Source organism: Ictidomys tridecemlineatus, chromosome 8 (assembly GCF_052094955.1).
Source record: "Ictidomys tridecemlineatus isolate mIctTri1 chromosome 8, mIctTri1.hap1, whole genome shotgun sequence".
Lineage (NCBI taxonomy): Eukaryota > Metazoa > Chordata > Mammalia > Rodentia > Sciuridae > Ictidomys > Ictidomys tridecemlineatus.
The window spans coordinates 93,048,762-93,192,940 of record NC_135484.1 but is presented as its reverse complement, the minus strand read 5'-3'; the positions used below and the strand labels follow the sequence as shown (position 1 = coordinate 93,192,940).

The window sequence follows — 144,179 nt, the reverse complement described above, 5'->3', positions numbered from 1 at the left end:
AATTCTCTATCTACCTGAGGAAAGTACAGAAAGAACAAAGCCTGAATAAGCTACAGAGTAAGTAATCCACTTCAGGCTAAATATGAGTCACAAGGGCAAGAACAGAAGGATAATTTCATGGAGAAAATAAGACATTCTTCTCACCTGTAAATGCAGGCCTCAGTGAGGTCTGGACACCAGGCAGCTTTGCAGGATCAAACAAGTGCTCTTGGATCCAGACACACACGTGTGAGTCTCAGCTCCAACACTTCATTTCTTAGGTTCCTCATACACAATGGCATAGTACCAACCCCGTGGGGTTATTTGGAGGATTAAATGATTTAATAATATATAGGCACCTAAAACATTAGTCTGGACTGAGTAAACATTTCACAACATTATTACAAAAAAACGAATTCTAAAATAACTGCCACAGACATATTCAAGAAAATGTTTGCAAGCAGACATTAGGGTGTGTAAATGATCCTGTGTTCCCAGTTATGAGTGTTGATGCCTTTTGCCTTCTTCATTCCCCGCTGGCACAAATACCAATAGAACTTACCAAATTCTGGGCAACTGTTTATACTTCAACATCTATTTTATGTTATTTGGAGGGTTATTAGCATAATTTTACTGATTAACCCAGCCTTAGTGTATCTACCAAGAACTCTTAGGTAAAATACAGCCTCAAATACCAAACAAACCCATCCTGGTGCAAATTTTCTTGTTCTCCTCCCAGGCTGAACGATTGATTGTTAAAAGCAGAATCTGGCTGAATGGATGATTGTTAAAAACAGCATCTGACAGTGCTGGATGTAAGCCCTAGTCTGCCACTTAAGTCCTGTGTGATCCTCATGTTACTTAAGCTCTCTTCTGTATGATGCTGACAATGATCCAATCTCAAACCAAAGTAAAACAAAACTGTGGTGGGAAAACTGTCATCATGTTTACAGTTTCCTTGGCCACAGTCACCTCTAATTATCATCCTTCATTGTCCCAGCTCCTTGAAGAATCTGCCATTATCTATCAATCAAAGAGATATGAGTTTAAACTATCTGTAAATATTTGGGAATTAAATACTAACACTGGAAAGGCAAAGTTCAAGAATTATCAAACCATTCTTTCAACTTCATTTCTCCAAATACTTTCTTGCATTAAATCCACATTTTGTTTTTATAAACATACATTAATTGTACCTATTAATGAGGTATATGTGATATTTCTTTTGTGTGTGGGGGGGTGATATTTCTGTTCACACAAATAACACACACTGAGGGTCAAAGGAGGGTTCTTAACATTTCCCTCTCCTTAACATATCATTATGGTTAGGCTTTGAGCTCCTACCTTCCAGATCTTAATAGGGCTGAATAGGCTATTGTAAATTCTAGTCATCTCACTATTTTTAACTCACTCATCAACTACTCTTTCTTGTTGAAACCGGTTCCATTTAAACAAGGTGGAAATGGGAGACTCTTCACTCCAACCAGAGAGAAGTTCAAAGTCACATTCCTTTCCTGCAGGGTGACAGTGTAGCAGAGAAGGAAATCTCAAAAGGGTAAAACTTTCATAATGAGTTATGAGTATTGGGAAGAATGTGGCTTTTTTGTATGCAAGAAGGTTATTAGGTGCCCTTCCAGTGCAATATTGGGGTTATCTGAATCTATAAGGATTTCTGTATTTCACTCTCTTTTACCAGAATATTCTACAGCCCTAGAGAGATGGAAGTACCTATTGTAAAGTGATGGTGATGCAGATCTTCCATGCCAAAGTAATGTGAATGCTCCAGATTATGACACTGCAGGTGAATTTGTTCATTAGATACATAAATCTCCATAAGTCTCATTCTCATTTCAGGTGGTTGCAACATGTTACTGGTTCACTTCTTTATCAATGGGTAATATAAAATGTTTTCTATGCATTTTATTTTATATTTATATGAAAAACACTAACTTCTCGTTTTGAAAATTATCTTTTAGTTCCAAGTACAAAATTAATACAGATAATTAAAAGATGAAATTTTCTGCAGTGAGAGGTCAAGAAAGACTTCACAGAACAATTTAACTAAGAATGTTAAAGAAAATGTTAATAAATTTCCCAGCAGACAAGAAAAAGGGAATTATAGATAGGGGGATAGCAGGCATGAAGACTAATAAATGAAATGCTATATATTCTTTCAACACTAAGGAGTGAGAGGGTAGTCAAACCACCATTTACAATGTCAGAAACTTTGAGTAGAAGACAAATAATTGAAAGAAGAATAATTCAAGAGATGAAGCTAAAAAAATGGCAAGAGTATAGGGACAACACAAAAGAAGGAAATTGTTGTGGTTTGGATGGGTAGTGTCTCCTCAGAAAGTTCACATATGAGACAAGGCAGAAGTGTTCAGGGGTGAAATTGTTGGATTGTGAAAGTTGTAATCTAATCTGTGGATTAATCCACTGATGTGGGTTAATTGGTTGGTAAATGGACAGGTAAGGTGTAGAGAGAGGCCTCTCTTTAGAGAGGCCACTGGGAGACATAGCTTTGGGGTTTATATTTTGTCCCTGAAGAGCAGGAACTATTTCTCTACTGGTTGCCGTGTCCTAAGCTGCTTTTTTTCCCACCATGCCCCTCTGCCATGATGTTTGGCCTCACCTCAGGCCCAGAGCAATGGTGCCAGCCATTTATGAACTGAGACCTCTGAAACTGTGAGCCAAAATAAACTTTTCCTCCTCTATGTTGTCCTTGTCAGGTCTTTTGGTCACAGCAACATAATTGCTAACCAAAACAGGCAACAAATGTATAAAAGAAGGCTAGAAAATAGCTTTTTGAAAGAGTTATATTTGTGATGAACTCTGAAAAAATGAATGGAAATTATCTATGATAAGAAGGAATGAGGGGGAATGATGGGGAAGGAATGATGGGGACTTGAAGCAGAAGAGAAAATGTATGTAGGAGCATGAAACTCTTTCTGGCTAACAAAGTATTTTTCCATTAGTAGGTTGCAAATGCTAGTCCTTGGTAAGATTTTCAACGAGGAGAAAAAAGTTAAAAATAAATACTGTAGTCCTAAATTTATGCCCTAGACATGGACTATGTATAATCTGTTGCCTCAAAGTACAAGTTCCTAGGAAGCAGACATCACACACATAAAACAAATAATTTACTTTCTTGTCTTCTAAGTCAAAATGCAGTCAATTTAGTGTCTACCTCAGCATCATCACTAAATCCCCCTTTTCCTTCTATTCACTTCCCCTTTTCTCTCCCTCCATCATCAAATCCCCCATGATATTCTTGACCTTGTCTTCCTCTCTTCTCCTAATTTTCCAGTTCCTTGCTGAAGGCATGAAAGTAAATTCCTGGCACATGCTGCTGAAGAGGAACAATCATTTCCCTTGCCAATATCAATTGTCTCTTATATGATAGTTCAACAAAATGTTATGTTAATAGAAGGAAAAATGGAGATGAAAAGAAATTCCTTCCACTTCACTCTTTAAAATTCCCCCCATGCAACTATATTTATTGAATCTTAAATCCATTATTTATTTATTCTATGTATTTATTCTGAATTCATTGTGTATGGGGGTGTGTGAAAATGTTCTTTCTTTTATGCAACGTTGGTATCATTACTAGTAAAATATTTTAATGTCATTTACCAGAAAATTAAATGTTACCAATTCCAAGTCAATTTTTCCATATTTCATTGGTGCATTATTACTGTACATAATGGTACAATTCATTTCTATATATTTGTATATGCAAATGATATATCAATATAATTTGGCTGATATCATTCCCCAGTATTTCCAGTTTCCTCCTGTTCTCCCTCCCTTTGGTCTCCTTCCTCTATTAATTTCCTCTTTGTATTTATAAAATACCACTTTATGTTCATGAGATACCAACACTATGTTTCCCCCTTTTTCCTCTCTAGCTTTCACATAGGAGGGAAAAAATAGACCTTAACCTTGAGTTTGGCTTATTTTAACATAATGTTCTCAAATATTCATTTTTTTAAACTTCAGAGAAATCTATATATAAGATAATGTTCAGGAGATCAATTTGTCATAATCCTTCAGTGCCCAAACTGTGGTCCAAACTATTAGACTTTTGGAATAAGTCTGAAAGGAAAAATTTCACTTTCTTAAAGAAGAAGAAAAAGAAAAAGAAGAAGAGGAGAAGGAGGAGGAGGAGGAGAAGGAGGAGGAGGAGGAGAAGGAGGGGGAGGAGGAGGAGGAGGAGGAAGCAGCTTTCAAAACCTAGGCCACATGTTTTATGAGAGCAAAAGCATTATGCTCACTCTTCATAGTTGAAATACTGTATATTTGTAATGCCTCAGAGCCATACTCAAGCAATTTGGAATGACAAAAATAGGAGGAAACAATATATTTAAATGAAAAAATAAAGATAAACCAGGAAATCATGAATTCTATAATAATTGAAAAGAATATTTCAAATATACATATGCTGACATGTTGAAATCACAAATTTGTCTTAAATATTTGAAATATAAGCTTGATAAACATATAAACTTTTTTATATTAAGCATAGAAAGTGGTCAAAAGGAAAAGAACTGTTATTGTCCCAAGCTCTACCAGTCCAGGACATCTAAGAGAAGTCCATCATAAACAATAATAATTCAATGAGTAAATTAAATGATGTTTTTGTTTTAACTGAAATGTGGCTAATTCCTTATTGTTCCACAATGATATTTTTAAAACTTTGTTTGGCAATTAAATTTCACTGTACATACTAATACAAGATAACATATTATGTGGAGTACTTTTTAGAAGATACTTTTAAGTGGACAAAATGCAGAATAGCCTATGTTAACTTTTGTTTAAGAAAAATAAAGTATATTTTTAAAACACATAAATGAGTCTGTCGTTAACAAAATAAAACATCAGTGGATAAATACAAAGGTTGACTCATAGTGGGATTGGGAGGGAGAGCATAGGAGGAATAGATGAATTCTAGATAGGGAAGAGGAATGGGAGGGGAAGGGAGAGGGCAGGGGATTAGCAAGGATGGTGAAATGTGATGGACGTCATTATAAGAAATACATGTATGAAGACATAAATTGGGTGTCAACATACTTTATATACAGAGATACAAAAATTGTGGTATATATGTGTATTAAGAATTGTAATGCAAAAAAAAGAATAGCATTAGGTAAGGGAAGTGAAAGGAGGGAAAGGCAGGGGATGTGGGGAACAGAAAGATAGTAGAATGAAACAGACATAATTACTTTATGTATGTATGTGACTATATGACCAATGTGATTCTACAATATGTATACTCAGAAAAATGAGAAATTATATGTATAATATATCAAAGTATATAAATGCATTCTACTGTCATGTATAACTAATTAAAACAAATAAAAATAAATAAAAACAATTTTAAAAAATAAATCTTTCCTCCTCTAAAATAAATAAATAAATAAAAAGACTATGATATTTGTTACCCACAAAAAGTAGGTGAGAAAGAGCAAGAAGGATGTAGTTGAGATTGTCAGCCTTTTTCAAATACCTTCTTTATATGATTTAGAAACATGTAATCTTCTACATGTGAAAAAAATCAATGAGGATGAGAAATAAATTAATAAATAAACCCAAGTATATTTCAAATGAATAACACAACTTCAGGGAAGAGCAGGGAAGGGGAGCTCTAAGACAAACATATTAGGAAAGGGAGAACAAGGTATTTTACAACACTATCTTTCCATAGGTTACCTATTAGTTGCAAAGGAAAACAATAATAACTACACAGTGGAGAAATCATACAACACCTTGACCACATGATCAAAATGAACATCACAAATGAGGAGCTGATGGAACTACTATAGTTTAGGACATGTTGCCCTAGAAGGAATACAACCTCATTTTTTGCAATATTTTCACAGGGAATGCATAACAGTCTGTTATGAATAAACATCAGTCAAACCCAAATTGTGAAATAATCTATTTTGAAATGTGAAGTGGGATTAAACTGACCATATTTTGTTTTGTGCATGTATGAATACATAACAACAAATTCTACTAATATGCAAAATTATAATGCACCAATAAAATTTTTAAAAAATGTAAAGTGGGGTTGAGAGAAGTATATTTTTTGAAAATGTCAACATTGTAGAAGTCAAAGAAAGGCTGAGAAAGTTTTTTTTTTTTTTTAAGGACCTTGGAGGCATGGCAAATTCAATATCAGATCTAAGTCTAAATCTTGGGCAGAAAAGTGATATCAATGACAGTGTTGGGTCAACTGACAAAATTGAAATATAATGATAGGTTAAGAAAGCATAACATGTGTTAATGTTAAATTTGTTGAAAGTGATAACTATAATTTTGTGATGGAAGAGAACATTCTTATTCTGAGGAGAGAAAGCTTTCGTATTTTGGAGAAAAAGGCCATGATGTCCAGAAATGGTTTTGAAATAATCAAGATGAAAATTAAATATATGTATATTTCTATATTTACACAGGAACATACACACACTGAGAGATGGCCCACTACAAGTATTCCCTTTCACTAAAATAGTTGTAATCCTTGCCACTGCTGACGGACCTGCTAGCGCTGGAGACCAGATCAGGCCTCAGCATACAGGGTGTTCAAGTAGGCCACTCGATGGCAGGCTGAAGTCAGAGATGAATGAGTAGGGAAGACTATTGAGACTATTGGAAACCTTCTGATCTCAACTTCCCTAAAATAAAGGGTAGGAGAGTTTCTGAGACCTGGAGTGAACTAGTGGAAAAGCACTGGAGGATGTTAGGGAAAAGGTTGACCCCTGATAGTATTGAGCCCTGGGAGTCATTCCTGAGTTTGCAAGTGTTTTTCTCTTTGATTAGGTCATCTGCATTTGCTAATTGGTGCCCACTGAAGTGGCACTGGGAGTCAGGGGCTTTGTCATTCCTGATGATTGCATTTCAAAAGGATGGCTTCCAGGTCCAGAAGAAAGACATTCCTGGGTTGTAAAATTGATAAGAAGCTTTTTAAAAGATTTACACATCCGGGAGGCAGAGAAAGCAATCACAATTGCCAATTTTCTAAAGTAAATGCTTTAAGAGAAGGGAGGTGGGGAGTGAGGCAGACTCCTGCCTAAAGTTTATGCTCTGAACTCCCAGCAGGAGGCAGTATTTTGACTTTCATGGAATCAGAGAATATTGAGTCTCTTGGCATGGTAAACTGCTCAAAATTGCCTGAGTCCATCAGCCACAAGAAGGTAAAATAGATCAGTGGAAGGGCTGTGAAAAGCTCAGCATTCAATTGGGTCTGGTGCCCTGTGGAGCTGGGCACCCTGGTTGGCATCCTCTGGGATGTGCCTAACCCATGGCTAATATACAAGGCTGTGGTCTCAAATTCTAGTATGCATCTGTCCATGAGTCAAGGGTGGAAGAAGTAGGTTAGTTCTTCTCACCATAATGCCTTCATACACATTTGCAAAATTTGTGTTTTTCAACACCCAGACCTTAGGCTTTGTCAAATTAGAGGATTTGATTCTCTGCAGGGTTAGGAGAAGAAAGGGAAGGTTGGGAGGCAGAGGTATTATTTATAGGAAGAGGGAAAAACTCCTATCAGAGTACCTTGAAAGATTCCCACTTAAAGCGGGGTAGGGGGGAGGCGGACTGCCTCAAGCAGAGAAAGGGGTTCCTCTGTTAGCAGAGGCAATTAGCTCTGATTACCCCAAGATGCTGAGTGGCTACAAAACAATAGGGGCAGAGAGGAGGATGTTTCAAAGAGCATGGATTCACAGGATTGTTCCTTGGGCACTCATGCAGAGAAATAATGATGATTAGACAATCGCAATCACTACCCAAGGAGGCCAAGGCTAGGGAAACCCAGAACTCTCAGGAATAAGAGCCAGGTAAATGAAGGCCTTGATTGCCAGAGTACCTCCTTGTCACATTAAGTCAGGCCAAAAATGAAGGAAATGAGACTTGGAAACAGAGGCAGGAGACAATGAATATCAGTTACACCCTTGGGACCAGGTGCAGCAGATTTCATGTTAGGTCCTTACAGAGGTTGCAGCTGGCTGGCATCTTGGAAGGTATTCAAGTAATGGACTTAATAGAAGGCAGGATAGTTAGGAAAGAAGCAAGAATGGGTTGTACTGGACAGCTCTCATGGTGTCACTTCAAATCCCCTGGCTCCATGTTTCACTCCAGCGATCCCTACATCTCCACACTGGCTTCAAAAGGTTTTTTGCAGATACAACTCCTCAGCACCTGCCTTTTGCCCTCTATCCTGCAGTTTCTTTTACTCACACTAACTCAGGGAGCAGGAGAGTTTATGCCTGTGAGGCCACCCTTAACGGATAAACGTGGGATCTGATGTTTAAATGCTTTCCTTGTTCTTCCTTCACAACCTGGAAGGACACTTTTGGGACATATTTCACAAGGCCGCTCAAAAGGCCAACTCTATTAAAGTATCCTTGTGTTACCTGTTTCTATTTCCTGCTTTACTTCCTAATTATATTGTTCCTCCTTTTTTATCCCCTCCTGGGGCAGGGGTTCACTTCCCAAATAAGCACTCACTCTGTGTACCTTTGTCTATGACTTTACCAAGTCCTCAGTAACCTAGTCCTGCTTAAGCTCTATGCACTTCATTTTTGTCATATCTATGAACAGGATATTACAAAGAGTTCTTGAGTATTAGCAGAGAACATATGTAGAACATCTAGTACAAGATGTGGCCGAAGCAGACCCTCAATGCATGGCAATCATTATTATCATTATTATTTCTGTCTCATTTCTGCCACAAATGCCTTCAAATTGCCTTTTCTCTGAATCATTTAGAGTGTATAGAGTACTAGAAAGTCAGAAACAAAATGATCATTAGATGTTTCTGCCCTGGATCATTTTGACATGACACAAAGTAGTACAAATAGTGCAAACACATGTGTGGCAGACGGACGTCCTTCCAACCAGTCCTACTTAATTTTTACAATGGTTTGAGGAAAGATGTGTATCAGTAAGGGTGTTAACAATTGAAGTGGAAAGAAACGGGCAGAATCCACAGTCATATGAAGAAATCTGCCTTTGATATATTGGACCCTCAACTCCTCTTTAACAGGACAGAAAGAAGGAAAAACCATGAAATGGCTACCTGATAGGGGTGAGTGAATTCAACTCATGTAAGTTTAAGAAGAAGAATTGGTAAGTGAATTTAGGATGGAAAGATCAGAAAAAGTTAATATTAGATAGAAATTATTTTTGTGAAATGAGAAAATGGCCCAGGAAGTCTAAGAGCCAAGCCAAGATTGGAGACCAGAAATATATGATACTAAAATGTGGGTGGTCAATGCTGACATTAAGAAACTGAAGATGAAGGCAGAATTAGGGGGATGTGACAAAATGGGTCTGGATAAATCCCTGGGTGAGAGAATGCTGAAAATCAGTAAAGGTTACAAATAGGTCCACTCTTTAAGAACTTGAGGTTTGAATTTATACTTTAATCCAAACTTCTTAAGTCTAAGAAAATGACATCAGTGTGCTTCAAGGAACACTCCCCATAACACTGTCAAATGTGTGTAATTGTTAATATGGATTTAGATGGTATTTTTCCACAGTGTTGTTAGTGCATATTTTTGAGGGCAGTGTGATTTGTGCAGCTTCTCACCAGAAGTTAGAAATAGAGGTCCTCACACACCAGGAAATGCCTGCAGGCCTGAAGACTGCAGCCTTCAAACTGGAGAGAAAACTTGGAAAAACAGTTGTATTGAGATTTGGACACCAAAAAAACAAGACTGACGATATCCTACTAAAGGTGTTAATTGAGGCTGAATCTGAAAAATTTAGAAATTCTAGGGTTTTTATTGCTGTTTCCTAGTGTAGTTTAATTATCTTTCTAACAAGTGAAAAATGAGGCCATACCATTATATCTGGGATGATATTATCTTGAAATGAATAAGTGGACTTTACCAGCATAAACCATTTTAGGAGCAAGATTTTAGGTTAAGAAAGGAGACTTGATTTATGTTTTCATCTAAGATGACATGGGAAGGACTGGATTTATCCTCCTTTCTTAAACAATTGGAAAAAAAACCTATGAAACAATAGTTCTCAAAACAATGGACATCAGGCAAAAAAAGAACACCTAAGACAAGGGAAAACTATATGACCCTATGAATCCCCCAAATTATTGCCTAGAGAGAGTTTCTAAGTTGCAGAACAGATACAGGAGGTAGGGTGGAGACCCCTTGCCTCACCACTGAGAATAGAGAGGAAGCACAGGTTGAGGCTGAGGTTGAGGCAGTTGGTCTCTGCAAGGGAGAGTACTAGAGAAGAAAGTGCTGCACAGAAAGTGTTCCAAAGATGTAAGAGGGCCCTTCTCAAGTCTTCAGCTGAGAACTGCTCAGAATATGCATGTGATGAAAGAACCCATGGTCACACTGAAAACGTAGAGAGGACAATACCCAGAACTTCTTAAGGGCACACGATAGTCCCACCTCCTAAGGAGCAGAGTGGGGAGCTTCATGAATCATGGTATAGTGAATAGAATATGCTATAGAATTTTGTCTCTGTGTTGGAGAAGCATTAGCTATACAGGGTTGTAAACCCACATAACAAGATTAAAAGAACTCCAAAAAGTCAAACTCTTTCCAAGTGTCTTAAATGTAAATAAGAACAAATCTCAAGAATATTTTCAGAAATACAAAAATACCCAGTAACCAGAATCATAAACATCACAATTCCAGGCATCCCATAAATATTACCAGGATATAAACTGCAAAATGCAACCCCAAATGAAGAAAAAAAAAACTCAATTGAAACTGATCCAGAAGTAATGTAAGATGATAGAAATAGTAAGCAACAACATCGAAAGAGTTTTTTTAATGGTATTTCATATGTTCAAGTAGCTAGAAGAAAGAATGAGCATATGAAGATATAAAATATGCAAGTTGAATTTCTAAATATAAAAACTGTCAAGTCTAATATGAAAAATATACTGACAGGATGAAGAGCAGATTAGACATAACCAAAAAGAGAGAGAATCAATGAACTTGAAGATATAGCAATAGAAACTATACAAATTGAAGTGAAACACAGAAAAAAGACTGAAATAAATGAACATAATATCAGTAAACTGTGCAGCAATTTCAAGTGACTTAATATACATGTAATTGGAGTCACCAAAGGAAGTGGGGGAGAGAAAATATCTGAAGAAATAATTGTTTGATTATTTTTAAATTTAGAATAGTTCTATGGATCCAAGAATTTCACTGAGTCTTAAGGACAAGAAACATGAATAAGAGCACTCCAAAGTACATAATAATAAAATTGCTTAACACTGGTGAAAAATAGAATTTCTTACACAGCCAGAGAGAAAAAAAAAACACTATATAGAAAGACCACAGATAAGCAGACTTATCATAGAAAACCTTGGAAGCTAAACTATAGTAGAACAAGATCTCTAACATAATGAAAGAAAAATATCTGCAAACCTATAAATGTATACACAGTAAAAAATATATCCTTGAAAAACAAAGGTGAATTAAAGATTTGGGGGAATACACAAAAGCAAGAGGAATCCATCACTAACAAGAGGACATTTACTTAACTAATTTTCAGAGATATTTTAAAGCTACAGTAGTCAAGTCAATTTAGTATAAATGTAGATCTATAACAATGGTACACAATAGAGAATCCAGAAATATATGGTCAATTCATTTCAACTGTATGTAAAGGAATTCAGTGGAATAATACCACATGGGTAGGTGGCTCATCTTTGCAAGAACTTGAAGATAAATATGTAGCGTATACCTATTATTTTGGTGTACTTCCTCTCATTGTTCTTAAATAAGAACAATAAAAGTCTTACTAAAAAGTTTTAAGTTTGACCTTGCTGTTCTCTGATAAATCACTAGAAAAGTCCTATCTAGCATTTGAGCCTAATTTTCCATGGGTAGAGTAAGAGGCCCTCTCCCACATGTGTGTCAACTGTGAGCTCCAGCAGAGGACATCTGTGCCCAAAGGAGTAACAATTTCTCAAGAAGTAACAGTGGCACAGGTAGCACCCTCTTAGGACAACAGGGAAGCAAATATGACGGATTATAAAACAATTTCAAGGATAGAAGTGAGAAAGCCTTCTAGGACAGTGGTAGAAAAATATATGATGGGATATAATGACAGTGAAATGATTTTTCTTTTTCTTTTTTTTTTTTTTAACCATCAGGCTGGTAGAAACTTTGCCATAACAATGAAGTGTATAAAAAGAAAGATAACATTGTTTTGCAGTCACAGCATGGAAAGCAAAGAAGAATGAATTAGCAACAGGAGTAATGCCAACCAGGTGCTCAGTTCCTCAATGAATATGGTTATGTTGGAGTTCAAAATATGACAGTGATGATTCACAGTGAAACACACAGATGGCATGAGACTTGCAGGGGCCAGCAAAATCTCCTTCCATATTTTCACTAAGGCCAAGTGGCAACAGATAAATAAGCTGAATGTTTCCAAAATGAAACAAGGGGAATGAGTAACTTATATTCAAAGAAGCCACAAAGAATTAGTCTCTTCAAGAAAATTCCACTTCCCGGTTAAAGCAAACATGTGAGAACTGAATGGGTACATGTCTGTAGTGGGACTGGAACCATGAAGAGCATATTTATGTTATTATTTATTTTTTAATGATTGTAAATTGATTACTGGTCCAGACATAGTAGGAATTGTTAAAAGAGAAAACAGAAGTAACATGATGGTCGGTGCTAGCAAACATACCAATATTGTGAGTACAAAAGAGACACAGGAATCAAAGAAAGTAATGGAGTCTACATTTTGCATGATGTCTGAGAAAAATAGAGAGGAGTGGTGAAATTAACTATTTTGTGACTCCCTGAAGGTACTGGCTATGGTAGCTGGTATTGCCAGAGACCTAAAATCATGGGACAGAAATTATTAGCTCTCCACCAAAACCTGTTCTCTTCTTCTTCCATAGTTATAGGGTCATACACATGCATTTTGTAAATCCCTCTTGCATTTGACCAGGTGACTTAAATTTTGCCCAGTGGAATGTGAACAGAAATCATGGGTGTGCCATATGGGCCAGGACTTTTAGGAGAGGAGTGCTTCCTCCACACTTTCTTCTTTCTTCCAGCTTGTTCCCTTCACCAATCGAACTGGACAAAAATGTTATCCACCATGCGGCCAGTGCAATGGTTTCATTAATGAGGTTCTTGGCATAAAAGTTAGTTAGAAGAGATCGAAATAAAACACACAGACTCAGTTACCTTATTTCTATTGCTAGGTCCGAGATGGCTCCCCTCTCTGGTTCCCTCCTCTAGCTGCCCAGCTTTTTATTGGGGAACAAGAGATTCAGGGGAGAATTCCATCCAATGAAGGTTGAGGGGGGACTGCACTCCAAGGTCAGGGTCAGTGATTGGGCCCCCCCGGGTCAGTGGTCAGGCACATCCCCACACGGATGGGCTCTCTCATCAGGAAAGGGCCGGGAAAGTTCCGACACAGCCAGAGCGCCTCAGGACCTTAACGGGAGTCACCCAATCACGTGTTAGAATGGCTTTCCACAATGTTACGTTCTAAAATTGGATATGTTCAAAAATGACATGTTCTAAAATCTTCAAGATGAAAAGAGCTTGGATCTCTGCATGATTACATAGAGGAGAGTCACCTTACTTAATTGAACACTTAATGCAAACTGTTGCATGAGCAAGAAATTAACTGATAATGTAAATTAATACATTTAATGTATTTACTACAACACCTTGTGACAATGAATGGTGCTCAAAGAATACTGTTAAGGTCTTATGAACTTGAATAGATTTTTTTCTTCAAACCCTAAGGAGTGAATATCAATGACCTCTAAAGATACTTTCTTGCCTGAGCCAACAGTTTTCTGAAATATTTTGAGAGCTCAGTCTGACTGAACCAGAAGCAGCTTCTGTTAACTTGAAGAAACCACCTCCCAAAAAAATCTTTCAGGAGTTGACAATAAGAAAATAATTTACTTCAACAGTTTTTCACCTTTTGTTCTGCAGCAAAAGATTTAGTTATTTTCTCCCTGTGAGGTAGGAATATGAGAAAATATCTTTCCCATCCTTAATCTGGTAATGTTTTTGTTGGTAAGGAATAAAATGTTCATTTTTAAATAGCAGATAAGACCCTGGAGAACTAATATGAATTCACTTATTTATTCAGCAATAACTCTATGTGCTGAGCACTGTACTACATACAAACAGAACACAGATTTCAGCATGGATGAGGGCACATGAACAGATAATTGTAGTACAGTCTGAAAAGAACTCAGATGGAAAGAACAGAAGCTGAAGGAGCACATAGTCGGGGCACCTCACCTGGATCTGAAGATTCCAAAAGAACTTCTTGGAGGAAGTTTCATTCAAGCTGAGAACAGAAAGACAAGTAGCAATGAGCGGCTTGAAGTCAAGGGAGGAAAAGAATGTTCCAAGAAAAGGGAAGAAGTGCCAAGACTTGAAAGCATAAAAAATGAGAAAAATCACTGAATCCTAAAAATGATCAGAAAGGATGTCAGGTATTTATTTTAACAAGTGATATATGGAAACATTTTTTGCTGGGAAAATTATATTGAAGCTGTTTTCCTTACTTGAATCTTTTTCTTTAAGTAGACACACCATATCACTATTAATAAGGAAGAAATGTTATAAAAAATGAAATCCAAACCCCATATTAAATGGATGCATGAAGAAATAAGAGGGGATGTAATGTAAATAGCTTGGAGGGGAGAGAGGCAGAATCAAGTGGGATTTATGACAGATTTGATTTCATCTTGGAGATTCTGTTTGAAGAATTTTTCTTCTATTGTGCTGTGTATGCCTCTAAGAGCTTCCAAGGAATGAGAGTGATGACTCTGAGATAATCTCAAATTCACAGTGCATGGTTCTTGCAAAAGCCAATAGGAAACTAGCAATTTACCTGAGGATGATGGGTGTTGGGGCAGACCCAAAATGGCTATATTTAGGCTCCCTTGAGGGAGATTTGGGCAAGCTATGAATCCGGTATGTTATGGTTAGTGTGTAGTCAAGGTCATAAACACTGATTCAGCATATGTACTCAAAGTCATAAACATTTGCTTGTAACCACGTGCCCACTGATGTAATCTGTTGGCAATGTGCCTTCTTTGTCTGGCCTGCAAATAAAAAAGGCCTATGGATAGGATACAGGGAGCCAAATGGAACTGACTGGGGACTAAATGGAACAGGCTCAGGGCTGAAACTGAAGCTGAAAGCTGGAGGTTGCTGTCACCTCTGAATAAAGCTTGTCTAACTTCCTAACCGCATCTTGCATCTTCTTCCACCTGATGAGTCCCAAACCTTGCTTTCTGGGTCTGAGCTCCCTGCCTGACAGTGAGGCTCTTGAAGAGTCCACTTCACAACACATATTTATATTCAGTTTAAATTCTCTGGCTATATGATCCTTTAAAACTGCATACATCACCATCCCTACAGGGTTGACAGAAGTAGCAAGTAAAGACATCTAGTTATAATGCATTTCAGATAAACAGTAAATAATGTGAATAACTTTTAGTATAATTTTGTCTTCAATATCTGGAAGTTCCACCCACTAGGTTTGAGAAATGTCTTGGCAGTGAGTCTGGAAAGTTTCCATAAATTAAGATTTTTGCCCAATGCTTGATATGTCATGCTTATACTACATTTCATGGTTGTCATGGAAAACGCATTCCTTGTTCCTATATGTTATAGAAATGTCCCAGACAGAGGCAGCTGGGGCTTGGTTCATAAGTTCCAGCTTGTGAGTCTGCAACCTGTACACTCAGAATAATGAGAAATTATACCCCATTTGATTCAAATGTATGATATGTCAAGATCATTGTACTGTCATGTGTAACTAATTAAAACAAAAAATAATAATAATAAAGCCTTATCAAGAGGGAAAGACTGGGCATTCTGATTCACATTTAATTCCTCAGGAGAAAGGAGAGGCACGAAGCTACCTAAAGATGGCTTGCTATGCAAAACTCTCTCTTCATCTTTTGTGGTTTCTTACATGGAAGTCAGTGTGCTAAAGTAATGCTCACAGGACTGTATGTGAGAGGGGGGTGTTTGCTCTTCCTTTCAGGAGCAAAGCACTGGAACATTTCAACTTGCAGCAAAAACAATGTGAATAATAGTAGAGGTTGTACTGCTTTTACTGTGGGCATGGCCTTACTCTAGAATTAAACACCCATATTAAGTTACTAGGTCTTTACAATCCACAAATGGGAAACCAGATGAGGAAACTAATCACAGAGGGCAAACAAGGACCCAATTCACACACTCTTAGTGGCAGGACCAGGTTGAGGACCTAGACCATTTGGCTCCTGTGCCTGTGTTAATTGCACCAGGCCACCTCTGAACCCAAAAGTTCATTTTGGAAGTTGCTCAAATGGACAGAAACTTGTGGAGCTGGAGGAGCCACTTTTGCAGTAGGGGTGGGGACTTGGAAGTATTTAGGACATTCCTATAATATTTCAGTGATGACAAAATACCAGGATTACTTTCCCAATCACAAAAGCAGGAAATCCTAAACATTTGTCATATTACAGGTTACATTTGGTACTTTACATACATTATGCATTTAATTCTCATGATCTATCATAATCACATATCTCTCTTTTAAACGTGAAATTAAGTATTAGAAAAGTTTAAATGAATCATCACGTACTAAGTAAAAACTAGCAATAGAAATCTTAGACTCAATTTGGGACCCACTGCCTCTGGAAAATTGTTCTACAAATATGTCATAATTGCATTTACTTGTAGTTTTCTTTTAGAACATTTTGTTGCTTAAAAGAGCTATAGATTTTTGAGATTTTACATTCAGTTACTGTACATATTGTGAATCCCTATTTTTGGACATTTGACCCCCAAAATTGAAGAGTCATTTCCTTCTCTAATTAAAGGAGGTGTGCAGTTTGAAAATGAGACTATTTTCTCTGTGATATATTATTGTAGTCATGCCTGACACTTTATTGACTTTGCGTAAAGTAGCTTAATTTAATGAGATGAGTACAATTTAAAAGTAACATACATAGATTACCCTTGGTTATTTACATTGCAGTGCACTATGTAACACATAGATTTTCCTAAGTTTTGTTTAAAAAATTTTAAAAAAACTGAATTCTGGTTATCACAAGCATATGCATGTATATATACACATATATAAAATTATATATATAGAACCTGACTGCTCACTCTGCTTAATACTATAAATGTATTCTTAAGAAATCCCAACTCAATAAAAGTCCTCCTATCTAATAATTCTTATAATTTAAAGCTGAGCCAAATGTGAAGGGAAGAAGTTGGAGACTAGGAATGTCAGACTTGCAGAACAAAATTATTTTTTCTACAAGAATTGAACAATATTAGGGAAATTTTTTTAATAAAATGAACACATCTTAAAATCTCCTCACAATATAGACAAAAATAAAATAAAATAAAATAAATGTATGTCAATCTCCCTTCTCTCCTTCCCTTGTTCTTCCCTTTTCCAGCTATTACTCTGTCAAGTATCTGGTGTGTATTCTTCTAAATATTTTTCCAGGCATCTATATACATGGGCACATTTATCTGATGATCTAACAATGCCATCCCTCAGTATTTATTCAAGAGAAATTAGAATGTGTGGGTACAAATACTTAACCACAAATATTTATAGCTATTTTAAAAGTAATAGTCAAAAAAATTTGAAATAACCTAAATCTCCATTAGAAGTTGTTAGATTAAAAATTGTAGAGTATTTATACTCTGAAATACATCTCAGCAATAACAAGGAATGAATTGCTGATATACATGACAGTCTATTGAATCTCAAAACAATTACTTGAGCAAAAGAAAACAAAACAAAAAATAGCTACAATATGATCCCATTTATATAAAACTCTAGAAAGTGCAAGCTAATCTAGAGTGTCAGAAGGTAGCAATGCTTGCCTGGAAAAAGGTAAGACATGCCATACAATGTGCATAGGGAGTTGATGTGTATGTATTTTTATATTTTCAAGTAAACAAAATGATTTTATTTATTATTTTGGTCAGACAAGTAAATACAGGCAGCAAAATCAATGAGGCATTTAAAATGAAACAAAGTTTCTTTTTGTTGTCCTTGTATTCAAAGCAGAATGAAGGTTCTACCATGACTTCTGGCATATAAGTTCCTAATTTCTTTTAGTTCCCAAACTTTTTGTCATTTATCTATTTAACAACCAAAGCACAACACTTGGACTGATAAGGTTGAGCCTTGGACTCTGGTGCAGCAGAGATCACGGTGGCTTATGGACAGCTTTTACCATCTGGGTAGAATTTTAACAGAACCTTCATGAAGAAATAGGATTTGGTTAAGATTTGGACATCAGAAAAATCATATGGTTAGGTTAACTATTATTTCCTTTCTGAATTAAAAGTCAAATTGCCTTCAAGGTGAGGAAGGAATGGTTTTTTTTGTTTGTTTGTTTTTTGATTTTTCACAAATTAGTAGCTAAACTGGTACTGTACAATTCTGGTTCTAACCCATTTTTCCAGCCCAATTTTTAATGATCTAAAAAAAAAAAAAAAAAAAAAAACCTACTCTCCAGCTAGATGCATTGATTTCTACAAATGTCTCACACTTGTTTTAGAAAAAGATTTGAAAATCCTAACATAATTTAAATCACAGCTCAATATTAAAGGGCTCTCATCTGCATTAAACTATGCATAGTTTAAAACAATTAAAAAATGAGAAATTGGGCTGGGCATGTGGCTCAAGCGGTAGTGTGCACGCATGGCATGCACAGGGCGCTGGGTTCAGTCCTCAGCCCCACACATAAAAATAAAATAAAGATGTTGTGTCCACCAAAAACTAAAAAAAAAAAAAAAAAATTATTCTCTCTCTCTCAAAAAAAATGAGAAATTTTGCAGTTGACATTTCAGAAGGAGAATAATAGGTTAGTTTGACAGAAATACAAAAATATAGATGAGAAATGAGAAGGACAGGGCCCTCTGATACCCCAATGTAATCCAATTGATTACATGACAACATCTGGCCAGTCTCACTTGTTACAGTGTTTAGTTAATAAGAGCATTCCATCTTTATTCTATATAACATAAACATTATATTGTAGTATATGATATTATTTGATCACTATTATTTCTTCTCTTGCCAATTTACTTCTCAGGCCCTAAGGTTAGGGACTTATCAAGAGACAGACTTGCCCATTAAGATGTGAGTGAAAAATTTAAAAAAAGATGTGAGTGGAGGGAATATATCTGTCACATCTGGGTAGAAGCTGCAAATACAACTTCATCATTTGGCTTGGTTATCTTGATTCTCTGCCCTCTGACAAGAAAAAGAACTGTCTCTGATAGAAAGTGCTCCTTCCATCTGGATCCCAGAATGAAAATATTTTGGAGCATAGCCAAACCTGAACTATACAGCTATAACTTAATCCAGCTCAGTGAAACCCATAGTTAACCTAAGCCCTCATGTTATGTGAACAAACCATGAGGTATTGGCTTTGTGTTATTGCAGTTGAAACTGACAGTTAAATTTATATTTTGTATTATTTTTGCATTATTTTTTATGGGAAAAAACTGAGAATGGCTAGATGTTGCTAAAACATAAAAACAAAATAGATGTTTTTACATTTTTTATAGTGAAAAATATTCGAGAGGCATTTGTTCTCATTTAACATTAAAATGATCAATTGAAATTTTTAATTTCTCTTCATTTATTTTATATCATATGCTCATAATTTCTAACAGTCACTGTCTATATATATATAATACATATATATGTATATATATACACTTTTTAAAACTAGATTGTGATATGTATATATATATATACACACACACACACACAACACACAGTTTTTCAAACTAGATTGTGATATATATATATATAGATAGATAGATAGATAGATAGATAGATAGATATAGATATAGATATAGATATATTACAATGTTCTTTCTGTTAGTATGCCTCATGTCTGCCCTTTGAGGAACACACTATGCCTTTCTTGCAAAGCTACTTGCTAGACAAACATCCTTGAAAGGAGAGTGTGGGGGAAAAAAAGTGTGGTTACTGCGTCTGATGCTACAAAATATGCTTTGGATATTTTTAAGTAGCAAATATAAGAAATATATATATATGAAATTTTATATAATCTAGTTTGGAAAACTGTGATTTGCTATATTAATGTGTGGAGTTCTAAATGTGAGCAATTTTTCTTTATCTATAAATGTCTGATCCATAATCTACAAAATTAGTATTTTGTTCTTTTGGTTCATTTTTCCAAAAATATTAATTTAGCTATCCTTATTAAGTCTGACCTGTTGCTTAGCTAAGAAAATTTAAGTGGCAATAAGTCCCAAAACTGTGGAACACAGATTTTATTAACAAATTCTTTACAAATGCAATCAAATGGATCTCAAAATACTCATTAATTTTTAAAGACCCAACTATTGAACAATAGTCCTTTAATATTTTTCTACAGTACTAATATTAATTGACATATCACATTGTATAGAAAGTGCATATTATGTGCTTTCACCACAAAAATTACAATGTGACATAATGAGTATGTTAATTAGCCAGTTTTCTACAATGTATGTATACTTCAAAATATTGCATTGTACACAATATAAAACAAGGTATTACCTTCATTATTTTAAGAAGACATTTATACTATCATAAGATTAAAGATACAAATATGCTTTGGATATTTTTTAAGTATATGTAGCAAATATAAGAAAATAATATTGACTTCTTAATATACTTTATCAACTGTTATTTAAAATTAAATATTATCCTTTGTTTGCTGTAGTTTCCTGGATGCCATATTAAAGATAAAGGACTTCATACTCACAGCCCACCAAGGTTTGGGAGCCCTCAAATACTTAGCATCTGCTTCCCTTGCCCTCAAGTACCATATGTAAATAGGCCCACTGGTGTTTGCACACATCATGTTTTGCAATATAGAGGAACTCTGAGATACTCTAGATGTTTTACAATGTTAGTATGCCTCATGCCTGGCCTTTGAAGAACATATCGTGACTTTCTTGCAAAGCTATTTGCTAGACAAACATCCTTGAAAGGAGAGTGTGGCAAAAACAAGTGTGGTTACTGCCTCTGATGCTAAATGTGCAGAATTATTATGAAGACCCTTTTCTATTTCATGGGATAATTTGAGGAGGATTGGTACTAGTTCTGCTTTGAGGGTCTGGTAGAACTCAACCGAGAATCCATCTAGTCCTGGGCTATTCTTTGTTGGGAGGATTTTGATGGCTGATTCAATTTTATTATTTGATATTGATCTGCTTAAGTTTTCTATATTCTCATGTTCAACTGGGTAGGTCAGCTGTCTCTAGGAATCTGTCGATATCTTCAAGGTTTTCTAGTTTATTGGAGTATGAATTTTCAAAATAGTTTGATAATCCTCTCAATTTCAGTAGAGTCTGTGGTTATATTTCCTTTTTCATCTCTATTTTTTTTTTAATACAAGTCTTCTCTCTCTTTTGGTTACTTTGGCTAAGGGTTTATCAATCTTGTTTGTCCTTTCAAAGAACCAACTCTTTGTATTGTTATCTTTTGTATTGTGTTTTATTCTCAATTCCATTGCTGTTGGCTCTGACTTTAATTATTTCCTGTCTTCTACTGATTTGGGGTGTAAGTTTGTTCTTTTTCTAGGCCTTAAGATATAACATTAGATTATTTATTTGTTATCTTTCTATTTTTTAAATATATGAACTCAGTGCTATAAACTTTCCTTTTAGAACTGCCTACATACTGTCCCAGAGATTTTTATATGTTGTACCATTATTCTCATTTATTTCTAGGAATGTTTTTTTGTTTCTCCCTAATTTCTTCTGCTATTCATTCATCATTTGAAATGTATTACTTAATTTCCAGATGTTAGAGTGGTGTCTGTTTTTTATCTTGTCATTGATTTCTAATTTCATTTCATTATGATTGATAGCTTATGAAAGGAATTATCTCTATTTTTTATACTTGCTAAGATTTGCTTTGTGACCTAAAAATATAATCTATTTTAGAAAATGTTTCATGCCTGCTGAGAAAAAAAGTGAATACAGTCATTGATGAATGACATTCTCTAGATGTCTGTTAGGACCATTTGAATAATACTATTTTTTAGCTCTGAAGAATCTTAGTTTATGTCGGGATGATTTATCTAATGGTGATCAAGGTGTGTTAAAGTCATTCAATATTATTGTATTTTCTATTTGATTATTAATATTGAGGTTTTGCTTTATATGTATACATGCACCAAATTTAGGGTATTTACTAATATTATCTCTCCAAACATTCTCAAGTAAATCTAAATAGACTCAAATTAATATGAAGTATCACTGAAAAAACATAATTCAAAATCAATTTTTTTTAAAGTATTAGAGTATCTGTTAACTTGGAAGAACTTTTGAAGATGATAAATTTTTTTTTCTAAGTCACAGCAGAAAGAGTGATGGACTAAACTCCATAAAATTTTAGTATCAGTTGATGTTCATATGTGTACAAAGACAAATAAGAGATTGGGAAAATATTTGCAATGAATACGATAATAAATGATTAATACCTTTGTTATATACAGAGATCTATTTTTAAAAGTCTCCCTATACTTAATAATGACCAGAGATGTCACAAAAGAAATTCAAATTAACTATTAAAATAATTAATTTTCAATAATAATCAAAGAAAGCAATATTGTTAATCAACAATGAGAGGCCATTGCTTGCCTATCAAATTAACAAGTGCTTTTAAATGACTTCATGAAATAAGAATATTCAGACCCTGCTGATGAAAGGTTCAAATGTTATAAATTTTCTAAATATCATAAGCTTTGTGTATAACTTTTTAAAAATATATATAGCCCATGATTCACTATTTCCTTCTTCTGGAATCCATTTCATAGAAGTTACCAACTGTACAAATGATTTTCCATTTTTAAGGAAGTCATTATAGCATTATTTCTAAGGGTGGAAAACGGGAATCAATCAAAATTTCTAAACTAGAAAAAGAGCTGAACAAATTCTGTTAAATCTATTAGGAAGAATGGATACACATTATTTGTAATTGCCCAAAATTTTTGAGTCTTTATCAAAATTAAAGTATTTTTTCAGAAATCTCAAGAAAAAATGAAAAATTCTAGTATGGGGACTTTAAAGAATACAAATCAAAGTTTTGTGCATTCATTTTTATTTAGGTACATAAGAGAAAAATACATCTCACATAAACAAAAAATCTAAAATAAATTATTCTTATTCTTTGTCTTCTAAATCTGTTTATTAAAAATATGAAAACATTTTTTAATACTGAAAAGTTCAATGCTTTCATGAATTAATGGTATAAATAATTAAAATTGTGAATGCTCATGCAAGCTCTACTTCATAAAACATTTGTTAAGAAAATTGTTGGTTAAAAATTGTGTATAGTAAGATTGATTTTATTCACCAATTTAGTGATAATTAACATGACCACACTTCTTTAGTTACATTAACCTAACCAGTATCAAAAAACTTTCAGTATTAAAAATAAGAATATATCTAAAAGTTTTCCTCCTTGTAAAAATAATAAAATGTGATTTCGAATTAGTAAAACAATTCAGAATTTCACTTTTAGGATAAAACCAAATACTTTTGAGTTCTTAATGGCACACCAGAAGTTCCATGATGTAATAACTGAAAGACATAGAATTAAAAAATACGAAGTGTAGCAGCAGATGTTTTGAAAAACATAACTGAAATAATATCAAAAAGGAACACCAAACATTGTTATCAATAATTTTTAGTATGACCTCATGTTAAAGGAAATGCTTCTTTCCTAGTACATATCTATGATCTTGATTATAAAGAAAAGAAATTTATTTCTCACAGTTCTGGAGACGGGAAAGTCCAGTACCAGGGTGCTGACAGATGTGACATCTGTGAAGCCTTGCTTTCTACTTCCAGCATGGCACCATGTTGCCGTGTCCTCTGGAGGGGGTGAACACTGTGTCTTTACACAGTAAAAGGACAGATGGAGCAGAAGGCGCTCTAAAGTCTTTTTTATGAAGTTATTAATCCCAAATGTGAGTGGAGAGCCCTTGTGACTTAATTATGTCCCCCAAGGCCAACTCTTAATATCACCACAATGGGGATTAAGTTCCAATATGAATTTGGAGGACAGGGGCACAAACATTCAAATTATATCCATCTTTTCAGAATGTTCTACAATAAACAAAATATTATTACTGGGAAATTCTAAAAATTCAAAATGTACCAGCTTCAAATTTTCTATTCTATGCAAAGTATGTTAATAAAGAATCACAGATTGAGAATTGAGAACCACTCTCCACTCCCCACCCCTGCTCAATTTCCTTTCCTGAAAGATTTTATGATGTCTAAATTTTTTCCATTGTTGTTTCTTTGAAATATATAAATACCTATCCAAACATATAATATCTTTAGTTTTATTTAATCAATTAAACTGAGTCATGATAACACACTAGTAATCTCTCTGACATTTTATTGCAATGAGTAGAATGTAGAGCAGAAGATTCAAATGAAGGAGACAGCCCTAGTGCTGAAAGACCCCCAACGATGTGATGATGGACATCAACAGTGAGTATTGCTTCTTCCCAATTTTAACTACAACCATCTCTGACATGCCACTCAATCATATTAAACTCCAGGATAATGAAATAAATGGTTTAGTTGCTATGCCTGCAATCATCTATTCAAAAAGATCTTATAAAAAATTCTCTAGGTCTACATCTATATTAATTACATTAAAAAGCCAAATCATATTTCTTATTCTTTATTTTTATATGATTTATTATACTAACTAAATGCATACTAGTTATCAGCTTCTTCAAATGTAGATTTGTTTAATTATATATAGGCATTATTTTTTTCCTCTTGTGGATGTAACAAATCATCACAAATTTGGTGGCTTAAAACAACAGAACTTATTATCTTATGTGTCTGGAGATTAGAAGCCAAATTAAGGTCAAAGTGTCCTAAGATTCCAATAAGGTTTTTCCTGAGGCTCTTGGGAAGAATCTGTTCCTTGCCTCTTACAGCTCATGGCCACATCACTACAGCCTCTGCCCCTGTCACAAGGTGATCTTGTCTAAATTTGACCTCTTGTCTTCCTCCTGAAGCACCCTAATAATTACATCTACTCAGATCATACAGGTTTGTCTCCTCATCTCAATATCCTTAATTTAATCACACCTGAAAAATCCTTTTTGTTATTTAAGATTAACTGGTTAAAGCATGGGCATCCTTGGGGACCATGAGTATAAATACAACAGTGAAGTATAAGTATTAACAAATCACTTGATCGTATTTTATTTATTAAAAACTGATTATAGCCAGGCACAGTGACACATGCCTATAATTCCAGCAGCTTGGGAGACTGAGGCAAGAGAATCACAAGTTCAAAGCCCCAGCCTCAGCAATTTAGTGAGTCCCTAAGCAACTTAGCAAAACCCAGACTCCAAATAAAATATAAAAGGGCTGGGGATGTGGCTCAGTGGTTGAGCACTCCTAGGTTCAATCTCCATACAAATAATAATAATAATAACAACAACAACAACTGTGGATATATAAACAAGATTATAACTTTATAACTGTACTGGCTATTAAGTAAAATCTCATATTCCTTTTCACTAGGTCATTAATCATCAATAATTTTAAATGGCATAAAATTATCATTTGGAAAGATATCCAAACCTTTCTTTAATGAGTTTTTTTCCAAATGTGTAAGGGAGTTTTTTCCTTTAATTTTTTTAATTGACACATAAAGATTGTACATATTAATGGTTTACCTTTGTGTGTGGGTTTTGTTCCATGTGTGGTTTTGATGTGCATTTACATTGTATGATTTTAATCAGGTTAGGCATATCTTTCTCCTCAAGTTTTTATCATTCTTTTGCAATGAAAACTGAAAATCTCATCTTCTAGCTTTTTGAAATGTGTAGTCCATTACTGTGGTCTGTAGTCATCCTACTGTTCAGTGAGCGTCAGAGCTCCTTGCTCCTATGGAATTGTTACTTAGCACGCATGGCTTTCTTCAGACTTTTTCCTTCTGAGTTTTTAAAAGACAATTTGAAGACTAAATATCTATGGGTTTCGGTAATTTATTCAGTGAAGGATGTCATTTAATTAAATTGTAACTATTATAGTTGTTGTAACTCTGCCTTCAGGACCCTTTAAAAATAAGAAAAGAATCAAATTGTTTCTTCTGATTAGAAGTAAGGGAATTGCTGGAAGGGAGTGGAAAGTAAGAGAGAAGAAAATAAAGAACTCTGCAAAATTTCTAATGTGCATCTGATTTTTGTCCCTCCTGTTAGTGTCAAGCAGCCTGGGTAACAGAGAAGCCTGGATTAGTAGTTTAAGCTAAAGAAAAAGTAGTATGCATACACCCACACTTTACAATAACCAGAAAACCCAGTGAAATTCAGGCACTGCAGAATGAACATCTCCTTCCATCACTTCTAACAGACATAGGTCAGAAAAAAGTGAGAACATGTGGTATTTGTCTCTCTGTGCCTGACTTATTTCACTTAACATAGCTTCTTCCAATTCTATCCAAGTTGTTGCAAATGACAGAATTTTACTTTTATTATTAGTATTCCATTTTGTATGTGTACTACATGTGCTTTATCCATGCATTAGTTCATGGAAGTTAGGTTGTTACCATTTTTTGCTATTGTAAATAGTGCTGCATTGAACTTGAGAGTGCAAATGTCTTTTCAACAGGCTGGTTTCATTTCCTTTGGATGTATATCCAGGAGTGGTACTGCTAGATCATATGGTACTTCTATTTCTAGTTTTTTGAGGAACTTCCATACTGTTTTCCATAATTGCTATACTAATTTACATTCCCACCAGCAGTGTGTTGAAGTTTCTCTTTCTCTGCATCCTCTTGCTATTTCATCTAAAAATATTTTACAGCCTGTAATTAGGATATAGTTAGTCAGAAATGCTTCCATTACCCTTATTATATTTATTTTAATTGTTTTGTAGGGTTTGTATAGGGCAGGTTCTCATCTTTCCATGATCTAGGTACTGTGAACATGAGGGAAATAAATAATAACTTATGCCAAAGACTTTAGGACAAAATCTGAGACATTCTCCAAAGCATCTGGAACTTGCACTAGAAACTTTTTAGCAGGTGCATGTATATTAAGATATGACATTAAAAAATAAACACATCAGATGAAATACCTGAAGAGAAATAGCAACAGCTTTTTCGAACTGTATTCCACACCAGTACTATTAATAACAAACCCTGTCAACACAAGGATTTAGATTTTCTGCTTTTGAAAAAGGAATGAACTAATAAGTCTTTTAGAGTACATGGTAACATTGACATGATATTGTCCATATTAGATATGAGAAAATGTTTACAGCTTTCAGTTGGGTTGAGAACTCAAGATCTTGGTTGAGTTTTTGCTGGCCACAAAATCTCCTATTGTGCAAACAAGATCACTTCAAAGGATATTATATATATTTAATTATATATGTATATTCAATTATATATATACGATTTTACATATATATGTATATATATATTTAATTTAGGATCTGAGTTGGTGGAATAAGATGTAGGGTAAAGAAGAAAACATTACAGCTGAATTTTGAAGGTCCACAGATCTAGAAAGTTAGAGATATGGATAAAAAAATGAAAGTTCAGGTGAAAGGAATACCAAGAGAAGAGGGGCAATGGTGAGAAATACCAAGTGAAAATGGAAATCACAGGGAGTTAGTTTGTTGGGTTATGGCGTATTGAAGGGCAGAGCAGATTGAAAACTGGGGAATGTTGTTCTATAGGCAGCAGTGAGCCACAATTCTTTTTGTACAAATGCTAACAGTATCTGATCTATACTTCAGAAAGATTCATCTGTGGGTAGACAGAATTAATATCTATGTTATTAATGAAATAATAAACACCAAGAAAAATACTGTGCATATGAGATGTCACCACACAAACATGAAACTCATAGATGCTTAATTTGGTATCCAAGATCTAAAGCAAAAAGCCTTCTACAGAGCTTGGACAGAGGTTACCAAGTTACCTCCCCTATGAAGGATGACCAGATATATGCAGCCCTGGGAGACCCCTACTGGCAACTAGGCCCTTAGATTATTCCTTATTCTACCTAAAACAATGTATGGAGAACTCACCCAATGAAAAGACCTGATTCTTCCAGCCTGGAAGAATCTGTCATTTCACTAATTATAGGAGTCCAATTTGCAGAAACTATTCTTTTTGCATGAACAATAGAAGGCATATTAAACTCTCACCTAACAGCTGCTGTTCAGATATTGAGAAGAATGCCTGGCACCCAGTATACCCTAACATGTCATTGCTCTCGCCCAGTCTCTTAAAAATAGCAGAGAGTCATGAGAAAATGAATCACTGATCTAAACTAAATTTTCTAAAAGTTCCAATTAAATACAAACTACTTTCAATAAGCTCCTCCCCATCAAGATTATGATGTTATACATTGTAAATTCCCTTCATTATAGAGGTCTACTTGAAACCTTATTTCCTTTTCTATCTTGGAAACCAATTAATTTCTAGCATTCATTTTGTAGCACTGATTGATACTTGAAGTTGGAAACTCTCACACCGTAACCTCCAGCTCATACATGAATTTGACCTCTTCTGTCTTTCTCCCACTAACCATACTCACCTAGAGAACAGATGGCGATGTGTTTCATATGTTTCACATCCCTATTACCAAAGAGGCACTTTGGTCTTTCTCTGCTAATTGTTCTTATTGTGCTTTTCAATGTCTATTGGTAGTTATCAATGGTGCTTTAAAAATTGGTCACTAATTGTATATTGCTTATAAAGGGAAAATGTTTTATGAGTCACTTGCAGATCTTGAGAGTATTCTATGGTGGGAGTTATACTAACAAAGCTAGAAATTCTAACTTCCTTGTCCTTTCACTCTAAACTAGACCACAAGGATAGCAGATTAGATGATTTTTCTATCAGCAGACCAAGTGCTGTTTTAATTCTTTTTGCCATTTATAATCATAGGCTTTACAAATGAAGTAAAAGGAATACAGCCAGATTGCTGTTCATATGGACTATTCAGAAGCCTGAATATATTAAAATTGATGTATTGTGTTAAGTAGACATGTTATTTAATAAATTTCTGAGTCAAGTTTTACTTATTATGTTTCCCTATAATTTGAGAAACTTACAGGGGTTTGGAAAAGAGAAAGGAAAATGCAACATAATGAAGCCAAAATCGATCATTGGGGCTATTTTTGCATATCTAAAATGGAGAAATAATAATTCTGTGGATGATGATTATATTACTGGTGATAATTGCAAAGCTTTTTGGATGATTAGCTAGAAGATACTAATGATTTCTAAAATAAATATTTCAAAATAAAATTTCATTTTTGAGACCATCTACATTTTAAAAGCAATATAATGAGACTAAAATAAAAAACAACCTTGAAATTTTTGTTTTTCTTAATAGATCACAATTAAGCTTTATGATTGTTCCAGGCTTGATATGCTTCTGTTTAATTATCCTTCTCTCCTTGTCATCTGCTCCACATGTATTACCACTAAGAAAAAAAATTTATATGTACAGTATAAAAATAATGGCAGCCTCTTACTCAATGCCTTCTACATGAAGACTACACAAGGCACCCTACACGTGTCATTTCATAATAACCTTACAAAGCTGTTGCTCTTGGACCCATTTCATCTTAACTAAAAACAAGTTTGTTGAGGTTGCATGATGGTAAGTGGAAACTCCAGGATGCAAATCCAGCTCCAATGGGATTATTAGATTAATTTCTATATATGTAAAAAGAGATTTATTACTAAATAGTATTAAATTAACACAACCTGTTTCTCATCTTTTCCTACATCTCCTAGTCTTTCTCCCCTTGGGAAAGTGTTTTCCAGCATAACTTCTACTTCTACTTCTCTACACTCTTCTTTCCCCCCTCATTAGCTATGAATAGTACTGTCAGCTGAAGTTCCTGTGGAGCTCTATGGACATTAGCCAGCAGAATTTAACTTAGTAATTATCAGAGCAGTCCTGTTTCTCAATAACTGGCTACGTAACAGATCACTGAAAAGTTATTTTACTAATTGCATGCTTTGGGGAGCCCACCCTCAAGTAATTCTGTTTAGTGAAGCCAAAAAGAGGCCTAAGATTCTGTCTCTGACAGAATTCTCATTTGCAGCAAGTTTGGAAACCACAGGCTAAACCAAAAGCAGACTTAAGAGTCAATATTTCCTAAGGCCAAGATTAGGAATGACTCAGCTGCACACTGGAATCACCTTTTGAGATATTTTAAATTCTGATACTCAAAGACTTTTCCAGATTAATCACATCCAGATGTCTGTGGATGGGACCTGAGATTCAGCATTTTTTAAAGCTCCCCAGGTAACTACAAGGTAGAATCAAGTAGAGACCCACTACATTAAGGAGTGGAAATACTCAATCTGGCTTTGTTGTTTTGCTTATTTGCTGGTTCACTCTTTATTTTCCCTTGATCCACTCTTGGGAGTCAGTTGTCACCCTGAATGTGATGACATATTTATATAGTCTATAGCTCAAATGTTGCTACAGCAGTAATCAGAGAACTGGGTCTTCTGTCTCTGAGTGGCCTGTCTTCCACTGAACCAAAATATTCAAGTGTCCAAAATTGAAATGTGTAAGAAAAATATTTTTTATTTCATTCATTTATCTAACAGATTTTAAGCTGATTATAAACACTTTCAGTCATTCAAAGAAATGTAGATAATTTCCTATTTCTAATTTTCTTACATACATCCACACACAAACTCAGAGATATACATGCACAGAGAGTTGTGTAGTCTTCCTTAAGCCGGGTGCCATGGCGCATACCTGTAATCTCAGGCAATTTGAGAAGCTGAAGAGGGAGGATCACCACTTCAGAGCCAACCCCCAAAACTTGGAAAGGCCCTAAGCAAGACCCTGTCTCAAAATAAAAAAATAAAAAGGGGGCTGGGGATATAGCTCAGTTGGTAGAGTGCTTGCCTTGCATACATAAGATAAACAAATAAATAAAAATAAAAGGGGCTAGGGATGTGGCTCATTGGTAAAGGGTCCCTGGGTTCAATCCCCAGTACCAAAAAAAAAAAAAAAGTGTTTAAAATTTTATCTTCTTATGCATTTTAGGACTGTGATGAAAAGAAGGCAGGATTGTTAGGAGCTCTAGACTCCAAATAACTTTTCCCATTTAGTCTATGTGAGATTAGACATACAGTAAATAAAATTAAAATCTCAAATATGATTAAAAGTCCCACAGTGTTTTTACTGCGTTTTCTTCTTTCCTGATTCCCAAAAGGCAGTAGAGGGTAAAAGCTTTAGGTTGAGTTGGGGGATAACTCAGACTCCTGAGGGAAGACATGAAACCACCACTGACGGTGACAGTGACCTTACAGGGTCAGGCAACCAAATCTGATGAGGTGACAAAGAAATGAAGGACTATGAGCCATCGTAATCCTGCTGGTGTTTTGTGTAACAGTTTTGAATATACTTTTTACCTAAAATGGACCCCTCACTTCTGGTTCCCCCACTTAATGTATCTGAATCTGGTTCAAGGTGCTGTAAAATCACCTCAAGAGTTGAGAGTCTTTCCTCGGTTTCTGTCATAAGAACATAAAACAGGACAGCAAAAGTGTGACTGGTGATTGGGAAATAGAGAAAAATTGAAAATTATCTCCAGTTTATGTCTAAGTCAATTTAAATCAGGGGATGGGGCCCAAACTCAACCAGGACAAGCTCACAGTTTTATGATCCAATTCAAAATGAGTTTTAAAACAAATTTAGAACCTAAGAGGCAATTTAATTCAAAATTCCTCTAGGCAGAAAACCAATGGGACTTTAAAACACAGAAAAATGCAAATAAAAGGGCAGATTCAAGGGTAAAAAATATTTTACAAGTTCCAGTGACAGGACAAAAATTCTATTTAAATATAGGAGACTAAGAAACTGACATTGTACAGCATTTTTAAAAAGAAGTACTAAATTGAGAATTAGCAGATCCTTAGAGAGATTTGGCTCTGCCAATAACTAACAGCCCCGAGCAAGTCAGAGAAAAGTTTCTGGGCCTATGCTTTTTCATCCTTAAAAGAAAGGTAAGGAATAATTCGCATCTTTTACATCACCCAAATATTTGGTCCTGTGTCTACTCAGAAAACACATTTTGAATGGTCTGAAAGTCCTAAGCATTTGATTATCTTATAGGCTAAACTGCTTTAAAATCAAATTTGATACTTATAATTCCTGCTCCCTTTAATAGACTAAAACCCAACCTGAATTCACCCTATTTAAACAGAAATTTAATAGTGCTCTGCTGAAAAGCAGGAAGTATCCAGACTTGGGAAAATGTTTTAAGATTTAAAAAATATTTCAAAATTGTTTCTCCTTAATGCCATATGTCTCCCCAAAGTCTTTTCATTAAAAAGGACCATGGAACCAAATAACTATCCCTGGAAAGAAGGAATTTTACTCATTGATGAATGGCTTCCTTGGAAGTTTAATGAGCATTTCATTCCTCTTGCAACTTCCTCATTCTCTCTGAATCCCTTTTCCCACCTTCATTTTGCCTCCCATCAACAGAAAGTCTTCTCTTAACCCTCAGTTTCTTCCTAAGTCTGTAGCTCATGAAATTGTTTTTTTCCACTCCTGTAAGCGTGGCCTCTTTCCTCTAATTGACTCCCCTATTTAATATCATAGAGGCTACGACTTTGCTCTACTAATGAGAAACTCATTAGCTATCTTGAGGCTTATCAGAAATTGTGTGCTTATGACTTATCGTCTAATGTTACAATAACTATCCAGTTTTCAAATGAATAAAGACTCCTGATTTACCGTGCAACTCATAGAAGCTGAAAGGTGAATCCTACTGCGAGTCTCCATTGATTTAGAATAAAGCGCTGAGAAGCTTACCATGTAATTCTATTGTAAAATACTATTGATTTACTCTATGATATATAGAAGCTCATGGTGTAACTTTATTGTGAGTCTCTTAATCACCGTACAATAGCATGAAACTAACTGAGTCACTTTATGGTGAAACTTTCTGATTTAATATGGATCCCAGAGGATTTTGTTGTCTTTCTCTATGGTAACAAAACTTTGAATTTTACTAATCTCATGTATAACTAATTAAAACAAATTTTTAAAAAAATTTAAAGTATTAATCCACTTTGAATTTTACTTAGAAGCCCTTCTGTAACCTGAGCTGTGGCGTTAACTAAACATGGACAGTAGTGAGCACCACTGTTTCTACATGGAAGTCATGAAAAAGGAACCTCAGTAGGGCATCTTCCAGGTTCAGATGTGTGCTATAAATCTTGTTTTTGCAAAAAAAATGACATATTTCATCCTTATCAAAAATAATTAGTGCCAAAGTATACAGTATAAATATGCCAAATCTGAAAGGGGAAATACCAGTGTGTTTTAGAAATAAATGAAGATTGAGTGTAGATTTGATTAGCCCATATTTTATTTTCTATTTTAAAAGTCTATCATTATTCAAACTATAAAAACTACATAGTACAAAATAAAGTAAATTATTATTCTTGGGATGATTTTTTTTTTTTTTTTTTTTGCTTTTGGGAAAATAGTACACTATCTTTGGTAGGATTTTCAAATTTCAAAATTACATTAAAAATCTGTAACTTATATAAGTTGTATAAGAAGAAGCTATAACTTACCTGTTTCTTGGCATAAATATCATATTAATTTATAATTTTTTTCTAAATTTAATCATAGATATTCTGTAGGAAAGAATTTTTGTTTAAAAGGTTATCATAAATCTGTTACTCTTAGAATAAGCTTGCTTTCCTTGAAATCTAATAAAATGAGCTCTTTTCAGAAAAAAACCTCAGTGTCAAACATCATTTTTTGTATATGTTAGGTTTTTGTCCTTTGTATAAATTATTCAGATTTGTCTTTCTTTTAACCCTGCATATTTCTCTTATATCTTATTACAAAAAAATGTATTTAGTAGTAATAAAATGAGTGAATAGACCTGCATATCAGTATTTTCTATTGTTCAAGATATTTGTCGTGATACAGTGTGTTAGCAAGATTCCTTTCAACTTTACAGGCAGATGAAAGTCCTGGGATTCCTGGGATTCCTCCAGAAAGTTCCATTTGTGAATGCTGACATCTTTTTACATGTGTACAGAATATAACTGTGAACAATGATATTTACGGACTGCTTGAATCAGATACACCATTATATTTTCTGTCAGTCAAAGATTAAAAGCCTTTGAAATCTATTGCAAATAGTAAATTTTTAAAAATCACATTCACTCAAAAAGTCTTCCTTATCCTGTTTAGAGCAATGAAAAATACTGAGAATGTGAAGGAGGAAAACAAACCTAAAAACCAGAAGACATAGAGATAGAATGGCTACACCTAGACCCACTTTTGTTTCTCTATGTACTTCCCACCATAACTGTCCCTAAGAAATTATTATTTTCAGTTGTAATTCCCAACTGGGAAGGTCTCTAACTGTATAGACAAAAGTAAAGAGAAATTCATGTTGTCTCCATTGTCACAGATATTAATAATTCTTTAGTTCACCCATACATATTGAATGTATGCTTAATGAAAGCCGGGTACTATTTTAGTGGCTTTTCATGCATTTGATAATTTAATCCTCATATTAGTAAGTTTTCTGACTTTTGACTGAGAGAGAAGCTAAGCACAGACATTCTTAAAAACCTTCTCAAGGACTCAGTGAGTTGTAGAAGTAGAACATCAACTGAGGCCATCAAATTCCAGAGACTGTTCTATCTGACCCTACAACTAGTCATCTTCAATAGGCATAATAACCAAGTGCTTCTGCAAACTGTAGCCCTGGATTCAATCACAGCATCACAAAAACAAACAAAAACAAAATAAATTGTACTTTTTGTTTTTATGAGGAAGGTTACATCTATTATGGAAATACACTTTTGCCTGTCTCTCATTTGTGTGTGTGTGTGTGTGTGTGTGTGTGTGTGTGTGTGTGTGTGTGAGAGAGAGAGAGAGAGAGAGAGAGAGAGAGAGAGAGAGAGAGAGTATCTAAAATTAATAATGTATTTCAGAATCCTTTACAGGAATGTGGACAAAGGCAATGTGTAAATTATGTTTTCCTGTTATGAGTACATATTCAGACATGGCTGTTTCTGTCTTATGAAAAAAACTGAGCTTATTATTAAAGAGAAGCAAGAGGCATTGCCTAACTCTACCCAGTACCAAACAAAAATCACAGAAGCTCTTGATCATGCAAGAATTTTCCCTCCTGGGACAATCAGACAGTGCAATAAGGGTAAATGTACTGCTAACATTCTGTTCTTAACAATAACCCAAGCCAAATAAGGTGGAAGGCATTCAATCAGAGACCATTTTTTATAGTCTCTCCCCTTCCTAAAAGGAGTAAGTGATGAAGTGAAGTGAGATCATTCACATGTCAAGAAGCTTTTAACTGTCTTCGCTGCAAACTTGATTAATAGTCATCACAGTACACCTAATAGCGCTGCAGATAACATACTTTTTTGAGGCACGTAAAAGCCTTCCTTGGGTATTAAGAAGATATCCCAGGTGTGAGAACAGCTGTTTGGCTTCTGTTGCAGTTTAGAATAACAAACGTTAGCCCCCAGGGGCACAAGAAAGGAGAAGCATGGAAGTCACATCTTGAAAGCAGCAGAAGCCTTTGAGATTTTTTTTCCCCCTTAGATTCCAGGCTTATGAAAATCTCTGTGAACCACTGGATGGGTCTTGATCTTGCAGGACAGTGCTTCTCAAACTTAAGCATGCAGAGAAAATGCCTGGAGCACTAGTGGAATTGCACATTTCTGGGCCTGAGGATTTGCATTTCTACAAATCTCAAAGCTCAAGTGATGCTTCAGTTGCTGCAGGACTTCTCTCTGAGCCACTTTGAACAGGGATGATCTAGGGCATTCTTGCCAACACTGATTCCTGACACTACCTCACTTTCTCACTATTTTCTCTCACACCAACAAGACAAAGAAAGAAGAGCTCTGGTAAACATGAAAAGTGCAGTAGCAATGATTAACTCCTGATCAAAATGAAACAAGACCATGAGGTCACCGAACAACAGAAAGCATCCCAGACTGAATACCTGTGTATCCCTGAATGGAGGGTCCATTTTATCCCACCATTTCCATAGATCCCAATGATAATAGGTGAACTTACCAATTAAATCTTTGTTGTCTCATACTATTAAGAGAAGCAAAGAGGAGTTGAAGGAGAGTACACAAGGCATCCAAATCAAATGCTCATGCTTTCTGCAGATTTCAGTCAAGAAATTTCTTTAATCTCCACTTGACTTTATTTAGGCTTCTGTTATTCCAACTCACAGCAAAGTTTTCAGTCAAAGTTTTAATCGAATGATTAAATTATACACTCCTTTAGTGTCACATTTTTAAAGGAATGTCCAAAAGAATTAACACATTTGTGAAGCTTCTTAGCAACATGATCTAACTTTATGTGTAGTTTTCTTAAATTAAAAAAAAAAAAAAGAGCCAGGCATTGTGGTGCCTGTAATCTCAGTGGCTTAGAAGGCTGAGGCAGGAGGATCACAAGTTTAAAGCCACCCTTAGCAATTTAGTGAGGTCCTAAGCAATTTAGCAAGACCCTGTCTCAAAATAAAAACATAAAAAGGGCTGAGGATGTGGCTCAATGATTAAACACTCTGGGTTCAATCCCTGGCATGAAAGAAAGAAAGAAAGAAAGAAAGAAAGAAAGAAAGAAAGAAAGAAAGAAAGAAAGAAAGAAAGAAAGAAAGAAAGAAAGAAAGGAAGAAAAGAAAGAAAAGAATTATTTTAACAAATTTGCTGCTGTGAATAAGGAAGCCACCCTCATTTAATAGATGGGTAAATTGTGGCTCCAAAAAAAAAAAAATAGGTTATTTGTTCAAGATCACACGCCAAGAGCATACAGAGATAGCAGGCCTGCTGTGAGCCTTAATGTGTGGGGGGAAGGCAAGCCATAGCTAAAGCTGCCAGTGGGCCACTGAGGCCCTTCCCTGGATAGAGGATATGGCAGAGACTGAGAGGCTTTATGGTGCCAGAAAGAGCCAAAGTGGCACTGGTTCACAGGAGGAGGGATCTAAGGGAGGCCCTGATTATATGACGAGAATAGACCGCATGTCCCACCAGCTCTCCTAGGCTGAAACCATTGATAGCTGCAGATGATCTATGACCAGGCATGAGAAGGAATTTCTCCTAAAGGGAAATCAGTGAAAATTCAAAAAAAAATAGTAGAGGACCAGCAGTAGAGTTTTAGTTCAAAATGCTAAGGAAGAGATTATGAGTTGGACAACTGGATGAGTTGAGATCAAGGTGCCTCTAGAACATTCAAGTGTAAGTGCATTTTGAGACACTGATTCAGCAGTCATGTGCATGTAGATAAAAATTTAAGGTGTGGGACTTACCACTGGTGCCCACTGGTTTTTCTTAACATTCCACAAGAATTCCCTCTACCCGGCCCATCCTTATTTTAATGGCGACCAAGTTTGTACAATGTGACTCCTCCCTTCCAGGTGACAGTTAACTGCATAAGGAATAACAAAGCCATCCAAATTGAAGGAAGGAATTTGGAGTTAAGACTAAGAGTATCTCAGTTCAGATAGATTTCTTGTTGAACATAAAGGATGCACATTTGGGCTGCTGTTTCATTTTCCACCATGCCAAGAAATAAAGCAAGCCAGTCTACAGCAAGGAAGAGAGCATGATACTAGCATAAACAGAAACACAGAGATAAGAACGAGGAGGAACTATGTTTTGTATTACTTCCAGTTCTTCAGTCCCTAGTCAGAGCCATTCCTAAAACCTGTATCTAAGGTGCCAGGGTCCAGAAAACATCCTTTTATCTCTACCAAAAAAAAAGAAAGAAAGAAAGAAAGACTCCTTCTGTTTAATCAAGTTCATTTTGAGTTCTATTACTTCTAACCCAGAGTCTTAAAAAATGAACCATAGTATTCACAATGTATATGATGGTATGAGGACACATTTTAGAACAGGAGGATCAAGCATGGAAGGATCCTGAAAAATGGTCAACAATAAATTCCAGGCAGAAAAGCGTTCACAGGAGATTGTAAGCAATCTGAGAAAGAAGAAAACCTAGAGCCTACAGCATCTTCATTTCAAGAGAAAACCATTCCTACAAAGAGGCAGAAGTGAATGGTGTCAAATCCTGCCTGTCGACTGGTCGCGAAACATAAAGAATGAGACATGGCCCCTGGATTTAACAGGAGGCCGTTTCCTGTTAACCTTGGTGAGAGCAATTGGAGTGTATTAGTGGAGGAAGAAACTAGAATGTTTAAGGCAGAGGTGAGAAGCTGTGAGGAGTAAATAGTAAGAAGTCTGATGAGGATACATAACACAACAATGAATCTGATTTTTAAAAGGAGAGAAGTGAGAAAGGCACATGAGATTAATATTTTTTTCTCTTGGTATGTGTGTGTGTGTGTGTGTGTGTGTGTGTGTGTGTGTTATGTATCTGTGTCTGTGTGTGCTACACACATTAGATATGTCATCATGTTTAACTTCTGATGGAAAAGAAACATACTAGAGATACAGTAGAAAAGAGGTACCTGAAGAGGCCACAGGGCTGAGCTCTTGAGAGTACTGAGGACTCCTCTTGCATTGCAAGCGGAAGAAAAGAAGAAAAGCGATGAAGCTGAAGTAAGATGCTCTTTCGCTGACGGAGAATTAAGGAAGCAGGACTGCCTGACACAGCGCTGTTAGTGTTAGCTTTCTTTTCTTCTTCTTAGCCACACTTTTTTTTTTCCTTTTCCAAGTCCTAGAGGCATGGGATCTGATGACTCCCATCATCTGGGGGGAATGTAGTTAGAGCTGAAGAACTCTGTGGTTCCGCCAAGGCCTTGGTATTATTTGATCATGTCACCTCCCTCTATGCTGTTTTGTTCTTCTCCTCAACACACAGACTCTGTGTTACATTCGCAAACACTTACAAATATGAGTTGGAAGCTCATCATGGGAGGCAAGCATGTTGTCTAGTTTTGCATCCATTTACCTCCTCAATAATGTACACAAGAATGGCTCCTAAAAATAATTATTTAATAACTAGAATAGAAATGCTACTTGTTATCTAACTGAAAAGCAATTCAGTACCGATAGTTCTTTTTCATTTCAGACATTGTCATAATTTCTATCGACATTTTATAAAAAGTGGGTTGATGTATGTTTTTGGTGATCAGAGGAAGAACCTAGCACTTCATATAATTTGTTCAACTTGGAAATGTTTCAGAGGTTTGTTTTAATAATCTGATTCACTTAAATGACCTACAAACAAGTAGCATAATATATATTCTTCCAGCATTCTTTTCACAGGTTAAAATTTAAAATTAACCACTTTATATTTAAACAACCATTTTGGTAGGGTAAAATTTAAAAAGAGCTTTTTTAGATTTCTTCAGACCTGTTTATTCCAAATCCAATGTAAAGCCATCCAGAATTTAGGAACCCTGGATTCATTTCAGGCAGCACATAAAGCAGATGATGTTTCCACAGTTTCACATTCCTAATGTCTCCTGAACACACCCTTCAATGTCAGTCATATTATATCTTTCTTATGGTCTGTCTCCTCTCCTCTCTGATATTAAGCCTGTATTTAATATCTGTTAACCTAAATATACTCACATACAAGTCATATGATTGGAAATGTCTGTATGATGTTAGTCTCCCTAATACATCTTCTCAATTTTCATTCATTTATGATCTGGTTATTTTCATGTTTAATAGTAGACTTTGTGATGAACATTGAGCCACCATGTGATAACTGTTCAATGGTGCACTGCTGCCCTCTAGCTTACAATTCAAAGGTTCTCTAAAGTCTGAAAATTTATTCAGAAAATCTTTTGTACATGCATGATAAATTGATGGCCATTACTTTTATGTAAATCTTAAGTTAGCAGTGCTATGAAAATTATATTTATAGAGTTATTAATTTCTTCCCTTTCTATGTGGAATTAATATGGTCAGCTGAACAATATAAATTTAGAAAAAAAAATCCTGTTTCAGCTCTTCTCATGTTACCTGTAATTATAGGTTTACATGACTTTTCCTAATAAGGATATGAGTTCCAAGAATAAAGGTCACAGGTCTTACTTATGTTTGCATTTATAATTCTTATTCTTTGCAGGTGTTCCAGAATTCAGAAAAATGTCAGTCAATGCATATGGTATGAGCATAATTCAGTGCTATGCTTCTACAATATAATACACACACACATTCATATACCTGGACACAGTGAGAGATAGAGATGAATACTCGTGACAATCAATGATTTATGGTTTTTATTGACCCTCAAATTTCTGCTTTTAAATGAACTTCTTTAAATTTTCTGCTTCTAGAAACCCTTGACGAAACACAATTTGTTAAGCTTGATGAGAATCATAGAAAACAGAAAAGAGGAAAATAAAGGGAATCAGGGGGGACAGAGAGGGGTGGGCGGGCAGGGAAATGGAAGGTAATGGGGAAGGAAATTGACCAAATTATGTTATGCACATGTATAAACATGGCACAATGAACCTCTCTCTTATTTATTATGATAATGTACCAATAACATTTATCAAATCAAGACGGAAAAAAAGCAGAAGACAGGGTAGAATAGTATAATTTTAATTATGTAGAACCTTTCAACAATTTTCTTATGCTTATGGAATTCCTCCCCCTTTGGACTCTTGTCCCAAAAGTAGAAATTAGAGCCTCACCTCTCCAGTTTCTCTTACACCCAGGTGTAAAGCCTCTGCTAATTAGATGCAGTCATTAAACCATGTGGGCTCCACTCTGGTCAATAACACTCCAAGGTCACAGTATTGGCCTCCTGGGAAGGTGTGTTGGGACTGTCCTAGTAGTGCTGTTGTCCATCAGCAATGGCTGAAGATCTCTCAGGAGAAGTCAAGCATAGTTTTAAAAACTGAATTTCTAGCCTTACCAGTTTCTGTGAAATATGTATTTTTAATAAATTTCTTTCTGCTTAAAGTAGCTAAAATTTGCAAAAGCTAACTGAAAAATACTACATAAAAGGATGTGCAAAGAAAAAGAACTCTTTCAAAAGGAGAAGGGAGAAAGGCAAAGAATGCCCCTAATCAAATTACTAGGAACAATTTAATGCTTATATTAGGTTTAGATTAAACAAAGGTTTATTAAGCTCCTTGAATATAGCATACATCTTGTGAGGAGAGCTTTCTCATTTATTGCATTATTTGATGTTCTCTATAATTTTCTGAGAAAGCTATGTGTGTTTTATTAAAAGAGATTTAAGACTCGGAGAAGCAAAGTGTTGAAAGAATTGGAATCAAACACAGATTGACACTCTTTCAGTACGGTCTCTGTGCTGTTCAAAATGCCATCACTACAGAGCCCCAGCAGTCTATTACATACTTAAAATCATGATCCGTCCACCCTGATTTCTGAGGTTTTCTTTTTTTCCATTTTTTTTTTACTTCACTAAAGTGGATTCTTTGTAATATATTCATATAGGCACTTAAAATCATGATGAGTCCATCCTGATTTCTCAGATTTTCTTTTTTTCCATTTTTTTTTTTACTTCACTAAAGTGGGATTCTTTGTAATATATTCATATAGGCACACAGTATAATTTGGTCAATTTCCTTCCCCAATACTTTCCATTTCCCTCCATCCTTTCCCATCCCCTGTTGCCCTGCCTTTACCCTCTTTCTGTTTTCCATGATCCTGACCAAACTTATCAAATTGTGTTTCCTCAAGAGTTTGTAGAAACAGAGAACCTTTAGGATCAATAAAAACTACAAACCATTGTCATGCTGTGTTTATCTCTGTCTCTCAGTATCTCTGGTATATGAATGTATGTGTGTGTGTGTATGTGTGTGTGTGTGTGTGTGTGTTATACTCTAGAAGCACAGCACTGAATTATGCTTACACTATTTGCATTGATTGATTGGTTTTTCCCGATTTCTAAAACACCTGCAAAAAATGAGAGGTATCAACACAAATATAAGTAAGACTTGTGACCTTTATTCTTGGAACTCACATCCTTATGAGGAAATGTCATGTAAACTTGTAATTATAGGTAATAAGAGAAGAGCACTAACAGAAAGTTATTATACACATAGGTAAAATCTGGAGATAAAAGTTCTAATACCTATAATAGGAAACCCAAGATTAAAGGTATTGTCCAATAATACCTATATCATAAACATTTTGGTAAATCAGCTTTGTTAACAGCTGAATGGAGATATGTCAATAGACTGCTCTGTGTTGCTGATAAGTGCAGGCTTTACCACATGGTTTTGATTTTTATTCATATTAAAGTTTTTTAGATCTCTCATTGCCTTCAAAATCATCATTCAGCTTTTATTGTTATTCAAACACTATAAAATGAAATTTTATATTATAAAATGTCCTTGAAAACAGCAACTTCTTACTATGATACTAATGTTTTAGTTTCTAGTCTTAAAACATTATCGTTTTTAATTTACATTTCTTATGTATACTCATTTAATAAACAACTTTAAATTCAGTAATCACATTTTCCCCTAAGCTTTGATTAGAACAATTATGGTAAATGAAAATAAGAAAGTAATTTCTGTAAAGAGATTCGAAAAGCATCCTTTTCAAGCCATAAAGCAGCGTTCCAAATAGTTTGTTCAGTATTAGGCCTACAAAAATATACATTGTGTTCTGTGTAAGAAACACAGATCTAAAACTTTTTCTTGTCTGCTTATTGTTTTTGTTTTGGTCTCCCCTAGGATTGTAGCCAAGGATTAGCATACAAAAGGTGCTAAATAAATGCTATTGAATGAATGTTCCTTAGACCTCAATGACAGGCAGCTTGTGAACAGATAAGAGAAATAGAAAACCAGTTAACTGAACTTTTACGTCTACCTAACCCACTTTTTCTTTGACCCTAACCTCTCTTATGCCAATCCTTACTTTTGGCTTGCTTTAGAGAACAAGAACATACATCAACACACACCTACCTGAAATCAATGAAGACAGCCACACCCACTTTTGCTATAAACTGATTTGTAATATATAACTGAACATTTTCTACTCACTACCAAACACTCAATAGAGATGTAGTATTCCCAATTATGTGATTTCTTTACACTGACATCCTGAGTAATTGTGTTTTCAGAGTTATACTAATAATGTATAAGGAAAGGGAAATAAAGGCTACAAATTCTGTAATTAACAGAGTTTTTTATAGCATCTTTTATTCATGGAGGCAAAAACAAGCCAAAGCACTAGACAGGTTTCTTGAAGGCCTATAAACTATGAAGCAGTCTAGATAGCTCTATTATGGTGAGAGATAATAAAATATTTTTGCACGAGTGGATCCCTCTGATTAACTCAAATTCTCCTCTCCAGGAGTAGAAAAATTGTAGAAACAATCTTTCATGGTTCTTATATCTTTATTCTTTCATCTCCAAATCCCTCAAATATGCTATGCATACACATGTACGCACTCATTCACACAAGCAAGAAAAAGGCATTTACTTTCAAGGAACAAAAAACCAACAATTAAAAAGATAAATAAATCAATAAATCCACAATTCTAATCAAAAGAAGAAGAGGAAGAGAAAGAAGGAGGAGGAGGAGGAGAAGAATAAGATAAAGAAGAAGAAAGGAAGAAGAAGGAAGAAAGAAGAAGGGAAAAGAAGAAGAGGAAGAAGGGAGAAGAAACAAAAGAGGAAGAGGAAGAAAAAGAAGAAGAGGAGGAGGAGAAGGAGGAAGGAGAAAGGGAAGGGAAAGGGGAAGGTAAGGAGGAGGAATCACTGCATCTTAAAGGAGATAGAAGTTTGTTCCTCGTTCAGGTAAAAATCAGGTAAGTCAAACTCAGCTCCAGCAAGCAGTGCTTCCACCTCATTACTCCACTTTCTGGAGGGACTCACTCAGTCACGCCATCTGCAGGCAAATCAACGAAAAAGGTAAAGACAAAGAAGGAAAGGCAAGGTGCACCACATCTGTCCTTCAAGGACATTTCCTGGAGCTTCCAAACAACACTTCCACCTACATCTCTGGCTTAAACCTGATAATATGACCACATTCAGCCTCAATAAAAGCTCAAAAATATCATTTTATTTTCATAATGTCTTCCCAACTGACATACTGAAGTTTTATTGAGAACAGAAGGAAAATGAAAATTGACTGACAACGAGGAAGCTGCCATGAGGTACCTCCTTAAACCTCCCAAGAAGAATTGTGTGCAATTTCATGCTCAGAGATTTCAGGACTGATGCCTTTTCTTCTGCACACGACCTACATTACCTTTCTCACTACTTCATCCATCCATGAACTTTATTCTTGTATTTCCAAATATTCTTGTGCCTCAAAGGAAAAGAGAGGTGAGCAATTAGTGAAGGACAGACCCAACTTTCACTATTTAAGCTACTAAGAATTTTAATAGGAGGAACTGAGCCAAATTCTAGTGCTCTGCTTGTGTGTTTCCCATCTAAATTGAGACCACAGTCAGCTTTAATTGAACATAAAAATCTCCTGTTTAATCCAAAGCAGTGAAGAGTGTTTTCATTTGGTAGTAAATAAATTTTGGACTTTTTCCCAAAAGATGCTAAACTTTAGTGATAGTTGCAAAACCATCACACTCAAACAAAGGCCTGGAACATTTAATATTCTCTGGAGAAATATCAGTCACTATGGAAAACAGAATTGGTAATTTAAATATAAACTTAAGCTGCAAACATAGCCCTGTTTAGCTAGGCAGTTGTTCTCATACTCCATAGAGCACAAGAAGTTTCAGAGAATTATAGAGTTTCCAAAAATGAAGCAGGGCTAGAGATGTGGCTCAGCAGCTAAGCATGTCCAGCATGTATGAGGCCCTGGGTTCAATCTGAGCACTAAAGAAAAAAAAAAGAAGAAGAAACAAAGCAGGCAGATCATAAACACACACACACACACACACGATCTTTTATGGATTGGGCTTCTTTATGAGACATTATTTAAAGAAAGGCTTTGGTCATTTTTAAAATCTGATCTCATGATTCCCAGCCCTAATTCTATTTCTTCTGGATTTGATTCCTGGGATTATCATAACCTTAAGATCTCTAAACCTTTCAAGACCTAGTGGATCAAGTTGAAAAGAAAAGAGACATGTAAAAACTTCTCCTGACTTGTCATCATGACATATTTTGCCATATTTATTTAATGTATTTAGAAAACATAATCATGCTTGCAACTATATCCTTAATATGTCTTGATTAGTAAGATTATATTAACATATTTTTCTCCCTGGCAGGCACAACCCAAGTGTAGGATTGAAATTATTCCCTTATTTTTTTTGTCATTTAAATTGTTTCCTATTGTTTACGTCTTTTTTTTTTCAACGTGTAAATGTATTTATTGTCCCCAAACTGAATATGCCTTTTTAGGTCAGCATAACACAGAGGAAATGATGACTAACTGACAAGAGCTGGTTCAATTTGCATCTTGGAGTTTCACTGCAACTTTATTGCTTCTGTTATCAGAATCCTCTCAGCAGTATCATCTATCAAATATTCCATGGGGACAAAAAAGAGTGAATGCATTTGTAGTCTTGTTAATTACAAAAGCTCAATCTTTTCTTCTAGATAGATCAACTACTTAAGTCATGATATCATCTCTAAAGCTCAATAGTTCTATTCTAAATAAAATACTCTAAGAATTTATTTCTCTCAGCATCTGTTTCTTCATTTTCCAACTCATATTTCTTCATGGCAACAAAATAGCGAATAAAAGTTTCCCCTAGAGCTTCTCTCAGACATTGATCTTCCTCCAGTGCCACAAGGGCATCTTCCAGTTTCAAAGGGATCTCTGAAGGTTTTAACTGAGAAAGGTCTGTGCCCTCATCTGGACCAACCAAAGCGCCATCACTGTTCTGCAGTCCATCCAAGCCTGCAGCTATCGTCGCAGCCAGCACCAGGTAAGGGTTTGCTGTTGCTGAGCCTAGTTTATTTTCTATCCGGGTGCCTTTCTCACCATGGCACTTGATATTAAAGGCACAGCTGTTATCGTTGTAGCCCCATGTCACAGGCACACTCTCCTTCAGGTCTTTACTCTCCTTGGAATAACGCTTTCGGCAGCTAACAGCAGGCGCCATCAGGCAGCTGAGAGCAGCAGAATGCTTCAGAAGACCTGCCAACCATTTTTTCCCAGTGACCGTGAGCTGTTCAGTTCCAGAATTGTTGCAGAACATGTTTTTCTTCCCATCCATGTCCCAGACACTATGAGACAAGATTCCCGAATTGCAGAATCCAGTCTCAATGAAAAAGCTGGCGATGTAATTATACTTCCTTGCCACTTCTTTGACACCTGTTCTGAGGGTAAATGCATTATCAGCTGAACTAATGCCAAATTCTGGCAGAAAACAGATTTCCATGTGACCAGGTCTAGTAGAAGAGGAAAAGCTCTCAACATTGGCCCCAGTATGGTATAAGCCATCCACGAGTTCCTGCATGAAGGGCTGGTCATGATTATTTAGAAATGTTGAAGCAGGGAAAGATATGGTCTTTGAATTGATAACTTCGGGCACACCAAAAATGCAAAAATCATAGATGAAGGCAGAGAGCAGGGAAAAACCAGAGTCCTGCAGCTGCTGCAGCTGCCTCTTTGCGATATACCTTGGAGAGGTCAGCAAAGGTTCCCCAGTCACAGTGAAGGTGTCACATATCACTCGCGCAGTTCTTTCTGCCCATGGCAAAACTCGAAAGGTTGATAACTCCGGCATCAGGACTATGTCACTATTAAAACAGGTGGCTCTTATGTGATTCACTTCATTGTCCTTCAGATTCGGCATCAATTCAAGATAACCTCGGGGCATGAAAACACCATGGGTCACTTTTTCCTAAAAAAGGAAGAGGATAAATTAACTCGGTTTTGAAACTTGAACACAAACAAAAAGTCTGAGAAAGAGCTATGCTAATGATAAATATACACATATATTTACCATATTTATATATAGTATACACACACATATGTTTAACATCTGCTTACACTAACTCAGTATCATCAGATATATTTTAAATATTTCAGAATACATCCCCCAAAGGCACTTTTATAAGTAATTCTTAATATTTTAAGACTTGAAGGTTTTATATGCTTGCTCATGGATGGGAAAAAAGTGGTTATAAATGCTATAAACATTTATAAATAAATGGTGTTATGATAAAAAAAATCGCTTTATAGGAAAAGACAAAGATAAAAGCCTATGGAAATATTTTAAATTATCATAATCAAAAGTACTCTGTAAAGAACTTTTTATTTTATAGTATAGTTGCTAAAACCTCAGAAAAGGCTTTATTTTAATTTATTTATTCTATATATTAATTTTTATATAATTTAATTTAGATAAAATTTAATATAATTATACAATATATAATATATTATAATTTAATTTATATATAATTAATTAATGTTTTAATTGGATATACTTAGGGTATACAGTGTGATAACTCCACATATGTGTAAATGTGTCCTAATAAAACTAGGGTAATTAATGTTTCTATCTCCTTAGCATTACTTTATGTTTGGAGCCTTCAAGCATGTCTCTTCTAATTATTCACAAAACATAAAAGGTTATTATGAACTATAATCACCTTACTATGCTGTACAACTATAGAACTTTTGATTCCTGTCTGTTTTGTTATCCATTATCCAACCTCTATCCGTACTCCCTCCACTTTTCCCAGTCTGTAGTAAACATTATTCTAGAGAGTGCAGATATAGAACAACATTTTTTCAGTATCCACATATAGAGAGAACATGTGGTATCTGTCTTTTTTGTTTGTTTGTTTGACTTACTTCACTTAATATAATGTCCTCCAGTTCCATCCATTTTGCAGCAAATGACAGGATAGAATTCATTTTATGGCTGAATAGTACTCCATTGGTATCTATATTACTTTTATTTATACATTCATCAATTTTGTGGAATCTAGGTTAATTCCATATCTTAGCTATTATGAATTATGCAACAATAAATAGGTCAACCACATAATCCAGCTATCTTACTTCAGCATATATATCCAAAGAAAATATTCTCACATCGAAGAGATACCTGCATTGCCATGTTTATTGCTTATTCTATTATAATCCCCTGAGTTAACTATTCTCAAAATTCTACAGTAAAGATCCTCAACCTTTGTCATAGAACTGAACACAGTCAGACCTACAGCACACAGGACAGTTGTCTAATATAGAGGAGCCAAGTCATCTGACAGTTTCACTCTTCTCTTTATTCATTTTTACAACCCACTTAAGAATTAACTACCTCACTGTCTCAGAGAATCCCAGAAACCCTATCAGTTACTATGAACCTATATCTCCAAAGTTATAGTTGCCAAAATGTTGTAGCCTTCTAATCAGTATAAATTGGGTGTCAGCAGATCTGGCCTCTGGCCATAGCTTTTTTATTAATTACTGATATGAAACTAGGTAACTTAGTGGACTATGTGCTTCAGCTTCCCTGTCTATAAAACATAAGTGTTCAACTGGATGATTGCTAAGGCACTTCTAGCCATATATCTCTGAGATTCAGTGGTTTTCACCATTTAACTTTTGCTCTGTGCCAGTCAACATGGAAGTGATGAGGTTATAAAGTTGAACAGACATACAAAACAATTTCTGGAAATTGTGTAGAAATTCCAACAATTCTTCATGTGCTGACAATTACATCAAGGGGTAGAGAATAGTTCCTGGCTATAAAATATGATTTTCATGAAGTAATGAGCATCACGAGGTTATTAAAACATGCTAATATTCTGCAAGGGAGACCATTTCCTTATGTTATTCCCAAATCTCAAAAAGCATGGCTACCAAGGAGGGCTGGTGCTAGCAGCGGTAATCTACTGGTCCACTTTTATCCCAGTACCAAGCACATGGCAAATTCTCCAAAAAATATGGCACCATTTTATCCTAGGTTCCCCTTTTGGCCTTTTAAAAACTATTTAACAGTGTTTTTTTTTTTCTTTATTCTTAAGAGATGATTTGTTTTTCTAAAAAAAAAATCAATATTTTTATTTAATAAAAAAGTACTGAGTTCAAATGAAGAATAAAAGGATATTTTAAAGCTGAGCTAGAGGCAGTAGGTGCATGGGGAAAAAAGAACTGAGCTGGAAGTGCAGACTCACATACTGTGACCCTGAGCCACTGCCTCCTTCATCCTCCACTGTCTCTGCACATACTTTCAAATGCCAACTGACTTGGCTGATCCAAATGTGCTTTTACCAGCAATGAAGTTGAGTGAACTAACATCTTTGGTGCCTATTTAACTTTGCAAATTACTCAAGAACATATACACATTAATATTGTGTGCACATGCGCACACCCCCGCCCACACACACACATATGCACACAAACATTATGGAATCTTCGAACGCTCCCATATGGACTCCTCAATTTAAATTTGCACTGCAAGAAATAATGTTATTTCCCTGCTTGTCTACTTTTTAGTTTGAACATCTTATATTAGTTCTGTGTATCTAAAATGAGGGATAATGAATTTTATTCATGAAACTTCTAAGACTTGTTGCAATTTAAATTTGTGTTTGTACTCACTTCACTGTGAACAGTGGAGAAAAGTTGATTACCACTTCATTCCAACAGTCCTTCACAAACATGTGGAACAGTAAAAAGTCACATATTCTTCAGGCTATTTAATCTGTATTTTTCTGAACACTCTTCTAGCTCTCTCATTTTTTTATTCTTTTTTGAATATGCTGAATTTAAATTCTTTCCCATCTTTTCTGGGAAATATGTAAATACACATGAATGTATCTTATTCATGATAATAAATTATCTTAAGTTTTGTTTAGAGATATAAAAAAGATTTTTTATAAAGCATGGGGACAACTTCACAGTTCAATATAGATCACTCTGAACTCAAAAAAAAAATTCTTGTAGAATAATTCAAAACCCTGTGGCAATCAAAATTTGGACCACAATGAAGGTCACCCATTGAAATAAACCAAGAATTAGTTCTAGGGCAGTATGTTCTATTTTGATTAGATCAAAGATAAAACCACCATAATTTTAATTAAAAAAAAAAAACAAAGATAGTATGACCTGGTTGTAAGGTTAAAATGTGCTTATGCTTGTAAAACAGTTATTCCAGTACCAAGCACATGGCAAATTCTCCAAAAAATATAGACACCATTTTATCCTCGGTTCCCCTTTTGGCCTTTTAAAAACTATTTAACAGTTTTGGGTTTTTTCCTTCATTCTTACGAGATGATTTGTTTTTCTCAAAAAAAAAATCAATATTTTTATTTAATAAAAAAAATACTGAGCTCAAATGAAGAATAAAAGGACATTTTAAAGCTGAGCTGGAGGCAGTAGATGCAGTGGGGAAAAAAAATGAGCTGGAAGTGCAGACTCACATACTAACATTCTCACTCTTTTGCTGCCTGTCTGCCTAATTTTTAGAAAGATTTTCTTAACTTTTCTGGGCCTCATTTTCTTCGTCTATAAATAAAAAAAAATGGATTATATTATCTTTCTACACTTTCCTAGTCTAATAATTTTCAAATTGATATTTTTTGTCCACAAATAGGAAAGATGTTTTAAAATTACTTTTCTAAAGGGCTAAATTATTTTTTACTAAGCCCTGAGCAGACTCAAATTATTGACACCACACTTGATCTAATCAGTTTCCCATGCATAATTGTGTGGCAAATATTGTTTAGATCAGCTTGCATAAATGAATCTGTTTCTAATGTCTATTCCTTAATAAATTTTCCAAAACAAATTATTTATCTTAAATTACAAATATTCATGATATAAATATTCATTATGATTTATATCTTTGAAAGTTCCAAAATGAATGTCAGATGTTTTCTAAAAAATGTGTGTATACTCTGATTGTTAAGTGAGAATAAAATAATAAAAACTAGATAATGAAATAAGAAAGTGAATTATTAGGAAATGAAGAATAAATCTATTAATTGAGAAGCTGTATTATGAGTTATACAAAAATTCCCATGACAAACAGATTTTTTCCTAGCTGAACTCCATTAAAAAAGTGACTGTGATATGTGGACATAGAACAAAAAATTGGAAATATTTTCCATAGTAGTTTGAAAAACAAGAGGTCAATTTATTTTTATGTCCAGCACATCAGTCTTCAGCAAATGTAAGCAGCACGTTGAGTTATATTGTGTAAATGTGTTCCATTGAAAAACTGAAGTAATATTCTAAATATGTAGCTTGCCACTAATGGAATAAATTATTAGAATTTGACCCCCCCAAAAAAAGCTGAATAGCAAACAGTTTTATACTGAGGTCTGGCAAGTGGCTGAAGTGCCAGTTTCAGTCTCTTATTGATTGAAAGAGATTCATATGCATCATCTTCTGGACCTGCCTATGGCAAATTTCACATTTTGTTATCAAAATTAACTAGCAGGTGTCCTTAACTGAATAAAAAAGAAAAAATATTTGCAGTCAAATAAGTACAAAGAATTTCTTGAGAAACAAATGTTTTGTTTGTTTGTTTGCAATATATGGATAGAACACAGGGGTTCTCTACCACTCAGTTACCTCCCCAACCCTTTTTATTTTTTGAGACAGGGTCTTGCTAACTTGCTGAAGCTGGCTTCAAACTTGTAATCCTCCTGCCTCAGCCTTCATAGTTGGTGGTATTGTAGGCTTGCTCTGATGGGTTCTTAAGAAACAACTTTGAGCCTGTTGAAATCTTTCAAACTGGATTTTTAAGATATACCAATTTTCTTAACATAAGCAAAATATGAAAAATCATAATTTAATATTAAAATAATAAAAATATGACATACTTAAAATACTTAAACTTGGAGGATACTTAACTCTATACTTTCTTAAATACTATTGAATGATACCGCTTCCTAAGAAACATAATGAAATATTACAACAAATCAATCATTAAAATAGACATATGAGCTAGGCACAGTAGCACCTCTCTGTGATCAGCAACAGGAAGATAGTAAATTTGAAGCCTGTCTGAACATCTTAGTTAGACTCTGTCTCAAAAAAAAAAATTAAATGGCTGAGAATGTGGCTCAGCAGTAGAGTACCCCTGGGATCACTCCCCAGTACAGAAAAAAAACAATTTTTTAAAAAAAATCTAGGGATGAAGTTCAGTGTGAAAGCATCCCTGGGTTCAATCCCCAGAACAGAAAAATAAATAAACCAACAAGCATATGGTATAAACTAACCATTAAAAAAACTTAGAAAGTTTCAAAATATATCCCCAAATGCAATGTTTCTTGATATCACTATTTTCAAGAACTTAATATACATTAAGTCATCCAATAACAATGGGGTATTTTCTTATCAGAGTTAGAGCTAAAAGGGATATTCTTTTTATCTAGCAAATTCTTTCTATTTAATCATTTTTCCCTTTCATATTTGCTCTTGGGTCTTCTGTTGCAATTTTCTCATGTCAAATAAAATATAATCTTTATAATTGCAGTAAGGAGAGAAAAGATAATTCTGTGGAGGGAAATTATTCCAGGCAGAAGGACTAAAATTACCAGTCTTAATTAGTTTTGTGCTTCTATTGGATAAAAGGAATTGTTGTTCGAAAGCTGAGAGTATATGTTCAGCTCCTTGGGGGACAATAACGTGTTTGGATAGAGACAAGGAAAAGCAAAATAAATTATTGGTTTTCAGCTTGAATTGCTGTGTGGGTTACAAGAAAATAAGGACAAGTAATAAGGACCATTTGCTTGTTAATGGTCATGAAATTACATTCAATCCTAATTTTGTGTAAAACTCACTTGGAAAAAGTGTGCAGGGATACTCTTAGATCTGGACACACCATGCAGATCTGTTGCTTCAAATCTCACAAACTGGAGGTGATTTTTGGCCATCTCTTGTTTAATGTGTTTGATTCTAGAAGAAAGCTGAGGTGTAGTCAAAATTTGAGTGTTGTCCCTGTTGCGATCTGTAAAAATAAAGAAGGCTCTAAGTCATTCCATCATGATAAACTGAGAAGCTAACTAGAGACAAGAGAACAAGGAACTAGTCATTATGAGGGTTAGCAAAATGTAACCATCATGTGAGTCCTGTCTTAACCTTTCTTACCCTGCCTTTTGCCATGCTCCCAAGAATCTTGGGTCTAAATAGCATTTTAAAAATGATTTACCAGTTAGGACTAGGTTAAGTGAACATAAAGTCTGCATAAGGATATAGCATTATCATATGTAGGTACTTACTGAAAATTTCTTTGCTTATGGAAATTAGAACATATTTGCATAACTGGATAGTATTGGCACCATAAAAGTCTGTATATCATTGAACAATGTGGGGTCTTCCAGAGTTACCTGATATTACCTAAATTAAAAGTTCCTGTATGATCTAAGATAAAATTATTGTTTGTTTAAATTTATTTCCTGTGGCTTTGTTTATTTGGTCAGTTTTTTGTTTTGTCTGTATTGGTTTTTTTCACCTGAATCCATATCTCTGTCAAATCTAAAATTTGTTTAAATAAGCAACAAAAGCTTTTTAAGAATGAGAGTATAGATGAAAAATCTAAATTGCATACTTAGTTTTAAAATTAAAAACATAATAAAATATTCTTTTCAAAGCTATTAAGATAGTCTGCAAATTCTAAAACTTCAGAGCTACAGAAGGCTGGAGATAAATCCTCTAACCTGACCAATTCATCATCTTGAGTCCCAGAGGGGCACAATGAGATCCCCAAGTCACATTTTCAGTTCATTGCCAAGATGAAAACTAGAATCTGGGCTTCTTGACTCCTCACGGGGGGCTCATTACCACAAAATGAATGAATATGTCTACAGCACATAATACACATTATAAATGTTAGTTACTGGCAGAACTTGTGGGAGGCATCACAGAGTATATTGGTTCAGCCCATCTGCCTCTTTTCAAATCCTGCCTTTGCTTGGCAACTTTCTTATCCTCTCTGTGCCTCTGCTTTCTCATAGATAAAATATTACCTACTTCATAAGCTTGTTATGAGGATTAAACAAGTTACTTAACAGTTACTGGCAGACCGTAAGCACCATGTAAGTGCTACTTAAACGCATAAAGTGAGCACAATTACTCCAACCCTAGTAAATGACACTGTGATCATGCCTGCATTTGAACACCCATCAATCTGTCACATGGCTGACATTGAACAGCAATAATTTTACAGTGATACCTGAGTATCCTTTTCAAGATATAATTAGGCTTTAAAAATAAGCATAAAATTGACAGTTTAAAAACAGATTAAGTAGATTTTAAATACATGAAGCATGAGGAAAACAAATTACTGGTTCCACCTATGCAAATATATCAGAGATAATGTCCTGTCACTGATATGTTTGGCTACTCTGAGACTCCTGAGGCTTTATAACTACCTTCCATTTAACACAAACAATTAAGTTGTAGCAATTACAATGTTTCATGCTAAATTAACAATTGCTGTGTTCCCAGCTTATTCTGAAATTTTGGGTGAATAGCCCAACTTGAATAATGCTTCTTAAATAAAATTTATAAGCATTTTTAGAATGCAGAAATTTCCAAATGCTCAGTGTTCTAAACATAATAAACAATTATATATAAGCTATAAAGAAGGCATCTTTAAAGGAAAAAGGTAATTTTACAGGTTCTCCAGTAATAGGATGATAGGTAATCTTTTTTTTTTTTGATAGGTAATCTTATTAGTTATTTGCCTTACCTATATCTTCTAAATTTTCTCCAACAACTAAGAATATTTTAAAATAAGAAAAATATTCAGCCACTAAGATGAATTTTTTTTAAATCACCACATAGTTTTCATACTGGATTTCATACCGGATATGTATATCTAGGAAGCATCCAGAAAAAGTCCTACCCTCATAAAATGTTAAATTACCTAACATTGGCAACAGTAGGCAATAAACATGCCAGCACGTGTAAGTGAGAAGATTTTGTAATCTGAAAGAGCTAAAAAAAAAAATCAACTGAGTTATTAATTCTGTGAGCCTTGATCAAAATGTAGACAGCAACTTCCAATTCACTTTAATGCTCCAAGTTGCCCTCAGGCTGGTCAGTGAGTATATGTATTAGTTTGCTAGAGCTGTGCAGCAAATATTTCTGATCATATGATGGAAGTTTGATTTTTCATAATTCTGGAGGGTAGAAGTTGAAGATCAAAGTTATCAGTGGAGCTATATCTTCTGAGGCCTTTCTCTTCGGCTTATGGATGATCATCATCTTCCAATATCTTCACATGACATTCCCTCTGTGCAAGTCTGTTTCCTTTTCTCCACTTATGAAGACACCAGCCAATACTGGAATAGAGCCCATCTGACTTACTTCCTTTAACCTTAGTTACCTATTTAAAGACACTGTCTCCAGATTCTGTCACATTCTTAGGTACTGAGGAACAGCTTTAACACAAGAATTTTTGAGAGACACAATTCAGCTGATGGTAGTATTTTATCCCTTTCCATTTTCTTCAGAGAACTCACTGCCTCCTACCATCAGTCATTCCTCCTTTGCCCATGAGCCCCATGAGAGCAGGGGCCCAATTTTACTTGCTGGTGCATCCTCAATACCTGCAGCAGTGCTGGTATATGGTAGGCACTCAATGACCACTCCTCTAACAAGTAAGTAGTTGGATGAGTGAATGAATGAATGAATGTATAGTTGATTTGACCTTGTCAAATTAATAAGTAAAAGTTGTATCACATGCCCATCAATAGATGAGTGGATTAAGAAAATGTGGTTTAATTACAGAATGAGTTTTACTCAACCATAGAGAATGAAATTATGGAATTTGCTGGCAAAGGAATAGAAATGGAGAACATCATGCAAAGTGAAATAAGCCAGACTCAGAAAGTTAAGGGACAAATGTTTTCTGTGCAAGCTAGAGTATAATAAGGGAAAGCAGGAGGAGAGGATCAGGTGTCATAAGATTTAGAAATCATCACCAACGTAGAAAAAGGAGATTGTGAGGGAGGGAGGAGAGATGAGAAATGTGGAATAAATTCAACAAAATCACATTATGTGCATATACAAATATACCACAAGGAATTTCATCTTTATGAATAAGTAGAAAGAACCAATCAAAAATAAATAAATGAGCAAAAGAAAGAGTAGAGAAAAGAAGATAGGGGCAGGGAGAAGTAGTGGGGAAAGTGGGGGAATAGGGACTGAAATTAAATTTCACACATGTATGATTTTGTCAAAACAAACCCAATTATTATGTATAACTATAATGCTCTAGTAAAAATTGTTTAAAATTTTAAAAAATTGACATCACATATTTTAGTATGTATCTTTAGTACTAAATTTTTCATTTACCAATTCAACTCTTTCACCGAATATGAAAGCCCTATCCAATCTAATTTCATTTTCAAGGCATCAACTAATCTTGCTGCATCATTGTCTGAATTTCTTTTCTTCAAATAAATCATACTTGTTACTTACAATTAAGTGTTTTGGTCAGCCTTTCCCAGCTGCACATGATGAATAGCAGGCAGATAATTGCCAGTTCAGGGGCTCATTTGTTTTTCTTACAGTGTGATTCCTGGGAGGTGCTCTCCTATCCTATCCCCTCAGAGGACTAATAAATTAAATCAATGTGTTTTTGTACAGGAAGTTTTACTGCTGTGAATGTTTAGGGAAAAAAATAAGAAATTAAAAAAAAATCCCACAAAACTCTAGAAGGCACTGGAGAAATGTTGTCTGTGTTCAGTGACAATGAAGTCGTATTTCAGTTACAGAGAACAAGCTGTGGTCACTTATAAAAGGCAGATTGAGTAGGCAGTTGGGCTTTCAGAAATACCAATTCAAAAAAGGGTAAAAGTGCATTTGAGAACACACTCTGTAATCCATTCAGCTTATTGAACGCCTGGGATGCCACAGTCCTTTCCAAGGGCCCATCATCCTTTACACACATTGCTACAGGAAGACCACTCTGTTACTTCAAAGGTGACCCCACCCTCTGGCCACATCACTTCAGCTTAGACAGTGTCAGAAAGTCCAGTTGGCATTATGACCAGGCCCAAACCATGAAAAATAAAATGAGAGGAACAAGGGCTTATCTTTGAAAAAGTACACAAGTTTTGGAAAAACCCAAATTAGTTATCACAAAGAAGAATATACCTCATCAAAATTTCTTATACTCATGTTGGGGCTTGGTATTTATACTCATTTTCAAATGGTATATTAGTAGTTTGTTTGGGAATTGTAAACTGGTATTTAGAAACTGTAGAGAACTTAATTCAGCCTGGACCAAAGCAGGAGCTTCCAAATTAATTGAGTAAATAATATACCCATCCCCTATTTGTGGTCGATGGAGCAAAGAGAGATGACGGCACAAATTTTTCCCCACACTTTTTAGTTACAACTAATATATGGTAAATCCCAACACTCTTTTGTAACTGAAACTAGAATATATAAAACAAAAATCACACACTGCATATGGAGGAGTCAATACAGCCAGCAGATGTTTTTTGATTAATCTTCCAGGTGTTTAGAAACCTTTTTGAATTAGTTAACAACAGCTGATTATTTGAAATATTCATGTAAAAATTTTTCTTGTAAGATTTTTGAAACTGAATCTGGTAACTTGCTACATATTTCTTCATAGTAGTAATTGGCTGGAGTTCTGAGGTAGCCTGGTTGAGGTATGCATCTGCTAGCTCATAAGGTAGCAAACATTTTCTGTAAAGGATCACATAGTAAATATTTGCAACTTTGTAGGCCACATGGTATCTTTTACAGCTACTTGACTCTGCCATTTTGCATGAGAGCAACCATACACCTACACAAATGTGTGTGTGTGTGTGTGTGTTGCTTTTTTAAACAAAAACTGATCAACCAGTTCAATTTGGCCCTTGGGCCACAGTTATTTTGAACTCTGCTGTAATTTCTCATGACCAGGTCCACTCATTTGCCTACATCAGCCCATCCCTCTCATTTTTATTACCTCTGTGGTACCTGTGGACATTTGTATTGACAGCTCCTGATATTTAGAGGCTGTCAGTGCTCATGTCCTTCACATCATGGTGAAAGCACAGAGAATATCAGAGATGAGAGGTCATATGGTAAGCCAAACACCTGCTCAAGATTTTACCATGTCCTAATCCCTGGAATCTATAAATGGCATGGCAAAAGAGATATTTTGGGTAAAATTGGAGTTATAGACCTTAAAATTAGGAGTTTATCTTACATTATCCAGGTGAGCCCTTAAAAGCAGAGAACTTTCTCCAGCTGGAAGCAGAACAAAAGAGAAAAAGAGGAATTCAAAGAGACTCCTAATATGAGAAGCATTTGGGCAGTGTTGTCTTTCTGATGCAGAACAAAGGAAGGGTTTTTAGAGTAAAGTGCCACCTCCAATTGACAGCTGACAAGGAAACAGGAATCTCAGTCCTACAACAAGAAGGAACTGAATTCTCCCTACATATTTGAATGAACTTGGAAGTATGTTATTTCCAAGTCTTTAGATGACAATAGCTTGATTTCAGTCTCACAAAATCTAAAGGAAAGAAACCAACTAAATCAACCTAGACTTCTTTATTTTGTGTTTTTTATAATGCTAACTTTGTGATCATTTATTATGGTAGCCATAGAAGACTAATACATGTGGAGTCTGTTAGTGTTCATTTCCCACTCTCCAGTTCCTGGTCAGGCACTGTATATAGGAAAGAATGTAATCTTTCCAAAGAAGAGGTTTGCCCTTGATCCCAAGTGATCATTTCTAAGCCCTTGGAATGATCTATCTGAAAAGAACATCTGTGCACCTAGGAGCTCTGGGCAATGCCAGAAAGTCTAACAATGTCATTTATGGAGGAGATTTGAATTACACAGTATCAGCTCGACCCACAAAAGGACTGGAGACTGAGCCCAGTTACATGACCAGTTAATCATTGACTCCAAATAAAGATCCTGGATACCAAATTCAACTGAGTTTCCCAAGTTGGCAAAAATTCTACTGCATTTATCCATTGGGAGAGGACAAGTGTACACTCTGTGCTTAGTACTTTCCTGACTTTGTCCCATGGCTGATTTTAATCTGCATCCTTTTGTTTTAGTAAACTGTGACCTTAGTATGATGGCTTCTCCAAGTCCTACCAAGTTTTCAAAACTAAGCTTAGCCTTGTGGAACTCCAAAACTTGTAATTGGTTTCAGAAGTGAGAGTAACAGCATAGCCACTATTCCTGTCACTTCACAACCCACTATATTTCCACTTTTCCAAACCCTGATTGTTCAAGTCTTTCTTTAGATGCCTTCACAGAATAAATACCTCTTTTTAACTAGTTTCTACCACTTGTATCCAATACACTGATGTACCAAAATAGCTGTTTATCAGTATCTCAGAAACCTAAAAATAACAGAATTTCATTTTTAGAAAAGACTTGAAGGATTTTTCAGTTATAAGCCCTACAATTTCCAGATAAGGAACAAACAGGCTTAAGAAAACTGCAAATTACTATACAAGTGATAGAGGTACAAATTTTCTTGTGTTGTGATTCTAAGGCTAGCATCCCTCAACTAACAGCATATTACCTCCAATTCAAATACAAACCTAGAATTAGTAGTTAGAACCATACGCTCATTTGTTCCAGAATCTTTATCGGTAAATCCTTACCAGAGTTTGAGTTAGATTCACCACCAGGAGCACTGGAAGACATCTTGAAGGGTGACTGTTTTATCATTGTTGTTTGATCCTGAGAGTCCTTGTCATTGTGGGACAGATGAGACTCAGCATAGCCAAGTCTCACAACTGGTTTGTTCGAAACCCCCATTTTGTGGCATGTCATTTGGTTTCTGATCCTCTCTGTAGTAACAAGGGAAAACATTAAACATGTCACCATTGTTCCAATTGTCTTTTGATACAATGTGAAGAGGGGATAGAGGGTATGCCTCAGTGGTACAGCAGTTACGTATATGCATAAGACCCTGGGTTTGATCCCCAGCACCACAAAGAAAGAAAAGAAAAAAGAAAAAAAAAAAAATATATATATATATATATCCTTAAAAACATAGTGTATTCCTAGACAGTGACCAAAGGAAAGAACATGAGTAGTCCCCTCTAGTTGCAGGCCTTATGGAAGTGTGTGATATGTAGAGAATTTTAAAGCAATACTAAAATCTTCAAAACATCTGGCTGCATTTTACTACTACCATGTGCAGGCAATTTCTTGTGCACCTGCCTTGGAACACCACTGTTCCTTGTTTGTTGTCCAAATTAACTCTTCGTTTCAACACTGTTTCAGATCTATTGGAATCTAGTTAGAATTCCAACATGTGGTATGAAAACTTGTTCTACATCTTTCTTGTGGTCTCTCAAATCTTCAGTAAAGTTCTTTACATTTGCTTTTGGTGCAGAAAGGTATGACTCTTCCTACTTTGTTTTGTTCTTCTGTTTCTTTCTCTTTTATCCCACTACAATCATCCTAGTTCTAACCCTCTTTAAATTGTGACTATTTTGATTCTTTTTTATAAATTTACATTGTAAGCTTATATCTGCCATCTTTTATGTGACTTACGTAGCAATAAATTTCACTTTATTGTTTGTTTACTTTTCCCAAAGGGGAAAAAAAAGGAAATGTTTTATGAAAAAGAACACCAAATAGAGATTATCATGGACCACAGCATCCTTGACAGTTCATAGTAGTTAGATACCATTGGAACTGGCTGCATTCGTTTCTCCCACTTCCATTGAACAGAGATGTGATTTGGTGGCTTTCTTCCTTGTTCTTCTCAATTTACTCATCCTGCTGGCTTCAGTCTCATTACTTTCATCCTTTGTTGGGTCCTGTAATTATTACAAAACAAAAATCCAAATAATAATGTCATGCAAATTATTAAATTAAGATATCAAAAACATGACAATTAGAGAGCTGGGTTTTAAAATGTGTGTAGGAGATTTTTTATAAGAAAGGGGGAAAAATTGTCCCTTCCTCATCAGTTGGAATAACTCAAACAGGTTGGATTTTTCTGTATCACCTTTTATTTATGAGGTAGAAAATTTCATTAAATAAATTAAAATCTTGTCTAACCAGGTTGCTTGGTTTTGGTTGTTGTTGATTTTTGTTGTTGTTGTTGTTTGTTTGTTTGTTTTGTTTTGTTTTGTTTTACTTTGAGATAGTTTATATTATGTGTTAATAAATAATTTCATAAAACCCTGTCATTTAAATAGTTTTCTTTTATAATTTCTGTGTTTTTTAGAATCTGCAATCTGTTGGAGTGAAGGTATAAGCAGAATTGGATTCTCTTCTCTCTTTTTACTTATCTTTCCTCATCCATCTTTCATCAGTATTTACTTTGCTCCGAAAAGTACTTTCATTTATAAAGTGCTGTTTTGTGACTGTGTAAAGCAAATGTCTGACTCAAACTATTTTATAATTTGAGAAAAAATAAGAAATTTATTTAAAATAAAATACCCTAACTTTAGCAATCAAATCATAATCATTAACGAGATGTTTCCAGCAGAGAATTGGTCAGTGAGGCAGAGGCTGGTTCTGAGGAGCTCAGGTGTTTCAGTACCAATAGTGGGGAGAAAAAAAAAATCATCCCTATGGTTCTGGAACACAACAGCTGACACTGAAAATAAAAATTGTTTTGTAAAGCTGATATTGATGTTTTTAAAGTTGCAAACCTCTCATTGTCATTCAAGGGGAGAGGAGTGTGATAGGGTCAGGATTGAAAACTGTACTCCAGGTGTTTTGAGCTATTGTCTTTTTAAAGATCAGGTTCTGAGAGTTTCTATATCTGGGGATAAATTTTACAAATATATAACCAGCATAGATGCTGGGGAAGAGCTGTACCAATTTATAAATAAAACCAATTCAGCCTCTAAAGGATAAATGAGGGGGAAAAAAAGGACACTTTTTCTGTGGTTATATGTAATTCTAATCATTGTTATTATTTTTATTATACTAACAAATACATATTTCATAGAACAAAAACTTTTGTAATTTTATAACTTTACATATTAGAAAATTGTAGATGAACTCCAGATAATTTTATATTTGAATTATATGGTGCTAATCATGTAATAAAGTAATTTTTATAGTATTTGAAGATTTTGTGCATACATTTGCAAATTTTGTCCCAATACATTTTTGATGGGATCTGACAGTGATAAATAATCTTATTAAACATATTCCTTATTTCTAAAATTGCATTGCTAGAAATCCACATTAATTTTATTCCTATTTTGCAAATACATGTCTATGATTTAAAAAAAAAAAAAAAAGCTTAGCTCCTGGCTTGTCATTCTTGTTTAAAAAATGAAAGTTTTAGCCAGATACATAAATATCAAAGGAATCTGGGCCAAATAACAATTGTCTTGATTTCTCCTGTTAGGGAGTCCCCTTTTAAGTTCAAGGAATCAGATAAGATAAACCAAGATCCCTCCATGAATAAACAATAGAATAACAATATGCTAAAATGAAGCACATTGCCAGGCACATTTCCTCAGCATAACCCTAGAGGTAAGAATATCTTACAAATAAGAAAAATAAGATCAAGAGTAACTTGCCCAAGGCCCCAATAGTGAATGGAAGATACAGTTTCCATAATGGTTTTCTGATTTTCAAAATGTCTTTCTGTTTTCTAAAAGCCAGAGGACCAAACCCAGAGAACATTCACTTAGAAACATTTTTCTGTTCTCATATAAAAGAAAAAAAAAAAGAAAAATTTCTTAAGACAGAAACAAAGGCAATTTACCTGGGTATTAACCTGAAATTTTCACCAATAAAAACCCCCAAAAAATGAAGTTGCAGTCTATGCCTCTTATTCTATACAAACGCTTTTTAAAAGGGTTTTTTTTCCAAATGAAGAATGTACATCATTTAATCTTTTGATTTTCTTTTCATATGCCAGGATGATCATTAAACAAGGACCATAATGGGAACAGAAGATGGAAAACCCCACCCAAGGCTTAGCTCCTGGCTTGTCATTCCTTAAAACTGGTGTGCATTTCTTTCTTTCTTTTCTTTTCTCCTTCTCAGCCACATTTTTTAGCAATCTTACTGCAAGTTAGATGCACCATAAAAACCAGAATATTGGTACCACAATGTCTCCAATAGTGAATAACTATGATCTGTACCTTCCACAAGGAAGATATTTCTTGAAAAGAAATACCACACTCACAACCAAAAGGGAATTACCAGACCCTGTCCCATCCCAACAACTCAATAAAAAACTGGCCCATTTCTTCATTTGGGGAGCAGCCTGACTCTCTGTCAGTACTGCCTCCCTTTCCTTGAGATAAAACCCTCCCAATAAAGTTTGGCCCCTGTGCTCATACGCCTTTATTTTCTATTGACACAGGGTCAGAAGTTCCGGTCTCTGGCATCAATCAGAGCATGGATATTGCTATAATATCTGAAACAAATTTACTGGATTTCTGGTGTATCCTACCTCCAGCAGACTATTCTAAATTTCTAGACTTTCAATTGCTCTTAAATACAATATAAATGATGTTTTAGTGGGGAAAAGAACTAACCTACTAACCAAAATACATAAGGTTTGGACTCTTAATTCTCTTTTCTACTAAGTAGCAAGTTTTTCTGGAGTCCTGTTCTCTCTTCTGTAAATACTAAAATATAACTATGAACCTCAAATATATTAACATTTTAAAAGCATTTTTATAGCCAAACAACATTTTATATTTCATTTAATACTTACTATATCACTGGGGGAATATTTATTCTTACCTACATTTTTGCCAAAACAACAACAAAAAAAGCCCATAATGATTAGGTAATTTGTTCAAGATCAAATGACTAGCAAAGAAGAATAATAATTCAAATCTAAGGCATTTATTTGCAGTTCTTCATGTGTCAATATAACCTGACAGTTGACATAAATAGAATTCCATCTCTAATATATAAGGTTGTCTACATAACTCATAAGACTTGACTTCCTCAATTATACATTCTCTTTCAATTATTTTTTTCATAATTCTTTCCTGTATAAGGGCAAAAATCATCTTAACTCATGTCTCAAGAATCTTGACTTCCTCCGTCCAAAGAATGAGGATGTAACCTACTATGTATAAGCCAAAGTCAAAGACATAAAAATAAATAAAACATGATTCATAAAGAATCATATAATCTAGTATGAGCAATAAAGTATTTTTATGGAAGTAAAGGCATTCATGATATAAAGAAAGAGAGATGCTTAGGTTACCCTAATTCAAGGATAGCAAACTCAATAAGAAGCAGATAACAAAGATGCAGTGAGCCAGCTGATGAACAGAAGAGTCAATACTTGCTTCCAGGAAGGAATCAGCTCTTAGCTCTATCCAGTCACTATCATGTCAAAACATGGCCCCAGAACTGCTAGTTCTAAAAATTTACAAGTAATTCCAGAAACTTGGATTTTCACTTAAAATTTTCATGATGTTTAAATATTTCCAAATAATTCGAAATTAAAGATGGGGATTGAAAAAGACAAGAAAATTTTCTCGGCTATCCACAACCAGGTATCACACAACCAGAATGCAGTCAGAATGTGCAGCTACTTTAGAGGATCCCAGGGCACATCAGGTTACCCTGTCTTCCACAAGGTAGAATGTGTGTCAACAGTGACCACCTATATTTTCCCCTCAGTGCTATATAGGGTGACACTGAAAAGTGAATGATGGTCAAAATAATTTGCTATTAATACAGCTCATAAAAATAAAAAATTCTTCTTATGCCTACTATGTGTCAGTTGTCTTCTAAATGTACTACATTATTATGAAATCATTTGATCTCAAACCAAACTCTAGGGAGAAAAAATACATTACCATCCCTGTTTTAGAGATGAGGACACCTGAGTCAACAGAAGACCAAAATATTGCATCTTATAAGAAGTGGAATTAGGATTTGAACCCAGCCAGTTGGTTCCAGTATACCGAGCACTGAACTTATCCTTAATGAACACTACATTGAGAATGCTCCCTCACCGTGCTGTGGTGCAGGGATGCTGAAAAGCTGGGGCAAGGTCCTAGAGGTTGGTGAGGAGCATTTACCAGCTTAGAGAGTTCCCACTAGCCAGGCTCTAATCTCCTACATATGCATCTGTAGATTCTGAACACAATAAGCTACAGTCCTTCTCACAGAGATGAAAACAGGTAAAGAAGTTCTGAAGAGTCTAAGGGATTGCTATATGACCAACATACTCTTGTATGCAGTACTCAACATTTATGCTATTATTAAATAGGTGTAATATTTTATAGGTTAAGTCTTGGTATACCTGGGGGAATTAGGCTAAACTTAAATAGAAGAGATGACATTCGAGCTGAAGACAGAGAAGATGTGAGACTAACCAGGTTGGAAGAACCATGAGCATAATAAGCACAGGTATGTAATTTTATGTTGATACATAATATAAATATGCAAATATAATTCAATCTAAGTTAGACAATCCCAAACCTCTACTACAATAGTTTGATTTGATCTCAATATTTCCACCAGAGCAGCTTTTCCCATCCCATCATTCCATCAGATGGCTGCTTTGCCTCATACACTTGAATGGCCATAAAGAGTGTTTTGAATACAAGATATTTTCATAATTTGTACTTTTATCATCATAGTGCTTCTTCTGAAGGTTGTTGACGAGGCTTAATATAACTTAGTCATTTTGCATTTCAACTCAATGGCTCGATCAAATTAACCAAAAGAGGCTAAACCTAAAGGAGTTCTGTCAAGCATTAAATTTAGACCCTAATTTGACCTAATAAATTTCCTTCCAATATAATAACCAGTGTTATTTACATTCTAAATATCACTGATTTCATTCATTTTCTTTTACCTTTCAATGTCAATACTTTAGAAACCTTTGTTTTGAATTCTGTATAATAGGGATAGTTTGAGGTACAATCATCAATGCATTTATTTACCAAATACTTGTATTTTAACAAAATAGTAAGTAATCAAAATAAATGAATTAACCGTCATCAAGTTTTAACCTTTGTTAGTGATGAAATGGATCAGAGGGGTTTTTCGGGATAGTGGAATAGAGGAGGTTGCTTTCCTGGTTGCTCTATGGTGTGAAACCAAGAAAGCAGACAGGCAGCTTCTCAGCAAGGTGGGTGAACCAAACAAATAAGGAGAGAGGGACTGTACTAGAATTTAAACCTGGAAATTTAAAGTAGATCATAGACTCAGGAGGTTGGATATGTTAAAAGGAAGAAATCCCCAGTGATGTAGCCACTACAGCAGCTGAGCTTGAAGCACCAGACAGAGCGGTCCCTCCATGAGCAAACTGGAGGGATAAGGGAATTAAAGAATCCACATTTTCAGGAGACCTGAGGAGTGTCTGCATACAGGGCATTTAGAGATTAAGGATATTGCCAGACTGAACTGAAAGGCATGCTGCACAATATCCTTCTGAGGAAAAGAAGCTGACATCTCTCCAGGCAGCATGCAGAGGACAAAAGAAGGAACAATTTCCAGCCATGGCATTGGAGCCAGCAACTGAGGGAGCCAATTCCTGCAAACCCAAGTTTGGCCCGAAATACAGGCCCAGTAAACACACATTGCACTCCATAGAGTGCTTAAGTGACCAGGAGAAAGTCAAATGTGGAGAGAAATTCACAAGGGGAACAACTGGTAGTGGAAACACACCCAGCTAGCTCTATCCCTCCCCCTTAATCTGGCTGCTTGCAGGACAGGATAGGAAAAAATGTGTCTGGCCTGGAATTTGAAAGGGTAGGGGTGAGAAAAATTCTTTGGAGACTGAACCTGAGACCAGGAAATGACATAGGGGACTAAGAATTGGGTCCCCCACCACACAAGTGAAACATAGGGGAGATTCCTAGGGTACAGTCTTCCAGCATGGACCAGCAAGTACTGGGCACAGGAGGTGCATTGGTTCAAAATCTCCAGACCAATTGGCATTCAGCAAAGAGCATGGAGCCCATCTAAGCCTAAACCCTGCTCCAGGAATTCCATCCATGGGATTACCACTCTCACTCCACCAATCCAGGAGGTGGAGCACCATGCTCCATATGAGCCCACCTAAAACTGTTGAGAAGAGAAGCTGACAATCTTTTGAACTCCAACAGAAAGAATTTTTTAAGTTTTCTTTTTTTATTTTATTTTTTTTACTTTTTCCTTTTTTTTTCTTTCCTCTGTTAAATTGTGGTCTTAATGGTGTGTGAACATTTATACACACTCATATTTGTTTTCTTCTCATTTCTAACATTTTTGAAGTCAGTTATTTCTCATGGATCAGCTTTTTTTTGAGGGCTAGAATGTTTGATTAGTATATTTTAGTTTTCTTTTGTATTCTTTTATTTTTATTTTTAAGATTATTTTTTAATATATATATATTTTTTCCTTTACCTGTTTTCCTTGATTCTCTTTCTCTATTCTTCCACCAACAGTCAATCTCTATTGTTCTCTCTTTCACTCTTCTTTAAATTTTTTAATTCTATCTTTTATCCTCCTCCCTCATATTCATTACATCCTATATTACTTCTATTATCTCCCTATCCACCATTTGAAATTGTAAAACCTTTTGCAAACTTGCTATTTTTATTGCATGCAATACAATACAATCATATTATTTCTGTTTATTGTGATAATTAACATTGTAGACATCATAGCAGGAACTATTAGGTTTAATGCGGTACATTGCTTGCATTGCTTGTTATTATTTGTCTCTCTCTAAATGGTGAAGTACTGGAAACCTTCAGGGACACAACAAGTCCACAGCATAGAAACTCTACTACCTCAGATCCATACTGATACATGGGTGGACACACAAACAACATGAAAAAGCAAGGGAACAAATCACCTGAGACAAACCAAGATCCCTCAATAACAGAATCCAATGACACCATGGTGAAAGAAATGTCAGAGAAGGAATTTATAATGGACATAGTCAAACTAATCTGCAAAGTAAAGGATGATATAAGGAGTAAAATCAGAAAGAAAATAAAGAGATAGAGACTCTGAAAAAAAATCAAGCAGAAATTCTTGAAATGAAGAAATCAATAAACCAAATTAAGAATTCAGTAGGCAGCATCACCTACATCACTTGCAAGACAGAACCTCGGGCAATGAAGGCAAAATATACAATCTTGAAAACAAAATTGACCATGGAGAAAAGATGTTAAAAGACCATGAATAGAACTTCCAAGAAATATTGAATAGCCTGAAGAGAATAAATTTAAGATTTATCGGGATAGATAAAGGTTTGGAGATACAAACCAAAAGAATGCACAATCTTTTCAATGAAATAATATCAGAAAATTTCTGAAACCTAAAAGATGAAATGGAAAATCAAATACAAGAGGCTTACAGGACCCCAACTATACAAAATTAGAACAAACCCACACCAAGTCACATTATTATGAAAATGCCTAACATTCAGAATAAGAATAAAATTTTAAAAGCTGCCAGAAGAAAAAAGGCAAGTTACAGTTACAGGAAAACCACCTCAGATCTCAGCTGATTTCTCAGTTCAGACCCTCAGAGCTAGAAGGTCTTAAAATAATACATTCCAAGCTCTAAAAGAAAATGGATGCCAGGCTAGAATGCTATACACATCAACATTAAGCTTTAGAATTGATGATGAAAGAAAAACCTTCCTTGATAAACAAAAGTTAAAAGAATTCACAGCTATAAATCATGCACTTCGAAACATTCTCAATAAAATATTTCTTGAAGAAGAAATGAAAAACAGAAGTGAAAACCAGCCATGAGAGGAATGACACTAGAAGAATAGCCAATCAAAGGAGAAACTAATTCAAAGTAAAACCCAGAAGTAAATCAAAACGCAAGGGAATAAAAATAATTTCTCAATAACAACATTGAATGTAAATGGACTAAACCCATCAAACAAAACACAGACTGGCAGATTGGATTAAAAAAACAAGACCCAACAATATGCTGTCTTCATGAGACTGACCTCACAGGCAAAGACATTCACAGACATTCTGTCTGTGGTAAAAGGATGAGCAAAAAACATCATTCACATGGATCTCATAAACAAACAGGAGTTTCTATCCTTATATCAGAAAAAGTTGACTTCAAGCCAAAGTTAATCAGAAGAGAAAGAAGAATACTTCATACTGCTTAAGGGAATTACACATCAACGAGACATAATGATCATAAATATTTATGCCTTGAACAATAGAGCCTCTATGTATATCAAACAAACCCTTCTCAGTTTCAAGAATCAAATAGATCACAACACAATAATACTGGGTAGCTTTAACATGCCTCTATTACCACTGGAGAGATCCTCCAAACAAAACTAAATAAAGAAACTATAGAACTAAAAAATACATGATAATTTATACTTTTCAGACATATATAAAATATTTCATCCATCAATGACTGAATACATATTCATCTCAGCAGCACATACATCCTTGTGTTCTTGCTTTTTTCTTGATTAGAGTTATTTGATTTTTATCAACTTTTAGCTGTATTATTTCTTCTCTGTTTCATTTATTTCTGCTCCTACTCTTATTTTTCCTTCCTACTACCTAATTTGAAAATAATTGTGATTGTTAATCTAGCTTCTTTCTAATATAGTACTTTAAATTATAAATGTTCATCTGAGTACTGTTTCATCCTAGAGATTCTGATATTTTAAGCTTTTACTATCACTTTGTTCAAAGCACTTGTTATTTAGTTTTCTTGAGCTTTCTTTCTCTATCTGTGAGCCACTTAATTTTGAATTAGCTGACATGTGGGAGTGAGGTTCTATATATATTAAGGTAATTGATTTCTAATGTGATAGTCATGCAGGAAATATAGCCTGCATGATTTCAAATTTTAAAAAAAAGTAATGGAAATCATTTTTATATTGATTGTATTGGTTGCATATGTGTCAAAACATGTCAAAACTGATCAAATTGCATACTTCAAATATGTGCATTTTATTGTACTTCAATTTTACCTCAATATAGCTATGAAAAAAAGAAAGGAAAAAGATCTATGTTTATCAAATTTGTAAGAATATGTCAATGAGAGAAGACTATGCCTTCAATAACCCTAAAGTGAATTCTTTAAAAAAAGAAAGGAGAAAATGAGTTAAAATATTTACAGCATAAACATTCAAACTAGCACATAAAAACTTGCGTCAAATAACCTAAAAATATTCATACCTATTAACCCAATCTTCCTACCACCGGCAATGTAGTCTAATAATCCCAAATGTATAAAATTGTGAATGTGTACTGCCACCTTTATTATAATAGTGAATATCTGAAAGCAGCCTGGAGCTAAATAGGAAAAGTCAAATGCTTTGTGGTAATTCTTTTCAGTGGGTTCACTATTTACAAATGAGTGCTTCCATTTCCTTTCTTGTCACCGGGATTACTACTCTCTTTACCCTACAGCTCTCTGGCATCCAGAGTTGCCCTTCTCCTGCCTGCCCTTATACCACTGCCATGATGTTTCTCTAAATCACAGTTTTGTTCTTGATATTTCTCACTGAGTATACTCCCACAATTTCCCTCAACCTTCAGGAAAATTTTAAATTAATATTCTCTGAGCCCTTGAATAATCCAGCTCTACCAATTTCTTTGGTTACTATATCATACCATTTTCACACAAAAACACTGTCTCCATCTATTCCAACTATTTTTATCATTCCTCAGATCCACATTTCCTTTTTGTGTAGGCTCCTATTGATTTTCTGGCTTATCACAGAGAGAGCATTATCTACTTTTCCAGACACAACTAAAAAATTAACCCTGTGGGTAATTTGCTATAGCCATCCCACTCAAAGATGATTAATGTTTTATTTGGGAGGAGGAGAGTGATAAATAACTCTTTTTTCTTTATTCAATTTTTACTTATTTTAATTGACAGGTAAAAATCATGTTTATTGAGTACAAGTAATTTTTTGACATATGTATTGAGAAATTGTTAAATAAAGCTATTTAATATATGGCAAGTTGCTTCACATATTTATTCTGTGGTGAGGATACTTAATATCTCCTTTCTTAGCAAATACAAATTGTTTTTTATTAACTGTAGACACCATGATGTACAATAGATCTCTTGAGCTTACTCCTCTTATCTAATTGAAATTTTGTGTTGTTTGACTAACATCTTCCAAATCCTTCTACTTTCCAGCTTCTAATAACCTCCATTTTGCTCTCTGTTTCTATGAGTTCAAATTTTTTACTTTCCAGATGTAGTAAGAAGTAGTATTTGTTTTTAATGTAAAAAATAAAGTTCACTCTTTAAGTGGCAGAATCTGAATTTAAACCTAATTTTAAACCCTTGATCTTTCTTCTCCAATAAGGTGAGAGTTGTAAAGCTTCTGATTTTCTCTCGAAGGATGAGGTTTGCTCTAGTCAGCTCTTTCATTGCTGTAACCAAAAGATCTGTCAAGAACAACTGGCAGGAAAAGTTTATCTGGGGGCTCAAGGTATCAGTCTTTGGTACGAGGTCATCTGTCTCCATAGCTCTGGGCCTGAGATGAGGCAGGACATTATGGTTTAAAGAGTGGCAGAGGGAATATGGTTCAGGCCAAGGTAACAAGAAAGCAGAGAGAGCTCTGCTTGCCAAAGACAAAATATAAACCCAAAGGCACAACCCCAGTGACCTGTTTCCTCCAGGTGCATCCTATCTGCCACCCGGTTAATAGCTATCAGTGAATTAATCCACTGGTTAAGTTATATGTTTCATAATCTAATCATTTCACCTCTGATCTTAGATTGTTTCATGAATGAGCTTGTGGGTGACAACTCATATGTAAACCAACACAAGGGTGCTCAACTGAGTAAAGATATCCAAGACTAGGGGCTGGGGATGTGGCTCAAGCGGTAGTGCCCTCGCCTGGCATGCGTGCGACCCGGGTTCGATCCTCAGCACCACATACAGACAAAGATGTTGTGTCTGCCAAATACCAAAAAATAAATATTAAAATTCTCTCTATCTCTCTCATTCTCTCTCACTCTTTAAAAAAAAAAAAAAAGATATCCAAGACTAAAAGTCTAAGGAGACGTAGGTACAGCAGACAATGATAAAGGACCTACTCAGGAAACAAAAGTGTAACAGTAGAAGGTAGTATTTTAAATGTATCCTTGTGTATAACATTGACTACATGAAACAGGAATCAAGTAAATGTTTTCTAGTCAATGGATGAATAAATGACTGAATGACAACCAGGCTCACAATTTTGAAATATGAAGCTAGAAAGCACATTTGACTCAGATCTATCCTTCATTAAACTTTCTAAATAAGATTGTATTGAATGTCTGGCAGGACCTGATGGCAACCAAAGAGATTAATGTAATCAAAACAACTTTATTTTGGATAAAATATTACATGAACTTTTTCAAAGTGTTCTATGGAAAAGCTTAAAGAGTCTCGAACTTGTGAAAAGATGATCTGCAAAGACTGTCCCTTAACCTATAAATTCCACCTTTTTTTAGGGTAGTTTTGTTGTTGTTGCTGCTGCTGCTGCTGTTGTTTGTTTTGTTCGTTTTTATTCTGTTTATCCTCAATGTCATGCTTTCTCCAAGGTTATGGTTACTCTCTTTAAGACATGGAACAAATATTAAATCTCATGGTTCTCAGTAACATAGCTAAACATTTCAAATGGATGTCCTAAACATTAAGATACAATGATGGGAGAGGAAATAATAGAAGTTAATTGATTAGACAAAGGGAAATGAAGGAAAGGAAGGGGGATGGAAATAGGAAAGACATAGAATGAATCAGACATAACTTTCCTATGTTCCCATATGAATACATGACCAGTGACAATCCACATCATGTAAACCACAAGAACGAGATCCTACCTAGAATAAGTTATACTCCATGTATGTATGTCAAAATATACTCTACTATCATGAATACCTAAAAGGAACAAATAAAACAAAAAGAAAAGAAACAACAGAAAATAAAGGAAATTCAGAGATGTTAAAAACCACCAGATTCACCAAATCCATACTGTCTATATAGCTTTTGGGGAACACCTTAAATCTAAACCATGGATGATTAACTATGCTTCTAGTCCCAAATCTGTTCCACATATGATTGAGATACCTGCCCAAACTAGTCTCTTTTGGGGTTGTCTGGTTTACCAGCACTTCTTAAGTGAGCTTCATTTGGAGCTTATTTGAAAAGTTGGAACACTTTTTTTTCTGATTCAGTAAATGATTCACTCCTTCAAACAAACTATTTCTGCAAAGTCACTTCAGTCTAAACTAAATTAGATAGTGTCTGTGACCATTATAGATGAGAACCCAGAAGAACACCATTTCCCAATTCATAGAAAATTGGACATTTTTAAGTTGACATTTTTCCAGTGAGGCAACTGAGGCTCTGACTGATGCAGCAACTCACCCCACTTCATAGTTAGGAAACAGCAGATTTCAAATCTGTGGGGTTTAAACTGTCCTTTTACTTATTTCTTCATACTACTTGCAAACTTAATAGGGAAAAAAATGCTGAAAATGAAATATGTTGCCTTTTGATTAATACTAAATGCTAAACACTCTTATTAAAAAGGCAGCAAGAAATTCATCACTTTTTAAACTTCACATTTCAAGTGAGAGTTCAATAGCATCTCTGTCCTTTGAGGTGAAGCAAAGCACAAAAGGAAAATCCAAGCAAGCATCTTGGATATTACAGAAATCAGAATTCTACTTAACATAAGGGGCTCAAAATTGGCTGCACTATCTGTACAAGTGTCCAGGTTCTCATCCCAAGCACAGCTGTAGAGGGATTAGGCAGTCAAATGTCATGGGAAACCTGGATAATTTCTAGTTCTACTTCCAACTTTCCAACTTTTCAGTCTTCATCACTTTTGCGATAAAATATCCAATCTGACAGATTTTCACATCTATTCAAAAAATATAGAGCAATTATCATTAATAAGAGCCTCTGTGTGAAAGAAATGCCCAGATGTGAATGATGTAGTTGCTCCCATGCGAAGAGCTGTGGATCTCACTTTCATTCCCAACAAGCTGTCAAATGGGCAGGAACAGCACCCCTGGGAACAAGGCCAGGCAAAACCTTCAGGAAGAAATTTCATTCAAGGAAAGTGTATCTAACCAACAGTTTCAGAGAAAGCAAAAACAATTTTATAAAAATCTAATACCAAGTAATTTTCATAATAGGAAGCTAAAGTTAAAGGAAGGTGAAATAATAAAGGAAGCAAAAAAAGTTTGATCATTTCTTTGGGTCTGGTGCTTGGGCTGGTTTTACTCAATGTTTTCGTAAGTGAACTGAAATTTTTCAAAGAAATTAAAATTTTATAGCTAAAAATATATGTATTTGAGTATATGAAATCAGTGTAATTTGTGAAGGCTTTGTAGATGGGAGGAAAAGTACTTCAAAGGCAAGAAAAGATATGTAGGAGAAAATTAAGTATACATATAGTATGTAATATGCATTTATGATAATGGGCTCTGTAATACAGTGTGGAAAAGATTTAACACATTATAGAACCATCAGTGAAGATATTAACTAATGAGATGTTGCATATAAAAATACTAGACCTCATCAAAAGGAATATTTTTAATAGGAGAGGAGACGGTGTTCTATCCTATTAAAAAATATAATGTGCATATAACTCAAGTATTAAATATAGTTCTAAACATTGTACCTAAGGAAAGCCTTACTGGGCTAGAAATTGTAGATAGATTTGTTTATTTATATAATCATTTATCACACATAATTATTAGCAGAGGCAAATAAAATTCTATCATGTAAAGAAAAAAGTGTAAACCTAATTTTCCAAAACTGAACACTTAGTGGGGATATTACTGGTCAGTATAATAGAATAAAGCATTTATGAGGAATGGCTCCTTTTCAACTGGTGTTCAATATTCCAAGCATTGTTCTAAGCCCTTAACTGTATTAATTAAGTCTCTTCCAATACTATTAATATTCCAATGAAACACAGAGAAGTATGAAAATTTGCCCCACGTCACACAGCTAGTAATTAGTAGAACCAAGATTAAAACAGACCTATTTGAGTTCAAGGAATGTGTGCTTAACTACCACATATGAAATACAAATATAATTTTTAGCATTAAGAGTTCTTAAACAGAGTCCTCCTAAACTGCAAGTAGGTAACAGAGTTAAATAAAAAATAAATATAAAATTAACTATAAACCTTGAAATCAGAAAAGCAAAAATTCTAAATCCTTAGTGACAAAACTCATTGAAATATAAAAATAGAATCAGAAAGTCTCTGTAGAGACACACAGAAAATAGCATAAAGCAGGGAAAGGGGTAGGTTGAGGTAAGTAATTCTCTAGCCTGAAGTCTGCCCTCTAGCAGGTCAACCAGAGCTTTCCACAGGGCTACACTCAGTGCCCTATGAGACCCAGGCAGCAAGCAGGATGCACCTCTGATCTCACTCCAGATGGTGCCATTTCTTCTGCCGTGTAGAAACACGTGTCCTTAGTGCCTACTTATCCTGGGGTTTTCTGTGTTGAGTTACAAATACCTGCAAGGCAGAGAACCAACCAATCTCATTCAACTCACCTAGTGCAATATCGCACACAAAGCTCTTGATACATAGATTTTAATTAGTATGGTTTGCTACCATTTCCCTCAATTTCACAACTTAAACACCCTTGAGGTCATGCTTAGAGAAATAAAAATGTGTTTTCAATGTATTTTATTCTGTTTACCACTTCTAAGAATTTGGTTGAATGCCTGACTTTATGACATAGTTAGGAAGAGGGAATCTCCCTAAAATATTCTTTAGAGAAGCACCAAGTCTAAGATTACTACCTGTTCATTATACTGAAGCTTCTGACCCAGAGTTTCTTTGGGTTAGGGAGGCAACCATCCTGAGGGACTTTATTGACATTACCATCTGCCCTTCTTCATCCAGGGAGCATTTGTTCAGCTGCCATGTTTTTGCAGTTAACTTCATGCTGCTGTTTCTCACAGTGCCAGAGCATCTGGTGTGGCACTCGGGCACTGTCCTTTTCTAAACACTGTTCAACTGGAAAGAAAATATCATACATCCTCTCTCCTCCACTTCCCATTTTCTTTCTCCTCCTGAAATTATAGCCTTGTACAAGAGAGTATGAAGGGGGCTATTCCATGGAGAATTGATTCAAAGGGCCTGCCTGAGCTTGCCTTTAAAATTACATCTATTAAATACAATGTTCTGTTCCAGTTATTCAGAACTTTTCCCAAAGGTAGAGCATGTCTCTTGCTGTGAAAATTGTGTACATTAAAATCATATTGTTGGGGCTGGGGATGTGGCTCAAGCGGTAGCGAGCTTGCCTGGCATGCATGCGGCCCGGATTCGATCCTCAGCACCACATACAAACAAAGATGTTGTATCTGCCAAAAACTAAAAAATAAATATCAAAAAAAAATTAAAATTAAAAAATCATATTGTTGAATTTTATATGCTTATAAGATTGAACAATCAACTTTTTGTCTAGACTGGTCTTGGGGAGGGTGTGGCTCTTAAGGACTTTCAAAGAAGATGAACTACCTGAAATCCTAGGCTAACACAGAGCAAGTCGGGGAAGAAAACACAGCTCATCCACAGGCTCAGGACTAGTACATAAAACCTAATCCAAGAAGTTAAATAATAGAAATAAAAATCTCAAAAAGCTAAAGATGTTCACACTAAAAACACTCAGTTTCTTTCCCTAAACTATTATTTGCAGTTATAAATTGACCTTCATTCATGAATATGTCCACAACATGTGACAACGACATGACACTACAAGACAAGCCACAGCTTCTCCTTAGTGAGTCCCTTCTTCGCATAGCCTCACCCAGTGTTCAGGTGGAAAGTGTATTCATTCCCAGCTCCATCCCAAGTAAATGGCTTACACGTATTATGTGTATTCAATGACTCCATATATATTAGATGTCAGCCATCATCTCCACTTAACACAGAAGTAGCGAGAGCGGTTCTCTACATGTTACTTCTGTACATGGTGCCCTGATTGACAATGTCATTTTATACATAGTGGGAATGCTTTTTGCATTATATTTTCCTCACTTCCTCTAAAGAAAAAAATCTTCATCCTCCCAGATATAACCACACTTTGCATCTGAGTCCAAATTTTAGTCCTTCATAATGGTCTTTGGATAATACAAGAGTAGAAGTTATTTACATACAAATTTAGAACTGATAAGAAATGTTATATGTTGACAAATCATCATCTGAATACAGTCTAGATCCAATAAGTGGTTATTATTATCTAATATTTCATATATTCCAAATATAATTTGAACAGGTTTTCACCTTTAGTCATTTAATCTTGAAGTACTTTTATTAGACTGAGACAAAATCTTTGAGAAAAGCAAATATTTTTCTTTCAATAACAACATAGAAATAAAAATGTTATTGTATACTGGTGCTTCTAAAACTCAGTGTCTAACAAACTTATTTTAAATGATTATTCAAACTAAGTAAGCTTTCCTATATGAAAATTCTGAACTATTTAGTTTTTATTACATTTATAAACTCAATATATAATAAAGAAGTGTTTCTTCACAAACCTCTCCAAAGCAGACATATAACAAATATAATCATGCTATCCTTATTCCTACTGGTCCTCAAATAGTTGACACAGAATAATAAAGAGGTTTGCTGTCAGCATTTTGATAAATAACATTTTAATTATTAGCTTCATACCTCCTGCAGAAGGTCCCCTTCATCATTCATCTCAACACTTTTTTATTTAAGCCAGCTTTGGAAACCACAATATCTGCAACAAATGTTTTCAACATGTATTTATATGTATACCTCTAACAAAGCCTGCAGATGATGAATTCCACAGAGGCTCTTTCCAGAGGGATCTAGCAGGTAATAAAAGATAAAAAACATCAGACTCTGATGTGTCATGCCCTAGGCACGTACGCTAGAAAGGCTCTAGAAGAGTCAAATGACAGATGCTCATTTATGCCTGACTCCCTGCAAACAAAGGACATACAAAGCTTAAATTCATGTTGACTGACTTTTTACCTCCAACATACTGAATTTTGTTATGCAACAACTGTATTCTGGAATGAAATCTATTATTGTACTCAGATGATGAAACATTTGTTAGGCAACCATTCTATCAAAGCCCACAGACAAAAATACAAGTGGAAAAATACGCTATAAGTGACCCAGATACTTTACCAATGGCAAACATCTACTCATTTGTAGTTTCCAATTTTCATTTGTGGGTCCCTCTAGCCTCAAAATTAATTCTGGTCCTTCAGTCTATAAATGTAGCCATCTTTCTTTCGCTTGTTCTCCAAATGTCAGTCTCTGACAAATCCCAGCCCACCCAGCAGGTTCAGAATGAACATGGGCTCATCTACAAGCTGTCCTATAGAATTCTGAACACAATTCTAACTCAGAGGAAATAGGGAATGCTTCCTCTTCACTAGTAAAGGGAGTTTGAAATGGTACTTCTGCTCCCTCAACTGTGACTACAAGTACAATTGGGGGAAGGGAGCAAGGACAAGAACTTTCTTCTGAATCAAACCCAATGCCCTCTAAACATTTTCTATGAATGAGTGTCCAGTCTCCATGGCTAACACTTCTATCCAGGTCTTCTGGGCCTCAAGAGGTCCAGGCCCACACTCCAACCAGTCAATACTAACTCTCTTGGCCCATTGCAAAAGCCCCATTTCCTAAGGGCAGAGAAAGCTGTTCTCATTTCCTTCATGTTGGCTCTGTGGTCTGCCTTGGGTTTAGGCCTAGTTCTGATGCTGATGCACATTTGGAGCTGCATTCTTAACGTAGCTGTTGCGGACTCTCAGACCTCCCCAAGAAAAGGACCATATCAAACATCACAGTGTTTGACGCACTCTTACTGCTTTTCTGCAGCTCTCAGGGTGTCTAATTTTCACAATGCCCTGTACCCGAGCCTCATCTGGGTTTTTGTCAGTCCTCTTCCGAGAACTGTGTGCCTCCACTCTTAAACTATTTCCACATGCAAAATAGGTACAACTGTTCTATGGAAAAAGAAACCATTTTGTAAAGAATTCTGAAAAGCTTCTCTATGTCAGAGCAACTGCTCAGGGTAAGTTACATAAGGACATGTTAAGAACAAAATCCAGCCAGGTGCAGTGGCACATGCCTCTTATGCCGGGGGTTCTGGAGGCCTAAAGCAGAAGATTTATGAGTTCAAAGCTAGCCTCAGCAAAAACAAGGTGTTAAGCATCTCAGTGAGACCCTATTTCTAAATAAAATACAAAATAGGGCTGGGGATGTGATTCAGTGGTCCAGTGCTCCTGAGTTCAATCCCTGATACCCCCCGCCCCAATAAAAAGATCAATATCCTTTCTTTATAGCATCACCTCAGATTTTTTTTCCTCTGGGAATTTTATTTTTAGCTTGTTTCATTGTTCTTCCTTGCCTTATTTTGATAATCTCATCTTATCAATGTGTATCCATAAACTCCTATTTCTTGGGGCCATGGTCTTGTATCAATGTATTGATACAACTTATGGTTGTATTTTTGTTTAAAACAAAATGTATCCTGCTTGTGTTAGATTTGCATCCCTGTGACCAAAATACCTGACAAGAACAACTTAGAGGAGGAAAGTTTATTTTGGTCTACAATTTTAGAGATTAAGTTCATTGTCAGCCAACTCCAATGCCCTGCCCCAAAGTGAGGCAGCACATTATGGCAAAAGGACATGGTAGAAGAGCACTAGTTGGTTTATGGCATCCAGGAAGCAAAGAGAAGGGGAAAGGGGTTGAAAGGAAGATGAACCCTTCAACAGTTTGCCCCCAATGACTCACTTCCTCCATCCATGTCCCACTTGCCTATAGTTATCACCCAGCTCATTCAAATGAGGATGGACTGATTAAGTTACATTTATCCCAGTCCAATCATTTCATTTCCAAACAGTCTTGCATTAATCTGAGAAGTTTGAGGGGACATTTTATATTCAGACCATAATATCCCTTCAAACAAATTTATATGTAGCATTTTAAGAAAACCCAACATAGGGTTTTGTTCCTTGAAAATATTTCCTTCTACAATTGCACCGTCATTATTTTATTTTTTTTCTTCCAGTCTTTGTCTGTCTAGTCATTTATCTTTGTTTCTCTTTTGACTTAATGAATTTCAATGTCTTCTCAGTTCACCCTGTATGTCTCTTTCTTTTCTTTCTTTTTTCCTTTTTGTGATGCTGTGTCTCTTTCTAATCAAATCACAATAGAGAATTCAAATATACTGTTAGAACAGTTGCAATATTACTAATGAATTTTATTATCTATTCTTCGTTTCAAAACTAGATATTTGAAAAGTTTTCCTTTTCTTTCTTAGAACTTTAAGTACTAAATGATACTTATTTACCCTTGACATAGTTGGATTTTTCAAATTTCATTCAAATTCAAGTACCAATTCTCTTCATAATTTTTAATGACATGACTCATCTATTTATGTTATAAAATAAAGATGAAAAAAGTCATATCTGATGTTTCCAGATAATCGTTGTTATTTATATAACACACGATAATTTAAATAATGCTATTTGCATCCATAACGACACCCTCTTTCTTTAGCCTTCCATAAAATAATTAGACCTAACTCTAATATTCAAAATAATAGAAGTATCATAAAACATGAAGATTTCATGTTTAAATATTTCACATTTATGTCAAGGAAATCAGATAAACAATTAGATCTTAGTAAATTGTTAGAACTTATTTATTCCTTATTTGTAAAGAGTTTTCACATCACACACAAAGCAGTCTTAGCCTCACAATAATGCCATAAGATACATGTTACAAGTTAGAAATTTTAATACAGAGATTCTTATTCCCAATGATAACTTCCTCACTGATCATCTTTCCAATTCTTTTATACTCAATGGATCTCCACCCTAACATTTAACCTGGTGAGTTGTATTCAGTTCCTTCCTCATCATAGTCAGACTCACTTTAAACCTCAAGATTAGCTATCTTAATCAACACCCAACTTATACTTCTTTCACTAGTGTGGTTGTATAATTTTCAACAGCAAGTTGTATTTATTATCAAAATTGTTCATCCTAGATTCACAGGTAATTGCAAATGTGCCATTTAATTAAATATTATGTAAGCCAATATGAAGAAAGATCTATAATATTTCTTTGAAACTGAGCTGAACATCTTAGACTTGAAAATAGTTCTAAAACCTGTTTTTAATATAGTTTGGGATATAGAACTATAAAAAAAATTGAAGAAAATTTATTGAAGTTAATAATTTTCTTTCAAGTTTTATTACCATATTTTTAAGATATTGCTTCACAGAAAGGGAAATATTTTATTATGCTTTTATCATGTACTAAATAATTACTTATACAAGGAAGACAACATGAGCTTCAAATCGGTGGGTATCTATACATTAACTAATAGCATGACCCCAGCATCCATACCCTAAACTACTATGAACTCAGTTTTTTGAAAATGCAGTACCTAGAAAGCAAAAACATATGCATAAATATAAAGTGAGGGAATTCCATTAATTCTTGTGCTTTTACATTAACAAAAGTCTATCAGGTGGCACACAGATTAAAGAAAGCTGTTGTTATATTTTTTGGACTACACTTGTCTGATCTGAGTGGGGAACCTATTTAAGTACTTGTAGCAAATTTAAATATGTCAGTCCCTGTTAAGAGGGAACAGGTGATTTTGAGTTTTTAGGGTTTATGTTTGATATCATATATTGAGCATCCTAAATACCAAAACATCAGTTTGTGTCAGTCTGCAAGGGAGATTATATGGTTCTTTAGTCCATAGAAAGTGAGCGATAGTTGAAGGTTTGAAGAAGAGGAAAACCTTCAGAATGGCATTTATATAAAATTAGACCAAGATGTATTTCACATATTTTTGCCACACCTTTTTCAAACATTGGTAATTTGATGTTTTTCTTAATTTTTTCAATGAGGGAGGACAATTCTTGAAGGTAAAAATATTCTTAAAAGAAACCATTAAAAGAATAAACTTGAATTTTTAAGTAAGAATGAACTTTATCTGTAAAACCCAATTTTTAAAAGTACATATTTTAAGCTTTGCAGAGCACTCAATCTCATTTCATGTGCTTACCTCTGCCATGGTAGGATGAGAGCAACTATAGACCGTATAAAACAAATAACAATGTTTTATTGAGATTTTATTTATGAAAGCATTGAAGTCTAGCCAGTGACTAGTTTGCTAATCCTGAAAAAGAAAATTTGGTTCACAGTATATACATGTATAATCTGTGATCTTCATCTAGAGATATTAGTTTGGGTTTTTGTCTTTTCTTCTTTCAGTTTGTTTGCGGGGGGGTGGGGCACATGCTGTGCACTTGTGCATGTTTTCTGCTGTGCTGGGATTGAACCCAGGGCCATGTGCATAGTAGTCAAGCACTCCCACACTGAACTACATTCCTAACCCTTTTTATTGTTTCATTTGAGACAGAGTCTTGCTTAATTGCCCAGGTTGACCTCGAAATTGAGATCCTCTTGCCTCAGCCTCTGCTAGGATGACAGGCACATGCCACTGCACCTAGCTATGATCTGTTTTTTAAAATATTGATTGAAAATATGATACTTAAGATCCAAGGAATCCAATTAATCACCTAGAACATTGTAACTTTAACTGTGAAGTTTCATTATATAAGAATTAAAGCCTAGCACGTTAGTACACATCTGTGATCCCAGCTACCTTGAGAGGGTAAAGCAGGAGGATCACAAATTCAAGGCAAACCTGGGCAACTAAGTGAGAGCCTGTTACAAAATTTAAAATAAAGACAACAGAAAAAAATTATAAAACATTAAACTTCACTCAAACTAAAAATATTGAAATAAAAACAATTTTGATGAATAATAAAGTCAATTATTTTATTTCTAAATATTTATACATACATACTTCACATCCTGTTAGAAAGTTCTTGATGCTTCAATAGTTCATTGCTAGCATTAATTCATTTGTATTGTCAGTCCAGTATATATGCATGGCTATGAGCCACATCTTAGGCTACATGTGTAGGCAGCTACTATAATCATTTGTTGTGCTTGGTTGAACATGTGGTATGTAATAAATCCCTGATATTTCCATAACATGAATTAAAAGTTTTAAAGTCTTACCATTGTTTATAATCAATTTGCCAAAGAAGAAACAAAATGTTAGTAAACAACTTATGAGATATATGGAAAAATAATAGTAGATTACCAATGAGTCCACATTCAACAGTTTCCATTCACAAGCATTTGTTCGGTACCTACTCTATTCAGAGAATAGTATCTGTCACAGTGATTGCTGCCATCAATCCATGAACATAAAAGATTCAGGCCTGTCCTCTTCCTCTCTTATGGGACAACATACAGGAAAATTGTTCAATTTAAGTACTTCTCATGCCAAGAAGCTGTAGTCTAATTGAACAAATCTAGAGAAGAGTGACTAAAATGATGAAAGAAATTGTGAAATTCATTTTATGAAAACAGATTGCAGAAGCTAAAGTTTACTAAGTACCAACAAGGGGAAATTGAGTGTTGTTCACCATTAGTTGCTGCCTTCTGATGAATTATTGAATAGGACTGAAGGAGCAAAGGATGCAAATCAGGTTGAGGTTTAAATCTATCCTTTCATTGTAGGAGCAACAGTAGGAGAAAATGAATCATAATGATTCAGGCTTTGTTTCATATTTATGTATTCCTTACAGTATAACATATGAAATACAAAGTTCTTGCCTTCCCTGTGCTAAACTGCTAAAGATTCAAGACAAAAACATGCCTAATAGCACTAAGGGAATAACTGATTTGTGAGATTAATTGGTGAATCCAGAGAAAGAAATAGTTTTTCTCATCAATCACAGTGATGTGTTTTAGCATCATTGTGAGGCCAAAGTGACTGAAGGGTACCTCTAGGTTTCTTTCCCCAGATCTGTGTTTCTTCTAGAAGCTGTGTCGATTTACCCCTCCTTCCTATGTATCCAGTTGCTCCCTGGACAACTGCAAGACTGACATCAACACCACTTACTGAAGACAACGCAGTGGGAAATCTATGAGGAGTAATGTTGGAGCTCTCCTTATAGTTCTGGAACTCCTGAACAGAGAAGCCCAAAAGTCCCTCCACACACCCATCCACTTCTAATTCTACCCAGAAACAGCTATTTTCTAAGAAAAAAAAGTATTCTGTTTACAGGATTCGGATTTAAAATCTATCATTTAAAAAAAAAATGGAGCTGGGTGCAGTAGCACTATAATCCCAGCTGCTCAGGGGGCTGAGGCAAGAAGATTGTAAATTCAAGGCAAGTTTAGCAACTTAGCAAGACCTCATTCCAAAATAACAAATACAAAGGGCTCAGTGGCAGAACAAACCTGATTTAATCCCCAGTACTACAAAAATAATAGTAATAGTAAAAATAATAATAATAAAATTTGAAGTAGGATGAGTAGAGGGTCAGGCATTTTAAGGTGTGTGGGAATACACATTGGCATCAATAATTATTTTATTTTTCATACTTTTCACTTGCTCTAGAAAGAGAATTTCTGCCACCTGCCCCTTCTATAAATCTAATTAGGCAGTGTATAAAAAGCAATGTAAACTTCCTGAAAAAAAAATGATTATTATGTGAAGTTGATACAATAAAAAACTAGTTATAATCATTTTAATTTAGCATTGTCAATGATCTCCACATATCCTTAAGCATTTGTATATTCAGTTGTGAATGTAGAAGCATGAAATTTGGAACTCTAAGTCATAAAGGTATTTATAATTATATATAATGAGTTAAAAATTATTCAAAAACACCCCCAGCTATTTTAGGGAATAAAAAAGGAGAGTGACACAGAATACATTTTTATAACACTATTAATTTAACAGATTTGACAGATGGTGTTGTTAATGTTTACTTCTTTTACTAATGGCATCATCATTCTGTTTCTTAGTGCTTAAAATTTGAGAACTCCAAAAACCTTTCACTTGCATGGGTGGTATCTATCAATATTTACCATATCTAGAAGTTTAATAACAAATATAGTACATGTTAGCATAAATAATACATTTTTTGGAATAACTGTATTTTCCACAATATAAAAAACCTAATAGAAGATTGATATTATTTTATATATTTACAAATCATTTTAAAATTTAGGTTAAAAAAAATCACTGGACAGACACCTTCCAGAGCTCAGATCCAGCCCAGGACCACTTCCACTGGCCTGCATGGGGGCCCAGGCCCAGGGTAGGCCCAGGTTCACCCCACCACCATCAACTAGCAGCCCAGGTCTAACCCATTTCCATCTTGGGACACTGCAGACATTGTCATAGCCTTCCCCACGCAGTAGCCTCTACCTTGCCACAACAGACAGGGCCTAGAAGCAGCTGCATCTCAGATCAGGCATCCCAAAGACAGTGTAAGGCCCACCCTTTCTGCCCCATCTCTGAAAAATGTTGCATCCATCTTGGGACACCCTCACTGCTATCTTGAGCTATCTGCACTATTGCTGTCACCACTTTAAGTGAAGTAGCATCCATTGTGGGACACTGGCAAGGTCTAGAAGGCAACATCAAGGTGAGGTACAGATGACCTGCATGGATACTACAAGATTATAGGGTAGAAATTGTAATATCTCAAATCCACACTGCAAGAAAGGAATACATGTAGACAACCTAAGAAAACAAGGGAGGAAAGTGCCCCAAACAAACCAGGATATTACAATAACAGAATCCATGGGCAGTGAAGCTGATGAAATGTCAGAGAAGTAGTTTAGAATGCTCATAATTAAAATCATCTGTGAATTAAAGAATGACCTAAATGAGCAAATACAGGCAAAAATTGATCACTCCAACAAAGAGGTAAGAGAGCAAATACAAACGTCCATTGATCACACCAATAGAGAAATAAGGAAACAAATACAGGTATCAAAATGTTACTTCAAGAAAGAGATAGAGACTCTGAAAAACAAAAAACAATCAAAAATCCTTGAAATGAAGGAAATAATAAACCAAATAAAAAACTCAATAGAAAACATCATCAACAGACTAGATCACTTGAAAGACAGAACATCAGATAATGAAGACAAAGTATACAATCTGGAAAATAAAGTTGATCACACAGTGAAGATAGTAAGAAACCATGAACAAAACATCCAAGAATTATGCGACACCATCAAAAGAACAAATCTAAGAGTCATTGGGATAGAGGAAGGCACAGAATTTCAAACCAAAGGGTTTTGGTTTGACTGATTTATGCACAATCTCTTCAATCAGATAATACCAGAAAATTTACCAAACATAAAGAATGAATTGGAAAACCAAATACAAGAGACTTACAGGACACCAAATGTACAAAATTACAACAGATCTACACTAAGGCACATTATAATGAAAATGCCTAGCGTATAGAATAAGGATAGAGTCTTGCAGGCCAGAAGACAGAGGAATTAAATCACATATACTGGGAGACCAATTTGTACCTCAGCAGATTTTTCAACCCAGACCCTCAAAGCAAGGAGATCCTGGAACAACATATTCCAAGCTCTGAAAGAAAATGGATGTCAACGAAGAATCTTCTATCCAGCAAAATTAAGCTTTAGATTTGATAATGAAATAAAAACCTTTCATGATAAACAAAAATTAAAATAATTTTAAACTAGAAAGCCTGCACTACAGAACATCCTCAGCAAAATAGTCCATAAAAAGCAAATAAAAAACAATGATGAAAATTAGCAAAGGGAAGTATTGCACTAAAGGAAAAACTAATCAAAGGAGAGAACAAGTCAAGTTAAATACCAAAAATAAATAAAAGTGGGAATACAAATCATATCTCAATAATAACCCTGAATATTAATGGCCTAAACTCACCAATCAAAAGACATACACTAGCAGATTGAATAAAAAAATAAAAATAAAAAGACCCAGCAATATGTTGCCTCCAAGAGACCCAACTCATAGAAAAGACATCCACAGACTGAAGGTGAAAGATTGGGGAAAATCATACCATTCACATGGGAAAGCAAGTAAGGGTTTCCATCCTCAATCAAATAAAGTAGACTTCAAGCTAAAGTTAATCAAAAGGAATAAAGAAGGACACTACATACTGCTCAAAGGAACCATACATCAACAAGACATAACAATTATAAATATATATGCCCCATACAATGAAGCATATACATTCATCAAACAAACTCTTATGAAAGTTCAAGAGTCAAATTGACCACAAAACAATAAATCTGAGTGACTTTATCACACTCTTTCACCACTGGATAGATCTTCCAAACAAAAACTGAACAAAGAAACTATAGAACTCAATAATGCAATCAATAACTTAGACTTAACTGATATACATAGAATATTATTTCATCCTTCAACAAGAAAATGCACAAAAAATTAGGATATAAAATCAACACCCATAAATCAAAGGCATTTCTGTTCATAAGTGCCAATCCACTGAAGAGAATTAGGAAAACTACCCTATTTACAATAGACTAAAAAAAAATAAAATACTTGGGAATCAACTTAATGAAAGATGTTAAAGACCCTCTACAATAAAAAGAACAAAATGCTAAAGAAAAAATTAAGGAAGACCTTAGAAGATGGAAAGATCTACCTTGTTCTTGGATAGGCAGAATTAATATTGTCAAAATGACCATACTACCAAAAGCACTATATATATTTAATGCAATTCCAATCAAAAATCCCAATGAAATTCCTCATAGAAGTAGAAAAAGCAATCAAGAAATTCATCTAGAAAAATAAGAGACCCAGAATAGCTAAAGCAATCCTTAGCAAGAATAGTGAAATAGGTGGCATCACTATACCAGACCTTAAATTATACTACAGAGCAATAGTAACAAAAACAACATGGTATTGGTGCCAAAATAGACTGGTAGACCAATGGTACAGAATAGAGGACACAGAGACAAACCCACATAACTACAATTATCTTATATTAGACAAAGGTGCCAAAAACATACATTGGAGAAAAGATAGGTATTCAACAAATGGTATTGGGAAAATTGGAAATCCATATGCAAAAAATGAAATTAAATCCCTATCTCTCACCATTCTCAAAACTCAACTCAAAGTGGATCAAGGACCTGGGAATTAAACCAGAGACACTGCATCTATTAAAAGAAAAAGTAGGCCTAAATCTCCATCATGTCGAATTACACCCCAATTTCCTTAATAAGACTTCTATAGTGCAAGAATTAAAATCAAGAATCAATAAATGCGATGGATTCAAACTAAAAAGCTTATTCTCAGCAAAAGAAACAATCAATGAGGTGAATGGAGAGCCTACATTTTGGGAGCAAATTTTTACCTCACTCACATCAGATAGAGCACTAATCTCTAGGATATATAAAGAACTCAAAAATCTTAACATACAAAAAAAAAACCCTATCAATATTTGGGCCAAGGAACTGAACAGATACTTCTCAGAAGATGATATGCAATCAATCAATAAATATATGAAAAAATGTTCAACACCTCTAGCAATTAGAGAAATGCAAATCAAAACTATTATAAAATTTCATCTCACTCCAGTCAGAATGGCAGCTGTTAAGAATGCAAACAACAATAAGTGTTGGTGAGGATATGGGGGAAAAGGCACACTCGTGCATTGCTAATAGGACTGCAAATTTGTGCAACAATATGGAAAGTAGTATGGAGATTCCATGGAAAACTGGGAATGGAACCACCATTTGTCCCAGCTATCCCACTTCTCAGTCTATACCCAAAGAACTTAAAAATAGCATACTACAGAGACACAGCCACATCAATGTTTGTAGCAGCACAATTCACAATAGCTACACTGTGGAACCAATCTAGATGCCATTGGTTGAAGAGTGGATAACGAAAATGTGATATATATACAGAATGGAATACTATTCAGCATTAAAAGAGAATAAAATCATGGCATTTGCAGGTAAATGGATGGAATAAGAGAATGTAATGCTAAGTGAAATTAGCCAATCCCAGAAAACCAAATGCTGAATATTTTCTCTGATATAAGTATACTGGTTCATAATGAGGTTGAGGGTAGAGCATGGGAGGATTAGATGAAGTCTTGATAGAGCAAAGGGGAGGGAGGGAAAGGGAGAAGGCATGGAAGTAGGAAAGACAGATGTCATTACCCTAAGTACATGTATGAAGACACGAATGATATGACTCTAATTTGTGTACAACCAGAGATATGAAAAATTGTGTTCTATATGTGCAATATGAATTGTAATGCATTCTCTGTCATATATAACAAATTAGAATAAAAATTTTTAAAAAAAAACACTGGAGGGCTGGGGTTGTAGCTCAGTGGTAGAGCATTTACCTAGCACATGTGAGGCACTGAGTTCCATCCTCAGCACCACATAAAAATAAACAAATAAAAATAAAGGTATTGTGTCCATCTACAACTAAAAAAAAAATTTTAAATCACTGGAATGTCATATCCATTTTTGCATTCATTCTACTGTAATAATAACTCATGTCATGGAACACCTTAAAGACATATGAAAATATAAAATGAAGCATATAGAGTAACTTAGTAGTATTATAAAAATAATTGTGATCTCTAAGTCTCCTCAAAGGATCTTAGAATCCTCAGGGAACCCCAAACTACACTTTGAGAACTGCTGCAGTAATTGCAACAGTCAGGCGATCTAAGACCAGAGTTCTACAAAATGCCTTAGAAGCAAATCACTTAATTCACATAGTGCCTCTATGTGCAAACTGAGCTTTGTAGCAAATGACCTCTAAGCTTCCTCCTAACTCTAATATTCTGTGATTTTGTAAAATATTAAAGAAAGAAAAATGCATCCCCTGTCTCCTATAGTTATTTAGGCTTCCTGTGGTATTCCAAGTTTTATATGCCCTTTCATTTCCATCCAATAAAGTTGATTTCTTAATTTATATGTATTGGTCTTAAACGTTAATTCCAACTAAGTACCTAGGATGATTGGCCCAGATAGAATAGCTAGAATAATACAAATTATGGCCTTCCTAAATGCAATGGGGATCCTGGATTATAAAAATAGACATTGATGGGGAAACTGGTGAAATTCATAGAAATTCTCTGATTATTAGGATTCTGCCAAGATTAATTTCTTATTTTGATAAAGGCTATATGGTTATATAAAATATTAACTTAAACCAGACACAGTGGAGCATGCCTGAAATCTCAGAACCTGGGGAGGCTAAGACAGGAGGATTACAAATTCAAAGCAACTTAGCGAGACCCTGTCTCAGTAAAAAATTGTAAAAAGGTTAGGGATGTTGTTCAGTGGTTAACTACCCCTGGGTTCAATTCCTGGTTCCCTGGTAACAACAATGACAACACAAAAAAATGTTAACTTAAAAAGAAACTTGTAGAAGAGCACACAAGAACTGTCTGGACTATGCTTACAGCTCTTCTGATTCTTCCCTAGCAGCTATCTGCTTTTCAACTTCTTATTGCTGCCTAATCATTTTTCAAGAACCGAGAAGAGAAGGAAAATACCCTAAATTTCAGAACATTATGAAAATCCCATGTAGGAATTAAATTTTTATAAAAAAATTATTAAAACCAGATAATTTAATTTTTTTATTTTCAGTGAGTCACTTTAAAAATGACAAATATTCAGTTTGCTAGTTGCTTTATCAATTGAGTTAGATTCAAATTCTGTGTGATAATTAAATTAAGTGTGATGCATAAAGGATATATTTATGAGCACCATTTACTCATAGCCCCTTATTATGGAATCCGAGTCAATTGTTATATTATTTTACTTTGCTTTGTTTTGCTTTCCATATTATTTAATGACTAGCATTTAAAACCCTATCTATGTTTGGAGGATATGATGCTATGGATACATATGTTTTGGTCTTTGTCCATAATTCCTGGTTAATTCCTCTTACATAGTCCTTGTTATTTCCTAAGTAACTAGAATACAGTTGGGGTGTTTTTGTCTTCAGAAGCAAGCTTCAGAAAAGTAAAGTCTCTGACCTTCTCCTGCCCTCCTTTCACCTGATTCTTTTCTCCCCAAAGCAATTTATAGGAACTAGAATTTATCTTCCCCAAAACAGATAAAAAATCTTATCTTCCCTCATCTTTCAGCCTCAGAGCTGGCCATAAAGGAACTATCTGAACCATTTGCATAATAGATTACTTTTTGGGGGGCAGGGGGTACCAAGGATTCAACCCAGGAACACTGAACCACTGAGCCACACATACCCAGCCCTTTTTATTTTTTATTTAAAGAAAGAGTCTTGTTAAATTGTTTAAGGCCTGGCTAAGTTGCTGAGGCTGGCTTTGAACTTGCAAACCTCCTGCTCAGCCTCCCCAGCTGCTGGGATTACTCCACCACACCTGGCTTAAAAAAAAAAAAAAAAAAGTAATGTTTTCCTTTAATAATCCCCAATTTTGGAGCTGGGGTTGTGGCTTAGTGGTAGAGCACTTGCCCAGCATGAGTGAGATGCTGGGTTTGATCCTCAGCGACATATAAAAATATAACATATAAATAAAATAAAGGTATGTGTCCATCTACAACCAAAATAAAAATTTTTTTAAATAATAATATCCAGTTTTTTACTTTAATATGTTAACATCTATATCTAGTTGACTAGTTTCTATTAATTTTTAATCCACATTATACTCTTTTCTTAATTTAACTGAACAATATGCCTTCCTTACATTTAAATCAAATAAATATCAAGAAATATTTATTAAAATGTTTTAAATAGTAGATGACAAGATTCCCTCATTTATGAAAGGGTGCTGCCCCATACCTGGGAGGAAGGAAGACTGCACAGAAAGACCAAGAAGAATATGAACAGATGGGCCTTGCTGGGCTTCCTCCCCGTCCATTAGCACAGGTCACACCCTTTTGTCCAACCACATTTCTGTACATGGTCTACATTTTTCAAGTGAAGTCTCCACAAAAACCCAAAAGGTCAATATAGGATGAGTATTTGGGAAGTTTCCAGATAATTGAACAGGTAGACGCACATGAGACTGGCACACCCAAAATGAATATGGAATCTTCTTGTCCCTTCCCCCATACTCATCCTATACATTTGTTCCTCTATATCCTTTGCCACAGCCTTTATAACAAACCAGGAAACTTAAGAGTTTCTGTGAGTTCTGTGACCTGCTTGAGCAAATTTATCAAACCCAAGGAGAGTATTGTGGGAGCCCTGATTTATGGTCTGTCAGTGAGAAGCTTAGGTAAACCCATCTGGGGCTTGTGATCAGCATCTTAAGTGAGAGAGAGGGGTGATCTTGGGACTTGAGCCCTCAACCTGTGGGACATGATGCTATCTAGAGGTAGATAGTGTCAGATTTGAATTGCAATAGAAGATATTCTACTGGTGTCCACTGCAGAACTGATTGTTTGCTTAGTGTATTAGGAGAAAATCCCACACCTTTGATGTCGGAAGTGGTCTGCCTTGAGAGTACAGTAGGAAAAACAGTATGAGTTTGAGCTTAACTCTTCAATATGCTCAGAGAAGGAAACTCTTACGAATCTTGGCATAAGCCATGGATTTGTTCTCACAACAGAAGCAGTAGATGTAAGACTAAACAAATGTCTAATCTCTGCAGCCAACCTGCATGCACCTTCTCTAGGCATAAGCACGTGTCCTCTACCAGCCAACTACACAGAGGTACCAGGATTCCAAGTCAAGAGCTACTGATATGAATAGCCAGGAGTGAGAAATATTTCAGGTTGGAGGTAGAAGCAGTGGACTGAAAGATCAGTTTCCAAAGGGAAAAATGGCAGTGGTATAAACAGTAGGATCTTGGGTCCTATGAGTTATACCAGTGTCAAGCTACATCTCCCAGTGCTCAGTGGTGAAGATATTTTTATAGGACCAGTTCTGTCCCAGGAAGTTGTCTTTACAACAAGTTCAATTTCTGCCTAAATCAATCAGACATGATTTCTATCACTAGAACCCCAACTTATACATACCATTTATCCAAATATAGAATTAATTCAGTCCAAATAATGCAAGTAATGGTATTTTTAAAATTTTTGAGACTTTATTATTTCTCTATTGTCAATCATGACATATTTTATGAATCAATAAATATAATGTGAGTGGCAAGTAGCATAAAGAAAATAAGTATTCTTAATGTCTCAAAATTATATATTATGTCCATATATATGCTTTTATTCAGTCAGCAAATTGAACTTGAGTGTCAATAATCCAGACAGAAAATTAAAAATAAGTAGAAAATTGCTCAATTATTTCATTATACTATGGTTCCTTCAATCTCATTAAAAGCATTGAAGTGGTATCCTATGTAAGGAAGTTTAATAATCAGTTTTCTTAAATGTTACTTGAGAAATAACGGAATTTAATACTGCCCCTGTTTTACATAGGTCAGAATCTCATATTTAGACATGAATTCCACAATAGATTCCCAATGTCTAGCTCAGGCCTCTCTATCAGCTTGATTATGCCGATTAGCATGACTCAAGCTTGTTTCTCACAGTGATGTCACTTTGACCTTTACCATATCATAGTTAATCCCCTCTCTCTTATGCTTTGGGGTTTATTCAGCAAGCTTTTGAGTTGAACATTTTTCCTAGTTTGATCCAAACATTACTCCCTCTCAAACTTATTTGAGATCATTTCAGATTCACATCTTAATTTTCATAATGTAATAAGATTTGTATAATATAAAAAGCTTTGAATTTCTTATATTTTAATTATAATAATCACTTGCCTACTCATATCATAGTTAGAAATATAATAATTTGAATAATGTAATTGTGATTTCATACCAATAAAATAGTTGAGGAAAAAATAAGTCAGTAAACTAACTCATTATTTAGGCTGGCATAATTTTTAAATTAAGTCCTATTCACGTTTTAACCCAAATCACCATAAAAATTAGCTATTCATTTACATGTTTATTCATTTCCAGTTATTTCATCAGTCTGAGATATGACCTAGCATTCAAGAATTCACTTCACTTTGAATTCTATGTTTATAAAACAGAACCATCAAAACTGTGTAACTGTATGGCAAAAAAAGAATTCCCAAACACACAATTCCTTGATCTAAAAATTAAGTAGTCCTAGACTGGGGTTGTGGCTCAGTGGTAGGGCACTGCCTAGTACATGTGTGGCACTGGGTTCGATCCTCAGCACCACATTAAAAAATAAATGAATAAAAATTTAGCAGTCCTGCCCCATTCTTAGTTACTTCTCTGTCATGTCCCATGAGAATCTATAATGGAAATCTTGACTCTGACAGATATCCCTGTGTCAGGTGAGGATCACATTTCCCAAAGGAACTGCCAAAGAGAAGGAGAACTCTTTTGCAAAGCAGAAATGGTTACTGTGGTAGACAGAATCCTGAAGATAGGTTTTTTATAAGGTCTTCAGCCTCTAGTTATTCAATCAAACGTTATTCTAGCTGTAAAGGGAATTTGCTAATACAATTAATATACTAAATCACTGGTTCGAAAATGTCAAGATTCTCCATGTGGACTTAACCTAATGCCATGAGCCTTTTAAAAGCCATTTTCTCTGGCAGAAAGGAAACAGACTAGAAGCCATGGGAAGGATTCAGTGCTCCGTTGCTCTCTTGAAGAGAGAGGAGGTCATGTGATGAGCCATGACAGCAGAGTTTGGAAACTCATGGCACTCTCAGGTGACCACAGGCAAGGAAATGGGGACCCCAGAATCCTGTAAAAGAAAGCCAAACTTGGCCAAAAATCTGAAAGAGGTAGGAAGTACATTTTTGTCCAAAGCCTCCAGATGAAAGCACAGCCACAAATCAAAACTTTAATACTGGCCCTAAAAGAAACAAACCCAGTCAAACCTACTGTGACTTCTAAGTGACAGCACTGAGATAATAAATAGGTATCGTTTTAAGTCTCTAAATCGGTGGTAATTTGGTAATCAGTGGTGTGTTTCCACAGTGGGAAGCAAACACAGTGGCAGAAGAATGTGAATGTCAGAATGACTTGAACTTTTTGACAGTCAATCTGTCACCTAGAAGAAAATGGAACAGTGCTTTTGAAATCCTGAAGGAAAGCAACGTCATGTTTAAAACCATTTACCCCATCAAACTATCAGCAAGTGTGAAGACATACAAGATATTCCAAAAACACAACATCCTTCATTCTGAAGCCTTTTGTATGAGACTACTGGAACATGTGCTCCGCTACAGGGAGAATAAATCCAAACAGAAGAAATCATGGATTTCAAGAAACAGGGGTCCTCCTCATGAAAGAAGGGGAAGAGCCCCCAAGATGATGGGCTGTATAAAATGTCCACAGGGAAACCATTGTACACAGAAGTGGATCCAAATACCAGGCCTGGGGGAGACTCTTCAAAATGATGGCCTGGTAAGAACACCTGGTGAGTCTGAATGTATTAAGAGGAGATTTAACAATTAACTAATAACATAGGGTCAAATTGATGACCAGAGCATAAAAAGACAAGCAAATGAAGAAAATAAACCATTGATCCCAAGGAGAACAAAAACTTAAAAGAAAGTAAAGGAAAAATAATCATAATATCTGACTGGATAATAAACAGCATTTATAGTCATACTACTGTAAACACACACAACGCTGAACACATATAAAATGATTATGTTAGAAAAACAGAGGCATCAGTATTCTAGTTTAAAGTCCTATGTGCCTACCAGAACCTAGCATTTTCCTCTGTATTGTTATCTTATAGGGAACCCAAGCAAAATCCCTAATGTTGTATCTATGGGAAAATACATTCTGTATCCAAAGCAAAAAAATCCACAAATGTATTTTTGGAACTGAAACCATTATCCTATTCCCTCTCCCCCCAAAAGTGGTAATTCCTTTAAAAGATAATTATATTAGCAATAGATGAAATCTAGACTTAGAAATATATGCTTGAGTATGGAATTCTTCCTCTCCTCTTTAACAGGTTTTTAATAAGGTAGTCTTTTTATTGCTGCTCTTTTGGGTATTTTTAATAAGTTTGAAATTTAATGTTTTTAATGCATTACATCTATGTCACCAATAGTCTTACATCTCTATCAGCTAGGATTGAGTTCATCTAGAGCTAACTGAAAATCCAAAATCACAATAGCTAAATAAAATTGTTTCCCATTTTAAATAGAGCAGAATTTTATTTTCCTCCAAAAATAAATTCAAAAATAGGCAAGTAAGGGTTTACAATGTAGGAATACGGCGCTATTCCTTACATCTTATTGCTCCACCAACCACATCACTGGCTTTTTACATGTGGGCTGAGATAGCTTAGGGTTGCAGATATCAACCTCTCATTTTAGCCAGCAGGAAGGATGAAGGGCAAAGATGACCATGGTCACTCTAAGATCGCAGCACTCAACTTTGTGTTCGCATACCGCTTGTCTGGAATTAGTCACATAGTCACCTATCTGTAAAGGGACACTGGGAAGTATTGTCTCTACTATGAACAACCATATGCCCAGCTAGAAATCATAAGTTCTACAACTAAGAAAGCAACAAAGAACAAGTCTAACTAGCAACCTAAAACACAATATCCCCACACACATCATCCCACCCCTCCACACCCCCTGGCAGAGTACTGGGGGTTGAACCACTGAACTACATCCACAGTCCTTTTTATTTTGAGACAGGCTCTTGCTAAGTTGCTCAAGGGTCTTGCTCAGTTGCTGGGGCTGGCCTTGAGCTTGCAATCCTCTTGCCTCAGCCTCCCAAATGGCTGGGATTACAGGTATGCGCCACCATGCTTGGCTCGGGCATAATATCTTCAATGTAACAATTTTCCCCACTTAGTGAAAGACCAACCTTTTCACAAACTAAATTTCCAAAACTAAATTATCCATTGCTGGTTTCCATATTCCATTCTGTAAATCCAGTTGTTGATTCTTACACTAATTCTGTGCTATTTACCACAAATTTAAAGTTGACTTTTGTAATATGATGATTTAATAAGAAATCTTGTTCTTTGTCACCAGTCCCTGGAACAGAGTTCCTAAATCCCTTGTACTTTTCTGAGCATTAGGAATGTTAGGTGAATTTTTTTTGTCCTAAAATTTGGTCTTCGATCCCAGTTCTTAACACAGAGCTCCTAATCCCTTGGAATTTCCCAGGTCATGAGAGTGTCTTTTTTTTTTTTTTTTTTTTTTAATGAGGTGATTTTTCATAGAGAAGCTTGGAACTTTTAGCCTCTTCTCTTCCAGAGGTGGAGAGAAGCTGAAATTGAGTTAATAATCACTCATGTCTATGTGATGAGCCTCCATTAAAAATCCCTGGACTATGAGTTTGGAGAGCTCTGGAGTACTGAGTACGAGGAGGTGCTGAAGGGTGCTGAATTCTAGAAGGGACATGGAAACTCAGTACCCTCCCCCATATCTTGCCTCTGCATCTGGCTGTACATCTATATTCTCTGTAATATCCTTATGGTAAACAGGTAAACATAAGTAAAATGCTTTCCTGATTGCTGAGGGCCATTACCAAGTAGGAATGACGCATCGAAATTTCCTTGCCAAGCGTACCCCATGCTGCTTAGAGGACATTTGATGGGACATTGCATGCATGCTTTAATGAGGTGACCTTGCTCAAGGACCAAGGCAGATTCGGGTTTAGAGCTGATCAGGTTTGAGGAAGTAACCGGCTCCTTGAGTTTAAGGCGTTGCCAGTTTAAGATAATGGGTTTTAGGGAAGTTGGCGGTTGAAGATTATTGCTGGGATTAGGGTGTTCCTGCTGCTTGTTCCCGTTGAGTTCTCGTGAGATTAAAATGGGATTTGGAGAGAGCCTCGTGGAGTAGGTGGTTTGTGCGGGAGACAGGAGAACGCGTTTGTCCCTGGACCTGTGTGGAGGCGGTGTGAGAGCTGGAATAAAGAATTGTTGTTTGAACCTACAAAGCTGTGAGTGCCTCGTGATTCTGGTGCCAAGCCGAGACATTGGCCTTGGCACCTGATGTCTGTGAGCACTCTATAAAATGATTGAACCCAAGGCAGCATCAGAATTGAATATAGAACACCCAGTTGGTGTCTGCTGGAGAATTGAAATGGGAGGGAGACTCTATATATCTGGTATGGAAGGTGAGTGATGTTATGATTTAGATATGAGGTATCTCAGAAGCTCATTTGGGAAACAATGCAAGAATGTTCGAAAGTGAAAGGATAGGTTATGAGAGTTGTAATCTAACCAGTCAATTAATTCATTGATAAGAATTAACTGGGGGGGGGATAGGAAGGGCAGCAGAATAGAATAGACATTATGATTGCTGTATGTATGTAGATGACTCTATGACCAGTGTGATTCTGCAATCTGTACAATCAGAAAAATGAGAAATTATACCCCAATGATTCAAATGTATGAATTGCCAAGATCATTGTAATGTCATATGTAGCTAATAAAAAAAATTAAATTAAATTTTTTAAAAAATAACTGGATGGTAACCATAGGTAGGCAGGGTGTGGCTGGAGGAAGTAGGTCACTGGGGGGTGGGACTTTGGGGTTTATATTTTTATCGCAGTAGAGTAGGATGTCATGTCTTGAGCAGCTTTTCTTTGCCTCATTTGTCCGCCATGATGTTCTGCTTCATCTTGGGCCCAGAGCAATGAAGTCAGCTGACCATAGACTGAATCTCCTCTAAAACCATGAGCCAAAATAAACTTTTCCTCTAAATTGCTCTTATCATGTATATTGGTCACAGTGACCCAAAGCTGACTAAGACAAGTGGCGTGAGAATAGAAGAAAAAACAGTTTATGAAGTACATCTTCCTTCATGATTCCTTTTCAAAGTATTAAAATAGTTTCTTGAATAGTTTTGTATATTTTCCCTTAAGAATGAATTTCAAAACTAATCTCTTTTAAAATGAAAAAAAAAAACCAACCTCTTTGGTATTTTCAATTTATATCACTTTGTAGCATAGTTGGGGAAAATTGATATTTTTTTTAATTCAGAGTATTATCATAATGATACCACATTTTCTTCCTTCCTTCCTTTTTTTCTTTCTTTCATTTTTTTTTCCAAAATGGATCTTTCCAATATGCTTTAAAATCTAGAGGGGTCTCCTGAGCCTGTGTGTCCCTTCTCCAGCTGCCCTTACACAGTTCCTTGAGTTAGCAACCTTGGCCAGTGCTAGCACTTAAGTGGAGAGGAGCAGCCTCATTTCAGGGAGCTGTTCTCCCAAGACAAGGCTGGCTGGGCAAGGCTAGGGTTGGTTTTCGGGTGCAGGACATACACTGTTCTCAGAGTAGAGTAGACAAACATTCTTGGCATTGGACAAAACAAGGAAACGCACAGACTGGGAAAGGTGCAGTTGAAGAGCCCCTGGTGCTCATAGTCCCCTCAAGCTTCTGTTCCTGGATGTCCCTCCAGGGTACAGTGACTGGGTACTCTCAGGCAGTGAGTATATACCATGTCCTGCCTCAAGAACAAGGATGAACAGCTCAACAAACTCAGGCTTTCTTTCCCTGTAAGATGCTTACTCTTCCCCCTTTTCTTTTTGCCACCTTACCTTTATTGTTAGTGGTTACAGAAAATACGTATTTTGCTATAAGTAAAGACTGAATGGAAAAAAATAGGGAAAAAAATCTGGAAGTGTCTCCAAAATAAGGCACAGCTTTCCACAGCCAAGTGACACGTTTGTCATGAAATAGAATGAGATAATTGATGCAAAAGTCCTTTGAAATTTTGGAAAGTTACTAATATCTATTCTATCCCCGTTTTCAATTAGTCACTAACTGAAAACGTGCAATCTGAATGACTAATCATGTTTCTGAGGCTGCTTCAATAAATGGTAACTCATCAAAAGTCTGAAATACTTGCTGAGTCATATGTGACTCATACAACCATTTGTTAGTCAGGAATGACTTATAAATATTCCCAGTATTAGAGAAAGGTTAATTATGTGAATGAGAAAACAAGATACAAGACTAAGCTACCTCTTAACAATTTTCTTTTCTTTTCTTTTTCAAGATGTAGAGGTTTATTTAGGGAAGCAGAAGCACCTTCATGGGAGAATGTGGGCCATCTCCAGAGGGAGAAGCAGCCTTCAGACTATTTTCTTAAAATTGAAGTATAAACTTCTTTCTTCAGTTACCAAAAATCAAACAAAAGCACTTATTTCTAATGAAAGATGGCATAGATGAGTTAGTCAATATTAGCCAAGAGCTGAAGAATGTAATGCAACTTAAAGATGACAGCTCAGGAGACAATGACCTTGAAAAACAGTCACAAAAGAAAGAACCCAGACTATTAGCCTGATATAAAGGTGAGGAAATAGAATTAAGCATTCATGCTGAATGTCTATAAACTCTTGGTTTATATAATGTTCAGGTTTTTATTTTGATTTTTAGCTAATGTAGAATATATAAAATGTAGAATATATAATCTCTACAAGGCACTAAAAGGCATTGTAAAGAGACAAACCAAACACAGTTCTGGCCTAGAGGAATCTGCTATTCAATAGGAGCAATGAGGCATTCATCAATTATCTTAATCCAAGGTGGAATGCTAACTACACTAGAAATACAGACTTTTTTAATAAAATAAAGTCTTTCAAAGGGTACACGGATAATACAAAGCTTTTTGGAGGAGTTACCATTGGAATGCAACTTTGAAACAATTGGAATTTGTATTTGTTAAGATGATGGTAAGGAAAAGAGAAAGAAGCCAAAGCACTGAGCTCCCTGTGCATAGGGCAAACAGAGTGGAGACTCAATTTAAATGATGCAAAGAGAAACAGGTGGTTCAGCTTATTTAAATGCCATGAAGGCCTTCAAACAGTTATTTTTGTTGTTGTTGATTTAAGCAAGATATTAAATTAATCAGAATTGTGCTTCACAGTGATTCATTTGGGGGGCCCTTTGGATTCTGAAATGGGAGAGTTGAGGCAGAAACTGGAGACTGGAGACTATAAGCTTACAGTTATGCAAATAAGAAGCATGGTCAGCAAAATTCTAAAAAGGCCACTGTTCCCAGGCCTGGATATAAACACATCTTCTACAGATTTTTTTTTTTCCAGTATTGGGGATTGAACTCAGGGGTGCTCTACCACTGAGCTACATCCCTAGCCCTTTTATTTTTTTAATTTTGAGACAGGACCTCACTAAATTGCTCAGGCTTACTTCAAACTTGGTATCCTCCTGCCTCAGTCTCCCAAGTCACTGAGATTACAGGTCTAGGTCACCATGCCCAGCTCTACCAGTTATTCAATCAAACATTAATCAAGGTGTTGCTCTGAAGGGATTCTATGAGGCAATAAGGGTCCCAAATCAGTGAAAGTAGAGAAATTATTCAGGAAGTTCTGACCTAAACATAAGTCCTTTATTCTGTGTCTAGAGGTCAGAAACAGGGAAGTTAGATTCAAAACATGAGAGGGATCCAACAGTGAAGAAATTTTCTTTTGGAAAATTTGGTTGGAAGATGGAAGAGCCCATGTGTGAAGAACACAAGTCTCCTCTGGAAACAGCAGCCCCTGGCCAGTGCCATCAAGGAAGCAGGGATGTTAACAAACAATGAAAAGGACTTAAAATAACACAGATTTATGACAGCACAGCTTCTGTAGGTCAGACACCCTGGCAAGAAGTGATTTCTTCCCTCTGGGTATCACAAGGCTGTTACCAAGGTGTTAGGCAGGCTGAGTTCTTAAATGGAGACTGGGAAACAATCCACTTCCAAATTCATTCAGGTGTTATTTTGTGATTTTGTGACATAGTTGTCCAGTTCCACTTCAGAGAATAAAAATATACTTAAGTCTATTTCATTTATTAGAGACCTGCCCAAAGATTTAGAGGAAAATGGCTTAATGATTTGAAATCACTTTAAAATTATTCATTAAGCAAAAATTGAAAAAAGTTAAGCACCTATCACATAAATTAATTAAACTCATAAGGAATAGTAGAAGTAATAAACCTTAGTTAAGAAAACTGAGTTTATAGGTTGCTTGGACTATCTAGGGAACATCTATGTACAAACACAAGCAACTCGATTTCTTTCTAACTTTCTTACCTGTAATATGAAGATAGATAGTGTATTAATTACTTCACAGGCTTTTTACTAAGACAAAATTTACTGAAATATGCAAAGCACTTTACAAACTTTAAAGCATTTCACAGAATTCACTTACATTTGTTACTGTCTACAAACCATGGATTATCTTAGTGCACTTACTCTAACCTGAAATATGACTGTGAAGATTTTTTTAAATTTTACTTTATGTCTAGTTTTAGTCACCAACACACTGAAAATAGTCCTTAACACGTATCATCCAACCATGAAGTACAGTTTAGAAGGTTAATTTGGTAAGAAAGAAATTAACGTTTAACCTAATAAAAAAGAATTTGCCATTCAATCACTGAAATCCAAATATATTTATAGTGTAATGGTCTGAATATTTGTGTACCCCACAGCCCAGACACATATATTAAAATCCTAAAACCCCAAACTGGTATTAGGAAATAGGGCCTCTGGGAAGTGACCATGTCATGAGGGTGGAACACTTGAGAATTGGATTAGTGTTGTTATAAAACAGATCCCAGAGAGACTTCATGCCCTTTCCACTAGTGAGGTTACAGAAGAAGGCCACTGGGGGAAACTCAGACATTCACCAGACACCAAACCTGCCAGTGCTTCCATCTTGGTGGACAGACTTTTCAATACTAAAACCTATTTTTTATTTCAAAATATTTAAGTAGATTTAAGGAAAATTAGGTTACGACTTCAGGATTTTTCAATGTATAAGGGGAGAATTTCTTGTAATTATGGGTAAGTTAATAAATCCATCAATAATTTCTAAATAAAAGGGAGATTGAAACAAGAATGATTTCTGTGGAAAAAGAAATTCAATTAGAGGGAGGAGTATTGTATCCAGTGAATTGCACTACCATGTTCCCAGGCAAACAGTAGGTGGCAACCTCTACACAGTCTTGTTTTTGAAATGATTGTATAACATCAAAACAAAACATAAGCTAATGATTCATGAAATATGGGACTTTCTAAAACTCACATATTAGACGAGATAGTTGAGCACATTCTTGTTTTTATTCTTTCTATTTTAGAATAATACCCTATGCCTTATCAGAAGGACTCCACTAAGACCATTAATCTTAAAAATGTTTCGTTTATGAGTCATGTTAGGCTGTTCATCTGCCTCCTAAATGAAGGGACAGAATTTTCTTCCTCATATAGATTGACCAGATGAGTGGTTGAATTAGATAAGGGTAAAGACACGTTCTTTTTAGAAAGAAGGAGAGGGAGGGAGGGAGAGAGGGAGGGGAGAGAGAGAGAGAGAGAGAGAGACCATAGTATGACTTCAGTTACCAGAATTTGCTGCAAGGTGCACAAGACACATCCTGTGGTCAAAGGGAGGTGGAAGCCACATCATGGTTCCTTTCCCCCACCTGCTTCTCTCAGTAAAACTGAAAGCTGGAGACAGCCCTGTGACCCTGAATGTGGTTTTCACAGGTGAATTTCACAGCCTAAGAGGCCATTTTAGGAGATAAATGGCAAAGTCTCTGTGTCCTTTGAGGTCTGGGGTATTTTTATTTTCTAGAATATGAGCCTGATTATTAAATGTTTTTACAGTTATAAGTCAGACTAGCTACAGAAGCTAGCAGAGGTGCTGCTTTATGACAGCAGAGGTCAGTAATACCAAAGGGGAAGGAAATTGAGCAATCTGGCCAGAACTTGCTGTCCCTCTCTTTTGAGTTGCAGAGTCAACAGGCAAGAGGCACAGACAACACCCTGACAAAGTCAGGATGACCTGATCCTTAGCACCCAGCAGTTTCTCTAGTGCAGGCAATGTTTCTATCCCTAGCAACACTATCTTCCTGAATGTGCTCAGGGTTGTTTTAAGACTCTCCCCACCAAAGAAAATAGTTTCTACTCTAGAATATTTATTAGAGAACTAGAATAGATTGCAAAGTAAAAATTTCCACTGTACTCTTATGTTAATGAAATTTTGTTCCTAGCTCACTATGTAACTTGACTTGGATTTATCTTGAAGAAAGAAGCAAATGGTAGGAAAAATGGGGGAAAAATGAAATATTCATTCCTTTATTCTTTCTGCAAAACTATATTAAGTGTCAAGTCCTGATCTGAGCACTTGCAGTACAAAAAGTGAACAAGAAAAAGTGCTTTTTTCACATAGAACTTATAGACTTTAAGGACAGACAGAAATTCAACCCAAAAACTTGTATAACACATACCCAGTGCTATATCCTAGGGCTGCCAAAATGAAGTACCACAAACTGGTAACTTGAAAGAATAGAAATGTATTGTTTCATGGTGCTGAAGGCTAGAAGTCTAAACTCGAGTCTGCTAAGGCCAGGGTCCCTCTGAGGAACCCTCCCTGCCTTTTCCTAGCTCAGGTGGTTGGCTGGCAGCTTTTGGCATTACTTGGCTTAGAGATGTATCACTTCAACCCTCTATGTTTATATAGTGTGCTCTTTCTAGAGCTCTTCATGATTCTTCCCTCTTTGCAAAACAACGTCAGAGTCCACATTTCCCCTTTCTATAAAGACAGCAATCATATGGGACCAGGGTCCACCCTAATAACCACATCTAGGCTATGCCTGCTAACACCCTATTTACAAATTCACACCCTGAGGTACAGTGCATTAGGACTTAAACAAATCCTTTTAAAGGGACAGAATCTATCAGATAACCCACAAAATGAAAATGATAGAGTTCAGGAAATACACAGTGGACTGGAGGTGTAATTCAGTGCTGGAGCACTTGCAAAGAGAGCATAAATCCTGGATTCAAACCCAGTACCAAAAAGATAAAGAAAAAAAGAAATAGTACTAGTGAAGGGAATTGAGGAGGTGGGGGCGAGTTTAGAAAAGGTAGTAGAGAAATGGCATCCGAATAGAGAAGATGAGATCTGAATAGACAACTGAAGGATTAATTATGCCATGCATATAATTAGAAAAAAAGAGAGAGATTCTCCTGCAAATATAAAATTCTAAGAGGCAAAATTATAATATAACTAACTGTTTCACTCTTTTTTTTTTTTTCAGTCCTGGGGTTAGAACCTGGGCCCCTAGCCTTTCTTATTTTTTTATTTTGAAACAGTCTTGCTAAATTGCCCACGCTGGCTTTGACCTTGGGATCCTCCTGCCTCATCCTCCAAGTGGCTGGGATTATAGGAGCACACCAACATGCCTGGCTTTTTTTTTTTTTTTTTTTTTTTTTTTACTCTTTAAAATATCTTCATGGTTATAAGAGTAAGGTCTATTAATATCACAACCACAAATCATTCTTTTCAATCTGAACAAGTTGATGACTTTCAGTTAACTCGTCTTTAGCAAGAAGAGAAGGAATGCCAATTGATTGTACAATTAACTGATCATTCCTCAAATAAATATTCACCTTGTAGTCACTGTGTGCTGGGCACACTTCTAACTCCTGGGGATAGAGCAAAAAAAAAAAAAAATGTGAAATTCTTTGCCATTGTGCAATTTGTTTTCTAATATGAGCCAGTTCTGAATCTGGCTTTCTACCATTTCTTCCCCACTGGTTTGGAAATCAAAGACACCTACTGAGTGAGAGTAAACTGCATCTGTAACACAAAAGAATCATGGCATCTAGAGAGGACCCATGAAGATAACCATGTCCAGGTATTCTTCCGATTGTGAACATTGTATAACACTGTCCTTAAAATGACATTAACTTGTGCATCAACCTGACTTTTGGCAACAAAAGTTAATAATCCCTCTAACTTCACTATCTTAGTCTGTTTCTGATGCCAATGACATAATAACCACAGATTTAAACAAAAGAGGTTTGTCTGACTTGTGGTTTTGGAGGCAGAAGGGCTAGGGGCTACAATGGCAGTGGCCTTCTTGCCAGCAGAGTCCTAGGACAGGGAACATGCAGGAATGTCCTCTAGTTTCCGTCTTTATTATAAACCACCAGGATTCACAGGCTCTACCCTGGTGCCTTTTCTGATCCTAATCACCTCCCCAAGGCTCCTCTTGCAAACACCACAGCCAGGTTGTTTCCACCTTCTTACTACCTCATAGCCAGGTTAAGTTTCCACCCTCTGATGACCTCACAACACAGATTCAGTTTCAACACATGAACCCTTGGGGAACACACTCAAACCAAAGCTCTCACCAATCTACTGGAAATTCTCTTCCCCTTGTTCTCTCCATTCCAAAACTGCAATCCTACTCCTTTTTTTTTAATTTTTTATTTGTTTCAATTAGTTATACATGACAGTAGAATGCACTTATATACTTTGATATACATAGATGGGATATAATTTCTCATTTTTCTGAGTATACATATTGTAGGATCACAATGGTCCTACAGTCACATACATATGTAAAGTAATCATGTCTGTTTCATTCTACTATCTGCAATCCTACTTCTATTTGCAGAAAGCACCATCCTGTGCATTTGCTCTTCCCCAGACACTTTCTCAGCTGGTTGCCTCATTCCTTCAAGGCTTCATTAAATGTCACTTCAGGAACCCTTTCTTGGTAACTCCACTTAAGATGAACCTCTTACCACCTCAACTATCTTTATTCTCCTTCTTTGCATTCTTTTTCTCCAAAACACCTAACACTCTCTAATATTTTTAACTCATTTTGCTTGTTGTCTCTTTCTTCCTACTGAAAATTAAACCCATGAAGGCAAAGACCTCTTCTTTTTTGCTTACTGCATGTTTTTTGAAGTAAAAAGCAAGCCTGAAATATTGTGATTGCAAAATAAATATTTTTTTAAAGAGCAATTATTTAAACTTGCAATCAATCAGCATTCCCTCTCTTCCTTTGTGCCAAAGGAGAATTAACTGAAAGCCATCAATTTGTCCCAAGTAGGCCACATCTGAATAGTAACACTACGAGCACAGTCTTCAGTTATACTTATGGGAAATTCAGAAATATTCCTTCAATTGGTGTTACTCATATTTGTCTTTATAAAGAGTGAAGGTGGTGTGTCTTTAAATCATAACAAGGAAGGGAGGCTCAGTTCACATATACTATTTTATGATGACTATCTTTATACACATCTTGGACAGCCTGACCCAGAGAGTTCCTATAAGTATTCTACCAAATATGAAGCATGACCTACAGATGGAATAAGTGCTGTGACTGCACATGTATATTCTATTTTTTTAATATAAGTAGATATTCATTATGACTAATATATATGGAAAAAATATTTATAGATTTGTGATATCTGTATCAAGTATAATTGTAAATATTAAATATTAGTTGCCAATGATATTAAGTAGATTGAAATTTATTGTAATACTGAACAGTACCTTTAGTAAGATAATATGGTCCATGTCAATCTTCTCAAAATCACTGGCAAAGCTGTGATTCTCAGCCCTGTTCATGAATTAGAATCACTTGGAAAGGCTTCTAAGCACCAATGCCCAGTGCTAACCCCAAGAAATTCTTGTTAATACGCAAAGTGCATTATCTTAAGTTTCCTAGCTGATTTCAATGTGCAGGTAGGTGAAGAGCCAATGCCATAAAGAACTGAAAGTTCTCTAGGAAATGTCCAGGAAAACTGTTAGACAACATATTCAGAAGCATACTGTCTTAACAGAACAGAGTCAAAAATCATTCAAGAAAAAGAAACCAAAGTCCCATTGTATTTCCAGGTACATTTACAACATGGAGATTTAGAGATATTATCTTTTGGGTAATAGAAATGCAATTATTTCAGCTTATTACAAAGACATTTATGCTGTTAAACCTAGATGACATTTACCTCAAGTAGGAAATCACATTGCAAAGTCAGAGCTTACTGGGGCCCATGCCCTGAAGAAAGTAACCAACAAGATGTGCTGGGCTTCGTACCAAAGTGCTAGGATAGAGGTCAAATCAATCCAGGTTTAATTTCCAGTTCTGTCATTTATTAGGTATGACGTTCAGTTTTACTTCTCTATTTATAAAGCAAGGATAACAAAACCTACTTCAAGAGTCCTTGTGAGCAGATCCATGCAACAGTGCAGTCAGACAGGGTTCCACACTCAGATGGGCTTTATGGTTGGAGTGTAGTGTTTTGTAGCCATTGTCTTAAAATTCCTAAGCATTTTCTCTCTGAATCTGAGTTTTGTTTGGGAAGTCTTATGGGACAATGAAGTAGATATTGGAGGTCTAGAGCCTTGGCTCACATGGTCTTACTACCTACCTCCCCAGCATGAGGATGCTCTTCCCACCCTCCAGCAACTGCTGCTGCTCTTCACCCCCATCAGGGGTCTGGGAATGGTACCAAGAAGAAGGGGTCAGTTATAAGCATCCTGTTTACCAACTCTCAGGATAGGGCCATGGTTCCAGTAAGGGGCTGCGCTTGCCCTACAAGTAACTCATGCCAGGGGCACAATGATATTAAATAGCAAAAGACACTATGACATATAAAGCAAAAAAAAAAAAAAACTTAGAAAAAAAGGGAAAGCATTTTTTTTCTGCTGTTGGAACATGGATCTTGTGTTTTCATCTTATACTGGTCCCTGGAAATTATAGGGTCTCTGCAAATTAGGTAGCTGGCCCTGCCTGTGAGACATAGAATGTGTGTGTGTGTGTGTGTGTGTGTGTGTGTGTGTGTGTGTGTGTGTTGCTGGGAATTTAACCCAGAGCTTTGTGAATGCAAAGCAAGCTTCTTCTACCAACTAAGCTCTATCCCCAGCCCAAGACATAAAGTTTAATCATTCACAGTTTTTACACATATGTGAAAAATAAAACATAAGGCAAATAAATAGATTCTGTCAGAGCAGAAAACCTAGTATATACTAGTTTCTCAAAAGTGTTGGTTCATTCTCATCTCTGCTAATAGTGTTGTTCCCTTTCAACAATGTAAGTTGATAACTACTAATGAGCACATACTAAAAGCAAGACCATCTCTCTCCAGACTTACTTAAGAAATTAAAGGGAAATCTAGAACATATCCTGGATATTCTATCAATAATTTTTATTATCTAGAAATTGTGAGACAGGACTGAGATGGGTTCCTGTCAACCGATTAAAGTCAGAATCCAATCATGCTAGGACCAAATAAACCACTGAACCTAGAGATTTGCCTTATAAACCAATGGGAATGGCACTTCCCCCAAAGGGAGAATAAATATATTCAGAACAAATAAAAGTCTCTACTCTGGAAATGACTTTAGACTTTGAGACACCTTATTTTTTTAAGAAATAGGGCACAAATTTTAAAATAAATGCAATCTCCTTTAGAGCCATATGGCCATCTGGAGTTGATTTTTCTGCTGTACCTCCTGAGAACTTAAAAACCAAAAAGGAAGAAAGTAAGAAAGTAATTCTGTGGATTGAATCCAGGAGTGCTTTACCACTGAACATCCCAGTCCTTTTAATTTTTTATTTTGAGACAGGGTCTCACTACGTTGCTGAGGGTCTCACCACATTGCTGAGGGTCTCACCAAAATACTGAGGCAGGTCTCAAACTTAAGATCCTCCTGTCTCGGCCTCTGGGTCCTTGAGATTACAGTCCTCAGTTACCACGCCCGACATTTTTCTTCATTTACCTGTAAATAAGAACCAACCATCAAAGCAATACATGTTTTATTAGTGTAAAGTTATATTCATCAAATAAAGAATGATTTATATTGCTATAGTCCAATCCTATTGACTTCTGAGCTTTTTAAATTCTTGGAATCGGACAATGAAATTTCTTGGTTCCAGGGTGATTAACAAGAGAAATATACTGGCCCAGAGTCATCGCTTTAAGGAACTGCTTATTCTTGGTTTGTATTTTTAAAGTACCCAACATTTTCTTCTTTAATTCTTTTTTTGCAAAGTGAAAACAGTATTCTTAAATCTTTTTTTATGATAAAGACTTTTACTCTAATCTATGTTTATTATTACTGATGTCCACAGAGTATATTCTCCAGTCTGTATCTTCTTGAGTTGTTGACTTTAGGAATAAAGTGCATGTTACTCATGAGGGTAAAAAGATGATTTTGTGACCACATAATTTGTTACATTTATCATGCAAAAGAGAAACATGAATAAAACAAATTCCTCTAGTACTGCTCTGTCCGGGAGACCCAGGTAGACAGTTCTTAGTCTCAGCAGAGCAGACAGCTGACTACATGCTAAATCAGAAAAGTCTTCTCAGCTTTTTTTAAAAAAAAAAAAAAAAAAACTCACTGAGAACCAAAATGTATGAAAGTGTTGTTCGGCTTCATGTCTTTGGTCAAGCTGACCCAGAACTCTCAACACACAAAGAGAGAATACTAAAAGATTGCACTGTCTTTATTTATTCAGTTTAAATAAGCTGATCAGGTCATTTTCCCCTCCTAAGAGCAGCTGTATCCTAAGTGTGGGGAGGTGAGGGATTGGAAGAAAGGCAAAGACAATGACTAAATGATGCCAAAGGGATTTTCTAAATTGAAGGTGAAAATGGTAAACAATTGCTCCTACTTCACAAATTCTTACTAAGATTTAATCATGCTGATAGCACAATACAAATTATTTTTATCTGAGTTTCTTTTAGGAAGTATAAGAATACAATTTAGAGAGTAAATTTGGTATTTACTCCCTAAGCAAATTATAAGAATACAATTTAAAGACTGTAAAGAATGAAATGATTAGGACTGATCAGCAACATCCTCATCCTGATACCATGTCACCCTTTTCCATCAACTGCACTGATTGCACAGCATTTTATAAAAGAATCCACCAAAGAACCAAATGCCCTTAGCACAGTGCTCTGTACTCTTTGGACTGGGTAAAGCTGGCTGGATTACCTTTAGCTCCCATTTCAAAAGTGTCATGTTTGTAACTTGGGTTAGGTGATGCACCACTTCTCATACCTCCTCTCCACAACCATTTTGTTCCTAGTCTAAAAGGGCTCTATTGAGAAACCATGATGAGAAAATGAGCTCCAAATTTCTCCCTACATGATGTGTCTTAATTACCATGAGAAGAGTAATAACAGAGGAGGAAACCTGGAACATCACCTTAACCCAGTGATCAAAGTTAATATCAGTAAGAAAACAAACACATAAGGCAACTTTCAATATGCTACACTGAAGAGGCATATGGGATTTTCCTGCCCACTACACCTCTCTAAAAAGTATAACCTGAATCTACTTGTGAAGAAATATGAAAAGTAACTCAAATTAAGGTATATTTTGCCAAATAATTGGCCTGAAATAACTAAAATTAAGAATTGTTCAGATTAAAGAAGATTTGAGATAATAAAATGACTACAGCCTGTGATCCTAGTTTGGATTTGTACCAGAATTATCACTTATTTTTAATTAATTTTTATTGGTGCATTATCATTATATATAATGATGGAATTCATTTTAAGATATTTGTACCTGCACTTAACACAATTTGATTTTTTACTATAAAGGGTATCAAAAAAACAATTGACAAAATTGGAATATTTTAAATTAGAATATGTGGTCAATGCTAATTTACTTATGTTGACATTTATTCTGTAATTAAAAATGAGAATTACCTTGTGTTTATGATATATATATATACATACTGAAGTATTATGTGTGTGTGTGTGTGTGTGTGTGTGTGTGTAGCGGCAAAATCTAAATCTTTGCAGAATCCAAAGCTTATATGGAAATCCTTTTTATTGGTTTTTTTTTTTCAGAAATTATGCAATTATTTCAGAACCTTTTTCAATTTTTTTTTTTTTTTTTTTTTTGGCAGTGCTCGGTATGGAACCCAGGACCCAGATCCTTGTGTTTACTGGTCTAATACTCTACCACTGAGTTACCATCCTCAGCAACAAAATTGTTTTAATAGAGTGCCACTATTTTTTATGACATTTTCTCTCAAATAGTTGACATTCTACAAGTTTTCAGTGCCCAAAGGAGCACGGTGACACCACACAGCACTTTTGCCCCCTGGCCAGCAGCAATTATAGGAAGTCACTTTAGGAATAAAGTGCATGTAACTCATGAAGGTAAAAAGATGTGTTTTTTTTTGTATCAAAAGTATCATCTCTGGCATTAATAACAATTTGCATCCCAAATTCCAAGATGTTAAAATCGAGAAAGTATGCATCTTATTATGAACACATGTTAGTGAGAATATCCAAATTTAAAGATTATATTCAAACAAGTTATGATTCTCCCATTTAGTATCTATATGAGTTTTTATTGTTACAATCACAAATTAACATAAGTTTAGTAGTTTAAAACAACAAAACTTCATTATCTTACAATTCTGGAAATCATAAGTTCAAAGTGGATCCACAGAGAAGCTCTAGAGGAAAATCCTCCTCCTTATCCTTGGAGGTTGCCTGCAATCCTTGGCTCAGGGCCCCTTTCCATTATTTTATGTACCATGGTATCTCTGAAGACAAAGTCTTTACATGGCTGCTGTATTATATGTCTTTCTTCTTGGCTTAACAATCTCTTATTTAAAGAAATATTGCTGTCAAACATATAATAAAAGGAAACTGTGACTGGAAATGATGGAAAGAAAAGTTGCTGATAATAAAAATGTTAGGAAAACCTGATCTCTCAAGAAAGACAACATGACATTTTGGCACAAATATTTCTTTATTATCGTGGGAGCTCTGCCTAGGTTAAAAGGCTCTATTATTGTTCTTGGTGCCAGTGAAGATTTTCTGGGGGCAATAGGAAAACACGTTATCAAAAAACAATAATTATTTTTCCTTTTTTTTTTTAACCTTAATAGTGACGAAGGGATAAAAATACCAGTATTTAAGGAGTTTTGGAATTTTTTTCAGTTGAGTTGAATGAGGCCAGAGTTTAAGAACTGTGGAATGACCAAAAGGATGCATTTTTGGTTGTCCTCTAATAAAGACTTTCCACAATTATATTAAATGAACACACATATTAGAAGAGTGCTTGGCAACAGCTGTACTTGCATTAGCTATGATATTATTATATTGCATTATTAGAATTTTTGGCAAGTATTACTACTAGTTTGCACTGAAATTATAAGAAAACATGTATCATAATGCAAATATTTTTATCCAGATTCCCAAGGCTGATACATGAAACAAAATATGCAAACACTCATCTCTAAACACTCATTTCTATAACTGTAGTCTGTATGTAGTACCTACTTCATAAATTGTTGGCAATATTATGCATTTAAGGCAGGGGACTTTTGTTTAGTATATTATTTTAATTAAAAATATTGCTGTTTTTATTATTAATCAACTTGGAAAAACATTTTTAAAGCTCTAGAAAATGCTAAGTTTGGGGATGAATTAAGAAAACAAGAAAGAAAGCTAACATGTTAGAAAGTGGGTTGGAAATTACCTCTTCTAAGTGAGGTAGTTCCTTGATTAAAAGTATCACCTCTGGCATTAATAACCAGTAACTCTTTCAGCATGTCTATGTTCTACCTATTATAATATCATTTTCTATGTATTACCTTAATCCACAGAATCAAATGAAGTGAACATCATATTATCCCCATTTTGCCTAAGCTTAAGTAACTTTGCTAAAGTTATACATTAAATAGAAATAGCAATGACAATATTCAAACCCAAATTGTCCAGATCGCATGTTCTAAAACACTGCATTATGATTCTTTTTCTCCATAGATCTTCCCAGATTGTTCTGCCCATGCTCTCTTGCTGCTTTCTAATTGTGCTTGAATTTTGTGGGATTTGTCTCTCTAAGCACACATATACTCATATACTCTTCAAAGGCAGAGACAACACCATTTCTTTCTTTTCCACCCCCCCCCCAAAGGGCTTATTATTAAGGGAAGGCCAGAGAGCATTTCTCAAGAGACTCCCTGGGTCTCTCAGCAGAAAGCAAAACAGATAAACACTCAGGAGTATATCTGAAACCTAAGAAAAATCAAAATCATTCCACACTGTCACTTTTCGTAATCAATACTTTCTATTTATTCGGGTCAAGCTTATAAAGGATGAAAATTATCGTGATGAAGAGCAAGCCCTCTGGCAACTAATACTGACATCTAGAAAAATTGCAATACTAGAATTCAATATTCTGCACTATAGCTCTCTAATAGACTCAAACAAATGCCAATGGATATGCTCAGCCTTTTCTGAGCTTCTAGAAGATGTTCATCTATTGCATTTCTCTTTAATTATTTTTCCAATTATCTGGTTACTTGAGCCCAGTAGAATTTTAAATATAAGAAAGGAACCATTAGAGAATAGGCTTAACACGTGTGAGAAAGTCGAGAAATGTATTTTATTTGGTTTTTTAAAAACCATCTGCTTTTAGCATTTGAATCCCACTGCTAGCTGGAATAAGATTTTGAGCTGAATAACTTTCCTTCAGACATACAGAGGGCATTTTCACAATGGTATATATTTGCAAATGGCCACTATTTTTATCCAAATATCAGTTGAGGGAAATGTTATTCCTGAATTGTCAAACCCAGAACAAAAGAAAAATATACTATGCAGAGTGCCCTCTTTCTGTCTTTCAAATCTATAACACACTGCTCTCATATTTAAAAAATTACTTTTGGTGCAAATGATATTTCAAAAAAGAAGCTGACAGAAATGCACTGGTTCTCTTTGACATAATTTATATCTAAAATTAGTTTTAAATTAATTTTCCTCAAACTCAGAAGCAAAATATTGCTAGAGGAACACCCTGTCTTCATCTCACATATAGTAAACATTTGCCACTTAGTATTCAGAAACCAGTTGGATTTCTCAGTCTTTGGCAATAGTCTCTAATAAATCTTTTGCAAATTGTGGTAAGCCAACAGGGAGAAAGAGCAACATGGGAGGGTGTAAGAGGCCCAACAATGAACTGGACAGTAGAGTGGCAACTGATAACCATCATCTGCATGTCATGAATACAAATTTTCAACATCTTTCCGTTGTCTAAGCTGCTTCCCTCATTCACTCTCCATTGTGTTGTTGTTGTTGTTGTTGTTGTTGTTGTTGTTGTTGTTATGGGGGATTTAACTCAGAGATATTCAACTACTGAGCCACATCCCCAGCCCTATTTTGTATTTTACTTAGAGACGGGGTCTCACTGAGTTGCTTAGCACCTCGCCCATTGCTAAGGCTGGCTTTGAACTCTCGATTCTCCTGCCTCAGCCTCCTGAGCTGCTGGGAATACAGGCATGCATCACCGTTCCTGGCTCACTCTGCCTTTTGACCCAGCTCTCCAGAGAGTGTTGGGGAATCTGTTCATTCAATCCTCATTTTGAGAAATCTCTGTTGAGAATTTACCTGATGCTAGTACTAGTTTTCCTGTTAGGAATTAATGTTGACCAACACAGATATGATGCCTGTCCATGCTTGTTCACAGTTCAGGGGAATGCAAGGATTAATAAGTGGGGTTCTGTGTGGTGTCCTAAGTACAGAATATGCTCAAGTTTTATAGAAAGGGCATTAATGAGAATTCAGAAGATCAAAATAAGTTTCTTGGAGAAAATGATGTCCAGACTGAGAAAAGGAAGATAACAAATATGCAATTAGACCAAAGAATAAGAGGTGGGAAAGCAACCTAAAAAAGAGAAAAGCATGTGGAAAGGATCAGAAGTGGGCGTGTTCAAGGAACCTGAGGTTCCATCTGACTACAGCATCACGTGTAGGAGGAAAGCAGCAGAAGGATGAAGTGAGAATGATAGGCAAGTTCTGCCTATCAGCCAGGACTGTCTAGGTTATCTTCCAGTCACAAGCAAACACCAGGGTAACTGTGATTTGGCAGAGTGATGGTTCATCTGTCACTCAAGATGCATACCCAATGTAAATTGAAGACAAGTTGGCTGTGGTGGGGTCTCTGATTAACACAAACACTGAGGCATGAGGATGAGGGAGACTCACCATCTCACAGCAACAACACCAGGGACATCTGGCTTTCCTGGTCACCTTAGCAGTGAAGAGACAACAGGATACTTTTTATAAGCTTCTACCTAGAAGTGACACACATCATTTATATCCACAAGTACTAACTAGCATTAGTCATAAACTTCACTTTCCCATCTCAACAACTAATCCCAAGACCCTAGAAAATGATGGGTCTTGGGATTAGTTGTTGAGAATGATGTAGACGTCTGTTGCTGGTGTAGGCACCATGTTGATATCCTTCTAACACATGTTTAAGAAATTTGTGCTTTACCTTAAAGGTAGTAAGGAGCCAATGAAGGATTTTAAACAAGATAATAAATGATTTTATATTTTTGTAGTCCTGCGGGATTTTCTCCCCTTCGAACCCTCTTGTCTCTCCTCACCTCTATTGGACAGAAGACTTTCAGAATACTAAGTATGAAAGTAATGCTGTTAGAGAAAGGGAAATGGTTAACATCAACAGAATGATTGCCACCCCCATCCCTCAGTTAAAAGTATGTGCGTAGCTGGGCATGATGGCACAAGCCTGTAATACCAGCACCTCAGGAGACTGATGCAGGAAGATCAGAAGTTCTAGGCCAGCCTCATCTATTTAGTGAGCTTCTCAGCAACTTAGCAAAACCTTGCCTCGGGCTAAAATAACAAAAATAGCTGAGGATGTGGCTGCTCATTGGTAAAGTGCTCCTAAATTCAATCTCCAGTACAAAACAAAACTATGTGCTTATGTGAGTGCCTCAGAAAGTAAATGCACAAATAAAAATTAATCTCCTAGTAATATGTGGCAAGCTTGGGAGGATGGATCAATCAGGCATAGACAAGTGCGTACTTGGTTCAGTAGACATAGCTAAGAGGGGATGGGCAGGAGTCCTGAGCTCTGGCCATGAAGAGAAACTTGTTATTGGCACAACCTTTCATTTCCTGCAGACATGAGCCTCAGTAGACATCCAGTGCCATCAGATCACAGTTAAAGAAGTCCCTCAGTATTGCATCCATAGTCAATCACAACCCCTATGAGGGTAACATACACCCAGGAGGAAAACTAGGGAGAAAATTTTATATGTGGTTGGTGTCATTTCTTTCTTTCTCCATATTGCCAATAAAATTGTTTTTCAGTTTTTCTCAGTGGTTGATATTAAAAGACACTTGTATGATCTTTATTCATAATAGGTTCTCTTTAATTTCTCTAGCTCTCAGTTGCCAACAACTCAATGATTATCAGATGGATCTTAGGAGATTTTTTTGAAAATACAGAGTCATAGCTCATGTATCTAATCTGCTAAATCAAACTCTCTGGAGTAGAACCCATGGAGATTTGTATTTGTTTTTCAATAATTTTCCAGACTTGGAAATTTTTATTCTTGTTAATATAGGAGCAATCAGCCATAAAATTATTTTCTAGGTAAAGATCTACTATGGCTTTTAGTTATTTCCAGTTTTAAAACTTTTATTAAAATGTGTCTGTCTCAATTCATCTTTCTAAACAACAAAAATCTTAAATAAGTTTGCAAACAACCAGAGACCCAGTTGAATTTCTGTTCCACATCACACATTTCCAGGCACTCAGCAGACATCTCAAAAATACAGAATAGAAAGCAATAAAATCAAACCCCATTGCCATTTTGGATGGAAATAAGTCTGCAGACATATCACAGGGAAGAAAACAGCATTCCCCAAAGGCATAGACCTATTTTTACATTTGAGTTGCTCTCCTTTGGTAGACAGTGTCATAAGCATCAGTACATTAAATATGCTGTTTGACAGGTATGATCTCATGTGACTGACTCCATAAGATTCACTTTCTAAACAGTTTTGTCAGCCCTCACAGAGAAGTAATGGAGGGAGAATTTTTATTTGACATGTTGCCAGTTGGTCAATAGAGTAAACTGTGTCATTGTGGCATCAGATGAAAAGCAGCTGTGTTCTCTTTATTTGGACCCTTTATCCTCATTTTGTATGTCATGAGTTGAATCTGCCTTTTACATGTGCATTTCTTTCCTTGCATCTTATACATGTTTAAATCTATAAAGTTTCAAACTTTATGAAAACAGAGGAACCCTATTTGGTCCCATTTTGCAGAAAGAAAATATGGAAAAGTCTTTTTAATCAAAGAGTCAAGCAAATAGCATTAAAGATGATAGTTATAAAACCTGTGTAATATTACTGAAAGCTTGAAAGAATTTTTTTTCCTTAATCACAAATACATGCTCAATGATGAAAAATTCAAAAAACATAAAAAGTGTTAGGGTGATACTAAAATCAATTTTGGGGCCCAACGTGGCTTATTGGTTGACAATACCATTCGCATTCCCTCTTACATTTTGGAGAGTAGGAATCTAAAAATTAGAAGGCTTCCTGAACCCAGTTTCCATGTATATCCCAGTTCCCACCAAGAGATGTACCTACACAGATTTGGAAAATGAAAGAAGCCTTGTCTGTACTTCTGGTTTTTGCTGTCAATCACAGTCCTGTTGGTGATGGTTTTCCTGTAGCTATGGTTATAGAGATAATAGTTCTGTTTCTTGGCTTAGTGAAGTCACTACTTTGACAGTGTAGATCTCAGCTGGGCTTACCTGCTCTTGGAGTCAACAATCAGCTTCTGGATCATGGCAGAGGAACGAGCCCACTTGGCAGGTCTGAAAGGCATTTCAGGAATCTCAATCAAAAGCCCAATTCTGTAGCCCTTCTGATGATTTTGTAAGCAAATAATTCTCCTATGAAATTCTTATTCTAGTATAACTTGTTACCTATAACTTGTTTTTTTTTTTTTTAAGGATTCCTGTCTGTTTTTTTTTTTTTTTTTTTTTTTTTAAAGAGAGAGTGAGAGAGGAGGGGGGGACAGAGAGAGAGAGAGAGAGAGAATTTTAACATTTGTTTATTTTTTCTTAGTTCTCGGCGGACACAACATCCCTGTTGGTATGTGGTGCTGCTGAGGATCGAACCCGGGCCGCACGCATGCCAGGCGAGCGCGCTACCGCTTGAGCCACATCCCCAGCCCCACCTATAACTTGTTTTAATGAAAATCTCATGAACCAGAGGCAATTACTGTTAACTTTTGTTTCTTTATGTGAATGTGTATGTGCACATATAGGTTTTAAATGAAATCATGAATAATATTTTGTTTATTAGGGACTTAATGTTTGTGTCCCCCAGTATTCTTACACTGGAATCCTAACCTTCAATGTGATGGTATTAGGAGGAAGGAGAGCTTAGAAGTAATTAGATCATGAGGGTAAATGGATGGAATTAATGCCCTCGTGAGAAAAAACATGAGAGATGCTTTTTTTTCTAACCCTGGAGGAATACAAGAGAGCCACCTACAAACCCAGAAGTGGATCCTTACCAGACACCAATCTGTTAGCAATCAACCTTGGATTTCACAGTGTCCAGAAATGAGCAATAAATACTTAAGCCACCCAGAATATGATATTTTATTGTAGCCTCCCAAACTGTCAAAGATGCTGTTTCTATCTTGATTCTTCCCTTAGCTATAGACTATAAAGATTTTTTAAGCAAATATAAACATTACTTCAACATAATTTTAATTGCTAAATATTTACTCCATTGTGTAACTACACCATAATTTATTTAATCCATATCTGATTTTTGGATCACCATGGTTTTGCCCATATTTCACTATAATACACTGATGAATATTTCCATTGGAAATTAGCACATTTGTCTTACACTAGCAAAGCAGGTACACATTTTCTTAGCTACAAAAGTAAGGCTAAACATTTTTATACAACATATAATCGCAATCATTGAAATGCAAACACCTTATAAGGAAAATAATGAAAAAAGTATTTAAAGAATAACTGATTTTGTTGGTATTACAGGTTTAAGGATTATATTTAAGTGTTTATCTCTAAATTTAGAATCTCTAAATTACTTCTAGAATTAAAATGCATACAATAAAGTAAGAAAGTTAGCTTTCTTCAAATATATGTCCTTTAGTAATGAATTAGATTGAAATATTCCTTGTTGTTGTATGACAGAGTAAAAAAATTTAAGATTATTTGTAACTTAATAGAATGTTTTTTAATGGAAAAGAATATAGATGAATATCAATTAGTTTAACTCATCTGTAAACTGAGTGCCAGTATCACAGAGAAATATTTTAGACCAGTGAACCTGTAATAAGTAGGCAGTCCCAGATAGCCTGATAACATTCTTCCTTCTACTCAAAATTTTAACACCACCCTTAAATTTGATTATCAGATATTTGACTTTGGAAAAAGATGGTAGTACAAAGGATATTTTCTAGGCCCTCCCCTTTTTTTAAAGATTACTTCTGAAAAATATTTTGAAACAGACTAGCATTTCTTTCATAAAAAATCACCCTATAGGGGCTGGGGATGTGGCTCAAGTGATAGCGTGCTCGCCTAGAATGCATGAGGCACTGGGTTCGATTCTCAGCACTACATAAAAATAAAATAAAGATATTGTGTCCACCTAAAACAAAAAATAAATATTTTTTTTTAAAATCACCCTATAGAAAATATTTTCAATACAACTTGTCGGTGCCATTGGAAGTTGTTATTCCTAAAAGACAAAGGTAACCATGGATATTACAGCCTTCCACATCACACAGTTTTACGAGATAACCCATTCATCTGGAATAGCTTTAATCTGTAGCAATACATGCAGCCATGATGACAAAAATTACAGTAAGAAATCACTGTGAAATGTACAGGACCGGTAGATACTGCCAGTTCATCCTGTCCACACCCACACAGAGCAAGAGATGGAGCTCAGACATTACCCTAAGAGTATTTCAGTATACAAGAGTAGTGTCTCCTAAGGAAGCAAATGCCACTTCCAAAGCGACTAAAAGATAATATCGCTTCTTAAATTTCAGGGATGTTCCACCTTGCCTATGTTATACTTCTTAGCTAAATATTATATCATGTTTTCACACAAATCTTAGGCCTTCCAGCATATATATTATGTTGTCTGGTAACTTAATAATAAAGGCAACCAAATACCATTCTTATTTAATTATTAATGTTTTTCTTAATTTTCAAAAGGAAAGGGAATGCATAAAATGAGAACCTGGAATTTTGCATTCATGCAATATATATTAAATTTGGTGGATAAATATTTCAAAATAAGTATCATGCTATCCACATTAAGGAGAACTTTTTTCCATATTTTTTTATTGGTGTACTATAGTTGTACACAATTGTGGCATTTGTTGTTATGTGTTCATACATGTGAGAATTACATATTCTTATATAAAGGTGAATAAAAGATCTCTGCAGTAAATAATTATAAGTAATAATATCTATTTTAACAGTAAAACCTAGCTAATCAAAATCATTTAAATATATATACATATATGTGTATGTATACACACACACACAGTGTATTAGATATGTCTCTATGCATCCTTTTAGACTCTCTTCAACTGACCTCTTTCTTTCCAGCCATAGGTAAAGCAACCAATCTGCACACCTCTAGCCACTTCAGTAGGTGCACTTTGACAATGCCTTGCTTCATAACAGTCCCAGAAGCCTCTTACCTTATGCCTTTCTTTGTTCTTTGTTGGTTGCACTATGTGGGATAACGTGAAAAGATGTTTTATACCCCTAACTCCTTTCTCCCTATCTTTGGACAGAACTAAGACACATTTTATATGATTTTATTTTATTATTTTATAGGATTGAGTAGCTAGTTGTATGTATGCATGTACACTTAATAATAAATCCTCATTTTCCATCTCTCTCTTTCCTGTTTTGCTCCGTCAATCACTCATCTTTGCTCTCTTCCCTCTTAGGCCTCCATAAAGTGCTTGAAAACAAGCTTTTGCCTCAAGTTCTGCTTCCTGGGGAACCCAAGCTTAGATACAGTTGTATAACATTAGGTGATCTGTAATAAGAATTATAGAGATCACATACAATTAGGTTACAACAGTTCAAGAGTGGGCAAGAATCAACATCATTAACATCACAATTAGCAAGTGATTATCTGGATAAATGATATTCATGAGTTCCTGAAAGACTTTTTACCCTAAAAATTAATGAAAATTGCTAGTTATGTATATATGCATTTACACATGACAGTCATATGTTACATACATATATTTCAAAATAGAAAGTGCTTAAATTTTCTTGTTTTGTGCAAGAATCAAAATTTTTAAGTCCTTTAAAAGAGGTGATATTTTAAGCTGTCTCCAGTGACAGAGGAGAATCAACCAACTCCTAAGTCCATACATAGAGAAAGGAACACATAATCCTTGCTTAACCATAACATCCACACATCACATGCATTTGCACACATGCATACACACACACACACACACACACACACATACACGCATGCATGCATGCAACCAGGAGGACAACTACAGATTCACATAGAGATGTTTATACAACAGAACAGAATAGAAAAAACTTAAAGATAAATATTTTGAATAGGGCATTTTTATATTTCATATTATTTGATGGTTATACTGCAAATTATGCTTTCATGAATAAAAATTTGATAACAAATTGTATTAATTCCGCTAGGTCTTTACTTGGCTGAGTTCCTCTCCCCAGTTGTGCTGGACACAGACCAGTCAAAAGTCTTAAGTTAAATATTAGGTTAATTTTATGTTTTAATAACTTTTAATATCCAAATGGTATTTATACTTTAATAACTTTTTTACCTGATTATCCTATTTAGTCTTTAGTGAAATAATTGGCTTTACATACTCATTTCACAAATAAAGAAATAAAGTTCTCAGAAGACAAAAATGTCATTGAGGTACAATATTCTAACAGTTCTATAAAGTCAAGATTTGTGGAACTATTTCTGTAGCCACCCTCTCAAACCCTTTTCTTCATTTTATCTGTGGCTATCTATTACTGTTATCCCCATGTGCCAGCTTCACTCTTAACTGCCCTCTCTAACTTGATATTATGAAAGGCTCCCAAATGTCTGGTTTCATTTCCTCAGACTTCACCAAAGTTTAGTGTATTTATAGTCTTCTCTGCTTCTAAGTCCTTGGACTAGCCCAAATCACCCATAAACTACAAGCCCATGATTACTGTGGTCACAAATTGAGTACTTTCCTTACAGTCTTTGCCACTTACTTCCTTGCTTGAAGGGCCCTGATTTTATTCAGTGCCTATCTCTTATTGCCACGTGAGCAAAGGTTATCCCATTCTCAGTTCCAATAGTAAATTTGAATAAGCCTGTGCCAATAAACATGGCCCCATATCTATTCCTAGGAATTGGCTTGAGCATGGTCATATAACATAATTCTGCTCAATGAGACATGAGGGAATATTGAATATGGGAAGAACTTATGGGAAAATTTTCCACCATTGTTATGAGCCAAATTACGCCCCCTCAAATTCCTGTGCTAAAGCTGTAAGTACCAATACCTCATAATATAGCTGTCTTTGAAGATAAAGCTTTTTAAAAAAAATAGTTAAGATTGAATAAGTTGGAGGGGAGGTTCCTCATGCATTCTGACTGACATTCTTTTAAGAGGAAATATGGACACACAAAGAGACACCAAGAATTAAACACAGAGGAAAGACCAAGTAGAGACACAGAGAGAAGGTGGTCACATTCAAGCAGGTAGGATGGTTTCAGAAGAAACCAAACTTGAGACACTTGATTTTGGAATTCTGCCTTTCAATACTATGACCCAACAAAGGTCTGTTGTTTAGGCCACCCACTTATGGTAGCCCTAGCAAGCTAGTACAACTATTTAAATATGGCGTTTGAATTAATAAATAAATAATGACAAACGGAAGAAAGCATCCTTTCTGTCACTGCACATTTTCATACCTGGATATGAAGATGGGAACTGCTTTAAACATCTTAAAACTGTAAAGAGAATCCATCTAAAAACAGGTTTCTATGTGAAGTAAAACAGATGCACCAAAAAACAGATGATCAAAATTTGTTCCTTGTGCTTCTGATAAGTCATTGAATTAACCACTCAGATAACCCGGTTTCCAAGATTCCTATTACAAAAAAAATGTTTTCATGCTTTCTTTTGGCTTTTGATTAAGACATAATAATTACACATCTTTATGGGGTGTATTTCGGTAACTCATCATATGTATACCATGTATAATAATCAAATCAAGGTAATAACATTACAATGTCTTCAACTCTTAATCATTTCTATGTTTGGGAATTTTCATACTCTTTAGTTATTTTGAAATATATGATATATTATTTAAACCTCCTCCTTTTTCTCCTCCTCCTCCTCCTTCTTCTCCTTCTCCTCCTCCTCCTTCTCCTCCTCCTTCTCCTCCTCCTCCTACTTCTTCTTCATCTACTGAGGATTGAACCCACAGGTGCTTTACCACTGAACTACATCACCAGTCTTTTCTATTTTTTTTTTAATTTTTAATTTTGATATGGACTCTCACTAATTTCCTAAGGCTAGCCTCAAGCTTGCAATCCTCTTCTCTCAACCTCCCCAGTCACTTGGATAACAGGCATGCATCACAGCACCCTACCACATTTTCTTTATCCATTCATCCGCTAAAGGGCATCTGGGTTAATTTCATATTCTAGCTGTTTTGTTGTTGTTGTTGTTGTTATTGTTGTTTTGTTTTTGCTTTTTGCAGTTCTGGGAGTTGAACCCAGGGACACACTTTACCACTCCATCCAGCCCTTTTGTAGATTTATATTTTGACATGGGGCCTTGCTAATTTGTTTAGGCTGGCCTGGAACTTGTGATCCTCCTGCCTCAGCCTCCCAAATTACAGGGATTACAGGTGTGTGCCACCACACCAGCTACTAGCTATTTCTTCAAGCTGTGGCTTTCTTAATAATAGTCAAAATCATCCTAATCGTATAATTATTTATAAAGTTTAACTATTGACTAACCAAGACTGTTTTAGCAGGTATTTTACACTTTACTCTTTTATTCCTGCCCAGTTCTTAGTTCTATTACATTTCTATCTAACTCCAAACTCTTGGATCTTAAACTTTTCCTCTAACTTGCTTCGCACAATGAGTATCCCAAGCATTTGACTTTCAGTTGCCCCCTATTGACTCTTAGTCTCTCTTAGGTGAGAATCACATCAGTAAACTATTTTTTATTTTTTTGAAGCTTATCTGTACATGTTACCTTAATCTCACCACAGATAATGAATATTGGTGACTTCCAGGGTTTTATGGTGGTGGTGGTTGTTAATTGGTTTTTTTTTATTTGCTTTTTTATTTTTATTTTTTAAATTATTATTGGCTGAGTCTTCTCATTGAATTTACTGACCCTGTTTCGGCAACCTCCTTTACATGTTTTCAACCTCTTTTCCTGCTTTTTGTATTTCTTAAATCAAATATTGATTTCTGCAGTCCTAGCCATAATCAGTTAACCTAAATGACATCTTGAAATGCTCTGGATCTACTAATTCATTTTAATGGTCTTGATACTATATGGTACTTTGGAAATAAACTCAACCAGGAAGCTCAGGGGGAAAAAAAATGCCAAGTTCTTTCCCCTAACTCAACAGGGAAGACACCACAGGACTCAACATGGGGATTAATTTTAGTCAATAATTTTAGAAATAGAAGTTTTTATAATATACTTTTATAATTTGAAAATGACTTCAGTGTAGTAAATTATGAAGGTAAGGGAAAAGTTGAGGAAATTGCACAAATAAGAAGTTGGGCATAAAATTAAGATCTGAACTTCTTGGTGAACAAGGTAAGGCCCTATTATGGGCTGAACTGGGCTCCCTCAAATTCATGTCTTGGAGTACTAGCCCTCAGTACTTAGAATGTAGCTGTATTTGGAGATAGAGCTTTAATGATGTAATTAAGTAAAAATGAAGTCTTCTGGGATGGACCTCAATCCAATAGGACTGGTGTCTTTATAAGAAGGAATTTGGACACAGATGCACAGAGAAAAGATTATATGGAGCCATGGTGGGAAGATAACCACCTTGACCCAGTTATGAAATCTAGCACAGTATGATAGAAGAGGGAGAGAAAGGAATAAGACAATTTGAATGAACTGTGTGGTTGAATCTTAATAAAAGCACATCTATGTTGTGAATACCAATCCTTTATGGGTCTCTCAAATCTTATTTGTTTACAAAACTCACAGTTGCCACTATATCCAGTGAAACTACTACATGCTTGCATTTCAATAGTAAATATGAAAACCAATGAGTAAAATAAACAATATTTTGTGAGTCTAAATTTACTGATAGAATATATCATTCAGTACTTAATTCAAGCACAGGAATACTCAGAACAGTGGTGCAGTAAATTGTCAATGACCATAAAATACAGTCATTTTAAATTATTTTTAGATTATATTTTAAAATAATTTGGGAGCTGAGGTTGTGGCTCATTGGTAGAATGCTCACCTAGCGCATGCGAGGCCCTAGGTTTGATCCTCAGCACCACATAAAAATAAATAAATACAATAAAGGTATTTTTAAAAATAATCTGGAGCTGGTCATGGTGGCATACAGTTGTAAATCTAGCTACTCATGAGACTGAGGCAGAAAGATGTCAAGTTCAAGGCCAGCCTTGGCAACTTAGCAAGACCCTGTTCAAAAAAAAAAAAAAAGACTGGGGATGTAGCTCAGTGGTAGAACATCTAGGGGTTCAATACTCAGTACAAAAATTCAAGTGCTAATACCAATACTAATTTGGTAAGCAATCTCTGAAAATAAGTCCATTAGTAAATGAATTCTTCATATCTATCTCCTTTTTCTGTTTCTTCCCTACCCTTCCATAAAAAAAGTGAGAAAATTGCCTAGATTTAAACTAATGTAGCCTAAATGAAAGATAGACTTTGCGAATGCTAAGTAGGAAGACAGTGGGAAAATGAAGGGAAGAGTCTAAGGTCTCAGAAACTTCATAAAGAGCAATTCTACAGCTGAGGGATTTGGCCCCTTTGTGCAGTGAAGCCTCTTTAGACTTTGCTTACTATTACTTATTGAGCTGCCGGCTATGTTTTATGCAGGTGGGTTCTTTTAAAGAAGAAATTTTAAAAAAAAACTAAAGGAAAATAGTAACTAGATTTAGAATGTTAGAAAAGAGGGGGAAAAGGATTTCATAAATTTGGATTTTTCTTAAGATAATATATTGCCAAATTCTTCATGCCAATGTAAACTATATTTTTATTAGCGGGGAACAGATTATTACATATAAATGGAATTTGTTTTATTGAAAATTGAAATCTAATTAATTCAGATAATATCCATAACTTTCTTATTTCACTCTATTTGCTCTCAGTTATTTGACTTGCAATAATTTAACTGGAGATTATGTGTTACTTTTACTTTCTCTTTGGATTAGTGATAATCTGAAATAAATTTGATAGTTTATGCTAAACAGACAAATAGAATTATTAAATAATATTAGATCTCAATGCTAACAGATAAGACTCGTTTAGGGTAACCTTTAAATCTCACTTTAAAAAAAAACACGGTAATAGAGACAAATTTGCTGTTTAATAATTTATTTGCAATGTATAAATGCCACAAAGGAAATAACTGCAAATAATTTTATTTGGGTTTGAGAAAATCATGACATTCTCGAGTTATCTTAGTTGGTATAAACTTAAAAGTACACAAAGGAAATAAGAACTAAGAGGCTGTATCAGCAAATACTCAGCCAGGTGGAAGGAAAATATTCAGGACACAGTCTTAGAAGACTGATAGAGCTCTTAGACCCAACAGCAACATCTGAAAAAGGCCCACCCAGAAAAAAAAGAGAGAGAGAGAGAGAGAAAACCTGATGAATCCTTTGAACAAGATTAGAGATAACACCTCTAAGAGTTCAAGGTATAGATGGAAGGTAAAATTGCACAACTTGAGTTCTCGTGATCCAGTCACTTCCTGAAAGCCCCACCTCTGAATACTGCTGCACTGGGGACCCAGCTTTAACATATGAATCTTTAGGAGATATTTCAGATCCAAACTATAATGGTAACATTGTTGATGATAACCAACTTCCTACACAAACTGAAGAACACTTTATACATCACTGGAAATAAAGAAAAATTAGATCTGGTTCTACATGATACACACATTGCCAAATAAGTTTCATCCTGTACCATCTCTCAATCCCTGTGAACTGTCACTTTGGAGTTAAAAAAACAAACAAAAACAACAACAACAAAAAATATTGTTTAAGAGAAGTCAGAAGCAAGACCGACTCATCAAGAGCAATTCAGGAAGCTTGCAATGGGAAAAAATCTATGTGGAAAAGAAAAATCAGAGTGCCCAGAGGCAAAACTAAACTCTAGAATTCAATTTGGCTAAGATGTCCTGCCACCTGTAGCAGCAGCTCACTGCTATAAGGTCAGTAATCATCATTATAGGTACCTAGAGAGGCATCAAATTACTATAGAGATCTGGATCATTTTGTCTTATCAACAAAAAAGTCCAATGGCACTAACTTCACCAGCAACTCTGGAGCTAAAACATGGTAGACACAGACAAATTCAGCGTATTTGATATCATCAACCTGGCCCTTAAGTCTCTCACAGTCTTCCTGGAAATTTACCCTTCTGTTGAAACTTCAAGCTAAGACTTCTGGAGATGACAAAACATAATAAACAAGTCAGTCCCTAGCACATGGTGGGCATTAGATAAAGAAGCCATGTTAATTTAATGAAAAATTGCTTAATTGTTAGAGACAAGCCACAGCCAGCAGTCAGGAGACACAATCATATATCATTCTCTGTGCTTGGGAAACATGTGATCAGGTTTTGTTAGAGTGTTAGAGTAAACCCCAGGCATGCTGAGAGACCCTGTCATCATTTCTGGCCACAGAAGGCAGGCTTCTTTTCCTAGCTGTGCATTCTGCTAACATTGAGCACCAAGTGTGTGCAGTCCTGCCCTAGGACAGACTCTAGCCTCCATGTACTCCAACCTGAAATGGAACACTGTATCTGCAATAGAGGCAGAAGAGTCAAATGCCCTGATCTCCAGTGAGCAAGGCTATGCATGTCGCATAAGAAATTGAGAGTGCTGCCCTGGAAACTGGAGGAGCTTGTTGGCAAAAAAAGAATTATGTGAGCTGATTGTGAGAAATCGAACAGTGGCAGGAGGAAGAAAACAAGAGAAGAAGGAGCCAACACTTCTGAACTGGTTGCAGGTGTACTCTGCATACAGATGAAGGTAGAGGCTGAGTCCCTGCTGCAGCTCATTGCTGAGAAACACATCAGAAGCCCCAAGCCTGGGATGAGCTAAGGTAGTGGACCAGGCTGCAGTGCCAAACAGTGCTTGTCTGTAGAAGACAACACCCATGCCCTGCTCATATGCAGTGCCTGGAGAACAAATTCACATTTTAAAACTGTAGGTTGCCTGTGGCAAAACTGCCTTGGGATACCATTTCCCTTCCATGCATCTGTTTCAGTGATGTTCTCCAACCCCCAAGATCTTAGTGAAAATTCCCAAGGGCATATGGGTGGGGCAAAAATGGGTACCCTCTGCTGGTAGAGGAGCAGATTAAAACATAGGGTGAGGAAAGGACATACATCATGTTTTCTAAATGAAAAAAAAAAAAAGGAGGGAGGATGATGATAAACAGGACTTCAGGAGACAGAGACAGGTACAAAAGGCCCCACAGAGCCCTATTGATCCAGCCTTTCTTCAGAGTTCAGCAAACCTGGGAATAAAGAAAATAAACATATTTATAATCATTTTTTTAGTCATCATAGAAAGGATATATTCAATTCATGTCAAAACCTTAAGGTGAAACTTTGATGAAGAACAAGCTATGTACATCATCTCAAAGAATCTCCTTACTCATACTGTTTTCTTAATTGACAAGTAAAAATTGTATGTATTTCTTGGGTACCATGTGATATTTCAATACATATATACATTGTGTAATATTTAAGTCTGGGTAAGCAAATCTACTTAAACATATCATTTTGTGGTAAAAACATTCAATATTATTTCTTCTGACTTTTTTGAAATACACAGTACAGTATGTAATATAATCATCCTACCCATGCAATAAAATACCAGAACCTATTTATCCTATCTAACCATAACTTAGTTTGCATTGACCAACCTTTCCATTGCCTCCCTCTCCTCTATTCTCCCCAGCCTCAGTTATCTACAACTCTACTATCAGTTTTGGGTTTTCTCCAGTATGGAGTATTGAACCCAGGGGTGCTTAATAACTGAGCTAAATCCCCAGCCCTTTCTAATTTTTATTTTGAGACAGGGTCTCACTAAGTTGCCAGGGCTGGCCGCAAACTTGTGGTTCTCCTACCTCAGCCTCCAGAGTCACCAAAATCACAGGCATGCACCACCATACCCAACTCTACTCTCAACTCCTATGAGATAACTTTTCAATATTCCATATTTGAGTGTGAACATGAGGTATTTTTTTCCAGTGGCTAGTATATTTGACTTTACATAATGACCCCTAGTCCTTTTCACATTGTTTTAAATGACAAGATTTCTACCTTTTATATCGCTGAAATAGTACTCGACTGTGTATATATACCACATTGTCTTTATTGATCCATCAGTTGAGCCGGTAGGTTGATTTGATTTCTTGGCTAATGTGAACAGTACTGCAATAAACATACAAGTGCAGATGTCTCTTCAGCATACTGATTTTTATTTCCTTTGGATATATACCCAGTAGTGGGATTACTGGAATATATAGTAGGTCTATTTTTATTTTTTTAAGGAAACTCCACACTGGTTTCCATAATGGCTATGCTGATTTATGTTCCTTTCAACAGTGTGCAGGGCCTCCCTTTTTGCCACATCCTTGTCAACACTTATTATTTTTTGTTTTGTTTCTTTCTTTTTTTTTAAAGAGAGGGGGGGGAGAGAGAGAGAGAGAGAGAGAGAGAGAGAGAGAGAGAGAGAGAGAGAGAGAGAGATTTTTTTTAATATTTATTTTTTAGTTCTCAGCGGACACAACATCTTTGTTTGAGGATCGAACCTGGGCCGCACGCATGCCAGGCTATCGCGATACCATTTGAGCCACATCCCCAGCCCTTGTTTTGTTTCTTTTTAATAATAAAACACATTCTAACTAGCATGAGATGATATTTTATTGTGATTTTGATTTGCGTTTCTCTGATGATTAGTAATGTTGAGCATTTTTTAAATATATTTGATACCATTAAAAAAAAAAAAAGGAGTTAAATTCTGTTGTTTCCTGTGACAAAGACTTGCCACTTGAGCCTGAATTGATCTCAGTCTATACCTCTCCCAATACTAGTCACTCCACTTGTTTTTTCTCCACCTCAAGTTCTCTTGGATCTTACTGTTTTAGCTGAAAGTTCAATGTCTCTTTCTTTTAAGTTCCCTCCAGAGACTCCCAAGAGAGAACTGCCATGTGGGTAAGTCACCACCCAATATTGATTACCCTTCTTGGGCACAGTTTTAGTAACAAGGCATTCCATTGGCTGACAGTCAAGGTGTTTACTATTTTTGGTTCCTGAGTTAATCTCTTGAACTAAGTCAACTGATCCATGAAATTAGATAGCATGTGATATAAGGTTTATAGCCCTGTGAACAGAGAAACACTTCGGCTGCTTTTCTTAGAAAAGCTTTTATGTCATAGAGCTACAGACATGGAAGGACCAGGGCTTGTTGGACATATGGGAAAACACAGTCTTCTTTCTAGAGTATTGGTTCTTTTAAGAAATTAGTGATGTTGCAATGTGTGTGGCACACACCTATAATACCAATAATTCTGGAGGCTGAGGCAGAATGATCACTAGTTTGAGGCCAGTCTCAGAAGCTTAATGAGGCCCTGTCTCAAATTTTTTTTATTTTTTTGAAAAAGGGCTGGGAATATAACAGTGGTAAAGGGGTACTAGGTTCAATCTGCAATACCAAAAAAATAAATAAATAAAATGCAGTTAATTGTTCATATAAACATATTCATGACTCATTTTTACAAATGGAATTTCCTTAAAGGTCATAACATGAATGTATACATGTTTCCAATAACGTTTCAAGGAATAGCAGTGTGTCTTGGGGTATTTCATATGAAGATTCATGTAGAAAGTTATTGGAATTTATGTAAAATAAAACAAATTCAGTATTAATAAATACTTGACAAACCTTTATTGAAATTCACATAGAATATGTAAACAAGTAAACATAATTGGACATTTATATCAACCTTTCATAACAAAATTCAACAACTGTTCTGATTATGCATAGGGCTAAATAGACTTGTTTGTGTTCTGCTATTAAGACTTAGTTACAAAACTGAAGTAGAAGCTATTTCAAGAAGTATATTATAAAATCAAAAGCTCTTAAATCAACCAAAAAGTGAATTAGCCATGATAAGTCATGAATACAAGAATAATAAGGTCACAACCATCACAAAATGTCCACACCTCAAAGTAAAGATGACAAAGACAGAACATTTTGACCATGTCATGTAAAGGCAGGGTATTTGAGAAGAAAGCAACTTGCAATAGGCAAAATTCAAACAATCCATCCATGAGTCAACTAGATCTAAGTGGAAAATATCAGTAGGAATGAATACCATGATCCAAAGTACCAGCCAAAAGCAATGGAGGTAAAAATTATGCCAAATCTATCTTTCATTTTTGGCACAAGTTCTGTTTAGTTCTAGACAGGTCTCTTTTAAAATGTGTGCAACTGAAGTCAACAATGATGCTAATACTTAGGGCAGAACTTTATGTTGGTTAAGATTCTATAGTAAACAAATGGCACACTCAAAGGTTTACTTGAAGAGAATTAAAAGAAGGTAGTATTTACAGACAAGTGAGATGGGAATAAGGTGACCAATAACAGTAAAATTCCCAGTGACTAGCAAGTATGTGAGGCCTTTACTAATGCCGAGCGTGAAGGAGTGAGCATCAACCACAACCCTGGCCAGTATCCATAAAGGGAGACCCTAAAGATGCGATCTTACCATAGGCTCCACTTTTTTAAAAGAATAAAAAGTAAAAGTGACAAGATTATGATGTATGTGGAAGTTTGGTTAAAATTAATTTCTCTCTCTCTCTCTTTTTTTTTTTCCAAATATTGGGAGTCAAATCCAGGGCCTCAAGTGTGCCAGGAAAGCTCTCTACCACTGAATCACATCCCCAGTCAACCCCTAGGTATTTTTTTAAACTGTTGGCTTGAAGGGGAAATTTAGGTAACTAAAATACTTGATTGCCAGGCAACTAAGAATCTGTTGAGGTTGTTGAACATGCATTCATAATGATACTAGTCTGTTCAGAATTCTTTTTTGTTTGTTTGTTTGCTTGTGTACAAGGGATTGAACCTGAAGTCTTACACATGCTAGGCAAGCACTGAGCAACATTCCTAGTCCTTTTTGTTTGTTTGTTTGTTTGTTTTTTGGAAACAGGTGCTAACTAAGTTACAAAGACTGGCCTCAGACTTACAATTCTGTTGATTCAGCCTTCTGTGTTGCTGGGATTATAGACACTCCACCACGTTCAATTTTGCTTACTCTGTTTTTTGTTTGTTTGTTTGTTTGTTTGTTGTTTTAACGTGGTATTAGGATGGCCAGGAACAGGCTTGGACAAAATATCTGGGTTCATCCCATGTTGCTCTTGGATGTACAGGTTTACCTATGAGAGATTACATAAGAAAATGGCTGTCTGGCTAGAGTCTCTCTTGCTCTTTTCATTGCAAGCTGCCATGGGGGCCAGACCTCAAGGAAATGAAATTTTCAGCCCTATAATTTGAAAGAAAAGTTTCCCTGGTCAGGTGCACAGTGAAAATTCAGGCCTGGCTGACACCCTGACTGTGGCTTTATGATACTCTAAGCAGAAGACCCAGCCAAGCCAACCCAGACTCCTGATCTTTAAAAACTGAGCTAATGAATGTATGTTTCAAGCCACCAAGTGTGTGGTAATTTATTAAGCATTAGTAGATAAGTAATACAATTATAAATAACCTTATGAACATAAATTTGATAAATAAAAAGGATACATTCATCTAAAAAGAGATGATAATGGAATCTACAAAGAAAGATTTGGAACTAACATGTAAGCTTAGATTTTAAGTAAGATATGTGACTGTCATAGTCTGTTGGGGCTGCTGCTAAAAAAAAAAAAAAAGAAAGAAAGAAACATGAGATTGGGTGACTTAAAAACAACAGAAATTAACTGGGCACATTTGTACATACCTATAATCCTAATGACTCTGAAGGTTGAGGCAAGAGGATGGCAAGTTCAAAGCCAGCCTCAACAATTTATCAAGGCCCTAAGAAACTCAGTGAGACCTGTTTCAAAATTAAAAAAAAAAAAAACAAATACTGGGTTGGGAGTCTGACTCAGTGGTTAAGCACCGGTGGGTTCAATCCCAGCACCAAAAATAAAAGTAAAATAAAATAAATAAAACTGATAAAAAAAATAAATGTATTACTCCCAGTTCTGGAGACCAGGAATTCCAAGATCAAGGCACCCTCAGATTCAGTGTCTGATAAGGGCCACTCCCTTATAGTGGGCTCTCTGCTCACTGTAAACGGACACAGAAAAGGGGGCAAACAGGACTTTAGTGTCTTCTACAAGAGGTTCTAATACTATTCATTAGGGCTTTGCCTTCATGACATAGTCACCTCCTGATACCATTACATTGGGGTTAAGACTTCAACCTATCAATGGAGGGGTGGGGGAGGGGCTTATAAACATTCAGTCCATTGTAACCATTAATATAAAAAAAGTATATTTCTATTTTCTACCAATGAAAAATGAGAAATTGAATTTTCTAAAAGTGTCTTTTGTATTATAACTAAAATGTTACATATTTAGGGATATATCTGACAAAGATGTCCAGTATCTCTTTAGGCTCATATAATCTTTAGATACATTTAGAATAGATTAATGTATTTTTGGGGGGGCGGTTTCAGAGATTGAACTCAGGGGCATTCGACCACTGAGCCATATCTTCAATCCTATTTTGTATATTATTTAGAGAGAGGGTCTCACTGAGTTGCTTAGTGTGTTGCTTTTGCTGAGGCTGGCTTTGAACTTGCAATCCTCCTACCTCAGCCTCACAAGCCCCTGGAATTGTAGGCATGTGCCACCACGCCCAGTGCCTTAATGCATTCTTTAGATACATTAGTTGCCTTCAAATACTATCAGTCCTCAGCCTCTTTCAGATGTGTTCTAACTTCTTGATCAGGTATTCATTTAGATAGCTGTCAGAAACAGCTGTTCTATCTTTTGTTAATTTTTAACTATTTCTAACAACTATAATAGTTCTAAACCACCAGATTTCAAAGTCAAATGAATTTATTTTAAATTCCATCTTTAGTGGTTAATAGCTGCATAATCTGAGAAAAAAATCTAATATTTTATACCTCAATTGCCTCATTCATAAAGTTGGGATAACACTACTTAATGGCTCTGGAGTCAGATGCACTTTTTATGTTTTTGTATTGCTTCTGCCACTTTCTTGCCAAATGATATTGGGCATGTTAAACAATATTTCTGGTCTTCTGTATTACCTCATCTTTAAAATAATACCTACCTCATGATATGGCTATAAAGATAAAATGACATAAAATATCTAGAATAATGTGGAATGGTACCTAGCACTCAATAAATGTTATATGTTGGTGGCTATAATTCTTTTTTCCAAACATCTGTAATTGGGCCATTCCAAACCCAGTCAAGAATACATATTTGTCAAATGTTTTGATATTTTTAAAGATAGGAATTTAATCAAAAGTATGTCTTTATGTTATTATAAAATTGAATGAAGCATGATGTCTTTACATGAATATTTAGGGAGACTCTAAAATAAGAGATGCCTGAGATCATTCGTTTTTCAAACTTTGTTTAGCAACAAACACTTTTTTCAAATAAAAAGAAATGGGCTGGTGATTCTCAGAAGATAAATACATAAATATACACCACATATATAAAGCAAACAAAAGGGAAGTTCATTCGTTGAACAATAAACCCACAAGGCTAACACATTTGGGGAATTTATTATATGCTAGGTGTAAGTCTGAAACCGTACCAGTTCCTATGGTGATTCTGGGAGTCTTCCTTGAACAAATAAAGTGCAAGAAACACAATTTAAAACACTGCCCTCTGGAATTATTAAGCCACTCAAGAGCAAGAGCCTTATGACATATATACCAACCAAATATCTAGCATAGTACTGGGCAATTTGGATGTTGAATAAAATATTGGTGGAACTGGGTGGCATAAAAAAATCCAAGTAAATCTCCGAGTGGCCCTACATGCTATTAAATGGCTGATGCCTCGTGTTCCCAACACATTTCTTCCTCAGGGCAAAACAAGTTGTTTTCTAAGCTCTAAACAATGAGGTTTGGATAAATTTAGACCACAAATCTCAATCCAGCATATGTACTAGAGATATTTAAAAGCACAGGCTAGGTCATCTACTGAATTAGTATTAAACTTGAATTGTGTCTAGAGTTATGCCAATTCTTTCACGGACCACACAAATATCATCCATCTCTGAAATAGACTCGGGACTCCAAAATGACTCAAGAGACCTCTTCCTAATATTGATGGAGAATTTTGCCAACTCACTAAAGAGTAATATTGACTCTCCCGAAGACCTCCAGAGTTTTCTTGGTCAAAGTCAATGTTCGTGATTTGGAATTTTCCCAGGCACCAGAAATTATAGCGTGAACTAACATTTATGCATGCACTCTCCCAATTATTTTCAGTTTCAAGTTAGACATAAGTAAAAGGCAGAGCAAGTGAGGAGAAAGCAGGCAGAAGCATTAGAGATAAGAGACATTAGACATGGCCTTGACTCATGTGTCATCTCCTTTCTGAATGCCATCATCTCTCTCCCTCAACAGTGAATTTCAAGATTTGTTCTTGAGACCAGATTCTGATCTATAGTTCTATTTCATGGCTCACACCAAAAGCCGTTTTAATAATCACAAAGTGGATATTTATTGAACTTTATGAGTTGCTCAGGATTGTGCTAAGGCATTATAAAATGTGAAAGTATTCAATGAACACTTGGAAATTGAAGAATTCTAAAAATATTTTATGTAGAAACCCAGGTAAGGTAAACAAACAAAATGATTAGGAATAAGAAGAATTTTTATTATGACCTAACAAAGGCAAAGCTAAAAACTAAAAATAGTGATGTTCAGGATTGTTTTTAAAAATATGAAATGAAGGCAAGTTAGCACTTACCGATATAAGTCAATGGAGCAAAAAGAATTTAAAGAGTTTTATAATCTCTATAAACCATTATAAAATAATCTTCAAAAGCAAAAACCATTTTGAATTAAAGTACTGGAGAGCACTCATATTAATAAAGCGACACCATTCTCACAGATGTTATTCATTACCATAGAGATCTACACAATTAATAATGATCTTATCCATTGGCATCTAATGCTATAAGATATCCTTGAACCTTTATAAAGTGAACTCAAAATGCAGTTTCTATATCTCAGCCATGGCAACTGATAATGAAGAATAGTTATATTCTTTTCATAAGTTTATAAAACCTTCTGAGAAATGTAAAGACATTATGAAATTAGTCTGAAAAGAAAGATAAATTAACATTTATTACATAAATGATTGTTTCTCCTGACATGTAGTTTTTACTCCTATCTTACTTAGCTAGATTTGTGGTTGATGATATTGCTTTATGAATAGCTTGAGCCCTATTTTAACTAAATGGATCATTGGGCTAGAAATAGAGATTCCTGTGCTGTAGTTCTAACTCTGAATAGTTCTATGACCCTGTGCAACCTTCTCAGCAGGAATCTCAAATTATCCTAATTCAAGCTAAAATGTCATTTTTCATCTACTGGGTGTACTGCATAAGGGTTATGATATGATTATCCTCCTTTATACAAATGCTATAAGCTACTCCACATAAAAGCAAAATTCTATAAAATTATTTCTACATTAATGTCACATTTAATAGCCCACAATGATTTAGCTTAAATAGGATAAGATAGTTGACTCAAACAGGAGAATAGGGATTTGATTATTTTTCAGTTAATAATTCTTGTTATTATATGCACACATATATAATAACAAGAATATATATATTAAATGTGTGTTTGTGTGCATAGTCTGAATTGTTGACTTGATTGGATTAAGAGAAGGCTAAGATTATGAGGTTTCTGGGTGTGTCAGTGAGAGTGTTTCAAGGAATGATTTTGGAACAGCAAACTGAAGAAACTCACCCTAAATGTGGGCAGAACAGTTCAAGAAATTGGAAGCCTGGGTGGAATAAAACTGAGAACAAAGAAGCAGCAGCAGCAGATGCAAGCCAGATTCTTCTGGAGTGGATGCTTCAATTGCTGCTATGATTGTCTGGGGACATCAGACTCCAGCTATTTCACTCTTCCAAAGCAAAAGAGTCAATCAGTGACTCTCTAGAGAGTCTCAGGTCTCCAGTCCTGGACTGGAGCTGCATCATTGATCCTTCTAACTCTGGAGCTCCAGTTTCTTGAACTGAGCAGTTACTAGTTCCTCTCCCTCTCCAGCCTATAGACAGCCATTGTGGGACTATCCGCCTCTGGTTCTGTAAGCCAATTTAATAAATACCCTTTTATGATCACACCTATCTAATAAATCTCCTTTTTATAACAACATATATAGATATAGATATAGATATAGATATAGATACAGATATAGATAGATAGATAGATATATAGATATATAGATAGTTGGTTCTGTTTCTCTAGAGAACCCTGATTAATGCTATAATATATATATATATATATATATATATATATATATATAAATAATTTATTTGTATTAAAATGACCATGATTTAAATTATATTTAAATGACCATTATCTTGAGTACTAGAAGCAATAGGATTCACTCATCTTAATGGCTGTTATTAAAGTCTTAAAGTTAATATAAGGGGCAGTTGGGAAGAGTGGGTGTTGGAATCAAACACTGCTCTGCCCCTGCAATGCACTGCTATATGACTGGTCAAATCACAGTATATCTCAGCTACAAGACGTGAGGATAATCAGGATAATCATACTGTCTCAATTTTATTTTGTTTCAGAAGAGTTAAATGAATTAGTGAATGCTATGGCATGAATGTGGTTTGTCCCCCAAGGGTTATGTGTATTAGAGGTTTGGTCCAGGGTGTGGTGATGTGATATAGAACTGGATCTTTAAGAGGTGGGGCCTAGTTGGAGATTGTGTCAAGAAAGGCTTCAAGATAGCTCTCCTGGCACCCTGAGTTAGTTCTCATGACAGTGAGTTGTTATAAAAGCCTGAGCCTGACTCCTAGGCCTCTCTCTGTTTTTATAGTATGGCCATGTAATCTCTTCCTCTCCTGTGTACTTCCACCATTGTGACACCATCCACCGTGAGGTCCTCACCAGAGCAGAGCTCTGCCAGTGTCATGCCCTGAATCTCCAAAACTGTGAACTCTTTATTTTAAAACCTCTTCAAAAAAAAAATTTTTTTTAAAGTAAGGTTAGTAATTACTTATAATAATAGAAGAGGGACTAATACAATGGGCATAAACTGTGTAGCACAGGGACTGAAGCGCATGAGGTGCTGAAAAAGTCAGGTTTTATATTCTTTCAAGAACTCCTATAAGATGGTTGATCTTTTGGCTGCCATGTATATATTTAAAACATCCGAAATTCCCTTGGGACTTTTTGTTCAACTAGTATTAAGTTTCAGTTATGTTAGATGAGTAAGTTTTCGAGATCTGACATACAGAATAGTACCTATAATATTTTCACTTAAAAATTATTAGAAGGGTGACTCTTTAATAGGCAAAATAGATAAACAAAAGGAACAAGGAAACTTTAGGAGAACTTGATATGTTTATTACCTTGATGATATGATATTATCAAAGTATTTTTATATATCCAAATCCACAAAATCATGCACATTAAATATGTGCAGTTTTGGGTGTTTATTGTATCTTAATAAGCTTTTTAAAAAGTAAATGGAAAAATTTAAATAAAAACTAAAATAAAATATTCCATCATTTCTTGGAATATCTTGAGTGACTCCAAATACCTAGAAGCCAAAAAAGGTTTCCTACCACATTGTGCCTGCTACTTCATGAAATTCCAAATTATCAATGGATTTCACAATGCACATTTTTATTCCATACACCCATAGATGTTGGATAAGTCATGTTGTGTGAACTTCTCTCTTTAGGTTCACCTGAGCATTTATTATTCTTTTGTCTAAACACAGCAAATAAATGGAGAACACATGCATGGGGATGAGATCATTTGTTTGATCAAATAGATAAAATAAAACATCCAAAGTGGAACAAATTGTCCTCATTCCCTATTTTCCTGACCATTGAGGAGAGAAAAAAGTTCATAAGCCTAGATTCTTTCATCTCTGTCTTAAATTTCATCTTCCCCTGCCAGTTACAAGGAAAATGTAATTTGAAAAAAAATAAAATGAAATAAAAAGCAGAGTATTTAGCTGAGAGTTGGCTTCATGCCTCATCTCTGGAGGGAAAAAAATTACTGAAAGGCAGCATGATTCATCGCTACTGTCTCAAATGTTCCCAAGACAAAGAATCTTCTCCCAGTACTAGAACATGTTTGTATTTTAAAATTTAGCATTCCCTACAATTGAGATGAGCAGTTGATGCCTAAGTATTCTTATAAGATGATGCTGGTGGCCAAACTGAGAAGAGATGAATATATATCTTTAATTTCCTACATCCTATCCTTTCTCAATTCTGTCAGTCCTGCTTTACATTTTGTACTTCAGATACTTTAATAAGTGTGTGTAAAGTTTAATTCATAGAAAATAAATAAGTTGCATAGTCCTTATGAAAAACCTATATAAAACAACATAAAAACAATTGCCAAGTAACAGCTAGTACAATTATTAGATACTGTCTCTTTTCTATAAAATGCTTTGTGATGCTGCAGCTGGGAGTCTGCAGACCACAGTTCTGCTTTGCCGGCCAACCCTTAAAGGCACCAAAGGGAGACTGTAGGCTGGAAAAGTTTCTTCCTTTCTGCTTCCCTATCCTGTGAGCATCACCCCATTAACGTTTCTTCACCTCAGCAGCAGCAGTTTCTCCCCACAGCTACAGCTAACTCTGTTTTGCAATGTCTTCAATCCTCACAGAACCTGTCTCCCTACACCTGTTCCCCTCCACCATGTAACACCCACTGACACCAACCAGTGGCCCTGTGAAGCCTGAGTTTCAGCTTCACAGATCCCATCTTTAAATTTCTTAATTTTAGTAATTCCAATTTCTCTTCTTTATTCTCTTAGTCTTAGGATAGTAGCTGTTTTCTAGAGTTGCTACCTCCTTGATGACTAGCAGTCACTTTTTATCCTTTCTATTACCTGGTTAACAACTCTATGCTTAGTTATTAATTCTTAAGATTCTCCTTATTGAAACAGTAGGTGGGATGTCTGTCTTGTTTCTAAACCCTGACTAATATATAGCTTAATATATAAAAAATGGGATTATAGCCAGGCATGGTGGGACACGCCTGTAATCCCAGCAGCTCTGAAGGCTGAAGCAGGAAGATCATGAGTTCAGAGCCAGCCTCAGCAAAAGCAACACACTAAGCAACTCAGTGAGAACCTCTCTCTAAATAAAATACAAAATAGGGCTGGTGATGTGGCTCAGTGCCCCTAGAGTTCAATCCCTGGTACCTCCCTCCCCCCCAAAAAAAGTGGGATTTTATAAACTGGATGTACTAAGATTGTTTTAAAAATAAAATTGTGTAAAAATGTGGCAGGGAAGAGGTTAAAGTAAAAGTATAGCAGCCAGAAGTTGTTAGATGAAAGAGGAAAATAGTGAAAGAAAGGAACGGAGTGATAGTATTGCCTCCCCCACACTTTTCACATAAATCCAGTTCATGATAGGTACATAAATAGTATGACTATATTGGGAAATTGCATAGGTTATCTGTGAAAGAACTAGAGGTTAATGACATATGGCAACAAATCTGAGAAATGAGAGAAGGGAGAATGTAAAAATTAATCAAATTATTTTATAATGTAATAATAAAATAATGTTTAAAGATGATAAATTAAGAAGTAATGTAAGCCAACTGTGGTGGTACACACCTGTAATCTTCACAACTCTGGAGGCTGAGGCAGGAGGATCATAAGTTCAAAGCCAGCGTCAGCTGCATAGCAAGACCCTGTCTCAAAATAAAAATAAAAATGGCTAAGGATTTTGGGGATTCAGTAGTAGATGCCTCTGGGATCAATCCCCAGAACAAACAAACAAAAAAGTAATATAGCATGCACTTTATTAACTATATTGAGGTAAACTCCAAAATAATTGAAAACAAATGATTAAAATGTCTCTTAGGGACAATACTGGAAGTGTGCAAAAGTGAGCAAAAAGCAATTGTGTTTCCCATAAGTCATTCCATTTAGTTTTTAATATTCTGTTAATTTCATCATTTCAATTTAAATTTTAAAAATGCAAAGGAAAAAATGCAAAGGAAAAAAATGCAAAGGCTTTTACTTCTGGAATAATGAAGTATTCTACTTTTTTTTTTTTAATTCCTCACACTTCAACTAAAAATCCTTAACATTCTGTATGAAGTAAACATAAAAAACTCTGGAAAGTGGAAAGGCCGCTGGTTAGAGACCTTGGGATTGAAGGAACATCACAGCAGTGAGATGCCTAGGCTTTCTTTTTTCCTCACACGTCCTGGACTTGCAGTGGGGAAGCACCAATGAGCATAAGCGAAGAAGCCCCCACAGAACGGGCTCCTTCCAAAGAACCAGGAAAGCCGCAATCCAGCAAGACAGCTGCTCTGCACGAAGCAAACACCACCACGGAAGCAGACGCACCAGCGACGGATCTTCCACCCTTCCATTTCTTCTGGGCCCAAGTAGTGCCAGGGCCAGCCCAGTGGAGAGTCAGGACTTCCGAGGTGGCTCAGAGGTAGTGGGGCCATCTTCACTGTGGTGTCAGTTTTAAGCCAGGTGATGAGCAGTGATAAAGCACTGAGGAGTCTGGTTGCAGCCAGGATTCTGTGTGTAGTTTTCTGAACCAACCATTAGCAATAATGAAGTCTTCCTTGGGGAAGGCATATGGGGGTTGGGGACTGCTCTCCCCACATCAGACTTCTTCACAGCCAGGGCACAGCCGACTTAGAGCAGAATCAAGGATTCAGGCCCTGGCCACACTGGCTCTTCTGCACACGGGTATTTCTAGCCTAGGCACCTGTATTATGAGGTTTCCTTGGAGGAAACTTGAAGTCCTCAGTACTACTCCACTACTAGTCTTTCTCCTCCCTACCCTGGAAACCCCTGGGTTGGTAAAACCGCAGCAGCCTTTTGTTTGGGCTCCTCCAGCAGTGGGACAACTCCACATTTGAGTGACTGATACACACATTTCCCTAAAATATCAAGAGTGGTTTTTTTCACATTATTTCATAAAATGTTAACTCCGTAGCATCCAATTTTTATGTTCTCTAGGGATTTGGTTCTCCCTTCTGAGTTGTGTAATTCTGATGTAAATTAAGCTGATCCAACTGGGAGTTGCTAAATCCCATAAAAGCAATTATAGTCATAAAGATGCTGTAAAATTGATATTAGAACTGTTCAACCCACAACCTCCTCCCACCCTCCACCGCGCCCTCCACCGCCTTCACACACACACAAACAAAGCTCTTGCCTTTTATGAAATATTCCAGGAGTGTATCCCAGGTAACCGTAGTCAGCATAAAGGTATTGATTTTAAATTCTCCTTCATCAATTATAAGCCAGGAACAAGCATTATCTTGACATTCTGAATGCTACAGTGTAAAACAGCTCGTGAAATCAGCATGGCCTATCTTTCTGTCCTTGATGATTTTGGACACCAAACTAATATCCTTTTGTATTCTGAGGGGAATCACAGGTAATCAAAGCAATAGCTATCTAATTGCTGACACCTGGGAATTTATAGACCTTTTATCCACAGTTCTCCATATTTTTAAAAACAATAATTATCATGGCCATTATTCTGTTGCAAACTTGTATTTTTCCTCCCAGGTGCTAGGAAACTGAAAATAAAAACAAAGGCAAATTATAGAAGAGAAATAAGCTATTCTTGCTCTGTCTCCACAGTTTATATGTATCAACACAGATTCTTGACTTATTTTAATGTGCTAATTTGAAATGTTTGGGAGACAAACACTCAGCACATGAAAGCACTTCTAGCAGCTGGTCAGCCAGTCAGGTCCCTTCAGTTTTATATTCTCTAATCCTTTTCCTAGCAATTCAGAGAGTTTTTAGTCACTAAATTATTATGTGTTTTTCTCCTCCTCGTGGGTAGCTTGGTTAAAATAAGATTATGAAAGGGGACACTGTCTTCTTGTGACCAGCTTACAGAGAACTGTTATCGTAATCAAATAACCAAAATGTTAAAAATACTCTGGCTCCATAAAAACTCTGCTCACATCTAAAATCCATCTAACATACCATGTGAATATGAAATTTAATCCCATCAGCTCAAATAAAATAGTTGACCTTGGAGACCTATTTTCTTCAAATTATTGATTTTTTAAAAAAAGCTGTTATGAGGTTCTTAATGATCTGTATATCCTAGTATTCCACGGGATAGCATAATAAATCCGAGAGCATCATTATTTTTAATTCAATATATAATTGAAGACTTATAACAGACATAAATTATAGCATTTAGACTATGTAGTTTCATAACAAAAGTAAATTGAGTCATTAAAAAATAAAACAGCTATTTTTGCAGTTCCCCTCATGCTGAGAGCAACATTCCAGTTCCCTAGGTGTTTGTTTGTGTTTTAACCAAACACTCCTATTAATAACGCCTCATATATAAAAATAAAATGTTTGCACAATCAAGCAGGTCCCCCCACCCAC

General features: G+C 35.6%; 1 protein-coding gene and 1 long non-coding RNA gene across 2 annotated transcripts; both read right to left on the bottom strand.

Annotated features, from left to right (window-relative positions):
* Nucleotides 1–45,392: 45,392 nt before the first annotated feature.
* Lgsn (lengsin, lens protein with glutamine synthetase domain) lies at nucleotides 45,393–118,100 on the bottom strand. Its single transcript, XM_078018518.1, has 7 exons — nucleotides 118,027–118,100; nucleotides 83,783–83,912; nucleotides 78,634–78,780; nucleotides 60,551–60,683; nucleotides 59,514–59,702; nucleotides 52,701–52,867; nucleotides 45,393–46,798 (listed from the first exon to the last, which is right to left on the bottom strand). Exons 1-7 carry the CDS (start codon nucleotides 118,098–118,100, stop codon nucleotides 45,599–45,601), a joined length of 2,040 nt encoding a protein of 679 aa, XP_077874644.1. The 3' UTR covers nucleotides 45,393–45,598.
* Nucleotides 118,101–126,918: 8,818 nt separating this feature from the next.
* LOC144365884 (uncharacterized) lies at nucleotides 126,919–141,486 on the bottom strand. Its single transcript, XR_013424614.1, has 2 exons — nucleotides 141,405–141,486; nucleotides 126,919–129,043 (listed from the first exon to the last, which is right to left on the bottom strand). It is a non-coding gene; the product is annotated as an uncharacterized LOC144365884 (long non-coding RNA).
* Nucleotides 141,487–144,179: the final 2,693 nt, after the last annotated feature.

Coding starts and splice junctions, on each gene's coding strand:
- Lgsn (XM_078018518.1), bottom strand. CDS start 118,100: ATGCCTTTCAGACCTGCCAAGTGGGCTCGTTCCTCTGCCATGATCCAG. Junction 78,781..83,782: donor TTCCCACTGCGTTGTCTTCA/GTAAGTGGTGTT, acceptor CTTTTTCCATAG/AACAGTTGTACCTATTTTGC. Junction 60,684..78,633: donor GCTGCAGAAAAGCAGTAAGA/GTGCGTCAAACA, acceptor TAATAATTACAG/GACCCAACAAAGGATGAAAG.